Consider the following 144179-nt stretch of genomic DNA (forward strand, 5'->3'; position numbering starts at 1 on the left):
CCTTTATAGTGACGTCAAACGTGGTTTACGTGCGCGCGTTCTGGTCCGCCGGGAAATATGGTCCGCTGGTGTGTACAAGCCAGCGGGCCAAACGACAAAACAGCCTTGTACGCCGGAAACTGCCCGTCGGACACTTTCCAGCGAACATGTTTGGTCGTTAGTACCCGGCCTTAGAGATGCAATTCCTGGGAGAGCTGTCCCAGGAGCAATGGGTGACTAAGTTGGACAGGCTGGTCCAGCAAGAGAAAGAGCTGGACAATCGGTATCAAGCTCTAAAATGGCACGTGGAATAGGAATATTTAGGGTAGACAACAGAATGATCTCCGGAGGGATATGACTTTGGTGGCCCTGGATTGCTGTAGGAGAGCCTTACATAGTAAATAAATAAATAGATAGATACGTTTGTCAGTAATGGCATCTAAGTTATTCTGCCTTATGTAATACCCTTTCAAACTGGGTAAGCAAGTCAGGGCCAATTGCAAAGTGTTGAAGGGCTATAGAGGTCATACCTGTATCTATAACAGGTTCTCCATTTTGTGCTGAGGGAGTGCTGCTTCTGTGTGCCCAGCTGTGAGATGAGGTAAGGCTGTGTTGCCGCCATTTTAGATGCAGCTTTTGTCAGTGATACCTGTGGCTTTACCACTTTAAGTTTAGATTTGTATGCACTATACATGCCCTCAAAATATGTTCCTGTACTTCACACGCTGTGTGAATCATTTTTACCCGGTATGGCTTGTTATCAGGCTGTCATGTCCCGGTCGGTGTGGAGCTCTAGGTAAACAGGTCTTACCTAGACTGCTTCACGCATGCACCTGCCACTCTTTCTTCAAACCAAACCCAACCCGAATTGTAACAGACCTGAGACACCTTTGGGCACTCCAAAGAGATTAATAATGTGCCCTGTCAAGCCTAGTTCCAAGCCACATTCCTGTCTAAATAATGTGTCCGGGTTTCAGGTGGACTGAAACCCGGACACATGATTCAAAACATCCCTGACAGGTGGTAACCCTATACTATCTGTGTGTTGGTAATGCATTTATATTTGTATTATTAAACTTTATATGTGATATAGGTAAAATGGGCAATACAATTTGAAGTGCCTGGGAAAAAAATGTGGGTACAACATTTTTTTTTTGCCTCTTTCTCTAAAAAATGTATAATGAAGTTTACAGTCATGCAAAGTATTAGGAGCACACAGATGAATAAGTTTGAGTTCTTCCTTCTTGTAAGCATGTTCACAGTTGTAGACTTAAAGGAACACTAAAGGCAAACATTTTTTTTTTTTTTAAATAACAAACATGTTATACTTACCTCCACTGCGCAACTAGTTTTGCACAGATTGTCTCCTAACCCTGTCTTCTGGGGTCCCTCGGCGGCTGTCTCGGCTCCTCCTCGCAAAAGCTTTCCACCTTTATGCGAGCGAGCGACCATGGTGGAAAGCTTTTGCGAGCGCGCTCCCGTGACACAGCGGCGGACATAGCCGCCGACTGTATCACTCGGCCCCACCCCCCGGCGCGCTGCGTCATCCGCTGTGATTGACAGCAGCGCCAGCCAATGGCTGCGCTGCCATCAATCCGTCCAGCCTAGTCAATCAATGGCCAGGCTGGGAACCGACGCGCATGGGACTTTCGAGGGGTCAGGTAAGTAAAACGGGGGCTCGGGGGGGGGGGGGGGGCGGTACCGTCGGATGTTTTTTCACCTTGATGCATTAAGGTGAAAAAACATTTACGTTTACAACCCCTTTAACAAAAATGTGCATGGTGGCAGGGCCTGATTGAATTTTAGGAGTGGATTATAGGGCAAATAGATCGTACACCTTGCAAGTACAGCTGCACTCATTTTTCCCACATAGGGGCAGATCCACAAAGCGAGTACGCCGGCGTATCTACTGATACGCTGGTGTACTTTCAAATTTCCCGCGTCATATCTTTGTTTTGAATCCTCAAAACAAGATACAATGGCATCTGGGTTAGATCCGACAGGCGTACATCTTCGTACGCCTTCGGATCTAAGATGCAATTCTTCGGCGTCCGCTGGGTGGCGTTCCCGTCGTAATCCACGTTGAGTATGCAAATTAGCTATTTCCGACGATCCACAAACGTACGAGCGGCCATCGCATTCTTTTACGTCGTTTCTAGTCGGCTTTTTCCGACGTATAGTTAAAGCTGCTGTTTCGTGGCGTATAGTTAAACCTGCTATGTTAAGTATGGCAGTCGTTCCCGCGTTTAATTAGAATTTTTTTTTTTCGTTTGTGTAAGTCGTCCGTTAATTTCGGGATGGACGTAATTTACGTCCACGTCAAAACAATGACGTCCTTGCGATGTCATTTAGCGCAATGCACGGCGGGAAATTTAGGGACGGCGCATGCGCAGTTCGTTTGGCGCGGGGACGCGCTTCATTTAAATGAAACACGCCCCCCTACTCGCCGATTTGAATTAGGCGCCGTTACGCCGCGAGAGATACACTACGCCGCCGTAACTTACGGCGCAAATTCTTTGTGGATTCAAAGCTAAAAAAAGTAAGTTACAGCGGCGTAGCGTATCTCACAAAGTTGCGCCCGCTCGTGAAATGGTGACAAACTTTTACCCTTAAAAATCGCCATAGGTGACATTTAAAAAATTCTAGAGGTTGCATGTTTTGAGTTACAGAGAAGGTCTAGGGCTAGAATTATTGCTCTCGCTCTAACGATTACAGGAATACCTCACATGTGTGGTTTGAAAACTGTTTTCATATGCTTCTGCACCCAAGCTCGTCGGGACTGGGCGCTTTAAAAAATAATATATTTTTTTTATTATTTATTGAACTTTTTTATTTTTACACGGTTTTAAAAAAAATAAAAATAAATTGGGTCACTTTTATTCCTATTAAAAGGAATGTAAACAGCCCTTGTAATAGAAAAAGGTCTCATATGTTCCTTTAAGAGAAATGGGCGGCGTATCCACTGCAGAGACCACTTTTATCTGAAAGAGGACTGCCCGCTGAAGAAGGGGATACTGGGTTAGGATAGCTAGCTGCTACCATAACAATGATATTCCTCTTTAAAATACCAATGTATTCCTGCGGCGGGCGCTTCGTAAGTGGTTAAACACCACTAACACCAATGATGGGGCACAACTCCTCCACTAACACAAAAGGGGAATTGATTTTTCCCCACACACGCCAGGACCAGTGGCGGTGCGTCAATAGTGGGCGCAGAAGCGCCGCCCCCCTCTCTCCTGCACCGCCACTGAAGCAATACATAGATTCATGCATTGCATGAATCTATGTATTGTCGCCGCTGCCCACTATTCAGATGGCTGACCCCTTGGTGAGCGCCGGCCATCTGAATAACAGCAGTTGGTTTGTTTTTGGAAGTGTCTATCAGAGCCAGCCTGTGGGCTGTAATCGGCTTATAAATGGTTAACCAGGAGACGCAGGGGGTGTGCGTTCCCTGGTTCACACTGACACGCGTCTCAGCCAATCAGGTTCACCGGGTCTGGTTACCGGTAACATGATTGGCTGAAGCGTCATCGAGGGCGGGAGAAAACATCGAGGGACAGTGGAAGGAGGGTGGCTGACCCCAGAAAGGTGCCGGTAGGGGGGGAGGGGGCAATCTGGCAGCATTTTACAGGGCACAGTGGCGACAATTGATGGGCGCAGTGGCAACAATTGATGGCATGGCACAGTGGCATCAATTGATGGGCACAGTGGTGACAATAGATGGGCACAGTGGCTGCGTTTGGCATGGCACAGTGGTGACAATTGATGGGCACAGTGGTGACAATTGATGGGCACAGTGGCGACAATTGATGGCACAGTGGTGACAATTGATGGGCACAGTGGCGACAATTGATGGCATGGCACAGTGGTGACAATTGATGGGCACAGTGGCTGCGTTTGATGTCATGACACAGTGGTGACAATTGATGGGCACAGTGGCGATATTTGAAAGCACAGTGGCTGCGTTTGATGTCATGGCACAGTGGCGATAATTAAAGGCATGGCACAGTGGCGACAATTGATGGGCACAGTGGCTGCATTTGATGGCACAGTGGTGACAATTGATGGGCACATTGGCTGCGTTTGATGGGCACAGTGGCGGCAATTGATGGGCACAGTGGGGCTGCAATTGTTTTTTTGTTTTCGTTTGTTTGCGCCCCCTCAAAAAAATTTGAGCACCAGCCGCCACTGGCCAGGATCTTTTCTACTTCCAATGGACACAGTCCAGCCCTCCTAAAGTCTGAAGAACAGCAAACTGGCCCTTTGTTTAGAAAGTTTGAAGACCCCTGTTCTAGAACTTAGCCACACAATGGACTCTTTACTTTACATCATATTCTAAAAATTCTGGGTACAAATAACACAACTACACACAATTTGATAATTTCAAGGAAGTATAAAGGACAATAAAGCTATACCGTAGTTAAAGGGGAATTCCACTTTTCTTAAAAACATATTATAAGATGTAAAGTAGACCACACTTGTTTTTGTAATTTAATTTTATTAAAATTGACTTGACCATTTGAGTATGAAGCAGCTGTAATTTTCTAAAACTGTCAAAGAAATTTAATGCAAGAGAGCAACCTGGAGGGGTTCTGTAGAGTTTTGATTTACAGAATACCCACAGAAAGGTTATTTTCTGTTTTCAGCGGGGCTTCTGCACACAGAAGGTTTTTTATCTTAGGCCCCTTTCACACTGAGGTGTTTTTCAGGGGGTTTAGCGAAAATAATAGCGCCTAAATACCACCTGAAAAACTCCTGCCCCAGCATTCTCAATGTGAAAGCCCGAGGGCTTTCACACTGAGGCGATGCGCTGGCGGGAGAGAAAAAAATCTCCTGCAAGCAGCATCTTTGGAGCGGTGAGAGGAGCGGCGTGTATACCGCTCCTTCACCACTCCTTCCCTCTGAAAACAATGGGACACCGCAGTAATACCACCCGCAATGCGCCTCTGCAGGCTTTTCCCGGCGTATAGTTGCCCCTGCTATATGAGGCGCAGCCAATGTTAAGTATGGCCATCGTTCCCACATCGAAATTTAAAAAAGTTACGTTGTTTGCGTAACTAGTCCGTGAATGGGGCTGGACGTAATTTACGTCCACGTCAAAACCAATACGTCCTTGCGGCGTATTAGGAGCAATGCACACTGGGAGATTTCCACCCATTTTTTGGTAGTTAGCGGGGGTTAATAGCGCACTGTAATTCCGACAGTATAGCGCCTCTATTTTAAGCGGCGTTATACCGCCACTGCACGTCCTGCCCCAGTGTGTAAGGGGCCTAAATGTATATAATGCATTAGGATAAGAAAAAACCTTCTGCCTTTACAACCACTTTAAGATACAAGTAACATTTCAGGCAAGCTCTGCAATAGGATTTTAAGTTTGGGTGAGATTCTCCATGGCACTTTCCTCATTATAAATACTGAAAGTGCACCAGGTGGTTATAATGAACACACTTCCATTCAGGAATCAGCATTGAAAGACAATAGTGGAACAGTTTCTTATTTCAGAACAGAAAAGTAAGGAATTTGCTGCAAAGCTTATTAAAATTCATGCAATGTACATTTATCAAACAAGCAGAAATTGCTAATCAATCAGTTCAATCCGATTTGCTTTTAATTTTGTTTGTAATTTTTCATGCATGTTGTCCTATTTTCTTTATTTGAAGTCCAAAATGCACCTAGAAAAAATTATAATAGATATATTAATACACATTTAAACATAATACATTCTTTACTGCAGAATAAAAAATATGTTATGTGCACCTCTTGTCTGCACACAGAAACATGACAAAAATACCTTTAACCACTTCAAAATGTACCCCCCCCCCCCTTCATGACCAGGTCATGTGATGCTGTACCCAAACAAAATGTATGTATTTTTTTTTTTTTTACAGTTCAAGCTTTTTTTGGTGGTATTTGATCACCACTGCAGGTTTTCTTTTATTTTTTTATTTTTTTTTTGTGTGTTTTGAACATATAAAGACTGGTAATTTAGAAAAAAAAATATATATATTTTTACTTTCTGCTATACAAAACATATACAAAACAAAAAAAAAAAAAATCAGATTTATTCATCAGTTTAGGCCAAAATGTATTCTGCTATATATTTTTGGTAAATAAATCCCAATAAGCGTATATTGATTTGTTTGTGCATACATTATAGTATCTACAAACGTTGTGATATTTTTTTTAGGACTGCGATAGTGAATATTCGGGACACTAACTGAGACTTTTGACACTTTTTGGGGACCAGTGACACTATAACAATATGCACTGTCACTGTACTACTGACACTGGCTGGGAAGGGGTTTAAAATCAGGGGCAATCAAAAGGTTTAACTATGTGCCTAGCTAGTGTTTGTGCACTGTGTGGGAGGTGCTTTAACTAGGGGAAGGCATTGATCCATGTTCCTGCTTTGCAGCAACACAGGAACAATGCCTTCCCTACTGACAGAATGGCAAGCTGCCATGTTTACAGGCCTAATGTCCCAGGTCCCAGGAGGCTTCGGGACCATTCAGGTTTGCACATGCACAGTGTAAAGCCGCAAGGAGCCAGTGCTGGGGACCCAAGGAATCGACAAAGAACTGCCCTTGGTGAGGACAGTACTGGATCCTTGGACAGGTAAGTGTATTTTTTCTAAAAGTCAGCAGCTACAGTTTTTAAAGCCACTGACTTTTATTTTTTTAACACTGAAGATCCTCTATAACTGCTTCCTGTCTGGACTATTGTAAAATGAAAGCCGAGTGGGAGCACTGTTATCACCCCATGCTTCAGCATGATCTGTCACCCGCTGTGTCCACCTAAAACAGCCCATGAAAGATCACTGCACCATAAATCGCAATAAGCGTTTATCGATTGGTTTGCGCAAAGTTTAGAGCGTTTACAAAATAGGGGATAGTTTTATTATTATTTTTTTACTACTAATGGCGGCGATCAGAGATTTTTTTTCGTGACTGCGACATTATGGCGGACACTTCAGACAATTTTGACACATTTTTGGGACCATTGTCATTTTCACAGCAAAAAATGCATTTAAATTGCATTGTTTATTGTGAAAATGACAGTTGCAGTTTGGGAGTTAACCACAGGGGGCCCTGTATGAGTTAGGGTTCACCTGGTGTGTGTTTACAACTGTAGGGGGGTGTGGCTGTAGGTCTGACGTCATTGATCGAGTCTCCCTATAAAAGGGATCACTCGATCGATGCAGCCGCCACAGTGAAGCACGGGGAAGCCGTGTTTACATACGGCTCTCCCCGTTCTTCAGCTCCGGGGAGCGATCGCGACGGAGCGGCTATAAACGAATAGCCACGCCGTCGTCCCAGATCGCTCCCCGCGGGTATCCGACCGCCGCATGTAGCCGGGGGGGTCCTGATCGGAGCCCGACCCACGTCTAGGCAGGGATGTACAGGTACGCCAATGTGCCTGTACGTGCCATTCTGCCGACATATATCTACATGTGGCGGTCGGGAAGTGGTTAAAGGGGTTGTAAAGGTACAATTTTTACCTCATTTCTTCTGAGAAATCCTCACTTCCTGTTCTTCTGTCTGTAACTCCACACAGTAATGTGAGGCTTTCTCCCTGGTGTGGAGTGTCATGCTTGCCCCCTCCCTTGGACTACAGGAGAGTTAGGACGCCCACTAACACACAGCTCCTTTCTCTATCTGCAATGTAGAGAGCGTCCTGACTCTCCAGTAGTCCAAGGGAGGGGGCAAGCACAACACTCCACACAAGAGAGAAAGCCTTGCATTACTGTGTGGAGTTAAAGACAGAAGAACAGGAAGTGAGGATTTCTCAGAAGAAATAAGGACATTTAAAAGCAAAATGGAAGGATGAGGTAAGTGAAGGAGGACTGCACTAAGGTAAAGGAAGCTATTTAGGGAAAAAAATAATTGTACTGTTACAACCCCTTTAAGCAGTAGTAAAGATACATGCCGTGGAGCCTGCACCTTAAATACCAAGACAGCAGTGGTAGCCCCCAGATTTCTGACATCCTGGTCTTTTAAGATGTGATATTGTTATAATCTCCTTTTTTAATTTTTAAAGTAAAATTCTGTTAGCTGTATAAAGTGTAAATATATAGAATTGAGTATATATAAAAGTAGAAAATATAAAGTAAACTTACTATATGGATGTTATAGTCATAAATGGTTTCCAGCCTAACCAATGTGGACCACTAGTAAGCTATTTATTATGTTGCAATCTTCATCTCTGACCTATGAATAAATAAATATATGTACTGTATATAAGGAAAAAAACAATAACAACTTGTGCTATAAAATGAATGAATAATCAAAAACCATAGTGCTCAGCGCGTTACACCTTCAGTTAACTACACCTTCCACTTAAAGTGGAGGTTCACCCAAAAACTAAATTTTTAACATTAGATTGAGGCTCGTTTTGTGAAGGGGAATCGGGTGTTTTTTTTTAAATCGAAGCAGTACTTAGCGTTTTAGAGATAGATCTCAGCCGCTTCCGGGTATGGGCTGCGGGACTGGGCGTTCCTGTTTGATTGACAGGCTTCCGACGGTCGCATACAGCGCGTCACGATTTTCCGAAAGTAGCCGACGTTCGGCTTCTTTCGGCTACTCGTGACGCGATGTATGCGACCATCGGAAGCCTGTCAATCAAATAGGAACGCCCAGTCCCGAAGACCATACTCGGAAGCGGCGGAGAAGATCTATCTCTAAAACGGTAAGTACTGCTTCGATTTAAAAAAAAAACACCCGATTCCCCTTCACAAAACGAGCCTCAATCTAATGTTAAAAATTTAGTTTTTCGGGTGAACTCCCGCTATAAGGCAGGCTAATAGTGTTAGATAATACTTTTCTTTGGCTGAGTTGATAATTGTAAGCTTAGAGAAAGCTTGATTCTCTGCTTCTCACTCAATGAAAGCCTGAGCTGTCTCACAAGCTTGCAGTCTACTCAGTTAGTAAAATATATGATTCAATTTTACATGTTTACTGTTTGGCTATTGCCTACAGTACAAACTTGCATTTCTTTTTAGGTTCAGCCTAAGAGGGTACATAATTGGTTTCCTGATGCAGAGCAGCACAAGGAAGCTGCTGTGGAAGATCTACCCATTCTGGTGTGCTGATTCCCGACAACCCCCCTCTCTCATCTCATTATATTATCCGCAAGCATCTTTAATGAACTGTAGAGGAGAGCCGACAGAAATAAGTGTACTGCACTCAGCGGGGCAAAACCACAAACTTGCCTGAGCTCTGTCAAAGCCAACAGCAAATCATAAGCAGCAGGGGCATTTCCCACCCCACAGCTGTACATGCAAGAGGTGCACTGCGAGGCAGGAAATGCCTCCGCTGACTAGGATTGGCTTTGACTGCTTCTCCTCTACAGCATTTCCGGCAGTTCACCAGTTATCAGATATGGATATGTACTTTGTGCCAAGCTGGTCCAATGTAAGTATGCAAAAAAAATTGCATGTGCAGATATGCCACAGGGCTCTCTCGGTATCCCTGTGGCACATCTGTGTACACACAGGAGATGGGGAGACATTCTCTCCTAGGTGAGGATTCTTTATAGATTATATATAATTGTGAGAGAGGACAGGGGAGGAGGCATGACAGCCCAACATGCCTAAAGGGTGAAAATCCCCTTTATTTGGATACATTTAGAAATATTTCTTAAAATATTCATATTGTTACTTTTTCAACTGTATAGAGGTTAATCACTTAAACCCGGACCATATTGCTGGTCAAAGACCAGAGCACTTTTTGCGATTCGGCACTGCGTCGCTTTAACTGACAATTGCGCGGTCATGCGACATGGCTCCCAAACAAAATTTGCATCCTTTTTTTTCCCACAAATAGAGCTTTCTTTTGGTGGTATTTGATCACCTCTAAAAACAAAAATAGAGCGACAATTTTGAAAGAAATTAATATTTTTTACTTTACCATAATAAATATCCCCCAAAAATATATAAAACACTATTTTTTCCTCAGTTTAGGCCGATACGTATTCTTCTACATATTTTTCATTAAAAAAAAATCGCAATAAGCGTTTATTGATTGGTTTGCGCAAAAGTTATAGCATTTAAAAAATAGGGGGTAGTTTTATGGCATTTTTATAAAAATTTTTTTTACTAGTAATGGCGGCGATTAGCGTTTTTTTTTTTGGTACTGCGACATTATGGTGGACACTTTGGACACTTTTGACACATTTTTGGGACCATTGGCATTTTTATAGCGATCAGTGCTATAAAAATGCATTGATTACTATAAAAATGCCACTGGCAGGGAAGGGGTTAACACTAGGGGGCGGGGAAGGGGTTAAGTATGTTCCCTGGGTGTGTTCTAACTGTAGGGGCGTGGACTCACTAGGGGAAATGACTGATTGCTGTTCATACATTGTATGAACAGACCGTCAGGCATTTCTCCCCTGACAGGACCGGGAGCTGTGTCAGGAGTCAGGAGCGAGCGGGGGCACGCGCGTGCCTCCGGCGGCGCGCACGCGGCCCTAGTGGGTGCTTCGAGAGCCGACGTAGAGCTACGGGCTCTCACGCAGGAGTGCCAACCTGCCGCCGTAGAACTGCGGCGGCTGGTCGGCGTCTAGATAAACACGCTTTTATTTGTGTTGCAATGTAAAGCTTTTAGATGACATTTATAATTTTAACAATTTGATGAAAAAATGTTCTCTAATTCCCAGCTACCATTCTCAATTCCACTAACTGCAGTATGTACTTCGCCTAATGTACTATTAGCTGGAAACACAAAATGTGGAATGCATACAATAATCATAAACCAAAGAACATTTTACCTTAACAATGTTAACAACTTCTTCTACAAAAGGACTAATTACGTTACCAAGTGATCCCAGTACATTTGTCTAAAAAAAATCAAAAATAATAATAGTTAGTAAATTACTAAATTGGATACAGTCAGGGAGAGTGAGCAAACTCAGGGGGGCTGGAGAATCCTGTTAAGGCCAGGAGTAGGTATGTGTATAAAGAAACTGCAAGTTGAAGCTGAGTGAGCTTAAGAGCCTTGGTATTTATCTTTCCATTTTTGTTTATTTATTGGAGAAGAACCCCTGTGTGGCCAATCCATGTGTGTATGGACTATTAATTATGTTCATTTTAGTTTCAAAAGATTTTTATAGAGTTTTCAAGACAAGGTACAAACATGAACTATACACCCAAAAGGCAAATAAACAATCAAGTAATTTATGGTACAATGTAAGATTGTATAGCATTTCACTGAAGAAAAGTTCTAAATAAAATAGAATGATAAAATAATAAAGGAACATAAATAAATAAAGCATAAGACAAAGCATAAAGTAAATCAAGGGAAAAAGGTGTCACAGTCAATGTTGATGATAATATTTGTTGAATGACAAAATTTATCTCATAAATACAAAATCAAATAGGATTATCTGTAGAAATACTCATCTGTTTATATACATTTATTGTGGCAGATCTTTAATTTTTCCCATTAGACATGTGCGGAACAGAAAAATGAGTTTAGTTTTGTTTTAGATAGAATCGTTATTAAATTCATTTTGTTTTTTTTTAATTTGTTTTCATTAAAATTTGTTACACTTATTAATTTTCTAATGAAATACAACTTTTCAAAATGATTAGAATTAGAATTGGTTTAAAAAACGATCGATCGACTTGAATTCTGTTTAAAGAATAGCTGGTAGACTTGGGCCTTGTACACACGATAGGTTAACCAGAGGACAACGGTCTGATGGACCGTTTTCATCGGTCCAAACCGATCATGTGTTATTTAACCATAGGTTAAAAAAAAGCCAACTTGTTTTAAATTTAACCTATAGATTCCTAACCGATGAGAAAAAAACGATCGCAGCCAGCTCAGCCGCAAATTGAGGCCCCAGTCTCGGCTTTGCCGGATCTTGCGGCTCCCAGGACATGGAGGTAAGTGGCTGCAATGCCCCTCCCCACACCTAGCCTCTCCAACCTTGCATCATGCCTTCCCCCTTAACATCATGCTTCTCCCTCCCCATACCAGGAAGATGGCAACACAGAGTGCATAGCTCAGGCAGTAGCCCAGGCCCAGGACAAAACCAACCAATACATACACCAAAAACTGGACGATTTGGAAAATAGATCTAGAAGGAGCAATCTGCAGTTCGTAGGTGTCGCAGAATCCCATGCGTCAGACGCATACCAGAAGCCTTATGTCTTCTTGGCCCTTACATGGTTGAACAAGCCCACCTCATAGGAGCATGCTCCTCTGACCGCAAGACTCCCTGACCGATCATCGCAAAATACCTAAATTACTCGGACAAGGCCATCATCCTGCAAAAATTCAGACAGTCCAGATTCCTCCAATTAGACGGAACCAAGATACTGATCTTTGAAAACTACTCTGTTGAAGTCTCCAAGAAAAGAAAAGCCTTTCAACAAATATGTACGGAACTCCATCAGCGACAAGTGAAATTCACTCTAGCGTTTCCCTGCAATTCTGCAACTCAAAACCCCTAACGTTGACCAGCTCTTCTTCAAAGAACCTTCTGAAGCAGAAGACTTTCTGTGCACACTTAAAGCTAATTCACACTCCAACTCTCCCTCCAGAGTCGCCCCAAACAATTGCCCTCTGGACCAAAGAAGCCTGAGGAAGGACACTATACTTCAGGCATTCTAGATCTGACCACCGCTACACCCCTCGCTGATTAAGTAGAATCTACACCCACTCTGATCTAAAACGGGCACATATGTTTCCTTAAACTGGCTTGTAAAGGAATTTTTTTTTTTTTTCCCTAAATAGCTTCCTTTAACCTTAGTGCAGTCCTCCTTCCTTCACTTACCTCATCCTTCCATTTTGCTTTTAAATGTCCTTATTTCTTCTGAGAAATGCTCACTTCCTGTTCTTCTGTCTGAAACTCACCACCGTAATGCAAGGCTTTCTTCCTCGGGTGGAGAAATCCTCTTGAGGGGAGAAAGGGGGCGAGCAGGAGTATCAGGATGCCCACTAACACACAGCTTCTTTTTCTATCTGCAAAGTAGAGAGTGTTTTGGTCTCATCTGACCAGAGCACCTTCTTTCCACATGTTTGCTGTGTCCCCCACATGGCTTCTTGCAAACTGCAAATAGGACTCGTTATGGCTTTCTTCTTGCCACTCTTCCATAAAGGACAGATTTGTGTAAGTGCACAACTAATAGTTGTCCTGTGGATGGATTATCCCACCTAAATCTGTGGATCTCTGCAGCTTCTCCAGAGTTACCATGGGCCTCTTGTTCTGCTTCTCTGATTAATGCTCTCCTTGCCCGGCCTGTCAGTTTAGGTGGGCGCCCATGTATTGGTAGGTTGATAGATTGAACAGTGCACCGTGAGATGTTTAAAGCTTGGAATATTTTTTTTATAACCTAACCCTGATTTGTCACTTTTACCTACAGGTGAGCCTATAATACGGCTCACCTGTAGGTATCAAGAATATCTCCTAAACCTGTATGGTTTAGGAGATATTCCCCCCGCAATGCGCCGCTGATTGCAGCGGCGCATGTGCAGGGGGGATCCTCGGCTAAAGGACCGGCATCCGCCGGACCTTGCCGAATTTAAATCTCCCGCGCGCACGCACGGGAGTGACGTCATCGCCGCTCCAGCCAATCACAGCGCTGGTGCGGCGATACCCGGAAGACACGCCGGAGCAAGATGACATCTCGCTCGGCGTGAACCAGGTAAGTGTTCCTCACCTCGTTCCGAGGTAAGTATTTCATAATCAGCCAGTATGCGGTGCATACTGGCTGATTATGCCTTTTGCCTTGCAGGTTTAAAAAAAAAAAAACGCTTTAAGCTTCTCCACATCTGTGTCCCTGATCCCTGACCTGTCTGGTGTGTTCATTGGCCTTCATGATACTGTTTGTTCACTAAGGTTCTTTAAGAAACCTCTGAGAGCTTCACGTAACAGCTGTATTTATACTGAGATTAAATTACACACCAGGTGCACTCTATTTACTAATTAGGCCCCATATACACGGGACGCTGGTGCAAACTCTGCTGAACATTTTTTTTTAAAAGCTGAAAACCAGCGTATAAAAAAACACTTTTGCCGCGATTGCAGCCACGTTTAGCAGCGTTTTACTGCGTTTGCATCTATAAGCATTTAGTTTATAGCTTAAAAACAGTATTATTTAACCATTTCAGCCATTTTGTGAGACCAGCAGCTGAGAGAGCAGCAGTGTACTTGTATTTAGCGTGTCACTTGCCACATCACCTGCCACAAGTTGTGGATTGTCCACCTGGCCATGTCACCTGCCACAAGATGTGGATTGTCCATTTGCCACATCACCTGGCCACGTCACCTGGCCACAAGTTGTGGATTGTCCACCTGGCCACGTCACCTGCCACAAGATGTGGATTGTCCACTTGCCACATCACCTGACCACGACACTTGCCACATCACCTGGCCACGTCACCTGCCAAAAGTTGTGGATTGTCCACTTGCCACATCATCTGCCATGTCACCTGGCCATGTCACCTGCTATAAGTTGTGAATTGTCCACTTGCCACCTCACCTGGCAACATCACCTGCCACAAGTTGTGGATTGTCCACTTGCTACATCCCCTGGCCACGTCAACTGCCACAAGTTGTGAATTGCCCACTTGCCACAAGTTGTGGATTGTCCACTTGCCATGTCACCTGGCCATGTCACCTGGCACAAGTTGTGGATTGTCCACTTGTCATGTCAACTGACCACGTTACCTGGCTATGTCACCTGCCACAAGTTGTGGATTGTCCACTTGCCACGTCATCTGCCACAAGTTGTGGATTGTCCACTGGCTACGTCACCTGGCCACGTCACCTGCCACAAGTTGTGGATTGCCCACTTGCCACATCACCTGGCCACATCACCTGCCACAAGTTGTGAATTGTCCATTCGTCACGTCACCTGGCCACGTCACCTGCCACAAGGTGTGGATTGTCCATTTGCCACATCACCTGTCACAAGTTGTGGATTGTCCACTTGCCACAAGTTGTGGATTGTCCACAATGCAATGATTTTCATCATTTGCCATCATTTTTGAGATTTATAATGTTAAAAAAATAGGTCAACTTTAAAAACGCCTATAAACTAAATTGCGGCAAAAACCCTGGTACCGCATTTAGCCACGTTTTGCGTCTGAAACGTGGAAATCTTTGGCGTCTGAACCAATTTTTTAGCTTTCCTTCCCTAGACTGAGCTTGACTTGTCGGTGTATGTGGGACTGAGATTGTTTGACTGGCAGCCTCCATAGTGGGAGATCTGGGAACATTGTCAGCGGCCCCTCCGGGGGTAATGCTACATATTAATAATTTAATTCAACAAAATCTGAGAATTTTTAAGAACTAACCATAAAAATGTGTATTTATTTAAATGCATTTTGATGAAAGTTCTTACCAGTATTTTTATAATGTCCAGGTCAACAGTATCAGTACATTTAATTTTTCTCTAGTTAAAAAAGAAAAGGTAATAGGTTTTGTACATAATTGCATGTGAACATTGATTTATATTAAACTTATTACAATAATTCTTAAGCATATATATATATATATATATATATATATATATATATATATATATATATATACATATATATATACATATATATACATACACACACACACACACACACACACACATATACACACACACACACACACACACAGTGCTCAGCATAAATGAGTACACACCTTTTGAAAAGTGAGATTTTAATCAATATCTCAATGAACACCAGAACAATTTCCAACATTTTACAAAACCGAGTTGTATAGAACATCTGCATAGAAAATGTGTCCAATGTGTGTAATGTAAAATAATGGAAAGAGTTTCATCAATATTTTATACACATTTAGCTGAATTTCAAAATAATACCATCATTTGAATGGTATAAGCCTTCCTTCTTCTCCATGCTACCCAATAAAAAAAAATACCCATTCCCTGTCTATAGTGTTCATCTCCCTGCTACCTGTTGGGCTTAATAAGTCACAAAAAAATAATAATAACAAATACTTACTGTAATTTTTCTTTCCTGAATACACATGGGTACAGGCCCCACCCACCGCCGGGCCCACCACCACAATGATAGGACATTTAACTCATACACTTTAGCACTTGAGCCAGCACCACATTCTATAACTAGAACTCTGAACAGGCAGGCAAGTGTGCTAACATGAAGCCAGTCAGGAAAGGAAAATTGTGGTATTTGATATAACATTTTCAGTTTTTCTGACACCTCCATGTCAGCACACACATGGGAAATAACTAGAAAAGATAAAGGGTAGGTATACTTGCAGAACAATTTTAATCAACATGCCACAAAGCCCATGACGGAGTCTACCGTAGTTAAGGCAGCTGGCTCAATACAATAGTGAGTAAGGAAGGTATGTCTTGATGACCAAGTGGCCGCCTTGCTGGTAGTTTCCATGGACACACCCTTTTCATGCTTCCCAATGTCATCAGGCAATTACAACTCCTTCTGCTTATAGGCCAAGGTTATAGCTTAACTATCCAGGAAGTAGTTAGCCTGCTGAATTCCTTGAGGCCTTACTTGATCCTGTAGGAAACGGAAATAGATGAACTGAAGACCTTAGGGAGGATATGACCTCTATAGGAGTTTCAGGTTCTCTGATGTCAAGAGGACCGTGTCGGCTATCTCGGACCGAGGAGAATGTCGGCAGAACAATTTCCTGGTTATTAGATGGAATAAAGTAGGCACCTTCGGCATGAATCCTAGTAGTGCAACTAGGACCACCCAAGCCAGAAAGCCCAGGACCATGGGTGGGTCCTACTTAGGAAAGTGACATTTTCTTGGAGGCTTTAACCTCAGGACGGCATGGAAAAATTTAACTACAAGGCTATTGGCGACCAACTGAATCCCTGTGAAGGCAGAAGCATGACCCTTAAGAGTACTAAGACTTAGGTTTATATCTAGGTCTTTTTGAAGAAAGACCAAAATATTACTTATTTGGGAAGAGGAAGAAGCCTTGGGTGGAAGCAAAGTTCTGGAACTTGATCCGCACTTTGTTATAAGTTGCATTAGTGCTTGGTTTCATAGACTATAGCAGGGTACCAAATATAATATTTGAACAGCCTGCCTCGAACAGTGTCTGCCCTTCAAAATCCAAGCCTGCAACCTCAGCCTCTGAGGACATGGATGAAGCAGTGGACTCTGAGACAGTAGACCTGGGGTGACTGGAATTGACTTTGGTGGCCTCAAACTCAGTAGACACAGGAGAGGAAACCACGGACGTTTGGGACAGTTGGATATTACTGACAGAACTGTGGCTTTCCCCTTTACCAGTCTTCTGAGAAAGTTGAAGATTAGCGTGTGGGTGGAAAGGCATATGCAGTCTGACAGGACTATACTGCTGTCAGAGCATCTGTTCCTGTGGACAAGATAGTGTAAAACATTGGCAGTTTGGCATTTGCTGGGGATGCAAATAGGTCCACCCCAGCTGAAAATCCCAACATAGCAATATTTGACAGGTTTGTGGGTTCAGGAACCACTTCTTCATTGAATAACTGGTGTCTTGACAAATAGTCTGCCTCGAGATCCGAGCGACCAGGAACATAGGCTGCCTGCAGATGGAGAAGAATTGACTAAACATCCCTGAATTGTAACTTGAAAGGTGAAAAAGGGCTTGAAAGGCAGCTCCCATCTCCAGGATGGTGGACGCTATATTGCTCACTTGGCAGGGCCACTTGGACAGGTAGGAAGTGTTCCTGATGAGGCACTTGGATGAATGCTTCCTGGAACAGGAATGTGTTTATATAGCAGGGAAACATCTCCCTCTTCACGGCCCAAAATTGTCATCTTCGTTGGAATGCACTGGGAGTCCTTGGATATGGTGCGCAAGACCCACTTCTCCCTTACGTTGGTCCATACTCTTTAAAACCAGAGCAGACTGGCCCCTACTGGAAGGGACCAGGTGAGAAAACCGTCAACCGACTTAGAAGCTTCCCGCAGTTGGGCCCAAGCTATTCATCCACACTTCCATGGCTTACCACTGGCACCAAATGCCATTGCAGGCCCGCATGCCTCACTGGCTAATACTTAAATCTTTTGGGGTCAAGGTCAGCTCCTTGTCTATGGTATCCCTAAATGATACCCCATCTTCTAGAGGCAGGGTCACATGCTTTGCCAACCTCAACAATTGGCTGCTTGTCCCCGTACTTGAGGTATTTTTTCCTGAAAGAATAACATTTGGACAAACAGTTGGTAAAACCAAATTTGTTATTTATCTGGGGTCCATTTTCCCCTTGATGTATCTCTGAGGTCTACCATGAAATTACAAAGGCAACTGTTTTCCTGATATGGTTGAAATATTTCTTCTATTTGGGGTGAGCCTCCAGCTCGTCCTTCCATACTAAGGCACGTCTGACCACCCTCATAAAATCATTCACCTCGGTGAAGTCAAACCTGCACCCTGATCTACATATTGATCTGAAGTTTCTCCCGGATCAAAGCCAGGGGCGTAAGCTTCTGGAGGTGTTGGTGCCTTCAACACGGGTTGCATTCTAGGAAGCGGAGGCCATCCTTTGCACTGCAGGGTGTCTTTGATTAGCATATGCCTCCAAGGTGTCCTGAAACATTTGTTTTATTAATGACAATATTTTTGATTTGTCTGCCTCCCTCTCCCAAGTGGCCTCCAATAAGCAAGTTTTACAAGCAATTGGCCAGGAAGGACCACATTTGCATCCCCTTGGTTGTGGCTGTGAGTAATGATCACACTTATCATGCTCCTGAGGTGGCTGAAGCTTAACGAAGGAGAATCGGAGAGATGGGATACATTGTGACTGGAAGGATGCCTTTCCTTGATCTATATTAAATATATATATTGAGCAATCACCATACCTTCTATGTATATGCTGATCTTTTGGAGGGGGTTGACTCTTAATTTGGCATTCTGTAGTAAAAGTCAGGTTAACGTCATGCAGGGAAGGGCTGGGCCAGGGGGCAGGGTGGCAATTGCCTCCTAGGCCGCCCTAACTTATGTTCAAAATGCCCGCTACCATTTTATTTTTTATTCTGGTCTTGGAAATCAGGCCGACCACTAGCTGTTGCATTCCAGGAGTTGTAGTACACGCTCAAGCTCTGGGTGGGTGGAAAACAGAGCAGCGCAGACGAAACTACAACTCCCTGGGACTGGATTATTGGAAGCAGGCAGAGGCAGGGCATGCCAGGGAGTCGGGACACAGGGCTGCAGGGCTGGGCGCTGGCTGCAACTTGACCCCAGGACCAGAAGCATTACCCCCCCCCCCAGGAGGCCATGGCGTGCAAGGACCTGCTGAGCTAAGATCACTGAGATGAGAGACCCTGACACCCCTAGCTAACCCCCATCTCCCCCCATACACCCCATGTAACCTGTCCCAGTGATCAGTCTGCATTGATGGGCACTGGAGATGGCTGCACTGATGGGCACTGGTGAGGCTGCATTGAAAAACCAGATGGGCCATGGATGGTGAGCTGATTCGGCGGTTCAATGGGCCACTTGACTCGACTTGTCTCCCAGGCCTAAGGCTGCCTGCCCTCCCCTGATGTCATGCTAAGTGCTAAGGCAAAACTCCTTCCAGGCATTCATAAGCAATTACGTGCATGGAAAATACCTTCCAGCCACAGTAGTAGGCTTGGGCAGCAGGTGGCAGTGCAGAACACCACAACGTCCATAGAGCTTGAGAGAGAGCAAACAGCTGACCTGACATCTCAACAGCATCTGTTTTTGGTGGACTTGTAGTCACATGATTCAGACTAGTCCAATGGCAATCTACACAGAGTAGGAAGCCAGGATCCTTGTTCCTTCTGCAATGGAAAAGTCATGCCAACCCTCCGCACAGTCAGGATTTACCCAGCCACACAACAAAGACCCTGGAAGCGGGGGTCCTGCACCCAGCTCCATTTTAGAAACACTCAGTGGGGACTGCATCCAGGCAAACATGGATGGACAGCCAGGGATTTAACTCAGCAGGGTAGGCACTGATTGCTCCTGCTATCACTGTAAAGAGGAAAAAAGAAGAATGTGGTGCTGGCTCAGCTGACTCAAATTTATGAGTTAAACGTTCTATAATTGGGCAGGTGGGCTGGGCCCGTACCCATGTGTGTGCTGACATGGAGCTGCCAGAAAATAACATTTTAGCAATGTGAAGAAACATATAGTAGCCAATAAGACATGTTTTTACTGATGTCAGAAATGCCTGGATACATTCTACTGGATTGCTATTTTATATCAAAACTTAAAACTTTTTTAGAATACTTTATAACAAATATTCAGATTTTATAGGGGCTGTGGAGCCTTGTACAAAATGCAATAAACCCTAGTAACCAATCAGATTTCAGGCTATTCCTGTCAAATAAGAGTTGATTGATGATTGGTTGCCATACATGACAATACTGCATGACACTGTGCACATGCTTACTTCTTTATGACTAGGGATGAGCCGAACACCCCCCATTTTGGTTTGCAGCAGAACATGCGAACAGGCAAAATATTTTAACAAACATCATTAAAGTCTATGGGACACGAACATGAAAAATCAAAAGTGATCATTTTAAAGGCTTTTATGCAAGTTATTGACATAAAAAGTGCTTGGGGACCCAGGAGACATGTATCAATGCAAAAAAAGTTTTAAAAACTGACATTTTTCAGGAGCAGTGATTTTAATAAAGCTTAAAGTGAAACAAAAAATGTAATATTCCTTTAAATATTATACCTGGGGGTCTCCTTAGTCTGCCTGTAAAGTAGCGCATTTTTCCCATGTTCATAACAGTACCAAATCAAAATTACATTTCTAAAGGAAAAAATTTCAAAAACTGCTTGCGGCTGTAATGTATTGCCAGATCCCAGCAATATAGATAGAAATTGTTCAAAAAATGTGCGTGGGTTCCCCCCAGTCCATTACTAGGCCCTTCAGGCCTGGTATGGATATTAAGGGGAACCCTGCACCAAATAAAAAAAAAATGGCATGGGGGTTCCTCCCAAAATCCACAACAGGCCCTTCAGGTCTGGTATGGATTTTAAGGGGAACCCTACGCAAAAAAATATGACGTAGGGGTCCCCCCAAAATTCATGCCAGACCCTTATCCAAGCATGCAACCTGGCAGCCCACATGAAAAGGGGGGCAGGAGATTGCCTCCCCTGAACTGTACCAGGCAACATGCCCTCAACATGGGGAGGGTGCTTTGGGGTCCCCCCCAAAACACATTGACCCCATGTTGATGGGGACAAGGGCCTCTTCCCCACAACCCTTGCCCAGTGGTTGTGGAGGTCTGCGGGTGAGGGGCTTACCGGAATCTGGAAGCCCCCTTGATCCCACCATCCCCCATGTAAATGGGTATCGGGTACATTGTACCCCTATTCATTCACCAAAAAAAAAGTGTAAAATTAGAAATGACAGGAGACATTTATTGAAAAGTCCTTAAGAAAAAAAAAAGTGTCCAGCGATGTAAATCCATCTTTAATCACAATGCGGACGGTCCAAGAAAAAAAACAAATAACAACTCTGCCTCCATGGGAGGCGTCCCACCGACTGCAGGTTTTTCACAATGACAGCTGTTATATAGCTGAGGGTCCATCCAGTGTTGTAAATGGGTGAACCCTACCCCCTCTGACATCATGTGGTTATTTAGAGGGGGCGGGGTCACCCATTTACGTCACTGGGTGGCCCCGCCCTCAGCTATAGAACAGCTGTTATCACGAGAAGTCTGCAGTCGGCAGGATGCCTCCCATGGTGGCAGAGTGTTTGAAGATGGAAGAACATTGCGGGATCTTTTTTTATTTTTAATAAAGAAATAGTCCAAAACTATCTCCTGACATTTTTACTTTTTTGACACTTTTTTTGGTGAATGAGTAGGGCGACTTCCAGTTTCCGATAAGCCCCTCGCCCGCAGACCCCCACAACCACCAGGCAAGGGTTGTGGGGAAGAGGCACTTGTCCACATGGGGACAAGGTATTTTGGGGGGAACCCCCAAAGCATGCTGCCCATGTTGAGGGCATGTGGCCTATTATGGTTCAGGAGGGGGGCGCTCTCTCATTCCCATCCTTTTCCTGGAGGCTGCCAGGTTGCGTGCTTGGCTAAGGGTCTGGCATGGATATTGCGGGGGGACCCCATGGCATTTTTTTTTTATTTTGGTGTGGAGTTCCCCTTAAAATCCATACCAGACCTGAAGGGCTTTTTTTTCACATTTTGACAATATATTACAGCCGCAGGCAGTTTTAAATAAAAAAAATTTCCTTTAGAAATTTCATTTTGCTGCTCTCATTCATTACGCTATGTACGGCCTCTATGTAAGCAGCCTTACATAGTGTGGGGCGTGGACTTAGCACCCTGCCTTTGGCCAATTATGGCTCTCACAGCAGAGAACGGTGTGATTGGCCAAAGCATGCAGGTCAGGTGCATGCTTTGGCCAATCGGCAGCCGTCAATGCACTGCGATCCCGCAGTGCATTATGGGGCATTTCGCGGGTGCTTGAATTTCCCGCAAATGCCCCATAGTGTTCTAAATTTGGCAAACGGGCAAACACACATAGCTAGATTCAGGTAGATGGGCGCATCTTTGAGGCGGCGTAGCGTATCGTATTTAAGCTACGCCGTCGTAAGTCAGAGAGGCAAGTGCTGTATTCACAAAGCACTTGCCTCCTAAGTTACGGCGGCGTATCGTAAATGGGCCGGCCTAAGCGCGCCTAATTCAAATGAGGATGAGGGGGGTGTGTTTTATGTAATTTACTCGTAACCCAACGTGATTGACTTTTTTTACGAACGGCGCATGCGCCGTCTGTGGACATATCCCAGTGTGCATTGCTCCAAAGTACGCCGCAAGGACGTATTGGTTTCGACGTGAACGTAAATTACGTCCAGCCCCATTCACGGACGACTTACGCAAACAACGTAAATTTTTCAAATTTCGAAGTGGGAACGACGGCCATACTTTACATTGACTAGGCCACCTAGGGGGCAGCTTTATCTTTACGCTGGCGTACCTCTTACGGAAACGGCGTATATTTACTGCGACGGGCAAGCGTACGTTTGTGAATCGGCGTATCTAGTCATTTGCATATTCTACGCCAAACTCAACGGAAGCGCCACCTAGCAGCCCGCGGAAATATTGCACCCTAAGATACGACGGCGCAGGCCATCGTATCTTAGCTAGGTTTAAGTGTATCTCAGTTTGAGCATACACTTAAACATACGACGGCTTAGGTTCCGAGTTACGTCGGCGTATCTACTGATACGCCGGCGTAACTCTTTGTGAATCTAGCCCCTAATGTTTAAGTCAAACTTACGGTCTACTCGAACATCGGGCTCATCGCTATTTATGACATTATAAAAGGTTCTTACCAGGACATGTGTGACTTTAGAAGCCGCCTCAGTTTTCTTTGTGTTGTTTAACTATAAAATAGAAAATAAAATGAATAGGTTATCCAGCACAGTGCTCATTGGGTTCGTAAAACTAATAATATGATACTAATAATACTTTTGAAACAGAATTTAAAACATGCTTTTTATCACTAGTGTTAAACACCCCCCCGGTTCAGTTCGCAGCAAAAAAATGCAGACAGGAACTAAGCAAAGGAACACTGTTGAACAGCACTGCAGACCTGTAGAGCAACGGTTAATATAGACTTCCTGGAATTGGCCTGGGTGGGGCCATACAGGAAGTGATAAAAAGGGAAACCAGAACAGGGTCAGGCCTTTAATGAACACATGGAGATCAGGTAAGCAGACAGACTTTGTTGCATATCCATGATGACATAGCACATGTTTCCTGTGCTTAGAAAAGTCCCTGCACAAAATAACATTTCTAAAAGGAACAAATTCATTCAAAACTACTCGCGGCTATAAAGAATTGTCGGGTTCCTGGCAATACAGATAAAAGTAATTGAAAAAAAAAACAGCATGGGAACCCTGCACCAAAATATAAAAAAATGGCGTGGGGTGGTATCGTTCTTTTTCTTCCGTATCGCTCGAGAGTGGATTAAATCATTGGAACCTTTTTTTCTTTTTAATAAAAGACTTGTCCCAAACGGCAATTCATTATAGCCGTGAGTAGTTTTAAAGACTTTTTCCCCCCTTTAGAAATTTTGTTTTGTACAGGAACTTTTCTAGGCACGGGAAAAATGAGATACTTTACAGGCATACTATAGACATCCCCAAGGTACGTATTAAAATCACTGCTACCGAAAAAACTGCCATTTTAAAACTTTTTTTGCATTGATACACTTTATGACAATAACTTGCATATTAACCTTTTAAATGAGCACCCCAAATTGTTCACTGTTCGACTCGAAGATTAAGCTCATCCCTACTTATCACTAGGTGAAGACTACCTCTATGATTATCACTAGATAAATATTATCACTAGGATATTCAAATGGTACCAGCTCTCCAGCACTGATGTTACCCTAGATAGGAAAAATGTGTGTTTCTTATGTGGACCTTCTAAGTCCAATTTAATTAACACACACACACACACACACACACTATTGAAACAGTCTTGTAAGTCTGAACACAAATGCTTACTAACACAATTTACAATTGGATTTTTCTGGCTTTAAATGGAGAATCTGGTGGATCATTCCTGTTGTATTTTGTGTAGCAACATCATTACTCTGTAAGTAATGCAGGGCTATAGTCTCTATTTTTGTTTTCCATTTTATGTGGATGCTAGAAAGTTATTAGATAATTGACTCACCTAATATATCCCTATATTCTGTAAAGGATGTGGTTGGAAAGCTTTACGTGATTGTGTTGCTGGGAACTGCTTCTAATGTGTCCTTTGTGATTCTTGGTGTTGTTTTGTATATGGGTTGACCCCCCTCCTCCATTGAGTTTAGATTTTTTTTTTTTTGCTTTACAAAATGCAATAGGGGTGGCAGGAACACACATAGATATTGTAACCACCCTAATCTGCAAGATTAGGGCAGAAACATAATCTACCGAAACAAAATCAATCCACAGGTTATGTTGAAAGGCTTAGGTCAGGGGTGGCCAACCAGTGGCCACATGTGGCCCACGGAGACCTCTGATGTGGCCCGCGACCTCTTGCTCTGGAATAGTGGGTTGGCAAGCCCAGATCACAGGTTGCCGATCTGCCTTACCACAGCATCAGTGTTGTGAATAAAGCTAGTGGTAGAGGAAGAAAGTAGCTGCGGACCAGAGCCCATAAGCTGATGTTTCCTCTACAGCGGCGGCTTTGCCACAGAAGGAGTCTATGGCAAAGTTCAGCTAACCCACAGAATAGACACAGGTGCACTACGCTGCACCCGTGGTGTGGGTAAACTGCAGCACATCAGTTGAAAGTCTTAGGCCCTTTTCACATGATCAGCCCGACCAAATGGGACCCTCAATTCACCTCTATAGAGCAACAGATGGCCATTTACGCTCACCTACCTCCAATCCAAAAAACAGAAGGGAATTCGTCCCCTTCCATCTGGGCAGATCAGAGGGCCCATAGAGTAGCCATGACCTGTCATTCTCACGCTCCGCTCATTATGGCCCACGACTGGTTAGCAAGTTGCTTAAGTGGCCATCGCTATTCAAAAGGTTGGGCACCCCTGGCTTAGGTTATCACAGAGCTTGCATAATAAAAAAATATATAAAGAGTGTTACATTACAAATAATCTCAGATAGTACTTATTACCATAGTGTGAAGGTCCCCCAAATCAGTTACTACATCTTGAGGAAGTTTCTGAAACGAAGCACAACAGTTTACAAATTAATTTACATCCATTTACATTTGATAAGCACAAATAATAGCAGATGTAGCAGACTCATTATGCCTGGGAAATTTTTGTTTACACTGGTAACACAGTAAGGGAATCACCTATGTTGTATACTGTATATATGAATATATACACTAAATATACATATATTCACTATATTACCAAAAGTATTGGGACGCCTGCCTTTACACACAATTTTTAATGGCATCCCAGTCTTGTTCCGTAGGGTTCAATATTAAGTTGGCCCACCCTTTTCAGCTATTTCAACTTCAACTCTTTTGGGAAGGCTGTCCAAATGGATGATGCCATCCCATGTGAGTCTGGTAGCCATCTTGGGTCAGACAGAGCCTATTTAAGGCCCTAGCTCCCAGTTTTGGTACACATTTGAGAGTTGAGTAGGGACAGGTACCCTGCCAATTAGGGACAGTACTAGCATTAAGGAAAGGTTCCTGACGAGGAGGGAAAGCATAGGGTCGCATCTTTTCTGGACACTTTCCCAATCGGGCACATGATGGCCAGGCCACATTCTGCCCCTGTAAACAGACCCTGTCAGTCCGGCTCATATGTGCTCCTTTCACATTGCTGGAAACCGTGAGTGCACCCAACTGGGTAGCCTTCCCACCAGGTCTGTTGTGAACTGTTGCTACATTACTTCAATACTACACTGCACCTATCTGTGTGAATTATTGCAAGCTCAGCAAGGTAAATAGACAATGCTGGCTAGCTTTCCGGTTTGGAGTGCACCCCTGCTGACCTGTGCTATGATTCACTACAATACAAGTCTGCCAGCAGGTTCTGGCCAATGATTATGAATGAATGAACATGCTGATCAGTTGTAGCCACTCAGTTGTAAACACAAACACAGGTTCTGGTCGGTTATTTTTTAACCTGAGGCCTTTCAGTTCAGAGAGAGAAAAAAGCCAGGACCTGTGTGAAAAGAAGCAGCACATTTACACTTGCAAACATCTAGTTAGGCACATGTAACCCTTTGATCGCCCTATCACCAGTTTCATTACTACAGTGTATAGTATTTACTCATTGATCACTGCATTTGTGTCACTTGCGATTTCAGATAGTGTCAGAGTCAATTAATCAGTTAGTGCTCCTCTCAGCTAGGATCAGCTAGTGGCAGATTGCCTGCCACACTATCACAGTCACACTAAGTCTAAGTCACTGATCACCAAAAATACTAGTATTGTGTCTGAATAGATCACTATCTTGGTCACAGTCATTGACCCCAATAGTATGGTGTCGACATAAATGCAGTGTTAGCAGGATTAGCACTGATCACTGCCAGCACTTACTTGCATTTAGCCCCCCCCCCCCCCCCAAGTGCAGTGTCAGTATCATTTTTCTGATGCATTGCACAAAACCACAGTGTTAGGAAGATAAGGCCTGATTGCTAGCCAGGAGCTCTGTTTCCCATAGTTGCCACTAGGTACCTGTAAATAGTTTAGTGCTCAAAATGTCTCTAAAAAGTTTCACTAGTGAGGAAGGGTTTAGGAATCTGAGCATGACAGATCAAAGGGGATGCCTCACTGTCATAATCAGGCTCAAAATATGAACCTGTAGAAAGCTGTAGAAACCAGTAAGGGTGTAGAAAGCACACTGACAGCTGGCTTGGGCGATGGTGAAGTGGTCTCTAATAAGATCAGGAGCACTCTACCCCAAGTTGCTGAAGTGCTAGAAACACATAATTAGCAGTGTACAAGTACTAGTGCTGCACTACTTTTTAATGATCTGGCAAGCACAATGGTTCAGGCCGAGCAAAAGTTCATCCAGAACATTGCATGTTTGCAGAATCAGTGCAGAGACAAATTTTCAGGGTGCTCAGTGGGATGTTTGGTCTACACAGTACATTCTAAAATGAATAGTTTTTTGTTAAGGAGCAGATCAGGAAGCCAGTCCTTAACAAGTGAGTCAGATGTCAACAGGCTTCCTCTCTAATAGCTGAATGAAAAAAAAAAACTGCCAGCAATAGAAAAATGTGGGAAAAAACAGCGTGGGGGTCCCTCCCCAATCCATACCAGGCCCTTTGGGTCTGGTATGGATTTTAAGGGGAACCTTATTGCATCAAAAATTGTAATTACACGCCCCTGTTAAACAGGGGCAGAAAAATTGGGCCTTATGCCGCGTACACACCATCACTTTATGTGATGAAAAAAAATGACGTTTTTAAAAACGTCACTTTAATTGACCGTGTGTGGGGGAAAACGTCGTTTTATGTCTTCTAAAAAACGACCAAAAAAAATTGAAGCATGCTTCAATTTTATGTGTCGTTTTTCAAAAGTGCACTTTTTACTTCACAGAAATTGACCGTGTGTAGCAAAAAACGTCGTTTTCTAAGACGTTTTTTCATCCACGCATGCCCAGAAGCAAGCTTCAATGGTAAAACGTGGTGGAACGTAACCTCACTTTGCAAGATCATTGTGAGAAAACGATGGTGTGTAGGCAACTTCGTCTTTGAAAATTGAAGTTTCAAAAACGTCATTTTTTACTTCACAGAAAGTGTCGTTTTTTTTCATCACATAAAGTGATGGTGTGTACGGGGCATTAGGCACTGGTGCTGGTGCCACAACACTGCAACCTCTCACAGATACTCTAGTTGGAGAGCAGGAATGAGCCTGCTGCAAAGTATTGCATCAAAAATTGTAATTACACGCCCCTGTTAAACAGGGGCAGAACAATTAGGCCTTTGCCACTGGTGGCGGTGCCCAGAACTAAAAATGTTCTTACAAGCTATCAGCATGATCATTGAGGAGGAAAAGGATAGTCACTCAGCATAACAGGATAGTCACTCAGAATCAGCATAGGCAGTCTTGAAGGGATCTGACATTTAAAAAAAAATTACTCAATTACATCAGCATCAGGTGCTTGGTAGCTGGTGGTGATCCAAGCCTGATTCATTTTTATGAAGGTCAGTCGAGCGACCGAGTCGGTGGAGAGGCGCACCCTGTGATCGGTTACAAAGCCTCCAGCAGCACTGAATGTGCTTTCTGAAAGAACGCTGGATGCAGGACAAGCCAGTAGCTCAATTGCGTACTGTGCAAGCTCTGGCCAGTGATCCATCCTCAAGACCCAGTAAGCCAGAGGATTTTCGGTGGGAAAGGTGTCCAAGTCTGATCTTGCCCCTAGGTTTTCCCGCACCATGTAAAACAGACGCTGGCGATGGTTACTGGAACCGGTCATACCTTGGGGCTGCGGACTAAAAAATTGTCTGAACGCATCGGTCAGATGCCCACCTTCCCCACCGCTCCTTCTGTGACTGACCGAAGCCTCAGCAACACGTTGTCCAGGACCAGGATTTTGTAACCCCCCAGTCTCTGGGAACGCGTTGCACAGACCCTTCTGCAAGGCCTCCCGAAAATGTTTCATCTTCTGGTCCCTCTGCGCCGGCAAGATAAGGTCCGCAACCTTATTCTTGTAACGTGGATCAAGGAGAGTTGCCAGCCAGTAATGATCCCTCTCCTTGATAGCACGAATACAAGGATCCTTCCACAGGCTTTGCAGGATCAGGGTGCGGAGTCCTCTGGGTCACTGAGGACGACAGGATCCGCAGCCACCTCATCCCAGCCACGTACAAGTCCATGGGTTCCTTGGACTGTAATTGATCCCTTGAAGACTGCTGCTGATGCTGAGTGCTAGGCTCCACCTCCATGCTGACACAATCCTCCTCGTCCTCTTCCTGTGTGATAGGCGGGCAAGCAGGAACACTGTCTGGATAAAGGGGGCCTTGAGAGGTAAGTAAGTCCTCCTCTTCCTCCCTCTGTTCTTCTTGGGCACCCCCTCTCTCTGGGCTCACGTTACTGCCTTCCTCTATCTGTGTACCATCATCGGAGCCTTCAAAACGCTGCGCATCCTCATGCAGCATGTACCCAACACTGTGGTCAAACAGTTCGGGGGACTCCTCAGGAGGACATGGTGGGGCTAGGGAAGGAGTGACTGATGCCATTGAGCAGAGGGAAGAGGATGCCTTGGCAGCTGCTTTTCCAGACAAAGTACCCTGAGCCTGGGTGAGAGAGGATGAGGAGGATGAGGACGGCTTGGTCATCCACTCTACCAAGTCTTCGGCATGTTGCGGCTCAACACGGCCAGCTGCCGAAAACAAGGACGAGCGTGTCCAGCGGCCACGTGCTGATGAGGATGCACGACCAGCACTGTTGCCTCTAGACGCAGAGCCTGCTTGCCCTTGTGACTTTCTGCCTCTCTTGTTGTCCTTCCAGACATACTAATGACCTGCAGAGGACAAAGGCAGTACACACACCTCGTAGCTTTAGGTGCAAACTGCAGAGGACACAGGCAGTACACACCAAGTAGCTTTAGGTGCAAACTGCAGAGGACACGTGCAGTACACACCAAGTAGCTTTAGGTACAAACTACAGAGGACACGTGCAGTACACACACTACACACTCTGGGTCACTGAGGACGACAGGATCCACAGCCACCTCATCCCAGCCACGTACAAGTCCATGGGTTCCTTGGGACTGTAATTGATCCCTTGAAGACTGCTGCTGATGCTGAGTGCTAGGCTCCACATCCATGCTGACACAATCCTCCTCCTCTTCGTCCTCTTAATGTGTGATAGGCGGGCAAGCAGGAACACTGTCTGGATAAAGGGGGCCTTGAGAGGTAAGTAAGTCCTCTTCCTCCCTCTGTTCTGCCTCAAGGGCCCTGTCCATTATTCCATGCAGCGTGTGCTCCAACATGTGAATAAGTGGGACAGTCTCACTGCTCACTATCCTCGTGGCCTATTCAAATGGTGACAGGACAGTGCATGCATCCCTGATCATGGCCCACTGGCGTGGGGAAAAAAACCAAGCTCCCCTGACCCAGTTCTGCTGCCATATTGGCACAGATACTCATTGATGGCCCTCTGCTGCATGTGCAGCTGCTGCAGCATGGCCAACGTAGAGTTCCACCTGGTGGGCATGTCACATATTAGGCGGTTCTTGGGCCGGTTGTATTCCCTTTGGAGGTCTGCCAGCCGAGCACTGGCATTATATGTTGAAAATGCGCACAGACGTTCCTGGCCTGCTTCAGGAAATCCTGTAAGCCCGGGTACCTGACCAAGAACCGCTGCACCACCAAATTAAAGACATGAGCAAAACAGGGCACATGGGTCAATTGTCCCTGTCGCAAACCACCATTCCTGGACTAAGCTGGCGTGGCGTCAACCACCTCTGAGCCTGCCCCTGTAGAGCTGACAGAACCTCTGGCCCAGCGTGGCTCCTGTCCCCCAAACACACCAGCACACATACACTACCTAGCTTTGGGTGCAAACTGCAGAGGACACGGGCAGTACACACCAAGTAGCTTTAGGTGCAAACTACAGAGGACACGTGCAGTACACACCAAGTAGCTTTAGGTGCAAACTACAGAGGACACGTGCAGTACACACCAAGTAGCTTTAGGTGCAAACTGCAGAGGACAAAGGCAGTACACACACTACGTAGCTTTGGGTGCAAACTGCAGAAGACACGGTCAGTACACACCAAGTAGCTTTAGGTGCAAACTACAGAGGACACGGGCAGTACACACCAAGTAGCTTTAGGTGCAAACTGCAGAGGACAAAGGCAGCACACACACTCTACGTAGCTTTAGGTGCAAACTGCAGACGACAAAGGCAGTACACACACTACATAGCTTCAGGTGCAAACTGCAGAGGACACGGGCAGTACACACCAAGTAGCTTTAGGTGCAAACTGCAGAGGACACGTGCAGTACACACCAAGTAGCTTTAGGTGCAAACTTCAGAGGACACTAGCAGTACACACCAAGTAGCTTTAGGTGCAAACTGCAGAGAACACGGGCAGTACACACCAAGTAGCTTTAGGTGCAAACTGCAGAGGACACGGGCAGTACACACCAAGTAGCTTTAGGTGCAAACTACAGAAGACACGTGCAGTACACACCAAGTAGCTTTGATTGCAAACTACAGAGGACACGTGCAGTACACACCAAGTAGCTTCAGGTGCAAACTACAGAGGACACAGGCAATACGCCACGTGAGAATACTGCAGCTAGCACAATCACCTGCCTGCCAGTAAATTAGGAATAGCTGATCTAGCTAAACTATACAGTGTATAAATATATGTACAACACCTGGGATGCATATATATCCTCTACACACTGTAACTTTAACTGACTATCCTACTAGCTCTATCTACCTAGAAAAAATGACACTGTCTCTCTCTCTCTGTCTGTCTTTAACCACCGCCACAACACACTACACAAGACTGACCTGCAGGCAGCCTTTTATAGTGTGGGGCGTGTACTAAACTCCCATAGCCATAATTGGCCAAAGCCATCCTGGCTTTGGCCAATTATGGCTCTCCGTTTTTTGCGCGCTGTGATTGGCCAAGCATGCGGGTTATAGTGCATGCTTGGCCCATCATCAGCCAGCAATGCACTGCGATGCCGCAGTGAATTATGGGCCGTGACACACCATTCGAATTTGGCGCGAACGGCCCGTAACGTTCGTATTTTGACGAATGGTCGAACATACGATGTTCGACTTGAACACAAAGCTCATCCCTAGACCTGGGTTACAGAATTTAAGTATCTTGGAGTTAGGGTGGCTAGGGATACTGCCCAGTACTATATTCTCAACATATTTCCCCTACTCCGTCTCCTCAAGGAGAGATGCCAGTCCTGGTCTCGACTCCTTTTGAACCTCCTGGGCCGTGTCAACAACTTAAAGATGGCGATTCTACCCAAATTCAACTATCTCTTCCGGAACAGCCCAGTTTAGATTTCGGCATCTTTCTTTCAGGATGTGGACAGATGTATCCTCTCCTTCATATGGAATGGGTCTATTCCTCGTTTGACTAAATCTACGCTTTATTTACCAACACACCTGGGGGTCTGGCCCTTCCAAACTTCTATTCTATTCTATTGCTGGGTGGCGATGCTGGTTACGGCCTATTGGTGGTTTGAAGGAAAACTATCTCACGCTGAGGTGTGTGGAGGCAGCTCAGCTGGGCTCCTTGCAGGCACTGCAAAATTTAGCGTACAGGGGGGTGAGGACCTATGAGGACCTACCCACCCTAAAAAGGGCAACAATACGTGTATGGGTTGTGACTCGTTGTCGGTTTTTCCGGGCGAATCGCTGGTCCCGGTCCAGCTTTTCTGGGGGAACCCTATTCTCCCCCACTTTAGGTCGATCCCGGACCCTCAGGTGTGGGCGAGATTCGGTGTCAAGATTATGAGAGATATTATGCCAGCTGGTACACTATTGACATTTTCACAACTTTCTAGGCAATATAACCTCCCTGGCTGGATGTACTTTAGGTATGCCCAACTTCGTCATGCGGCCAGGGCGCAGTTTCCTACGCCTTCACTTCTTCAACTAGACCCAGTGGTGTACCTCCTGTCCTGTAGTGATCTGGTGAGGCCTCTCTCTGCACTCTATTGTACCTTGCTTACAACTGACTCACCTAAAAAGGATAGACTCTGGGAAAATAGATATCCCTGCCCTGGATAAGGAGGATTGGGTGTACTGCCTAGACCATGGACCCAAATTGGTAATCTCTGCAGGGGATAGGTTAATACAGATTACGTTTCTTCACAGGGTCTACTTTACCCAGGTCCATATGTCCAGGATTTATCCCGATAGGGATCCACACTCTCCCCTGTGTCGAACACACTTGGGTACCTACCTCCATATGTTTTGGGATTGCCCAGCTCTGTCGACCTTCAAGTCTGGGATTTCTGATCATTTGAATGTCCGACTTGATTTGTCTGTTCCCATGAAACCTGAACTAGCCCTGTTGGGTGTTTATGAGGACGAGCACAGATCTCGGTAAACTGTTTATCTCATATCCTTGTTTTTTTGCCAAAAAATGCATTCTTTGCAAGTGGTCTTCCCCCGACTCCCCTTACCATGGAATCCTAGGAAAATAGAGTTAATGCTGCCTTGCCCCTCTACAAACTAACATACAGTAGCCATGGCTGTCCCTTGAAGTTTGACAAGGTATGGCTTCCCTGGATGGGTTTTTCAGGGCCTTTGCGGCCATTCTGCATGCATCTCTTGCTTAACAAATGTGAACTGTCTTGCTGTGTGTTGTCGGTGGTCCTCTTCCCTTCCCCCCTCTCCCTTCTTACCTAGGCCTGTCTGCCATATATACGGTATTTTTTAATGCATAATATCTGTTCTGCCTTACTGATCTTACTTCTGATTAGACAACAAATATACTACGCTTTTTTGTATTGACCTTTTTTTGTGATATACCATATCTGTATTCTTTTGATGATTGCATACTTTATACTTCAACCAAGGTATGGCTTCCCTGGATGGGTTTTTCAGGGCCTTTGCGGCCATTCTGCATGCATCTCTTGCTTAACAAATGTGAACTGTCTTGCTGTGTGTTGTCGGTGGTCCTCTTCCCTTCCCCCCTCTCCCTTCTTACCTAGGCCTGTCTGCCATATACGGTATTTTTTAATGCATAATATCTGTTCTGCCTTACTGATCTTACTTCTGATTAGACAACAAATATACTACGCTTTTTTGTATTGACCTTTTTTTGTGATATACCATATCTGTATTCTTTTGATGATTGCATACTTTATACTTCAACCCCTCCCACCAGCCAGAACTACAGAACTACAACCTTTTGCTCTGGGAAGCATAATGCCACCAGCAGGTGATCCAGGTCCTTACAGTAAACCGTATATGGAAAATGGAAAGAAACTGCGCTAAAAAATACCGAAAAGATGAGAAAAAAGGAAAAATAAACTGCAACGTAGTCACAGTCTAATCCCTCCAGGTGCTGCGATTATCATGCAAACAATAACTACAGGAGATAAACATAAGAAAAATATAAATCGCGCTACCTTGACCACCCTTCTTGGTAGACACAGGCGTATGCAAGTGAGTGATCTACAGTCATAAGTGAAAAGCCGGCTGCTATGTTAGGAGCAACCTCTAATGGCCACTAGGGTGCAGCATGCAGCCACCTCAAAATCCCACACCAGTGATGGTAATTTACAAGTGAAAACAAAAAAATAAACGAAACAAACACTTTGATCAAAAAAACATTGACTAAATGTGAACTTTGGCTATGAATGAGTTAATAGTACAAAATATTAACAGCAAAGAGTCTGTTAAACAGCAGATAGTGTGTCAAACACCCGTGCATCTGTGCCACATTACAGATTGGTTGTAAACATGTCCAAAGGAAAACGGGATATCTCCTCCACCAAACTTAAAAAATTGGCCTCTTACCGAATTCTCACGATTCCTTATTACAGGGGATCAGAAACAGCATATAATAGGTCCCAATCTCACACTTTCGGATATACGGTCCTGTTGGATCTTGTTCAAGAAATTTCAGCAGTAACATTGCCCACCATGTAAGAAACAGTGACAGCTCCACATAGTGTGTTAAATGTGTAACAAATTTATTTAAAAAGGTTAAAATTGCACTTAGTTATGCAGTTTAAGATTTGCCTTGAATCTAATGTGCCGGCCGGTACACAAAACTCTCAGGCACTCGTCGATTGGGGGAACGCAGGAGCTTCTTGGGTGACAAGAGCGCGTCACCCAATTTGTTTAAAGGAGTTGTAAAGGAAAAAAAAAAATTGCCTAAAATTAATGCCTGCAAGGTAGACAGACAGAATAGTGTAATGATTCTGCTAAAAAATGAGTAAAAACCTATTAAATTCCTTCATCTATATCACCTCCGGCGTTCTAGTTTCTGTTCTCACATTCACTTCCTGGTTTGCGGCGCTCGTTCATGTAAGAACTACATTTCCCAGTATGCATTGCGGCATGCCCAGTAATTCACACATACTTTAAGTCTCTAACATGTAGAGAACGTCCTGCCACACAGATGTAGTTCCCAGGAGGGGGTGAGCACGTTACTGACCATCGCAGTAAAGCCTCACTTCACGGTGGTGAGTAACAATCAGACAAGCAGGAAGTGAACAGAACAGAGAAGAAATAGAGCAACTTCTGAGCAAAAAACAAACAGTGAGGAAGTGAAAAGAGGAATGTCTTCAGGTAAAGGATGCTTATTATGAAAAAAAAAAAAATCCTTTACAACCCCTTTAACCACTTGCTGCCGGCCATACGACTTTGTACGGCCACAGTGTGGATCCCTATTTCCGGGAGGCCGTCTATATACGGCCTTCTGGTATCCAGCCACTGGGGGGCGCACGAGCGCTGCCGGCGCGCGAGTGCCTGCTGCATCATTGAGATGCCGATGCGCGTGCCTGGCGGCCGCGATGTCCACTAGGCACCCACGATCGGTGGTTACACAGACAAGATCCACGTCCTGTCAGGGAGAGAGGAGACCGATGCTGTGTCCCTTGTTCATAGGGACACAGATCGGTCACCTCCCCCAGTCAGTCCCCTTCCCCCACAGTTAGAAACACTATGCAGGGTACACATTTAACCCCTTCCTCGCCCCCAAGTGTTAACCCCATCCCTGCCAGTCACATTTATACAGTAATTAGTGCATATTTATAGCACTGATCGCAGTATAAATGTGAATGGTGCCAAAAATGTGTCAAAAGTGTCCGATGTGTCCACCATAATGTTGCAGTCCCAATAAAAATCGCAGATCGCCGCCATTACTAGTAAAAAAAAATAACAAATAAATAAAAATTCTGTCCCCTATTTTGTAGGCGCTATAACTTTTGCGCAAACCAGTGGCTTATTGCGATTTTTTTTTATGAAGAATACGTATCGGCCTAGACTGAAATTTTTTTTTTTTTTTTTTAATTGGGCTATTTATTATAGCAACAAGTAAAAAAAAATTTTTTTTTCAAAATTGTCACTCTTTTTTTGTTTATAGCGCAATAAATAAAAACCGCAGAGGTGATCAAATACCACCAAAAGAAGACTCTACTTGTGGGGAAAACAGGACGTCAATTTTGTTTAGGAGCCACGTCGCACGACTGCGCAATTGTCAGTTAAAGCGACGCAGTGCCGGAAGCTGAAATTTCACCTGGGCAGGAGGGGGGTATATGTGCCCAGTAAGCAAGTGGTTAATAAAAAGGCTGCTATGGCCAGTTTTACTCCAAACTCAGGTGTCATCTCTCTTATTGGGGGGTAAAAGGGTTGGGGTATGGGAAAGAGGGGAAGGAGGTAAAAATCAGTAGGGGTTTATCCAGTCTACAGGGGTGAAGCCCCTGACCCCCAGAAGTAAAAAAGGGTATTGCTTTGCTTTAACCGCTTAAGGACCGCCCCTGCACATATACGTCGGCAGAATGGCACAGCTGGGCACAAGCACGTACAGGTACGTCCTCTTTAAGTGCCCAGCCGTGGGTCGTGGGCTCGCGCCCGCGGCGCACGCCCGTGATCCGGTCCGAAGCTCCGTGACCGCGGGACCCGCGAACCCGATCGCCGCTGGAGTCCCGCGATCGGTCCCCGGAGCTGAAGAACGGGGAGAGCTGTGTGTAAACACAGCTTCCCCGTTCTTTACTGTGGCGCCGTCATCGATCGTGTGTTCCCTTTTATAGGGAAACACAATCAATGATGTCACACCTACAGCCACACCCCCCTACAGTTAGAAACACAAATTAGGTCACACCTAACCCCCTTCAGCGCCCCCTTGTGGTTAACTCCCAAACTGCAATTGTAATTTTCACAGTAAACAATGCATTTTTAATGCATTTTTTTGCTGTGAAAATGACAATGGTCCCAAAAACGTGTCAAAATTGGCCGAAGTGTCCGCCATAATGTCGCAGTCACGAAAAAATACGCTGATCGCCGCCATTAGTAGTAAAAAAAATAAATGCAATAAAACTATCCCCTATTTTGTAAACGCTATACATTTTGCGTAAACCAATCGATAAACGCTTATTGCGATATATTATTTTACCAAAAATAGGTAGAAGAATATGTATCGGCCTAAACTGAGGAAAACATTTTTTTTAGATATTTTTGGGGGATATTTATTATAGCAAAAAATATTGCTTTTTTTTTCAAAACCGCAGAGGTGATCAAATACCACCAAAAGAAAGCTCTATTTGTGGGGGAAAAGGACGCCAATTTTGTTTGGGAGCGATGTCGCACGACCGCGCAATTGTCAGTTAAAGCGACGCAGTGCCGAATCGCAAAAACTGGCCAGGTCCTTTAGCTGCCTAAAGTAAGGTGACCAGATCTTTAAAATGAAATCAGGGGACATATTTATTTTTTACTAGTAATGGCGGCAATCAGGGACTCTCTGCCCGCCACCGCCCCCCTCACAGCCTGTCAAGTCTCATTCTCCGGGCCCCAGCTACTACTGGATGGGGAGTGGAGGAAGATCACTCCGCCAGGGAAGGCAAGAAGATAAACAGGCAGGCGGCTGGCCGAGACGTGAGCCAAGGCAAAAGAAAATGCGAGCGGAGATGAATGGGCATGCATCCGAAACTGAAGAAATATTCACTCCATTCTGACCAGTACATGATCATCAGATATAAGGGAAAAAAATACACCCCCTAAGCTACTAGGCGTGGAGGAGCGGGTAGTGTAATTCCGATTCTTTTTTTTTTTTATTCCGCACTGACTGTCTTTGAAATTGCCCCAGCCCCTGTTCAAATCCAATCCGGGGACACAACTGGGGACAGACTTGGTCTGGGGACAGTGTACTCAATCCGGGGACTGTCCCCTGAAACCGGGGATGTCTGGTCACCCTAGCCTAAAGGTCCGGGTCTTAAGTGGTTAAGTACATTTTCGTTTTACATACTTTGTGTACTTAAAAGTAGGGTTTGCCTGTATGTACTTTATTTCACATGTGAGTGACAACTTTGTGAAGGTTAACCTTTATAATCAGTTTTTTGGACATACCACACTATGTTTATTTTTCTTTCGGACACTTTGTCTTACCATGTGGAATATCACAGAGAAACACAGACTTCTGTTGATGTGTAGCCTTGGGCCCCTTTCACATGGGCATCTCTGCTAAGCAGAATCTGCCTGCTCAGTGGGGGATTTCTCTGCTGATCCCCGCTGAGCCGGTGGATGACAGGCCCAGGTCTGCTCCGATATGCAGAGCGAATACAATCCCGCTCTTCTCTATGGGGCAGTCGGATGGAAACGGGCCACCTGTCCATTTCTATGCAATTCAATCCGCTGAACGAACCACCATCTGTCTGTTTTTGGTGGACATGATTGGATCGGATGTCGGCGGGTGTCAGCGGACATTACATCTGCCGCTTCATAGAGGAAACTGGGAGGGTCCAATCAGGTCTGCCTGAAAACTGACAGGCGGACTTGCTCAGGCAGCCCGTGTGAAAGTGGCCTTAACTAATGTACTTTGTTTCTGGACATTAACCACTTAACGGCCGCCGCACGACTATTTACGTCCGCAAAAAAAACAGGCAGATGGGCGTATATATACGTCCTTGCCTTTCCGCGGGTCGGGGGTCCAATCGGGACCCCCTCCGCGGCGGGCGGCTTACCTCGGGGAGCGATCCGGGAAGACGGCGCGGCTATTCGTTTATAAGCGCTCCGTCGCGATCGCTCCCCGGAGCTGAAGAACGGGGAGAGCCGTATGTAAACACAGCTTCCCCGTGCTTCACTGTGGCGGCGCATCGATCGTGTCATCCCCTTTATAGGGGAGACACAATCGATGACATCAGACCTACAGCCACACCCCCCTACTGTTGTAAACACACACTAGGTGAAGCCTAACACGTTCAGCGCCCCCTGTGGTTAACTCCCAAACTGCAACTGTCATTTTCACAATAAACAATGCAATTTAAATGCATTTTTTGCTGTAAAAATGACAATGGTCTCAAAAATTTGTCAAAATTGTCCGAAGTATCCGCCATAATGTCGCAGTCACGAAAAAAAAAATCGCTGATCGCCGCCATTAGTAGTAAAACATTTTTTTTATAAAAATGCAATAAAAATATCCCCTATTTTGTAAACGCTATAAATTTTGCGCAAACCAATCGATAAACGCTTATTGCGATTTTTTTTTACCAAAAATAGGTAGAAGAATACGTATCGGCCTAAACTGAGGAAAAAAAAATGTTATATATGTTTTTGGGGGATATTTATTACAGCAAAAAGTAAAAAATATTGCATTTTTTTCAAAATTGTCGCTCTATTTTTGTTTATAGCGCAAAAAAACGCAGAGGTGATCAAATACCACCAAAAGAAAGCTCTATTTGTGGGGAAAAAAGGATGCCAATTTTGTTTGGGAGCCACGTCGCACGACCGCGCAATTGTCTGTTAAAGCGACGCAGTGCCGAATCGCAAAACCTGGCCTGGGCATTTAGCTGCCTAAAGGTTTTTTTTTGGTCATTCATTTCTTTGTAGCATACTATAAAACTACTCACGAGTTAGCTGTGCTAAGTCCCCCGCTTTCCGATTCCGTCTCTGATAAACAGTTATATTATGATAGGAGAGCGGATTCCATTTTGCTTGTGGGCAGGAGATGCCGACAAGCAGCTACTTCCTTGTTGCTGTGAATGCGATCCCGCGCCCTCCACAGTTTGTTTATGTGATCGTGTCACTTCAGGGTTTCTGAAATACCGCGATACTTCATAGCAAGGCTCTGCAATGAATACTGGAAGCTCCCAGGGCACACTGTGGGTACGGGAAGTGACGCACGGCCCGCAAAAAAAAAACGAAGCTTGGCCAGACAGGAGGCAATGTCTAAACAAAGGTACGGTACCGATTAAAAAAAAAAAAAACTTCCATTTTAACTTGTGTGACAGGCAGCAGTGATAATGAGCTCATGTCTTAAATAGGGTGGAGCTCCTCTTTAAGTCTATTATTATTTTTTTTTACATGTTATGCTTTATTATACAGACAGTTGCTGAGAGAGCATTGAAGTCTTTGTGTGAATTGATTTGTACACCTTGCAAGCACTGTTTGACTTCTCAATAATTGAGGGTCACTTTTTATCGGGTAAGCAGTGAGACATATAAAAAAGCGATTGGCTCGCAGGTGGTCCATTATCCCCTTCTATTTTCATCACATGTAATTGGACTACATACTGTACATTACTGTGAGTTGATTCTGTTTATTGTAATTAGATTTATTGATTGCTTTTTCATACCTCCCAACTTTCTGAGATAGAAATGAGGGACACCTATCGGCAAAAGTATGCAAGCATAGGACACACCCTTTGCCATGCCCCCTTAAAGGAGAATTGTACAAAAAAATATGATTGGTTAAACCCACACATGCTTTTTTTACCACTACTATTCCTTTATATTGGCTCTTGGAATTTAAAAATGCAGCAATTTAGAAATCAGATGGAAGGTTTAGCACTGGGAAACACTTTTTGATAGATAAAAAGTGCATTTTATATACATCTATAGAGATCAGACCAAAATGAGGGACAAATGAGGAGAATGAGGGACAGAGGGACATTGCTCCAAATCAGGGACAGTCCCTCAAAATCAGGGACAGTTGGGAGGTATGCTTTTTGGATAGTTTGAGCACTGCACTTTGGGTTTTATAATTTTTTAATATTGTGCATTCATAACATTTGTTTTTCGTGCTGTCACTTTTTCTAAAATTTCTCACCTAAGTGTGTATTTTCCATAATGTATTGAACCAATAAGATTCAAGCATCTTACATTCCCTATTATAGGCAACATGATGTAGTCTATGGGCCATATTCTCAAACATTTCAGGCGGCGGAACGTATGTACTTTACGTTACGCCGCCGCAAGTTTAAGTGGCAAGTGCCGGATTCCCAAACCACTTACCTGTGAACTTGCGGCGGCATCGCGTAAAGTCCACCCTTGTAAGCCATCCTAATTCAAATGATCCAGGCAGGGGGCGTGGATCATTTAAATTAGGCGCGCTCCCGCGCCGATCGTAATGCGCATGCTCCGTCGGGTAAATTACCCGACTTGCATTGTGCTAAATGACGTCTCACGGACGTCATTTGTTTTGACTGTAACGTAAATGGCGTCCAGCGCCATTCACGGACGACTTACGTAAACGACGTTCAATTTTGAAATTTCGACGCGGGATCGACGACCATACTTAACATTGAGTACGCCACCTAGGGGGCATCTTTATCTTTACGCCGCGTATCGCTTACGGAAACGACGTTAAAACACTACGGCGGGCAAGCGTACGTTCGAGAATCGGCGTGACTAGTCATTTGCATATTCTACGCTGACCGCCACCTAGCGGTCAGCGTAAATATTGCAGCCTAAGATACAACGGCGCAGGCTGTTGTATCTTAGGCATGTTTAAGTGTATCTCAGTTTGAGAATACACTTAAACATAGGAAACGGACTTACGTAGGCGTATCTGTTGATACGCCTACGTAACTTGTTTGAGAATATGGCCCTATGTTTTTCCATGATCATATAACTTACAGATTATATTATATTTACATACCCCATGGGCACCGTTCAGGCACAATGGTGTGATTAGGTTTTCTACCTATTGAAGAATATTATTTTTAATTATTATATATGTACAGTATGGGTAATTAAAAGAATACATAAGGCAATCATGTACATTTTCATATAATACGGTAAATAGAGGCACGCATAGGTAAAATACAGTTGTTTGGTTATAGTCACACACAATTCAAAATAATGTACCAATGTGTATAAAAAAAAATAAGTTAACATTATTTACCCAATAAACAATATTTTGGAGCGCATTACATGAGAAAATGTTCTGGCATTTAATACAGCTTTAGGAGCATACTGTATGTGAGTTTACTAAAACTGAATAGTGAAAATCTGGAGCAACTCTGCATAGAAATCAATCAGCTTCCAGGTTTGATTGCCAAAGCTTAATTGAACAAGCTGAAGTTATTATTATTATTATTATTATATTATACAAGATTTATACAGCACCAACAGGTTACACAATGCTGATGGGCTGATGGGCTACCATGCCCAGCTGCACCAGATTCTGAGTGCACCAGTTTTATGTCATGGTCTTTAAGTGCTTAACAACTAAGTTCACCTTTTTGTTTCTAAAATTCAGCTCCCCTATGTACCAATATACTATTAATGTAACTTTGTTGCAGAAAAAGAGAAGCTTTCTTTGATTTTGAGAACAGGACCTTGCCCAAGCCCTTATTATATTTTTTAGAAAGCTTCAGAGACTCTCTGGTATAGATTTGAGACACACAGGAAGGAGTTTACCAGCTGACCTCATTAGCACACACCCTTCACCAATCAAATAGGTTTTCACAGCATCCCCAGCATTTCTCCACACGTGCATTTGCCTGGCTTCCCCAGTGTCCCTTCAGAAAGGCTCAGGCTGCATGCTAAACTCCCTGGGGCCACATGCAGCCCACAGGACACCCCTGATGTAGTGCAAGGGCCTGCTTGATTGGATACCGAGTGATTGGATAGATGGTGTGTCCTCCTATTATATCATTTTGGTAAATCTAAAGGAGATTGTACAATCAGATTGTATAGTGTATGGCAACATGTATACACCAAAAATTGATAAAAGAAAAAAAAGTGTGCTTATCTAATACAATAAGTGAAAGCTGCAAACTCAAAATGTTTATACAAACAATAATAATATAGGTAAAAGATGGAGTTGCGCTGAAAAATTGTGTCTTAAGCAGATCACCAGTGAAAAAATAACAATAACAAAAGAAGAAGTCCAATGAACAGTCTAAAGGATTTCTTCAGATGTGCATAAAAATGTGAAAAAGGTGATATGGTAAACAGTTCAGTGTAGAGACAACTTTTGAGAACGTGTTCCAGCAAAGAAATGTAGAAACCAAAATAGTCCAGGATGCCTGGTGTTGCAGACCCTTACCAGAGTTAATGATCCAAAGGATCAAAACAAGCAGATAGCCATAACCTGGGCTAGACAGGAAACCGGATCCAAAGCCAGAAACAGTCACCCGATGATCCAGCAATAGTGAACCAAAAAAAGAAAAAACTCCAATAGTGTGATATTGTATGGTATACAGGTAAATATCAACCCCAAGTGACTGGCAAACGGACAGTGTGACATAAACCTCCACCTCAGAACACACTGGTCCTTACCAGATTCATGTGAATAAAGAGCAAAGAAATCGTGGAAGATGACTGTGCAGCTACTGAAGGGAAACTTCACATCCAGCGATCCTCAGAGAAGCACTCAGGGCAATGATCCAACCATCAAAGAAAAGAGGGCCACAATGGTGTGATATCGTTTAAAAGATTTAATAAATAAAATATCTCACTTACAAGTTAGTAGATGAATAACAGCAAAAACAGAGTTCCGACCGGTACGGAACTGCTCCTCACAAGCGGTGACGTCAAACACGCCTCCTCCCAACGTTTCATCCAATAGGACTTGATCACGGGGTGTGAGGAGGCGTCTTGCGTCACCGCTTAAATAACACAGCAATGGACGGAGCAAGCGTGGGCCACGTCCCAGCAGCCAGCTACGTCATCCAATCAAAAAATAGCAGGCGGAGCCAAAGTGGACACGCGTCCCGGACAGACAGCCATCGGCCATTTTGATTAAGGGAAAAACTAAGGGAAAAAAAGTATGTTTAAAAAAGTGACCAGAAAAAAGTGATAATAATGGTCGCCACATAAAATGCATATAAAAATTGCAAAAGGTCCAATATAGCTCAGAGTCCCGGGGTAACTTGACTCCAAAAAGCAAAGGGTACAAGGCACGATGATGAAGTTAATAGGCGGAGCCAGCGAGGGCTCATGTCTCGGCTGTCAGCGCCTAATTGCATAGTACCAGGCAGAGCAAGCATAGGTAACTCGTCCCAGGCAGCCCCCTATCTGCCATATTGATTAAAGGCAAAACAAGGGGAAAAAAAGGAGACTAAAAAAATGTAACAAAAAAAAATGGTAAGCAATACTGATCGTGGGATGAGTGATGCATTTATATTCTAATGGGTCCGGTATACCCCGGAAAGCAGGATAAACCTCATATCTGAGCAACAGAGGACAAACCATAAAAAATATTAAAAAACGCATAACCAACTATCAAATAGATATGACTATTACTGTAGTTGAAAGAAGATATATATATATCGTGGTATAATGCAAAAAACCTTGACAGAGGGAATTCTACATGGATACCAAAATGTAAAAAATATATCTATATAAATAAAAATATAAATACAGAAAAACTAATTAATTAATTAGTTCAAATAAAATTAAAAGGATTTAAGACAACCGCCAATCATGACGTATTAATAAAGAAATGGCGACATTTTAATACGTTTATTTATTAAATCTTTTAAACGATATCACACCATTGTGGCCCTCTTTTTTTTGATGGTTGGATCATTGCCCTGAGTGCTTCTCTGAGGATCGCTGGATGTGAAGTTTCCCTTCAGTAGCTGCACAGTCATCTTCCACGATTTCTTTGCTCTTTATTCACATGAATCTGGTAAGGACCAGTGTGTTCTGAGGTGGAGGTTTATGTCACACTGTCCGTTTGCCAGTCACTTGGGGTTGATATTTACCTGTATACCATACAATATCACACTATTGGAGCTTTTTCTTTTTTTGGTTCACTATTGCTGGATCATCGGGTGACTGTTTCTGGCTTTGGATCCGGTTTCCTGTCTAGCCCAGGTTATGGCTATCTGCTCGTTTTGATCCTTTGGATCATTAACTCTGGTAAGGGTCTGCAACACCAGGCAGCCTGGACTATTTTGGTTTCTACATTTCTTTGCTGGAACACGTTCTCAAAAGTTGTCTCTACACTGAACTGTTTACCATATCACCTTTTTCACATTTTTATGCACATCTGAAGAAATCCTTTAGACTGTTCATTGGACTTCTTCTTTTGTTATTGTTATTTTTTTTACTGGTGATCTGCTTAAGACACAATTTTTCAGCGCAACTCCATCTTTTACCTATACACCAAAAATTACCTAGTTGCGCTTTCAGTGTCATTAATTGTTAGCGGCACACTAAATACAGAAGCAGACACACATTTTGCCACATGAAAAAAACTGATGAGCAATGAGGGTAAAAAACTGGCACCACGTCAAAATGTCTGGAGCATTTATCCAAGAACAATGAGGTTCCATTCACATCTATGTGTTTCCAAATCCATATCAAAGCACACAGAAAATGTGTGCTTTGCCATGTGTTTCAGAAACACTGTAAATGTGCATCATGCTTGCGTTGTCATTACATGGTAAAGGCACCCCAAGTGAGGCTAACGTACCAAAAATTATGGTAATACACCATGCTCCGCTCCAAAAAAAAGTTCTGAAGTATCTCTGGGATGATTGTTGCGTTTAGGGCAGCGCTACCCTATGCATGACGAGTGAAAACAATTCAAAACAAAGGCATGCTGGAATGTGAGTTTTTGCTACGTGGAGAGGTGAATGAAACCTGACAGCTAAGTGTCTCCATCCACTCCATAGGAATACAAGGACACATCTAAACCAATCCATTTAATTTGTATCAAATCAGGCAGGCTCTTGTACTACATTAAAACAAAATAAATCAGCGGTAACTAATGAATAAGCAGCTACAAAAAACGGTGAACACTGGAATAAAACAAATACAACATACAAATAGTAGCGCTAAAATATGATGATGAAAATCAAATAACTGATGTATAGAAAAGGGGAGGAAAAAGTCCAATTAAGAGTGAAAAAAACTGGATAAATAAGTGGATCAAACGTGTAGTTCAAATATCAGATGACTAATAGATAAAACCAAAAAGAGGACAATCCAAATATATGTGGTGAAAGAAAACTTGATTAAGTGTGCTCACAGTGAGTGATGTCAAATCAATGGTGATTGTCTCTTGAACATGAAGAACACTGGTGATGAACCCGCCACCAATAAAGCAGAGGCTTACCAGATATATAGGACCCAAATGAGCCTATGCCCAGAGGGTCCAAGGGGCTGGATATATACAAAGGCTGTATCAGGATAGGACTCGATCTTCACACGACAACACCGCCAAGATGGAGGAAGATGTTGTTCAATGTATAAAGTTGGTCACAGATATATAGGACCCAAATGAGCCTACACCCAGAGGGTCTAAAGGGCTGGATATATACAAAGGCTGTATCAGGATAGGACGGAAGATGTTCAATGTATAAAGTTGGTCACTTTCAAATGGTCAAACCATAACACCGATGTATGGAGAAAGGTAAACAGAAGAGGCACATAGCATAATACCGTAGGCACTGAATTTTAATAATGGTTATAAACACTTACATGAAAGTGGAAATAAAACAGCATATCGATCAATATGTGCGTGGCAGCAGTGGAATCACCAAACGCGCTTCACAAAAACTTGCTTCGTCTGGGGTATGCTTCCACTGATGCCGCTTTCTCACTTAAATCTGCAATCTGATCCTGGCACTGAACCACCCACCGGGGTTCGTCCAATCGGAGACAACTTCCAGGTTAGTGGATCAATTATATTAAAATTGTATTTGAATTGTATTTGGATCTCTCATGTAAGAACCAATAAAGATAAAAACAGATGAGGGATAAAAATTGAATAAATTAATATGGCTAATACACATACCAGTCAATAAGGACGAGTGTCTGAACTAGGGAGTTCAGACACTTGTCCTTATTGACTGGTATGTTTATTAGCCATATTAATTTATTCAATTTTTATTTGTAGGCGTGACTGAGTGGGGGGAATAAAAATGTGGCGTGGTGAAAAATGGGCGTAGATTAAGTGAAATATTGGGCGTGGCTTAAATGGGCGTGACTCAAATGGGGGTGTGGTTAGAGACTGAGATGAACGAGGGATGGAGGGGAGAAACAAAGGGAGAAAGCAAGCCAAAGAAAGAAAGAAAAGAAGAAAGGGATGAAGAAACAGGCCCAGATCCTGCAGCGCAATAGAAATATTTGGATTCCAGAGTTTAACAATCAGCAGATAAATATACTCCAAAAACCTGGTGTTAGCGCTTTGATCATCCCGACACCAAGGTTGTTATGGGGTCAGGATGAATGAAACACATTATTATTACATTGTAACATAAAATTAAATAGTTCAACTCACCATAATGCTGAATCAGTGGAAGCCCTGAGAGTGTCACTTGCTACGTCGCCTGCCACCAGATGCCAGCAGAGTCCCTCTTTACATCAGGCAATCCCACCAAAGTCCCTCCTTACATCAGGTGTCCCCAGAGGAGTCCCCCTTACATCAGGTGTCCCCAGTGGAGTCCCTCCTTACATCAGGTGTGCCCAGTGGAGTCCCTCCTTACATCAGGTGTCCCCAATGGAGTCCCTCCTTACACCAGGCATTTCCAGCAGAGTCTCTCCTTACATCAGGTGTCCCCCAGAGGAGTCCCCCTTACATCAGGTGTCCGCAGCGGAGTCCCTCCTTACACAAGGCATTCCCAGCAAAGTCCCTCCTTACATCAGGTGACCCCAGCGGAGCCCCTCCTTACATCAGGTGTCCCCAGAGGAGCCCCTCCTTACATCAGGTGTCCCCAGAGGAGTCCCTCCTTACACCAGGAATTCCCAGTAAAATCCCTCTTTACATCAGGCATTCCCAGCAGAGCCCCTCCTTACATCTAGCATTCCAAGTGGAGTCCCTCCCTACATCAGGCATTCCCATTAAAGTCCCTCCTTACACCAGGCATTCCCAGCGGAGTCCCTCCTTACACCAGGCATTCCCAGCGGAGTCCCTCCTTACACCAGGCATTCCCAGCGGAGTCCCTCCTTACACCAGGCATTCTCAGCGGAGCCCCTCCTTACATCAGGCATTCCCAGCGGAGTCTTTCATTACACTAGGCATTCCCAGTGGAGTCCCTCCTTACACCAGTCATTCCCAGCGGAGTCCCTCCTTACATCAGGTATTCCCAGCGGAGTCCCTCCTTACATCAGTTATCCCCCACTGGAGCCCCCCCCCTACATCAGATATGATCCCTGTAGCAGCAGAGACTCTCTCCGCTGCCATTACAGTACAGAGTGGACAGTGGAGGAGCCAGCCGGGTGGCTGCAAATAGTAATTGAGCTGCGGCACTGCCCACCCCCGGCCCCTTTTCACATAATTTCACAGACAGACGCAGCGGGGCGGGGCCACAGCTCAATTTCTATTATTAGCCACCGGGCCTCCTCTTGTTTGTTTGGTCTTCAAGAAATTGGCGGCCGGTGGACACATTGTCTCTGTCGGCCGTGGCCTCTAGCGGCGGCAACGGCACAAAATCAGGAAAAAAAGGATTTCCCGGGAATCGCAAAAAAATGGGAATAAGGTCTAAATCTCGGGAATGTCCCGGGAAATTCGGGACAGTTGGTAAGTATGCATTAGGGATCTAATAAACTCCTGATATCTTCATAATGTTGACCTGCCCTTTCCATTATGCTATAAATAACTCAGTTTCTATACATTTTCACCTTACCATTGCGCAAAGATCACGTGGACTATCTCCAGAAAGTAGGAAACTCCTCTAAAAGATAAAAAAGACAAAAAAAGATTAGCATATTTTTTTTTACAAAAGCAATTTCAAAACCTATTCCTAACTGGAGACAAAGATATTTGATTTTATACCCCAAACTCCCATTTGCCACTCCTAAGTATGTCAGCTACATGACTCTCTTAGGCCCCATACACACGATAGAATCCATCCACTGAAAAATCCCAGCGAATGGGTTTCAGCGGATAGATCCTATGGTGTGTACACTCCAGCGGATCTGTTTCCGCGGATATTTATCCCCTGGGATGGATTCCAGCAGATCGAATATTCGCTGACATGCTAAACAAATCTATCTGCTGGAATCCATCCCAACGGATGGATCCGCTGGTCTGTACAGACTCACCGGATCCATCCGTCCGAAGGGATCCCCCGCATGCGTCGTAATGATTCGACGCATGCGTGGAATTCCTTATATGACAGCGTCGCGCACGTCGCCGCGTCATAATCGCGGCGACGGCGCGACACGTCATCGCCAGAGGATTTCGGCGTGGATTTCAATGCGATGGTGAGTACACTCCATCGCAGAGAAATCCGCTGAAATGCTCGAGAGGATTTATCCGCGGAAACGGTCCGCTGGACCGTATTCGCGGATAAATCCTCTCGTGTGTATGGGGCCTTAGGGCTTGTTCACACATGCAGCCAGAGAGGCAGTAAAAATAGGCTGTCAAGCCTCATACACATGGACGGTTTTGTCGGCAAGAAAACTGCTGGCAGAGCTTTTTTGCCGAGTGAACCGGTCGTGTGTATGTTTTCTCGTTGAGAAAACTGCCGGGAATCTCGACAAGAAAAATAGAGAACCTCGTAGGCCTGTTTCCCGACGAGAAAACTGTGTGTGTGTCTACAAGCTTACCTGTCCTCCTGTAAGCCCGCGTGTGCTCGATGAGACTTCGACGCATGCACGGTAGCTTACAAGGGTATTGTAGGGTGAAGCACGATGGCGGCGACGGCATCGAATGCGACAAGTGCATGCTCGTTGTGTCGATGACATCACCGCGTTCTTGCCATTCAAAAGAATGGCGGTTCTTTTGAATGTGACGTGCGTACACTTGGATTTGCAAGAAAAACTTGCCAGGAATATTGTCGGGAAAAATTACGTTTTTTCCCCAACAAGATTCCCGGCCGTGTGTACGAGGCTTAAGACTTGGTTTTACCATCCTCAACCGCCCTCCCCCAAACTAACACAGTGGCTGTTGGGGGCTGTACACATGCTGAACCAAAATCATAAATTGGGAAAACATGGTGGAGTATCAAGTAAGATTATGTATATGCTGGGAGATATCATCCCTAATTATAGTCAGAACCTCATTAAAAAAAAAAAAAAAAACTTTCAAAATATCACCTGGGATAAATACAAAAAGATGTAATTAAAAGCAAAACATCTTTATTAAAGAGAAAGTAAACCCTTGCTCTTTTGTTCCCCTGCAAAGTAAAAGCATAACGGGCTAGTAATAAATATATGGCAAAGAATGCTGTGCAAATAAATACTGTTCCTGTGCAAAAAATCTGATAAATACAAAATATCTTAAATAAATATAACATTTTCTTGGTGCATAAAAGCAAATGCTGATGAGTGCAAAGTAATAAAAGTACTAACGTTTCTTCAGTGCAAATAAGCAAATGCTAAATAAAGTGAAAAATCAGGAACAAACAGTGCAGCAATAATGTGCAAAGTGAAAGTAAATAAAAAATGTATTATTTCTGTGCCAAAAGCATTCAGTGTCAAAACAGTCTTAAAGTGGTTGTAAACCCACATTTTTGACCTATAATAACCTATAATAAGGCTTACCTGTAGGTATAAAGAATATCTCTTAAACCTGTACGGTTTAGGAGATATTCCCCTCGCAATGCGACCGCCGCCGACCCTTGCCGGAATTAAATCTCCCGCGCGCATACGCGGGAGTGACGTCATCGCTGCTCCAGCCAATCACATCGCTGGAGCGGCGATACCCGGAAGACACGCCGAGTCAAGATGACATCTCGCTCGGCGTGGCCCAGGTAAGTTCCCTACACCTCGTTCCGAGGTAAGTATTTCATAATGAGCCAATATGCGGTGCATACTAGCTCACTATGGCTTTTGCCTTGCAGGTGTAAAAATAAAAAAAAATGTATATGCGGGTTTACAACCGCTTTAAGTGCAAACAAGCAATTTTCAATAAAAACGTGCCAAAAAAATAAAAAATCCTCCGTGCTGGAAATTTTCTGAAACAGTCCAAACGATGTGCATAAGGATTCAAGTGCAAAATTGCAACAAATCAACTCAAAGGAAGTATTCTCCAACTGCCAAGAAAAACATGCAAAGTGCTTCAATCCTGTGCAGGTGCTCTCGTTTCCCCCAGCCTCTCTCCTCATCTGGCTTAAAATTAAGCCTTTCTGCTAGTCTCCAATAGCTGAATGCTCTCTTTTCTTGTTCATTTGCCCACGATCAGGTACTCAGATAACAAAGATAGGGAAGGGGGACTTCATAGTGTAGTATTTCAGATATGACAGCTATGTACCCTGACACATTGCGTGACTGCTCAACGTCACTTTCTCAAAGGTGATCCCCTTTGAGAAAGTGACGTTGAGCAGTCACGCAACATGTCAGGGTACAGAACTGTGGTGACATCGGGACATTGTGACACTACCCCCCTTCTGTGATGCTGCCCCCCTCCTGTCCCACTGCCTCCCTCCTATAATGCTGCCCCGCTGTTGTCAAACTTCCTCCACCTGTCCTCTTGCCCCCACGTGCTCCCACTGCCCCCTACTGTCACACTGCCTAGACACCCCTTTCCTGTCACACTGCTCTCCTCCTGTCACACTGTCAGGATAAGTTTTGATCCTTTTGTATTAACAATACAGGAGTCCTTATCAGCTCTTCAGTTGATATACCTGTACTTTACATATACCACTGACAGCTGAGGTGGATGTGTAAGACTAGGATATGATCTGGGGGTGGGGGGGGGGGGACACCCATGCCGATGGTGCGGTATAACACGGTGTCACCGGTGTTTTACCGTGCCAGGTGACACCAACCCATTCTCAGCCTCTTTTGTAAATTAGTCTTATTACCTCTCAGTCATAGATGTGAGCACAGGGTGTGTCGGATGTGCCTGGGCTTACCTTATTCACCCCATGCAGTGCTGATTTCCCTTGCTTCCTGGTGCCCCTGTCTCCTCCCTGCAGTGCTGCAAGCTTCCCTCCTCACCTGTCCCACCAGCTGCTGCAGGGGATGTTTCAGGATGGAGAGTGGGGGAAGGGGCTGGTAAATATTTACAGTAATTTATCTCTTCCTTTTCTGGATGAACACAGTGAGTGATCTGTACCGATTGCTCCTGTGTTCATTCTTAACTGAAGCATAGCAAACTATGTTTGTTTACGAGACATCAGGGGTCTATTTAGACCAGGGGTCTCAAACTGCCGGCCCTCCAGCTGTTGCGAAACTACAAGTCCCATCATGCCTTTGCCTGTGGGAGACATGCTAGTAACTGTCAGCCTTGCAATGCATCGTGGGACTTGTAGTTTTGCAACACCTGGAGGGCCGCCAGTTTGAGACCCCTGATTTAGACCCTTGATATTTCACCAATGCCCCCCAATGGGACTTCTGCAAAATTGGATTTTTTTTTTTAAATAGTTATAAAAATTAAATTGTAAAAAATAATAAAATAAAAAAAACTTCTGACATTGCCCACTGCCCTATTGTCACCAATCTCAGCTCTACTTACACCTTTCACTGCTCTGCTGATATACACGCATGTGCGTTTGTGCTCTGGGGTGCACACCCTAATACAATAGTCCAGTTTAAATTAACAAACAAAACAAACTATTGAACAAGCAAACTTACCACAATGCTTTCAGCACTTTCATCAGTGCCAGTTTTACCTTTTTTATAAGCCGAAAAACTCCTTTTCTGTGAACAAAAGAGAACAGGATTGTATACATGTGCATGACAAAAATTTCACATAATACTTCTTAGGTGTAGCTTAAGACCCCTTTCACACTGGGGCGGGAGCCGGGGTGGCGGTATAGCGCTGCTAAAAATAGCGGCGCTATACCGTCAGATTTGCTGTGGGATTCGGCCGCTAGCGGTGCGGTATTAAACCCCCGCTAGCGGCCGATAAAGGGTTAATACCGCCCGCAATGCGCCTCTGCAGGCGCATTGCGGGCGGTATTGCCGCGGTTTCTCATTGTTTTAAATTGGAAGGAGCGGTATACAAAGATGCTGCTGACAGGAGATTTTTTTCTCTCCCGCCAGTGCACGCCTCAATGTGAAAGCCCTCCGGCTTTCACATTGAGTATGCAGTGCAGGAGTTTTTCAGGTGGTATAGCAGCGCTATTTTTAGCACTGTACCGCCTGCAAAACTCCTCAGTGTGAAAGGGGTCTTACAGATTACAAATCAACTCTCAAATTTTTGCTGTTGAAAATTCCAACAGAAAAAGTCTGATGGGGCCTACAAGCTGCATCGACTATGATAATTTTGTAAGCCTGGTGCAGAAGCACACTTGCTCAAATAAAACTACAAGCACAACATAAAGAAGACCCTTATTTAATGGGACATAGCAGCAGAAATGTATCCAGACTAGGAACATCAATCCAGATCCTACCAATCAGCCACCAGTAACTATTATTATTATTATTATAATACAGGATTTATATAGCACCAGCAGTTTGCGCAACACGGTAAGTAAATGTTTAATTAAAAAAAAAAACATTGTGGGGTCCAATTTTAGCCACTTGAAGGTTTTATCTCCTAATGACCAAGCCATTTTTTGCGTTACATTACTGTGTTATTTTAACTGACAATTGCGTGGTTTTGCGACGCTGTACCCATATAAAATTGATGTCCTTTTTTTCCCATAGAGGTTTCTTTTGGTGGTATTTGATCACCACTGCGGTTTTTATTTTTTGCTCTATAAACAAAAAAAGAGCGACAATGTTGAAAACGACCCAATATTTTTTACTTTCTGCTATAAAACATATCTAATACAAAAATGTAAAAATCTAATATCTTTGTCAACCTAGGCCAATATGTATTCGTCTACATATTTTTGGTAAAAAATCCCAATAAGTAAATATTCAGGAGTCAGGCAAGGGGGTGCTGGCGGAGGGTTCATGGAGAAGAGAAAAAAGAGTTAGAGGTCAGGGTGAAGGGGCCCACCCCCCTGCTCTATGCTGTCAGAGATCTTCTTCATGCCTGGGGTACAGCTACCCCTCCTGGTACCAGATACACACTGACACTATTCAGAGGAGCCTCTGTAGGAAAAATGAGATTTGGGAGGACCGGTGCCCCCCTCTTGTCCTGCGGCCCCTCTCTTGTCTCGCTTCCCCCTCCTGTGACACTGCCTCCTCCTGTCTCGCTGCCCCCTCCTGTCAGACTCCTGTCTCACTGCCCCCCTTTCTCCTGCTGCCCCCGCCTGTGACACTGCCCCCTACCTGTCATGCTACCCCCCTTCTGTGATGCTGCCCCCTACTGTTTTGCTGCTATTATCCTGTGACACTACCCCCTCTTCTTTGATGCTGACCCCCTCCTGTTTCACTGCCCCCTTCTATCATGCGGCCCCCCTCTTGTCATACTCCCCCCCACCTGTCCCATTGCCCCCCTTCTGTCACACCACCCCCACACTGCCCCCCCTCCTGTCACACTGCCCAGATACCACTTTCCTGTCACACTGCCCTCCTCCTGTCACACTCTCAGGACAATTTTTGATCTTTTTGTATTAACAATACAGGAGTCCTTATCAGGACTGTGTAAGCCTAGGATATGGACTGGTGGGGGAGATTCGTGCCGATGCGCCGGTGCAGTATAACATGATGTCACGGTGCCACCCTGGGGGGTGACACCAAGTTTTAGCATGCCAGGTGACACATAACCATTCTCAGCTTCTTTTGTAAATTAGCCTCAGTACCTCTCAGTCCAGTTTAAATTAACAAACACAACTGGAACTATTGAACAAGCAAACTTACCTCAATGCTTTCAGAACTTTCACCAGTGCCAGTTGTACCTTTTTTATACAATTGCAAACTCCTTTTCTGTGAACAAAAGAGAACAGGATTGTATACATGTGCATGACAAAAAATGTTCACATAATCCTTCTTGTAGTGTAGTTTTACAGATTACAAATGATTTAGGGATCCTTCACACCATGTCTGTTGACCTGCATTAATCTGCACTGAATAAGGATGAACTCCGGCATGTTCGCATAGTACACGTGCAGAGCCCGCCAGGAAGTGAGCATGGCGCTGTGCTAATCACAGCCAGGGAGACATTGTCCCGATGCTCGGCTGCAGGGATCGTGAAATGTCTCCCTGGCTGTTATTAGCGCAGCACTGTGCACACTTCCTGGCGAGCTCTGCACGTGTTCTATGCGAACACGCTGGAGCTCATCCTTAGCACTGAACAATGTAGGTACAACTTGGGGATCAGAGAAAACAATTGTTTTTTATGTACCCTGTTTACACCACAACTCTGCACTTAGATAAGTTGCATTGCGTACACATGCAGCATATTTGCATTTTTACATAATACATGTCAACACAGTAGAAAAGAAGGGGAAAAGTTATTAGTTTGACTCTTCCAGTCACCTGCAGGAATGTCATCTTGGAGATGAAGGTGTGTTTAAGGAGAGAAGAGTTTGTGTTTTATACAAAGTAGAGCTATTTTCAGAGGAAAATTCCCAAGCTGCATCCACTGATAATTTTGTAATCCTGGTGCAGAAGCACACTAGCTCAAATAAAACTACAAGCACAACATAAAGAAAACAGTTATTTAATGGGACATAGCAGCAGAAATGTATCCAGACTAGGAAAATCAATCCAAATACTACCAATCATCCACCACTAACTATTATTATTATTATTATACAGGATTTATACAGCGCCAACAGTTTGCACAGTACCTAAGTAATTGTTTAATTAAAAAAAAAAATGTGGGGTGCATTTTTAGCCACTTCGGCCAAGATTTTATCCCTTAATGACCAGGTCATTTTTTGCGATACAGCACTGAGTTACTTTAACCGACAATTGCATGGTCGTGCAACGCTGTACCCAAATTAAAATGATATCCTTTTTTCCCCACAAATAGAGATTTATTTTTGTGGTATTTGATCACCTCTTTGTTTGGTTTTATTTATTTTTTATTGCGCTATAAACAAAAAAAGCAACAATGTTGAAAAAAATATATATATATTTTTCACTTTCTGCTATAAAACATATCCAATAAAAAATGTAAAAATCAAATTTCCTCATCAATTTAGGCCGATATGTATTTAGCTACATATTTTTGGAAAGAAAAAATCCCAATAAGCATTGTTTTGCTTAAAAGTTATAGTTTCTACAAACTATGCTATATTTGTATGGATTTTTTTTGCTAGTAATGGCGGCGATTTGCGATTTTTAGAAGGACTGCAATATTTCGGCTGAGAAAGCGGACACCTAACTGACACTTTTGACACTATTTTGAGGAACAGTGACACTAATACAGTATACAATATCAGTGCTAAAAATATGCATTGTTACTGTACTAATGGCACTCGCAGAGAAGTGGTTAACATCAGGGGTAAGGATGAGCTCCGGGCGTGTTCGCATAGAACACGTGCAGAGCCCGCCAGGAAGTCGGCACCCGCGCTGCGCTAATCACAGCCAGACAGACATTTCCCGATCTCTGCAGCCGAGCATCGGACAATGTCTCCCTGGCTGTGAATAGCGCAGCGCGGGTGCCGACTTCCTGGCGGGCTCTGCACGTGTTCTATGCGAACACGCCGGAGCTCATCCTTAATCAGGGGCAATCAAAGGACTGCTCCTAGGGAGTGCTTACTAAGGCTGGATTCACACCTGTGCAGTTTCATTGCTTTTTGCATTTTGCAGATTTGCACTACAGTCCATATAACATGGTTTTCTATGGAACACGTTCTGTAGTGCAGATCTGCAAAATGCAAAAAGCACTAAAAATGAGTAAATAATAGTAATAAGGAAAAGAAAAAAAAATAATACATAATAAATAAATAAACACCCGGGGTGGTGGTCTGGCTCGCTACTAACAGGTATATACATTCTGAATACTATTTTATATATCTTAGTTTGAAGACAATAAAGACGGGTCAAAGTCAGTGGGAAGATAGTGTTTTACCCAAGGCTGCCAAATCCTATGATATTTATTAATTTTATTATTATCAATGGCTGACATCTTTGCATGGATAAGTGATCTATTCATTCTGTGTTTGGCTTCCGCTAAAATTAAGATTTTAGTTTTCCATGCTTTAGCAATGGTTTGTTTGGCTGCAGTGCAAAGGTGTATTAACAGTTGAAATTGAGTATGTGTGAGCGTAGCAGGTTTTAGGTTTAGAAGTGCTATATCCGGGTCTGGAGAAATATTAATATCAAGAGCTTTCGATTCCATTCGAAAAAAATTCATCCAGAATTCCTTGACAACCGGACATTGCCACCATATGTGGAAGTGAGTACCTGGTGCATCACAGCCTCAAACAGTTTGGTGAGTATGCGGGAGCAAATTTTGCTATTCTAGCTGGTACTAGGTACCATTGTGTCACAACCTTATAATTTGTTTCTACAGCAAAGCAGTTAGGAGAGGAGTTTTTAGTGGCTAACCAGATGTTCGAACAGTCTTTAGTGTCTAATATTATGTTCATGTCTTGTGTCCATTTAGTAACGTACAAAGGTAATGAATCGTTGGATTTTTCGTTTATTAGTTGGTACAGAATTGAAATTGGACCTCTGACATGTGGGTTGTTGATGCAAATCCGTTCAAATTGAGAGAGTTGAGTTAGTGATGAGCCTGTATTGAGTAGTGGTTCATAGAAATTTTTAATTTGTAAGTATCTGAAAATTTAAGACCTAGGGAGCCCAAATGATTCACATAGTACAGGAAAGGAGTGGACGTTAGAATTAGATACTAGGTTGTGTAGCCGAGTCAGGTTAGTGGAGAACCATGCCAAAAAGGATTTTGGGTATTTCCAAGCAGGATAGAAGGCAGGGTTCCTAAGAAAGGAAAGCAGGGGATTATGTGAGGATTGAAGAGGAGGAATGGGGCTGGTGAGGTGCAGCACCGCCTGGATACAGGAGGGCTCAAACAATATCTCCCTGGAATTTATGGAAAGATCCAGTCCATCTTGAAGCTTTGTATAGCACAAAAGCATTCAGCAAAGCCAATTAAAATAAATATACAGACACTTTTTTGTACCAGCGTCAGGCCTTACGGGCAACTAGATACAACACCAACAACTGGTCGTTGAGGTCCACCCCTCCCATATTTTGGTTATATTCGTGGGCACAGAGGGATTTCTCCACAACACCAGTGGACGTACGAATTTGGACTGTCGTGTCTGCATGAAGGGAGGAAAGAACGAAAACATTCTTGTTATCCCTCCACTTAACAGCAAGCAAATTATTACACCTTAAGCAGGCTCTCTCCCCCAGCCTAAAATGGGAATCTACAAGCCACTGGGGTAAGCCCCGATGATTAGGTTGCACGGTGCCACATTCGCCAATTTGATGATCAAAAAAGTGACTAAAAAGTGTCACATTCGTGTAATAATTGTCCACATACAAATGGTACCCCTTTCCGAATAAGGGTGACACCAAGTTCCACACTATCTTGCCAGCGCTCCTTATGTAATCTGGGCAGTTCTCCGGCTCTACATGACTATCTTTTCCCTCATAAGCCATAAAACTACATGTATAGCCTGTGGCCCTGTCACAGAGCTTATACATCTTGACCCCATATCTGGCACGCTTGCTGGGAGGGTACTGTTTGAAAGACAAGCAGGCAGAAAATTTAATGAGGGACTCATCAACGCAGACAACTTGATGAAGAGTATACAAGGCTGCAAAACGTTAGTTGAAGTGGTTTATGAGGGGCTGAATTTTGTAGAGCTGATCGAATTCAGGGTCTCCATTAGGACGAAAAAGTTCATTGTTGTTGAAATGCATTAACCGCAAGATCTGCTCGTATCTTGCCCTGGCCAAGGAGGCAGAGAACACGGGCACATGTTAAACTGGGTCAATGGACCAATATAACCGCAGCTCACTCAATTTAACTATGCTCATGTTGAGGGAAAGGCCCAAAAAGTTCTTAAAATCGGAAACCGTAATTGGTTTCCATTCTTTGGCAAGGGAGGTCTGGGGATTAGTGGCGATGTATTGACCAGCATACAAATTAGTTTGTTCCACAATAGATCTATAGAGATCTTCCATGAAAAACAGCGAATAAATATCAAGTGCCGTAAAATCAACTGTTTCCACCTGAATTCCGGGTTAGCCAGTGAATGGGGGAAGTACAGGTACTGCAGAAGTGGTGGGCTCTCAATTAGGATTGGCGAATTCTGCAGGATGGACACTATGGGGCTGATTTACCAAGCCTTTGCTCCATGATTCATTTATTAAAGGAATGCGCTGCCAAAGCTGCACAATTCCATATTTACTATAATGCAGAGTGCGCCCAGGAGGGGGCGCATTGTGCACCTCTATGGACCTGGCGCACAGCATTTAGAAATGTAAAATGAAGGTGTTTGTGAGAGAGTTTATTAGGGGGGATGTGGGGTGATGTGGGGAAGTGTAGTGACATGTGTTTGTTTAACATTTACGGGCCGAATTGAAAGTGAAAGTGATTTTTGTGAAAACGAGCCGCTGCGCCGGCAAGTACATTTAAACCTGCGGGAGGTTTATTTGTGTACTGCGCATGCGCGAGCGGGAAATTCAGACCGTTACGTACGCCGATTCACTACGCCGGCAAAATATTGGTAAATATCAAGCGGCGTAGCTGCCTTTGCGTAGCTTGAAGCGGCGCACGTGAATGCCCGAATCGTTTTCAGCTTATGATGACCATGAAGGGGAACTCCGTGCCAAATTAAAAAAAAAATGGCGTGGGTTCCCCTTAAGGAGCACATCAGTCCCTTAGGTTTGGTATGGATCGCAAAGGGGGAAAAGCTACGCCGAAAAAACACCGTGGGGATTCCCCCAAGATCCATACCAAACCCTTATCCGAGCACGCCGCCTGGCCGGACAGGAATGGGGGTGGGGACGAGCGAGCGCCCCCCCCTCCTGAGCCGTACCAGGCCGCATGCCCTCAACATGGGGGAGTGTGTGGAGAAGGGATCACCGCTCCAGGTGGGTCACTATGTAGAGATGGACTGACTCAGGATACCGTGGGTGCTGGCGATGCACTGACCATGCATAAGATACGAAGAAAGAGGATGGATAGCCGCACTCCAATGACCAAACGGTTGTCTTTTATTCAAAAAAACACAGCAAGTACATCACTTCACAAGGTGCAACAAAGGAACAGGTAGATAGCCGACGCGTTTTGCACTAAGCTAGTGCTTAATCATGTCGATGGGGCCTCTTCCCGACAACCCTGGCCGTTGGTTGTCGGGGTCTGCGGGCGGGGGCTTATCGGAATATGGGAGCCCCCTTTAATAAGGTGGACCCCAAATGCCGGCCCCCCACCCTATGTAAATGAGTATGGGGTACATCGTTCACCTGGGGGAAAAATGTAAAGTTAAAAAAACACACTACATAGATTTTTGAAGTAATTTATTAGTCAGCTGGGGGGGTCTTCTGCCGGGCCCCCTCCCCCTTTAAGCTCTTTAACATGGGGGGTAGGCCTGGTCTTCTCTGTCGTTTTCTTCCGGGGGAACCGAACTTCATGCTGTCTTCTGCCGGGGCCCCCTTTCTTCTTTAAGCTCTACAAAGGGTGGGTAGGGGGGTGCACCTGGTCTTCTCCGCTGTCTTCTGTGGGGGGGGCGGTCTTCTCTGTTCCCGGATGCACCCCCCAATGTAAAAGAGCTTAAAGGGGGAGGGGGCCCCGGCAGAAGACAGCGTGAAGTCAGGTTCCCCCCCCGGCAGAAGACAGCGGAGAAGACCGGGTGCACCCCCCCCCAATGTAAAAGAGCTTAAAAGGGGAGGGGGCCCCGGCAGAAGGCGGCGTTGAAGTCCGGCTCCCCCCGGCAGAAAACGGCGAAGACCGGGCCTACCCCCCCATGTAAAAGAGCTTAAAGGGGGAGGGGGCCCGGCAGAACACCCCCCCAGCTTACTAATAAATTACTTCAAAACCTGTGTAGTGTGTTTTTTTAACTTAACATTTTCCCCCCAGGTGAATGGGTAGGGGTACGATGTACCCCATACTCATTCACATAGGGTGGGGGGCCGGTATCCGGGTGCCACCTTATTAAAGCGGGCTCCCAGATTCTGATAAGCCCCCCGCCTGCAGACCCTGACAACCAACAGCCAGGGTTGTCAGGAAGAGGCCCTTGCTCCCATCGACATGGGGACAAGAGTGCTTTGGGGTGGGCGGCGCAGTGCCCCCCCTGCCCCAAAGCACACACTCCCCCATGTTGAGGGCATGCGTTTTTTTTTTTCAAATTTGGTGCGGAGTTCCCCTTCATGGTCAGCGTCCCCCGCTCGCCCCTGGTCTCGATCGCGGGTGCTCGGCGGGCGCGATCACCGCTGGGCACCTGTGATCGCTCGTTACAGAGCGAGAACCACACACACAGCTCCCGGTCCTGTCAGGGGGAGAAATGCCTGATTGTCTGTTCATACAATGGATGAACAGCGATCAGTCATTTCCCCAAGTCAGTCTCACCCCCCCTTCAGTTAGAACACACACAGGGAACATAATTAACCCCTTCCCTGCCAGTGGCATTTTTATAGTAATCAATGCATTTTTATAGCACTGATCGCTATAAAAATGCCAATGGTCCCAAAAATGTGTCAAAAGAGTCCAAAGTGTCCGCCATAAGGTCGCAGTACCGATAAAATCGCTGATCGCCGCCATTACTAGTAAAATAGAAATATTAATAAAAATGCCATAAAATTATCCCCTATTTTGTAGACGCTATAACTTTTGCGCAAACCAATCAATAAACGCTTATTGCGATATTTTTTTACCAAAAATATGTAGAAGAATACGTATCGGCCTAAACTGAGAATTTTTTTTTTTTTTTTAGATATTTTTGGGGATATTTATTATAGCAACAAGTAAAAAATATTCATTTTTTTTTCAAAATTGACGCTCTATTTTTGTTTATAGCGCAAAAACTTAAAACCGCAGAGGTGATCAAATACCACCAAAAGAAAGCTCTATTTGTGTGAAAAAAAGGACGCCAATTTTGTTCGGGAGCCACGTCGCAGGACCGCGCAATTGTCAGTTAAATTGTCAGTTAAAGTGAGGCAGTGCCGAATCGCAAATAGTGGCCCGGTCATTGACCAGCAATATGGTCCGGGGCTGAAGTGGTTAAAAAAGAACAAAACAGTAAAGTTAGCCCAATTTTTTGTGATAATGTGAAAGATGATGTTACACTGAGTAAATAGATACCTAACTTGTCACGCTTTAATATTGCACACACTCATGGAATGGCGCCAAAATTCGGGACTTAAAAAACTCCATAGGCAACGCTTGTTTTTTTTTTTACAGGTTACCAGTTTAGAGTTACTAGAGGAGGTTTAGTGCTAAAATTATTGCTCTCGCTCTAATGCACGTGTCAATACCTCACATGTGTGGTTTGAACGGCGTTTACATATGTGGGCGGGACTTACATGCGTGTTCGCTTCTGAGTGCGAGCTACTAGGGACAGGGGCGTTTTATTTATTTATTTATGCACTTTTTTTTTATCACTTTTATTCCTATTACAAGGAACCTAAACATCCCTTGTAATAGGAATAGTGTGTGACAGGTCCTCTTTATGGAGAGAGGCAGGGTCAATAAGACCCCACATCTGTCCTCCAGGCTGGAAAGCATGAGATTGGGAAAAAAAAAACACTGATCTCATGCTTTCAGCCTCGATTGCAGCTTTGTTTATGTTTATGATTTTAAATCTCTATGCTCCTCATTCGGCGGCGGACGATTTGTTTTCCGGGCCTCCGATGGCACGGGAGAGCCCGGAGAAGCACCAGATGGCGGTGGGAGGGGGGAAGGCCCCATACACACGATAGAATCCATCCGCTGAAAAATCCCAGCGAATGGGTTTCAGCGGATAGATCCTATGGTGTGTACACTCCAGCGGATCTGTTTCCGCGGATATTTATCCCCTGGGATGGATTCCAGCAGATCAAATATTTGCTGACATGCTAAACAAATCTATCCGCTGGAATCCATCCCAACGGATGGATCCGCTGGTCTGTATAGACTCACCGGATCCATCCGTCCGAAGGGATCCCCCGCATGCGTCGTAATGATTCGACGCATGCGTGGAATTCCTTATATGACAGCGTCGCGCACGTCGCCGCGTCATAATCGCGGCAACGGCGCGACACGTCATTGCCAGAGGATTTCGGCGCGGATTTCAATGCGATGGTGAGTACACTCCATCGCATGGAAATCCGCTGAAATCCTCGAGAGGATTTATCCGCGGAAACGGTCCGCTGGACCGTATTCGCGGATAAATCCTCTCGTGTGTATGGGGCCTTAGAATGATCAAGTGGCGGAACTGCCGCTATGATCATACTTATGGTGTGAACAATCGCCACGGGGTGTGCCGGGTGTGCCTGGGCATACCCTAATGCCCAGGCACACCCCAGGGTCTGAATGTGTTTGTAATAACTCACTTTCGGCACCCCTTTTAACTTGCAGTGGTGCCAATTAGTGTTGCTCACGAATATTCGTATTGCGAATATTCGGCTCGAATATGGCATATTCGAGTATTCGCGAATATCTCGAATTTCGCGGCCAATATTCACTATTCTGAATATTCGCATTTTTTCAATTTTATTTTTAAATGCGAATATTCGGCAATAGGAATATTGCGCGATTATTTTCTCCGCCCTTCTTTTGCATCAGAGCCAATCAGAGTTCTCCTACCACAGTTGTCGAAATTCCGCAATCAATTTCGCATTCGCATTTGCGAAATTTCGATAAAATATCACGAATATTCGATTTCAGAATGAGCCAATCAGAGTTCTCCTACCGCACGTCTCGAAATTTCGCAATTATTTTCGCATTCGCAATAGCGAAATTTCGCAAAAATTTCATTTGGATAAAATATCACGAATATTCGATTTTAGCGAATATTTCTCGAATATTCGGCTATATATTCGTGATATATCGCGAAATCGAATATGGCGTATTCCGCTCAACACTAGTGCCAATGGTTCTATCTTTCAGATGGATGCCAAATTCCTGGGAGAACTGCAGACACTGGCTGCGGAGTAAGCAGTCAGGAAGCCGCATTTTCCGATACTGTCTCTGTAGTTCCGGTTACAGAATCAGTGACAGCTGAATATCACTCCGCCTGCTATCAGAGATGCAGTAGCCAGGACATACAGAGGCAGCATCAGATAACTCCTGCCTGCTTACTCCACAGCTGGTGGCTGCAGTCTTCACAGGAGAGAGTGGTTACCAGAACCCACCATCCTATGCTGTGTGTACTTACTACAAAAAGCTTGAAGATTGTTTTTTTTCTGGACAAGTCAGGGCTTTTACAGCTGCAACACAGGTGGGTGGAGCAGGAAGAGATCATCACAGTTCAGCTCCGTCCACTGCTTCCTGCCCAGCACATGGCACAGCTCTCACTGGGGCAGAGCCAGAGTGAAGACCTCAGAGGAATGATGGCAGCTTGAATCTTCTCCAAATGTGAGTCCCGACCTTCTCTGCCTTCTATACAATGCTGTGCTGTACACCTGCTCTGCACCTTGCAGGGAATATTTACAGAAAGTAACTTTCTTGAATAGGATGAGAATTACCAGGACTTCTGTCACACATAGATATATTCAACATACACATTATATCTTATTAAAATATATATATATTTTTTTTTTAATAAGATATAGTGTATATATATATATATGGAATACATCTCTATGTAGCACCTCCAGAAGTCCAAGTAATTCCTAACCTATCAAAAAATGTTAGCATGAACCACAAGGAATGTGATTTTATAATACAGCCCAACAATTGCAGCTGGTGTTTTTCTTAAACGCCCTGCCCATTGAAATGAATAGGCAGCACTTCCAAAGCGCCTGAAAAATGCTGCTTGCAGGACTTTTCCTAACGTCCCACAAGACCACGGCCCCAGTGTGAAAAGTCACACTGAAATGAATGAGAGGCGGTTTTCAGGCACTTAATAGATGCTATTTCTAGTGCTAAAATGCCTCAAAACCGCCTCAGTGTGAAAGGGGCTTTGAAACATTGTTCAATCAGCAGCTTGCAACAAATTAGCTGTAACACTAATCAGTGTATACTGACGGTGGAGAGTCTCTGCTGTCAGTCTTTGCATCCACATCGCTTGTGTAGATGCAAGAACCTGTCAGCTAGCAAACTGAATAAAAAAAACTGTGCACATGTACCAACTTAAAGCGGTTGTAAACCACAGCAGTTAAAAAAAAATCCACTGGAAAACAATTGCACAATGTGCTAGTATGCATCGCATACTAGCACATTATAAAATGCTTGCCTTAGAAGGAGGCACTCTAACAGGGCTTTCCTCCCCCCCTGGCATTCCTTCCGGGTTTGCGGGCTCTGGCTGTATGAGTGGCTGGAGCAAAATGACATCACTCCCACTCATGCAGAGAGCATTTGAGAGGTGGTGAGAAGACGTATCGGCTCCACCCAACCTGCTTTAACCCCTTGAACTCCATGCTGCACGCAGTTGTGGGCTTCTTGCAGAGTGCCGCCTTTCACTGGAATGGGTCACTGTCCGTGGGTGCTACATCTGCTGAAAGCAACAGGGGGTATAATTGCAGCCGCGGCATGTGAACATGCCCAGCTGCTGCCTCTAAAGCTAAAACAATGGTAGTGGTTAAGGGGCAGTAAAAGCACAGCTCAACAGCAGGGTTTTACTGCACCTCAACCACTAGTGTGACCAATTAAATGTTTTAATACATTTAAAAAATATATATATTTTTATTTTTTTACTTTGATAAGTGTTTATTAAAGCGGAGCTCAACCCAAAAATGGCACTTTCGCTTTTCGGATTCCTCCCCCCCCCCCTCCGGTGTCACATTTGGCACCTTTCAGGGGGGAGCAGATACCTGTCTAATAGAGGTATTTTCTCCCACGTCCGGCGATAGATCGCCGCAGATTCCCCAGCGATCTACGCCATGTCTGGCCCCTCCTCTGTCCCCCCCGCTGTCCTCTGGGAGACACACAGGTCCCAGAAGACAGCAGGGACCAGTGAGGACACGCAGCGCGACTCACGCATGCGCAGTAGGGAACCCTATCGAAGATGCCGGCGCCTCCACCCAGGAGCCAACTTCAGGTGTTTTCACTTTGGGCTGCACACGCCTATGAGCTGCACCCATCATTCAGATATCCCCCACTGAAGTCCAGGACGTCATATGACATCCTACGGTACGGAAGTGGTTAAAAGTTGCCTTGGAGTCAGAGCCGGTGCTACCACTAGGAAGCACTGGAGAGAGGCGGTGGCACTACCACCCAGGGCGCCTGGCCACCGGTGATCCTACTCCCTCTCAGCAACCAACTCAACAGGCAGCCCCTCCACTCTAGAGTCCCTCCGTAAAGTGTTAGAGGCGTTGGCACAGCAGTGGTGGAGAAATGGAGGAAGGAAAGAAAACATCCCTTGCGCGTCCCTGATCATCACAGTGCCACTGGCAGTGAGTGTGACCTGTTTGTGTACCTGCGGTCACATCGTTACCATCCACCACCAGTCTGCCTCTGATGTACTGCTTCGCCCCCGCTACAGCCAGCCAGCTCTGCCTCTGAGCCTCTGCCTTTCTGCCCAGTGCTGCCTGTGCCCATACGTAGCATGTCCCCCCCCCCCTCCATCATGGAGGCCGCTCTCTCTCTCCTGTGTTTTCCTATTGCGGCAGCCAGCGCAAGATTTACAGTACCCTGTCACCGAAAACCAGAGTGATGAAAGTATAATAACGGCGGCAGGTACTGTATGTCCCTTATTCCGCATTTGACCTACTATTCACTGCTGCATTGGACTCCACTGCACCATCTCCCTTATGGTGAGAACAAGCTGTCTTTGACCACTTGTGAAAACATATGGTCCATCTCATCTGGTAAGGAGGCACTTCTTACAGTATACTGGTGGAAGATATCATCACATTTGCCGACGATTTTTGCTATTTCACTGGGTGTCATCTTAATTCTTGATTCTTCAGTCAAGGACATTATTTGCGCTGCACTTTTATTATTATTTGTCATTTATATTTTTTGAGTTTTTTTGTGATTGCCTCTGTTGGTGTTCAACTTGCAATCAATTTAGTTTTATTTGTAACATTTGTGCGCTGATTGCTGTTTTTTCTTGAATCTGACAGATGACTGACCTCCTCTTCACTATCTGTCATGCTCAGAAACGTGTAGGCCTCTTCACTAGTGTACCTTTGATTTGCCATTTTGGGCTCTAAATTTACTGGTACAACTAGTAAGATTCACAGGTAAAAAAGCACCTGACTGTCAGCGAGTCAAATGCTACCAAAAAATTGTTAGCGATCGCAGGGATCAGGCCTGACTCTGCGAACGCTGCAGTTATCTGTTTAGTGTTTTGTAAGTGACAGTGATCGATCGATACTGCACTTGGGTGGGCTGGGCGGAGGGGCAAAACGCAGGTGCTAGCAGGTATCTGTGCTGATCCTGCTAATACTGCATTTTTCGGAACCCTAAACTGCTGGGGACACTAGTATAGATCTGATCATATTAGATATTGATCTGTTCAGATACTATACCACTAAGGGAAGTGTATGCTGCGTGCATGGGTGTTAGCGCTACTGGCACTAATCTGACGCTGCCTGGGGCGACGCAGACCCTATCTGACACTAAAACTAATTGATATCACCCGCCGGGCGATCAGGGGGTTAAACCTTTATTGGGTAATAAATGGCGGGTGCCCTGACGCTATAAAAAGCAAACAAACTAACCACCATCACCCGTAACACTTATACAGTGATCACTGGTGAAAGGGTTAACTAGTGGGCAATCAGGGGGTTAAAACCTTTATTAGGTAATATATGGGGGTACCTGAAGCTATAAAAACCTGACGGTGAACCTAAATACCTAACTGGCTACCTAGCGTCACAAGTGACACTAATACGGCGATCAGAAAAAAGATTGCTTAGTGACACTGGTGACAGGGGGTGAAAGGGTTACCTGGTGGGGCGATTCAGGGGTTAACCTTTATTAGGGGGGGTTAGGGGGGTACCCTAAACCTGAATGGGCCTACCACTAACTGCCCTGACACTTTTTACAGTCACACTAAATGCAGTGATCAGTAAATAAATGACCACTGCAATTAGTGACACGGTGACTGGGGGTACAGGGGGTGATCTGGGGGGTGACTGGGTGGGTGAAAAGTGTGCCTATGTGTTCTGGTGTCAGTGTAGTGTTGGTGCACTTACTTGATGTCTTCTTTCCTCGAGCTCCAGGCGAAAAGACCGCCGCGAGGAGAGATGACATCACTTCCTCTGCTTCTGTTTACATTTGCAGAAGCAGAGGAAGCATCTCATTAGCCAGGAGCGATCGCGAGGGGTGGCCACAAATCGATGGCCGCCCCCCTCATCACCGACCGCCGCTGGGAGGCAGGTACGCCCATATGCCTGCCCGTGCCAGTCTGTCGACGTACATCATCCTGCAGCGGTTGGCAATTGGTTAAATTTGTTTAATTTATTTTCAGAATTTGTTTTGTTTATTTGAATTCAAATCAATTAAAAATTTTCAAATTGAATTCCATTCAAATTGCATTCAAATTGAACTCCATTGGAAATCAAATGTATTCTATTCGTAATTTGACTTTTGGAAGACAGTTATATTCTTTCTATTCCATTTTATGCTATTGTTTTTCTATTCTATTTTTTTATTTTCTATTCTGTTCTTTTATTTTCTATTATTTTCTACTATTTTTCATTTTATTTACATTTATTTTATTCTAATTTTGAATTTATTCTATTCAAAATTCAAATTTCGGAAAATGGTTATGTTATATTCTTTCTATTTGATTCTATTGTCTATTGTATTCTATTCTTTTCTATTCTATTCAAATGTATTCTATTTGAAATTCAGAAGATGGTTATATTCTTTCCATTTATATATATATATATATATATATATATATATATATATATATATATATATATATATATATATATATATATATATATATATATATATATATATATATATATATATATTCTATTTTAATCTATTCCTTTATTTTCTACTCTATTTTATTCTGTTCTTTTATTTATTATTCTATTTTGTTCTGTATTATTCTATTCTTTCATTTTCTATTCTGTCCCTTTTTTATTTTCTATTTTGTGCTCAGTTCTGTTACTATGTTATTCTCTTTGGAAATTCAAATTTGATTAAAAAAAAAACTATTTAAATTAGAATCTCATCCAAAATTGTGATTTGTTAGTTTGGATTTGTTTAAATTTGTTACTATTGTAAATTTCCAAATAACGAAAAATGTGTCTGAATTTTAATTCGGAATGAAACAAACGGCACATGTCTATCCCTTATCAGCATTCATGTTCATATAGCACATCTGATTGGTGCCTATTGCTTTAGCCCAGATGAGTTCTTCTGTTCTATGGATTAAAAGAGGCTTATGCCAGGACAAACTTGGGTACTTTTCCTAAATTTAAAGGGGTTGTAAAGATAAAAAATGTTCCCTAAATAGCTTTCTTTACCTTGGTGCAGTCCTCCTTCACTTACCTCATCCTTCCATTTTGCTTTTAAATGTCCTTATTTCTTCTGAGAATTCCTCACTTCCTATTCTTCTGTCTGTAACTACAGACCGTAGTGCAAGGCTTTTTCCCTGGTGTGGAGAAAGTCTCTTGAGGGGGCGAGCAGGAGTGTCAGGACGCTCTCTACTTTGCAGATAGAGAAAAGAGCTGTGTGTAAATGGGCGTCCTGACATTCCTGCTCGCCCCCTCCCCTCTCAAGCGGCTTTCCTCTTACCAGGGAGAAAGTCTCACATTACTGTGTGCAGTTACAGACAGAAGAACAGGAAGTGAGGATTTCTCAGAAGAAATAAGGACATTTAAAAGCAAAATCAAAGAATGAGGTAAGTGAAGGAGGACTGCACTAAGGAAAAGGAAGCTATTTAGGGGGGGGGGAATTACCTTTACAACCCCTTTAAAATCATTTAACATATTTATCATTCTTAATAGACTTTGGTAAATAGTTTGCTATGTTCACATTGGCCATAAAAGAGATCATTCTTGAACATATCTATAGGTAAAGTCTTAAAGGAATATGCCATACCATTCCCAAAATTAGTCCTTTTGCTGCATCTTGAAACATTTTTTGTTTCTTATCTTTCTAAAAAATAAAATAACATAGAGTCAAACTTATTAAAGGAAAGTGCACATAAATATTGTCATTATTCAGATAATAAACAGCAAATGAGATGCATACAATTTTTTAATTGTTGGATACCAAAGTAAGAATTGTAGTAATTACCATTTCTGGGGGAACACGGTATCAGAGTTAGTGGAATGACTTAGGCCTGGGATCACATGGACTATCAGGCAGTGTAGGTGCCTTAGGAGCCACTAGAGGTCCTCATAGTATGCCAGTGTAGGTATGGGGGACAGGATCAATGAAAGCACTGCCCCTGCTAACAGGGGGGCACCCTGGGTATAAAGCTAGCATATAACTGCCTAATGGCCCTGGCACCATGTTGTGGCCACATAGGGAAATTACATTGGGCACATCCAGGCCCTCACTCTACAGAATGTTTTACAGAAAATTACAGTTATTGAAACAATACATTTTTTCACACAAACTTATTAATACAAAGAGTATCTCTTAAACCCAAAAACACTTTGAGGAATGCCATTAGGTAGGTGATAGTTGCTTTCTGTGCACCTCTCCGCAAATCTCTTTTGTCACATGTAGACAAAGACCTGGAGCATAGGAATGTATACACCATCCCCTAGCTGCTCCCTTGCAGCAACATGGACTCCTGATGAAGGTGGAGCCCTGAACTGTAGTCGTCAACCACACTAAGGGCTCTTTCACACGTCAGCTCAGTTTTTTAGATCAGTTTTTTTTTCATCAGTTGATCCGTTTTTCCATCAGTTTTTCGTCCGTTTTTCGTCCGTTTTTCCATCAGTTTTTCCATCAGTTTTTCCATCAGTTTTTCCATCAGTTTTTCCATCAGTTTTTCCATCCGTTTTTCCATCCGTTTTTTCATCCGTTTTTTATTTTTTTGGGGCTTTTTACATATTTTGATGAAAAACGTATGTTAGCGGATCGGATGGTAAACGGATCATCCGCTAACGTCCGTTTTTCGTCCGTTCCGTTTTTTTGACGGAAGAAAAATAGGGTTTTCTTCCGTCCAAAAAAACGGAACTTAACGCAGACGGATGCTAACGGACGTTAGCGGATGCTCATCCGCTAACGGACGTTAACCCATAGGGAAGCATTGCGGTCCGTTAACGGACGTCCAAAAAACGGACGAACGGAACGGACGTGTGAAAGAGCCCTAAGAGGACCGTGCACACTTGGATAATCTAGATGCTGGCTAAATACGGACCCAGCATTGGAGGCTTTATCCTTCCAAAGTCTCTACAAAGCTTACAGGCATCACTATTCTTCACTACAGCAAATACTATGGCTGATTGTTGCAGATGGTGTTCCAGTATTTACTACCATTATTTGAACTGACTGGAAGACTTTCAATGTGTCTCTAAGGGGGGCTCTATTGTTGCTGCTGTCCATCCATTATTGTTGTTGAGAGGCTTTATTGATGCTGCAGGAGGATTTATTGTTGCTGATGGGGTTTTTTTTTGTTGATGCCGGGATACCAATTTATGCAGCTGGGGGGATTTATTGTTGCTGCTGTGGGGACTAGTTAATGCTGCTGGGGCCATTATTGGTGCTGCTGGGGGATTTATTGTCATTCAGGCTGTTTTTGCTGATGAGGAATCTATCGTTTTTGATGGGAGATTTATTGTTGCTACTGGGGGATTTATTCTTTAAAAAGCAGTGGTGTCGGGAGATGGGTAGGCCTTGAGACAAGGGGCGGTGCTGGGAGGTGTGTTGGGGTACAGACAAGGGGGATCATCTTGGGTGGTGGTGGGGGAATTGCAATTCCCTGAGAGAAAAAGCCCTTTCAAGGATACTACCTACTAGTTGTATGGCAAATGAATGCTTAAAGGGAAAAGCATAAAAAAAAAAAAAAATTAAATTCATTCTGACTTTTCTTTTCTCTTCTTTACCACATCAACTTTTTGAACATCATTGTTTTATTATATACTGTATATTGTAAATGGTGTCAAATGTTAAGACTTGTTTTGAATGGGTCAAATGGTTTTATCACACAATACATCATAGGATTTTTATATATATTTATTACATATTTCAGAAAGTGTATTTAGTTGTTTAGCATCATAAGCAGCTGCTTAAAAACATGTATATCCAATTATAGGATGGTAAAAAAATAAATCTATCTATCTATACACTATGGGCCAGATTCATGTACTTTTTCGGCAGCGTAACGTATCCCGTTTACGTTACACCGCCGCAAGTTTTCATCGTAAGTGCTTGATTCACAAAGCACTTGCCTGTAAACTTGCGGCGGCGTAGCGTAAAGCCGTCCGGCGCAAGCCCGCCTAATTCAAATGGGGCGTGTACCATTTAAATTAGGCGCGCCGAACGTACTGTGCATGCTCTGTTTTGAAATTTCCCGCCGCGCTTTGCGCGAAATGACGTCGCCCCGACGTATTTTTTTAAACGGCGACGTGCGTTACGTCCATTCCTATTCCCGGACGACTTATGCAAAAAAAAAAAAAAAATTTAATTCGACCCGGGAACGTTGGCCATACTTTAACATGGGCTGTCTATTTTTACACCACCTAAATAGCAGCCGTAACTTTGCAACGGGAAAAGACGACTAGCGACGACGTAAGAGAATGCGACAAACACGCGTACCTTCGTGGATCGCCGTAAACAGCTAATTAGCATACCTGACGCGGAAAACTACACAAACTCCACCCAGCGGGCGCCGAAGTATTGCATTCTAAGATCCGAAGGCGTATGAAGCCGTACGCCTGTCGAATCTTAGCCAAATGCCGTTGTATATTTGTTTGAGAATTCCAAATAAAGATACGACGCGGCAAATTTGAAAGTACGCCGGAGTATCAGCAGATACTCCGGTGTACTTCTTCTCTGAATCTGGCCCTAAATTACCAAAAATATCGGAACACCTGCCTCTACACGCAAATGAACTTTAATTATATCCCAGTCTAAGGCTCTATTCACACTAATGCATTTTTGGTGCATTTTTCAGAAATGCAGGGAATTTTTTTTAATTGGGATCCTATGGAACATGTTCACATCAATGCATTTTTGTGCCTCTGCATTTTTGGAAAGGGTCAGGGACTTTTTTCCCACAAAATGCAGCATTTTGCATGTAATAGACTTCAATGAACATGCATCCAAAACAGTTACAGTTACAGTTACCACGGTTTTGACGCAATTTTTGTTTTGCATTTTTTCTTACACTGTATATAGCTGGTTGCGAAGGAGGGGGCCAGGAAGCCGGCCACTGCATCCTTAACTACCGATGAGTCATCAGCTTTTTTTCTAATAAAAAAAATCCAAAAAAAAGCATGGGGTCCCCCCAGGTCCATATGAAGCCCTTGGGTCTAGTATGGATTCGGAGGGCACCCCCATGCCAAAATAAAAAAAATGGCATGGGGGTCCCGCCAAAATCCATACCAGACACTTACCAAGCATGCAACCAGGCAGGTCAGGAAAGCGAGGGGATGAGCGAGCGCCCCCCTCCTGAACCATACCAGGCCGCATGCCCTCAACATAGGGGGATGGGTGCTTTGGGGCAGGGGGGGCTCTGTGCCCCCACCCCAAAGCACCTTGCCCCCATGTTGATGGGGACAAGGGCCTCTTCCCAACAACCCTTCCCAACAACCCGGTGGTTGTCGGGGTCTGAGGGTGGGGAGCTTATCAGAAGCTGGAAGCCCCCTTTAACAAGGGGACACACAGATCCCGCCCCCCCCATGTGAATGAGTATGGGGTACATTTACTTAAAAAATGTAGTGTACTGTTAAAAAATACAGTAGCTCCCACCGACGACCTTCTTCCGATGCTGCATCACACTGATCTGTTGGCGCCAATGTCCTGCATGTCTTGCGCCCCCTTGTGACGTCACGGCCTGGGGCATTGTGGGTCTGTGACATCACAAGGGGCGTGGTCTCCTGATGATGTAATCCAATTGCATTTAAGAAATGCAGGACATCGGCGCCGACAGATCAGCAGGGCGTATCATCGGAGGTGTTAAACAGGGCTTTCAGATTCCAATAAGCCCCCGCCCGCAGACCCCGACAACCACTGGGCAAAAGTTGTCGGAAGAGGCCCTTGTCCCCATCAAAGCACCCATCTCCCAATGTTGAGGGCATGCAGCCTAGTATGGTTCAGGAGGGGGGGCGCTCACTCATCCCCCTCCCTTTCCTCACCTACCGGGCTGCATGCTCGGATAAGGGTCTGGTATTTATTTTAGAGCGAACCCATGCCATTTTTTTTATTTTGGCATGGGGGTGCCCTCCGAATCCATACTAGACCCAAGGGCCTGGTATGGACCTGGGGGGACCTCACGCTGTTTTTCTTTCTCAACTTTTTCTTTACATTCCGCTGACAGCTGATGATTCATTGTTTGTTAAGGACATGGCGGGCGGCTTCCCGGCCCCCTCCTTAGCAAACAGCTAGATACAGTGTAAAAAGTAAAAAATAAATAAATCACAAAATTGCGACAGAATCGCGGTCAAAATTTGTGTCCAAAAATTCGGCAAGCACCGCAAAAAGCACTGCAGAAACGCTCAAAAGTGAGGCCCCGTACACACGACAGAGTTTCTCGGCAGAATTCACAGAGAAACTCGGTCAAAACCCGGATTCTGCCGAGAAACTCTGTCGTCTGTACAGTTTTGGCTCGATGGAGCCGCCGAGGAGCTCGACGAGAAAATAGAGAACATGTTCTCTATTTTCTCGTTGTTCTATGGGAGAAGGCGGCCCGCCGAGCTCCTCGGCGGCTTCATCCCAGAACTCGACGAGGAACTCGACGTGCTTGGCACGTCGAGTTCCTCGGCCGTGTGTACGGGGCCTAACATGCATAGATGTGAATCGAGCCTTATGCCGCATACACACCATCACTTTATGTGATGAAAAAAAACGACATTTTCTGTGAAGTAAAAAACGACGTTTTTGAAACTTCAATTTTCCAAGACGAAGTTGCCTACACACCATCGTTTTTCTCACAATGTTCTAGCAAAGCGAGGTTACGTTCACCACGCATGCGCAGTAGGTCCGGCGCGGGAGCGCGCCTAATTTAAATGGCACACGCCCCTTTGAATAACGCGGGCTTAGGCCGGAGGCCGCCAGCGTAAGTTTTCATGCAAATGCTTTGAGAATCAGGCACTTGCGATGAAAACTTGCGACGGTGTAACGTATCTATAATACGTCACGCAAAAGCGATTCTACGTGAATCTGGGCCAAAGTGTTAGAACATCATGAGGACCGATACTGGCATATTCCTAAAGTATGTGCATAATCTCGAATGAACGTCATTTAAAAAAAAAGAAAATAAATAAAACACACATATATTTCCTATAGTCTATTAGCACCTACTTCTTTCCTATATCAGTCTATTAGCACCTATTTCTCTACAAATAAAATATGGTAAAGAAATAGGTGCTAATAGACTGATATAGGAGAGAAGTAGGTGCTAATAGACTATAGGAAACTAGCTAAAAAAAAAAAAATCTATTAGCACCAACTTATCTCCTATTTTCTACCATATGTGTGTGTGTACTAGCTAAGAAAGAAAGGAGAAAACACACACACACACACACACACACACACACACACACATATATATATATATATATATATATATATATATATATATATATATATATATATATATATATATATATATATATATATATATATATATATATACACATATATATATATATATATATATATATATATATACATACATACATACATACATACACACATATATATATATATATATATATATATATATATATATATATATATATATATATATATATATATATATATATATATATAATGTGTGTGTTGTTCCCTTTCTTTCTTAGCTAGTGTTCTGCAGTCTATTAGCACCTACTTCTCTCTCTTTTTTTCATTGATGTTCATTCGAGATGATGCACATACTTTGGGAATACGCCAGTATCGGTCCTCATGATGTTCTAACACTTTGTTTTTAAAAACGTTTGTTCTTAACATCATTTTCATTGTGTATATGTCAAATCGCATTCCAAATCACATCAATGTGAACCAGGCCTACAGGTCCTGTAACTGTGATTAATTACTAATAGGTATACCATGACCTGGATGAATAAGAACCTCAACAGATATTTTGTATAGTATCTCTGTATAAACTGTAAAATAGGTTTAGAGTTTAAAACATTGTTTCAGTAACAGAAAATTACCTTTAAATCATAGTTTTCATTAAGATATTTGGCAACAGTGGACATAAAAGATTCCATTACCTGAAATGTTGAGACTAATGTTAGAGATATATATATATATTTAACACTATTAAGATGTGCATGATAATAATACAGGGTAGAAAAAGAGCGGAGGGCGCACCGACCTCGTGTGATACTGATAAAATATATTTATTCAAATATTAAAATCAATGGTTATACTCACAAAATTGGAGTTAAAATCAGGCTTTAAAAAATGAGTACAGCAGATGTCCAGCATCATCAGTGGAACACGAATAATCGCTTGAACCAATCAGTCAATGTAACGTGGTCTGCAGTGCTCCCTCGCCGTGGTGATTGTGGGAATATATATACACATGCACACACACACACGCCCACACATGTGGACCAACAGACCTGTGCTGATAGGTCAGTGTCAAGGTATACACCTCCCGGATAAGGAGGGGGGGGCTCACCAAGGGCCCCTCCTCCAAACCCTCAAAGCACCTATCTCTTTCATGAGGGTGGTCTCATATCAGTTCAGCCTCAATTCTTACTTCTTTTAATTGAACTGCACCACTTCATAGTACTTCCTGAAAATATCAGAGCGCAGGAGATTTGTTTTTGTATATCTAATAATACAGGGTTACAGTCTGTTTGGGAAGAAGAAACATTTAATAGGGCTGATTTAAAATGAATGTAAAGTCTAAATTTTCCCTATAAAAATAACAAACATAATATATAAAAAAATGCATATGCAGTGTTATAAACTGAGAAATCCCCCCGAGAAAGACATGTGATCCCTGTGTCGACATGCATTGGGGAGGGGACTGGACAGTGCAGGCAGTGGTAGCTTCACTGGACGAGCCGCTACTGGCAAACAAACGGAAATATGTTTGAAAATGGATTATATATAGATCTGCTGGACATAGCGTGGTGCCCTAAAAGCACCTAGGGCCCCGTACACACGGTCGGACAAAACCGATGAGAATGGTCCAACGGACCGTTTTCATCGGTTCACCGCTGAAGCGGCCTGACGGCCTGATATGCGTACACACCATCATTCCAAAAACCGATCGTGTCAGAACGTGGTGACGTCAAACACATGACGTGCTGAAAAAAATGAAGTTCAATGCTTCCAAGCATGCGTCGACTTGATTCTGAGCATGCGCGGTGCTTTTCTGTACTAACCATCGGTTTGGACCGATCGGGCATCGGTCCATCGGTTCGGTTTTGAAGCATGTTTTAAAATTTTGGACCGAAGGAAAACAGACCGATGGGCTATACACACGGTCGGTTTGGACCAATGAAACTGAACCTCGGTCCATTCTTATCGGTTTTGTCCGACCGTGTGTACGGGGCCTTAGATGTGTGAGTACCCTGTATGAGAAGTGTTTAAATAAATGTGTTTTTAAACGTTAAAACACTATGCTGCTTGTCTTTTTATGTACCGTATGTACTGAGGATATACCATCAGAACGGTTTAGGAATCTGCAAAGTCTTTACATCACAAAACGCAGGGGGGGTTCAATGGTGTTACTGACCAAATTTATATGTGCGGTCACACACCCTGAGGTGAGTATAACCACTCTGGGGGGGGGGGGGCACAGGAGCGGTGGCACCTTTTGGATTTGAAGCACCTTTTCACAAAGATCTACTTCAATTGAATATTATAAGGACATTGTCACCTTAGTGAACTTTATGGACTGCACTTAATAAATTAAATATATAAATTGTATTTCACATTTTGGTATAAAAATATACTGTTTATAAGGTAGGGTGGTAAGTGTGGTGGATTATCTGCGCTAAACCCCTAATAAGATACCAATACATAGTAATGATATAAAAATCAACTATATAAATGTGAAATGTGTGGGTGCTGTAATTACTAAAAACCTAAATATTCAGTTCAAATTATTGTGTAACAAAAAATAATAGCGATAACCCAAAAAGTGAACTAAACTGCTTATAGGCAAAATATATGATATACGAGTTATCAATGAATAGACATGTGCATTCATTTTCGTCCGAATGCATTTTCGTCCAAATTTCAGGTATTTTCAGGTATTTTCATACACGGAAGCACAGAAAATGAAAACCGAAGGATCCGACATGAACAAATGCTTTATTTTCGTTGCGGTCAAATGTGCCTAACCTTAACTCTATTAGTCCAATATTATTCTACATAGAGAGAAGATTCGACATAGAGAGAGACATGAAGATTCGACATAGAGAGAGACATGAAGATTCGACATAGAGAGAGACATGAAGATTCGACATAGAGAGAGACATGAAGATTCGACATAGAGAGAGACATGAAGATTCGACATAGAGAGAGACATGAAGATTCGACATAGAAATGAAGATTCGACATAGAGAGAGGCATGAAGATTCGACATAGAGACATAGGGGCAAATCCACAAAAGAGATACTCCGGCGTAAGCCGTCGTATCTCTGGTTCTAACTTTGGAACTGATCCTCAGAAGCAGTTTTCCTAAGTTAGGCAGAAGATCCGACATCTGTAAGGGACTTACACTGCCGGATCTTAGGATGCAGTACCGCATCCGCCACTGGGGGCATTTCGAGTCGAAATGCCTCTGTTAGTATGCAAATTAGCACTTAGGGCGATCCTCAAAGCTTTTGTACCTAGTTTTTACGCCGTAAGTGTTAGTTTGCCTGGTGTAAAACTAGGGCTGCTTTTACAAAGTGTAAAGTTAGTCACACCTTGTAAAGGCCCATTCAAGCGACGGCATTTGGTATGCATTCCCGAGGGAGAACTCCATGCCAATTTTCAATGAAAAAAACGGCATGGGTTCCCCCTCAGGAGCATACCAGGCCCTTAGGTCTGGTATGGGTTGTAAGGAGACCCCCCTCCGCCGCAAAATTGACGTAGGGGGTCCCCCTACAATCCATACCAGACCCGTATCCAAAGCACGCTACCCGGCCGGCCAGGAATGGGAGTGGGGACGAGCGAGCGTCCCCCCCCCTCCTGAGCCGTGCCAGGCCGCATGCCCTCAACATGGGGGGGTTGGGTGCTCTGGGGCAGGGGGGCGCACTGCGGGCCCCCCCACCCCAGAGCACCCTGTCCCCATGTTGATGAGGACAGGACCTCTTCCCGACAACCCTTGCCATTGGTTGTCGGGGTCTGCGGGCGGAGGCTTATCGGAATCTGGGAGTCCCCTCAAATAAGGGGGCCCCCAGATACCGGCCCCCACCCTAAGTGAATGGATATGGGGTACATCGTACCCCTATCCATTCACCTGTAGGCAAAAAGTAAAAGTTAGTAAACACACAACACAAGGGTTTTTAAAATATTTTATTATTCTGCTCCGGATGCCCCCCCTGTCTTCGTTATTAGCTCTATTTCCAGGGGGGGCTTCTTCTTCCGCTCTCCGGGGGTCTTCTCCGCTCTCCGGGGGGGCTTCTCCGGACTCCGGGGGGCTTCTTCCATCTTCTCCCCTCTTCCGCTCTTGACTCGGCGAACCCCGGTTCTTCTGCAGCTGTCCGGTGCCTTCTTCTTCAGCGCTGGCTGCCTGCTATGTTTGTGTGTTAGCTCGATTTCAAACAGGCAGCCAGCGCGGTCTTCTGTGGCGTCAGGGTCTTCTGGTCTTCTGTTCTTCCTATGTTGCCTCGTCGCCGGTTGTCGCTGTAATGATGGAAGCGCGCCTTGCATCACATTTATATAGGCATCACCGTCCCATCATGCTCCGGTAGGTACCCACGTGGTGGGTGCACGTGGGTAGGCACCCACCACGTGGGTACCTACCGGAGCATGATGGGACGGCGATGCCTATATAAATGTGATGCAAGGCGCGCTTCCATCATTACAGCGACAAGAGGCGACGAGGCAACATAGGAAGAACAGAAGACCAGAAGACCCTGACATCACAGAAGACCGCGCCGGCTGCCTGTTTGAAATCGAGCTAACACACAAACATAGCAGGCAGCCAGCGCTGAAGAAGAAGGCACCGGAGAGCTGCAGAAGAACCGGGGTTCGCCGAGTCAAGAGCGGAAGAGGGGAGAAGATGGAAGAAGCCCCCCGGAGTCCGGAGAAGCCCCCCCCGGAGAGCGGAACACCCCCGGAGAGCGGAGAAGACCCCCGGAGAGTGGAAGAAGAAGCCCCCCCTGGTAATTGAGCTAATAACGAAGACAGGGGGGGCGTCCGGAGCAGAATAATAAAATATTTTAAAAAGCCTTGTGTTGTGTGTTTATTAACTTTTACTTTTTGCCTACAGGTGAATGGATAGGGGTACGATGTACCCCATATCCATTCACTTAGGGTGGGGGGCCGGTATCTGGGGGCCCCCTTATTAAAGGGGACTCCCAGATTCCGATAAGCCTCCGCCCGCAGACCCCGACAACCAATGGCAAGGGTTGTCGGGAAGAGGTCCTGTCCTCATCAACATGGGGACAGGGTGCTCTGGGGTGGGGGGGCCCGCAGTGCGCCCCCCTGCCCCAGAGCACCCAACCCCCCCATGTTGAGGGCATGCGGCCTGGCACGGCTCAGGAGGGGGGGGGGGGCGCTCGCTCGTCCCCACTCCCTTCCTGGCTGGCCGGGTAGCGTGCTTTGGATACGGGTCTGGTATGGATTGTAGGGGGACCCCCTACGTCAATTTTGCGGCGGAGGGGGGTCTCCTTACAACCCATACCAGACCTAAGGGCCTGGTATGCTCCTGAGGGGGAACCCATGCCGTTTTTTTCATTGAAAATTGGCATGGAGTTCTCCCTCAGGAATGCATGCCGAGCGACGCTGTCATTTTTTTTTTAAATTATTTGTTTTCCCGGCGCGTCTTTTTTTCACCCGTCGTAACTTTAGTGTCCCGTCGCAATCCACAAAGCCGCCCGGCGTCAATTACGTTCGCGCGATGCACGTCGGGAAAATGACGTCACGCGCATGCGCAGTACGGCCGGCGCGGGAGCGCGCCTCATTTAAATTGTAAACGCCCCCCGGAGAGGAGGAACGCCTTACGACGGCGGCACTTAACTTACACTGCTTGAAATTTTTACGTAAGTGCTTTGAGGATCAGGCACTTAGGTAAAAACTTTAAGTCAGTGTAACTTAACTGCTGAAAGTTAAGTTACGCCGCCTGGCTGAGGATTTGGCCCATAGAGTCAAATTATTATTTTTTTTTTTTAAAGATTCTGTCAATTCTTCTTTTTTTTTTTTTTTCTTAGAACATTCGACAGACACCATAAGCCTTCAATGACAGATTCGACCTTAATTTGGATTTTCGGACGAATGCATTTTTTTACGAAAAACAAAATAAATAAAAATAAATTAAGTACATTTATTTTTCGGACGAAAACTAAATTACGAAACGAGATATTTCAGTGTGCACATGTCTATCAATGAATAAAACAAAACAAAAATAAATAAATAAATATATTAAACATATAGTCCATAAATTGTTTTGCAGACCAGTGAAACAAATGGCTTGACAAAAGGTAAATCAAATGTTCTGTTCATCAAACAATCAATCAATCAGCGCCGCTTACCAGATGTGTTGGATCTCAGGTTATAGAGATCTTATGGGCTCATGACAAAAAGGGATCAGTTAGCCAGGGACGGTACATTAGCGGATTCCTACCGATATGGGGACCTCTCCTCTTTCTGCTGCTGTTCCCCAACTACGATATTCCTTGTGGGTTTTGGTAAGGCAAGGTTCATTCCCAAGTCCGATTTAGGAAGGATAAAGAAGAGACTTCATGGTGCAGTATTAGATTTAGATTGCTGATTATAGCCAGCTACACCCCCCCCCATACAAATCTGATGTAGTTACAGAGGGCCTATCATTTCTGGCGCAACATCCGACCATACCAGCAATTTGTATGGAGGACTTTAACAAGGTAATGTCTCCATCTCTAGATCGACCAACACAAATAGGGGACCATTCGGGTATGCCCGTGCAGACCAGACTATCTCGTACTATGACAGAGTTTGCCCTAGTGGATGTGTGGAGGCACAACAACCCCACAACCAGAGCCTACACATGCCATTCCACGAGCCATAATACCATGTCTAGAATAGACTTTGTACTGGTGTCCCAGGCTCTACTACCTAAGGTCACGGGGTCTGGGATTGCACCAAGGACATTGTCAGACCATTCCCCTTGCTGGGTGACAGTATCTCTGAGGAGTACCCCCCTGTACGCACATGGAGGTTGAACCCCCACTGGCTGTCTGCCCTTACAGATCATGATTCCATTGAAAGAGAGATTAAATACTTCCTGGACAGACCTAGAATCCCACCCTCCCTTAACACAATCTGGGATGAATTTAAAGTACAGGCCCGATGGATTCTTACCACCAGAATAAACAGACTTAAACAGTCATCTAATCAAATACTACAACTAACAACTGATAAACTGCAAGAGCTGGAAGCAACTTATAACTCCAATCCCACCCCTGAAAATCTAGACAAGATAAAACTACAGTCCCGCATGGTAACAAAGTTATGCACTGAAAAGGCCAAACAAACTATATTTTTCTGCAAGCAAAGGATTTATGAGCAGGGGGAAAGGGCAGGCAGGTTATTAGCATATTTAGCCCACATGGACCATAGGCCTCCAGTATTAGTCTCCCTAATAGACACTGGGGGAAATAACATTACGGACCCCTCTCAAGTAACATCCCAGTTTTTACAATTCTATAGAAACCTTTATAAATCCCATACTACACATACACAAGGGGAACTCCAAGTGTATTTAAATACAATCCAATTCCCTAGGTTAAAACCAGAGCAAGTGAAATTACTAGATGCACCCATAACTACACAGGATTTTGCTGATGCGATTGCCCAACTGGCCAAGTCTAAAGCCCATGGACTTGATGGACTGCCCCTGGAGTTTTATGCAACATACTCCGAAACACTCATACCTAAACTCAAGGATCTCTACCAATCCATATTTGACACGAACATGCTCCCTTTATCCATGCAGGAGGCCCAAATAATCGTACTCCCCAAGCCAGGCAAAGACCCCCATTACCCTGAGTCATACAGGCCTATCTCACTCCTACAGGTAGACAGAGCTTTTTTTCTCAGAAAATAGGTGCAGGAACCCAACCATTACCCTGGTCAGATTTCACAAACAGTAGGAGGGTCAGGGGGTTACAAACAGAGTGCAGAGCTGTCACTTGTAAACACAAAAACCAGACTTCTGTGTCTACAAGTGATTGTGGTGAACAGTCACCAAAGGGTCTGAGCCAGAGGTGGTGGAACTGAGTTCCCCTAAGTTCCCCCTGAAAAAAAGCCCTGCAGGTAGATATTAAGATACTAGCTAAAATACTGGCCAATCGCTTGAATACAGCTATACTCGCGCTAATACACTCTAATCAAACAGGCTTTATACCAGGGAAAAACACCGCCATGAACATTAGGAGACTATATATTAACATACAGGCTCAACATGACAATTCAGGAACCAGGGTGGTGGTAGCGCTAGACACTGCCAAAGCCTTTGATTCTGTAGAATGGCCGTACTTGTGGGAGTGCTTGCACAACTATGGCTTTGGTCCACAGTTTATAAAGTGAGTTAAGCTTCTTTATCAGACACCTATAGCAAAGGTATTTGTCAACGGCTGGCTTTCAGAGCAGTTCCCTCTGGAAAGGGGTACGAGACAGGGATGTCCATTGTCCCCCCTACTGTATGCCCTGGCATCGGAGCCGCTGGCAATTGCCATCAGAGCAGATACTAATATAAAGGGATTTAGAAGAGGACACACAGTAGATAAAATAGGTATGTATGCTGATGACACTATTTTGTACTTGGAAGATCAGGGACCTTCGTAAAGTCCGCACTTCATTGAAAAAATGGGTAGTTACTCTGGATTGCGTATCAACTGGGACAAGTCCCAAATCCTCCCACTGGACATCTCCCCTCCCCCTAAAACAAACCCAACTTTACCGTTATCTAGGGTATCAAAAATTAAGTACTTGGGGGTAGAGGTCACTAGGGCTTTAACAGACTACACACACATGAATGTCACACCCTTATTTGACTTAATAAAGTCCAAAACCCAGACATGGTCCAGGTTGCCACTAGGGGTGATGGGACGTATAAATATAATAACAATTATTTTGTTACCCAAAATACTATATATGGTTTGGCATGCTCCTCTCTATATCCCTTTAAAAGTCTTTAATCAAATGGAAGCCATTCTAAACTCATTTGTATGGGGAAATGGCAGACATAAGAGAAATTATAGACACAAAAAGCGTCTATACGGTAAATGCCCGGCCAAAATAATTTAAACTAAGCAGCCAACACAACAAAAAATAGATCACTTTTTGTCACAATAGAACACAAGAAAAACAAAAGTGTGGCGCTGATGAAAACATGAAAAAAAGTCCATATGATAAGACAATTTCAAATAACAGATAAGCCAAAGTCCACAGTAGAAACAAATCCCTGAAGCAGATGAAGGACAATAGAGTATAAGTTCCTTAAACCATGGAGATGGATAAAGATGTCTGCTTACCAGATGTTGAGACTCGAGTAGGTATACACCTATCAAGTCATGCAGGCTTGTGAGGTTACTGAGAACCTGATGTCATCTGCTGGGGGAAAGAAATGTATGATCCGACAGTCCTTCCTCCTGGATGTTGTTGATTAACCGATATCCATATAGATGTCTCAGATATTGGAATCGATAATTTGCCAAAGGAAAATTAAAACACACATAGCGTGATACTGCGTATGATTTGAAATTTATTTTAAAAGGAAGTAAAAATTTACACTCACGTGTGACCGGAGTAATAAAGCGCTTGTACAAAAGTGGCAGAAAAGGTCAGTGTCTTCTCCCGACGCGTTTCGTTCAATAGAACATCGTCTTGGGGCACTGACCTTCTGCCAACATAAACCAAATATATACATGTAGATGTCCCCTACCTTAATTCCGTGATCCGTATGGGGACAAGTTGCGCCGCACCTGAATGGGTCTCCACTTCCGGGTTGGAACAAGATGGAGTCACTGGCGTGCGCTCAAAGCCTCGATCTGAAAACGAGGCTTGAAAAGAATGGAACGCACGCTGTGCGGAAAAGCGCGAACAAGGACAAGGAGCGGGACGTGATTACGCTAAGCGCCAACGTAAGCAACATGACGTGACTAACGTTCGGAACTTGAAGCGCAGTGAAGGTAATATGCGTTTCACTGACAAAGGACGTCAACTCACGTGGTGTAAAGCCTCCAATAGAGGCGCACGGTGGACATGATAGAAAACCAAAACCGCAACACAAAAGGTGGGGACATCTAGCGTTTGAATAGCGAAAATGCACCAAATAACCAATTCTCAATAAGTTAAATGTAATAATGGTCACATATGCACGTGAATATTAAGATGCAGAGAGCGTTAAAAATTCATCTAATAATTCATAAGCACATAAAGATTAAAATCTATCAATGTATATGAGTAAAAGGTAAACTAAAATTAAAATAAACTAAAATAAGAATATGAAGTCTAAAAAAGGAAGAGAACTTTACATCATCATATATGACAACAATTTCATAATATAAAACGAAAAATGGGGATAATCATGATTTGTTGATAAAAGAATTAATATCCCATTCAACGTTCAATCCGTATGGTATATAAGTTTGTAATTCATATATCCAGAATGTTTTTTAGCCTCGACACACCTCTAGTCTTGGCTCCACCTCTCCAGGGGGCCACAAACTTGTCTATAATCAAAAATTGAGTACCAATAGGATCACAATTGTGATCTTGTCTGAAATGTCGCGGTACCGTATGTTTTGTATTACCCCCTAAAATCTTAGCAACATGTTCACCAACACGTACTGAGAATGCTCTAATAGTACGGCCTACATATTGCTTGCCACACGGACAAGTGATCAAATAGACAATATGTGTAGTGGCACAAGTGCAAAAAGATTTAATTGGGTAAACTTTGCCCGTAATGCGTGACTGAAATTCAAGAGATTTCGATCGCCCACAAGTGTTATGCAAACAAACGTTACACTTTTTGCACGGATAGTAACCCTTCATGTCTTGAAAGAACATTGGTTGGGTGGGTGGGTCAACAACATTAGGGGCAATTTTGTTCCTCAAAGTGGGGGCTCCTCTAAAAACCACCTTCGCCCTATCTGGTAATAACGGACCCAAGATTTTGTCCTGTTTGAGCACATCCCAATGTCTATCAAAGATTTTTTTGATGTCATTGTGTTGAGTTGAGTAGGACGTGAGCATTGAAAATCTGAATGATGTATCGGGCTCACGTGGGACTCTCTCATTCAACAAAGAGTTACGGTCAATAAGTGCAACGCGATGTAACTCTGCATCAACTAACATAGAGTCATAACCTTTATCTAAAAATCTTTCTTTGAGCATGGAAGCCTGAGCGAGATAAGTATCGCTGTCAGTACAGTTCCTCCGTAACCGGAGAAACTGGCTCTTAGGTACTGACTTAAGCCACGTTTTATGGTGGCAACTGTCAAACGGAATGAAACTGTTCCTGTCTGTGGGTTTAAAGAAAGTACGGAATTTGAACTGCCTGGACTCAATGGCTATCTCTAGATCCAAAAAATTAACCTTAGTCAGACTGGAATCAAAAGTGAACTTGATGCCACGATTATTTGAATTAAGAGAACTAAAAAATTCTCCCAAGGCTTCAGCAGTACCATCCCATAGGAGGAGGACGTCATCTATATATCTGGCCCATAACACCAAGGACGGGTGTCTGTCAGAATAGATGACGTCCTCCTCCCATTTGGCCATGAACAAATTCGCCAGACTGGGGGCAAACTTGGCCCCCATGGCGACACCACGTTTTTGAACAAAATATTTCTGGTTGAACCAGAAATAATTTCTAGTTGTGGCAAACTCCAGAAGTTCCAAAATAAAGGACTTCTGGTCACTGGTAATTGAAGGATCAAGGCCCAAAAAATGGGAGACAGCCTCCAATCCCAATTGCTGGGGGATACAGGTATAAAGGGGTTCCACATCTGCTGTGGCAAGCAGGTAATCACCCTTAAGTTCTATGTCACCAAGCATTTTGATGGTAGAGGTAGTGTCCTTCAGATAGGAAGGAGTACGCTTAACCAAGGGTTGCAAGTAACAGTCAATATAGTGGCCAATTCTAGAAGTGATAGAATCAATCCCGCTAATTATTGGTCTTCCGGGAGGCTTATAAGGGTCCTTATGGATTTTGGGCAAGTAATAGATTGTTGGAATTCTCGGGGCAACTGGTATCAAAAAAGATCTCTCTTTCTGGTTAAGAATGTGAGAATTAAAACCCTTAGTAACCAGAACTTCCAATTGTTTTTTATAAACACTAGTAGGGTTATTGGGAAGTACTTGATAGGTTGCTGCGTCTCCAAGAATACGGTCCATTTCTCCAATATAATCATCTTTGTCCAGGATGACTATCCCCCCGCCTTTATCAGCAGGGCGGACTATAATGTCCTTCTGGTCACAGAGGGAACGAAGTCCTTCCCTTGGTAGAGGATGATTATAAAAAATTTTTATTGGTAGAGACTTCAAATCTTTAAGGATTAATTCTTTGAAGATATTAACCGAAGAAGAAACAGGGACTGGGGGATTGTACAAAGAGGGGTTAGAAAGTCCTGAGTGTACAGTCCCTGATGTGGCAGCCCTCTCAATCGAGGGTGTGTTGGATAAAAAATGACGCTGGATATTAATCTTGCGTATAAATTTGTTTACATCTATGAATGTATCAAATTTATTTAATTGACATGGGGGGGCAAATTTAAGGCCGTTGTCTAATACAACAAGCTCGTCATCAGTGAGTACATGTTTGCTTAGGTTAAATAATCCTTGCCCTATCAAACTTTTCTTTTTTTCTTTCCTTTGGTGTTTCCGGCCTCCCCTGTTAGCTCTCTTACGTCTGACGGCCTTTTCAGGCCTTGGGTACCCCTGTGAAAATCCTGATTATTAGAAGATGTAGAGCCATAATGACCATAGCTCTGCTGAGGTCGTTGATAGTCTGATGGGCCATCACGGATATCACGAAGGGGTAGATACCTGTTGTCCGTAAGGGTGGGGGGATAATTATAATAATGGGGGCCTGTACCATACGGGGTCCTATAATCATTAGGTCTCCCTGGAGAGTCTTCATAATCACGATAGTCCTGTCTATGATGATGGGTCACCGTATCTCGATGGTTACTTACAGACCGACCCCTCCTACCTCCTCTACTGTGATTGCTACGACCCCTGTTAGGGGGTGTCGCAACTTCAGAACGCCTACCTTTCAGAATATGTCTGGACGCATTACGGGCAAAGTTTACCCAATTAAATCTTTTTGCACTTGTGCCACTACACATATTGTCTATTTGATCACTTGTCCATGTGGCAAGCAATATGTAGGCCGTACTATTAGAGCATTCTCAGTACATGTTGGTGAACATGTTGCTAAGATTTTAGGGGGTAATACAAAACATACGGTACCGCGACATTTCAGACAAGATCACAATTGTGATCCTACTGGTACTCAATTTTTGATTATAGACAAGTTTGTGGCCCCCTGGAGAGGTGGAGCCAAGACTAGAGGGGTGTTGAGGCTAGAACCATTCTGGATATATGAATTACAAACTTATTTACCATACGGATTGAACGTTGAATGGGATATTAATTCTTTTATCAACAAATCATGATTATCCCCATTTTTCGTTTTATATTATGAAATTGTTGTCATATATGATGATGTAAAGTTCTCTTCCTTTTTTAGACTTCATATTCTTATTTTAGTTTATTTTTATTTTAGTTTACCTTTTACTCATATACATTGATAGATTTTAATCTTTATGTGCTTATGAATTATTAGATGAATTTTTAACGCTCTCTGCATCTTAATATTCACGTGCATATGTGACCATTATTACATTTAACTTATTGAGAATTGGTTATTTGGTGCATTTTCGCTATTCAAACGCTAGATGTCCCCACCTTTTGTGTTGCGGTTTTGGTTTTCTATCATGTCCACCGTGCGCCTCTATTGGAGGCTTTACACCACGTGAGTTGACGTCCTTTGTCGGTGAAACGCATATTGCCTTCACTGCGCTTCAAGTTCCGAACGTTAGTCACGTCATGTTGCTTACGTTGGCGCTTAGCGTAATCACGTCCCGCTCCTTGTCCTTGTTCGCGCTTTTCCGCACAGCATGCGTTCCATTCTTTTCAAGCCTCGTTTTCAGATCGAGGCTTTGAGCGCACGCCAGTGACTCCATCTTGTTCCAACCCGGAAGTGGAGACCCATTCAGGTGCGGTGCAACTTGTCCCCATACGGATCACGGAATTAAGGTAGGGGACATCTACATGTATATATTTGGTTTATGTTGGCAGAAGGTCAGTGCCCCAAGACGATGTTCTATTGAACGAAACGCGTCGGGAGAAGACACTGACCTTTTCTGCCACTTTTGTACAAGCGCTTTATTACTCCGGTCACACGTGAGTGTAAATTTTTACTTCCTTTTAAAATAAATTTCAAATCATACGCAGTATCACGCTATGTGTGTTTTAATTTTCCTTTGGCAAATTATCGATTCCAATATCTGAGACATCTATATGGATATCGGTTAATCAACAACATCCAGGAGGAAGGACTGTCGGATCATACATTTCTTTCCCCCAGCAGATGACATCAGGTTCTCAGTAACCTCACAAGCCTGCATGACTTGATAGGTGTATACCTACTCGAGTCTCAACATCTGGTAAGCAGACATCTTTATCCATCTCCATGGTTTAAGGAACTTATACTCTATTGTCCTTCATCTGCTTCAGGGATTTGTTTCTACTGTGGACTTTGGCTTATCTGTTATTTGAAATTGTCTTATCATATGGACTTTTTTTCATGTTTTCATCAGCGCCACACTTTTGTTTTTCTTGTGTTCTATTGTGACAAAAAGTGATCTATTTTTTGTTGTGTTGGCTGCTTAGTTTAAATTATTTTGGCAGCGCATTTACCGTATAGACGCTTTTTGTGTCTATAATTTCTCTTGTTGCATTTATAGATCTCGGTTATTGCAGCAGCCTTTTTTTCTCACCCGTCCAGTCTCTGTTTAATTATGGACATCTTTGAATATAGAGCCCAACGTAAAGTCAATACGGAAGGGGTGTTCTCTACCATTACTAATGATACTGAAATAGGGGGTTTATTCCTCAGATTGAAAAATATCATGGTATCTGAGGTTCATCTACAATGGGATATTTTATTCTTGAAACAGTACATACTTGAGAGTATGGTGCCCAGGAGTCTACGGTGGGAAATACAACCCCAACTAGGGGATCCAGACTTAGACTCCTGGTTCCGCTATTTCAATGTAGCAGGTACTAATTTTTTGACTTTTCTAGTCTCCAGGAAGCAGGATAGGCTACTCTTACTGGATAAGGATATTAAAGAGGTTAAGGATAAACTCTTATCTCTGAAAGATTCATCAGAATAAAATTCCCTTTCTTCCAACCTTCAAGCTCACCTTGAAAAGGAGGATAGAGACCAAAGAAATAAAAAACATAAAAAATATACCAGGGATGCTGGAGACTATAAATCTGGTACTGTCTTCAAATGGCAGTCAACCTTGTCTAGTTCCACAGCTCTAGGCTCACCCATTGAAGTTGATGTAGTTGTTAATCATGCTAATGATCTACCACCCTCTACATCACATCAAGCACTTCCTAAACCTCCGCCGCCATCCAGACATATTCTGAAAGGTAGGCGTTCTGAAGTTGCGACACCCCCTAAAAGGGGTCGTAGCAATCACAGTAGAGGAGGTAGGAGGGGTCGGTCTGTAAGTAACCATCGAGATACGGTGACCCATCATCATAGACAGGACTATCGTGATTATGAAGACTCTCCAGGGAGACCTAATGATTATAGGACCCCGTATGGTACAGGCCCCCATTATTATAATTATCCCCCCACCCTTACGGACAACAGGTATCTACCCCTTCGTGATATCCGTGATGGCCCATCAGACTATCAACGACCTCAGCAGAGCTATGGTCATTATGGCTCTACATCTTCTAATAATCAGGATTTTCACAGGGGTACCCAAGGCCTGAAAAGGCCGTCAGAAGTAAGAGAGGTAACAGGGGAGGCCGGAAACACCAAAGGAAAGAAAAAAAGAAAAGTTTGATAGGGCAAGGATTATTTAACCTAAGCAAACATGTACTCACTGATGACGAGCTTGTTGTATTAGACAAAGGCCTTAAATTTGCCCCCCCATGTCAATTAAATAAATTTGATACATTCATAGATGTAAACAAATTTATACGCAAGATTAATATCCAGCGTCATTTTTTATCCAACACACCCTCGATTGAGAGGGCTGCCACATCAGGGACTGTACACTCAGGACTTTCTAACCCCTCTTTGTACAATCCCCCAGTCCCTGTTTCTTCTTCGGTTAATATCTTCAAAGAATTAATCCTTAAAGATTTGAAGTCTCTACCAATAAAAATTTTTTATAATCATCCTCTACCAAGGGAAGGACTTCGTTCCCTCTGTGACCAGAAGGACATTATAGTCCGCCCTGCTGATAAAGGCGGGGGGATAGTCATCCTGGACAAAGATGATTATATTGGAGAAATGGACCGTATTCTTGGAGACGCAGCAACCTATCAAGTACTTCCCAATAACCCTACTAGTGTTTATAAAAAACAATTGGAAGTTCTGGTTACTAAGGGTTTTAATTCTCACATTCTTAACCAGAAAGAGAGATCTTTTTTGATACCAGTTGCCCCGAGAATTCCAACAATCTATTACTTGCCCAAAATCCATAAGGACCCTTATAAGCCTCCCGGAAGACCAATAATTAGCGGGATTGATTCTATCACTTCTAGAATTGGCCGCTATATTGACTGTTACTTGCAACCCTTGGTTAAGCGTACTCCTTCCTATCTGAAGGACACTACCTCTACCATCAAAATGCTTGGTGACATAGAACTTAAGGGTGATTACCTGCTTGCCACAGCAGATGTGGAATCCCTTTATACCTGTATCCCCCAGCAATTGGGATTGGAGGCTGTCTCCCATTTTTTGGGCCTTGATCCTTCAATTACCAGTGACCAGAAGTCCTTTATTTTGGAACTTCTGGAGTTTGCCACAACTAGAAATTATATCTGGTTCAACCAGAAATATTTTGTTCAAAAACGTGGTGTCGCCATGGGGGCCAAATTTGCCCCCAGTCTGGCGAATTTGTTCATGGCCAAATGGGAGGAGGACATCATCTATTCTGACAGACACCCGTCCTTGGTGTTATGGGCCAGATATATAGATGACGTCCTCCTCCTATGGGATGGTACTGCTGAAGCCTTGGGAGAATTTTTTAGTTCTCTTAATTCAAATAATCGTGGCATCAAGTTCACTTTTGATTCCAGTCTGACTAAGGTTAATTTTTTGGATCTAGAGATAGCCATTGAGTCCATGCAGTTCAAATTCCGTACTTTCTTTAAACCCACAGACAGGAACAGTTTCATTCCGTTTGACAGTTGCCACCATAAAACGTGGCTTAAGTCAGTACCTAAGAGCCAGTTCCTCCGGTTACGGAGGAACTGTACTGACAGCGATACTTATCTCGCTCAGGCTTCCATGCTCAAAGAAAGATTTTTAGATAAAGGTTATGACTCTATGTTAGTTGATGCAGAGTTACATCGCGTTGCACTTATTGACCGTAACTCTTTGTTGAATGAGAGAGTCCCACGTGAGCCCGATACATCATTCAGATTTTCAATGCTCACGTCCTACTCAACTCAACACAATGACATCAAAAAAATCTTTGATAGACATTGGGATGTGCTCAAACAGGACAACATCTTGGGTCCGTTATTACCAGATAGGGCGAAGCTGGTTTTTAGAGGAGCCCCCACTTTGAGGAACAAAATTGCCCCTAGTGTTGTTGACCCACCCACCCAACCAATGTTCTTTCAAGACATGAAGGGTTACTATCCGTGCAAAAAGTGTAACGTTTGTTTGCATAACACTTGTGGGCGATCGAAATCTCTTGAATTTCATACACGCATTACGGGCAAAGTTTACCCAATTAAATCTTTTTGCACTTGTGCCACTACACATATTGTCTATTTGATCACTTGTCCGTGTGGCAAGCAATATGTAGGCCGTACTATTAGAGCATTCTCAGTACGTGTTGGTGAACATGTTGCTAAGATTTTAGGGGGTAATACAAAACATACGGTACCGCGACATTTCAGACAAGATCACAATTGTGATCCTACTGGTACTCAATTTTTGATTATAGACAAGTTTGTGGCCCCCTGGAGAGGTGGAGCCAAGACTAGAGGGGTGTCGAGGCTAGAAACATTCTGGATATATGAATTACAAACTTATATACCATACGGATTGAACGTTGAATGGGATATTAATTATTTTATCAACAAATCATGATTATCCCCATTTTTCGTTTTATATTATGAAATTGTTGTCATATATGATGATGTAAAGTTCTCTTCCTTTTTTAGACTTCATATTCTTATTTTAGTTTATTTTTATTTTAGTTTACCTTTTACTCATATACATTGATAGATTTTAATCTTTATGTGCTTATGAATTATTAGATGAATTTTTAACGCTCTCTGCATCTTAATATTCACGTGCATATGTGACCATTATTACATTTAACTTATTGAGAATTGGTTATTTGGTGCATTTTCGCTATTCAAACGCTAGATGTCCCCACCTTTTGTGTTGCGGTTTTGGTTTTCTATCATGTCCACCGTGCGCCTCTATTGGAGGCTTTACACCACGTGAGTTGACGTCCTTTGTCGGTGAAACGCATATTGCCTTCACTGCGCTTCAAGTTCCGAACGTTAGTCACGTCATGTTGCTTACGTTGGCGCTTAGCGTAATCACGTCCCGCTCCTTGTCCTTGTTCGCGCTTTTCCGCACAGCGTGCGTTCCATTCTTTTCAAGCCTCGTTTTCAGATCGAGGCTTTGAGCGCACGCCAGTGACTCCATCTTGTTCCAACCCGGAAGTGGAGACCCATTCAGGTGCGGCGCAACTTGTCCCCATACGGATCACGGAATTAAGGTAGGGGACATCTACATGTATATATTTGGTTTATGTTGGCAGAAGGTCAGTGCCCCAAGACGATGTTCTATTGAACGAAACGCGTCGGGAGAAGACACTGACCTTTTCTGCCACTTTTGTACAAGCGCTTTATTACTCCGGTCACACGTGAGTGTAAATTTTTACTTCCTTTTAAAATAAATTTCAAATCATACGCAGTATCACGCTATGTGTGTTTTAATTTTCCTTTGGCAAATTATCGATTCCAATATCTGAGACATCTATATGGATATCGGTTAATCAACAACATCCAGGAGGAAGGACTGTCGGATCATACATTTCTTTCCCCCAGCAGATGACATCAGGTTCTCAGTAACCTCACAAGCCTGCATGACTTGATAGGTGTATACCTACTCGAGTCTCAACATCTGGTAAGCAGACATCTTTATCCATCTCCATGGTTTAAGGAACTTATACTCTATTGTCCTTCATCTGCTTCAGGGATTTGTTTCTACTGTGGACTTTGGCTTATCTGTTATTTGAAATTGTCTTATCATATTGACTTTTTTTCAAATGGCAGACATAAACTGGCCTGGCATGTTCTGAAGAACCCTGCGGATATGGGAGGAGTGTCCCTTCCTGATTTACAGGATTATTACTTGGCAGCTCAACTCTCCCACATATACCACTTTAACAAAGTGGAAATGTAACGCTATAGTAGGGATGAACACCCCCCCATTGACGTCTATGGGACTCGAACGTTCAAATTCAAAAGTGCTCATTTTAAAGCCTAATATGCAAGTTATTGTTGTAAAACGTCTTTGAGAACCCGGATCTTGCCCCAGGAAACATGTATCAATGGAAGAAAAGTTTTAAAAACTGTAGTTTTTTCAGGAGCAGTGATTTTAATGATGCTTAAATAAAAAAAAATGAAAAATTCCTTTAAATATTGTACCTGCTGGGTGTCAATAGTATGCCTGTGAAAACGTCTTTGAGAACCCGGGTCTTGCCCCAGGAAACATGTATAAATGGAAAAAAAGTTTTAAAAACGGTCTTTTTTTCCCAGGAAAAAAGGGGGTTTGGGGGGGGGGGGGGGCGGTACTGTCGAATGTTTTTTCACCTTAATGCATAGGATACATTAAGGTGAAAAAACATTTACCTTTACAACCCCTTTAAGTATCTCCAACTGCGCCATGCATTGAAAACACAATTACCAAATATGGAAGTAGTGTCAGATTCTCCCCCAGTTCTGGATGAAATAATGGGAGAGGAACCCTCTAAACTCATATCGACCATGTATCTAAAGATCAGAAACCGTACTTCAAATGCCATTGCACAAAAGGCAAAAATGGAATGGGAAAAATACATAGGCCCTATGGAGGAGGAAGACTGGGATGAAATATTGGAAGGGACCAGACTGACGTCCCCCAAGTTATCTGACAGACTGACACAGATATACATTGTACACAAAGCCTACCTGACTCCCCTAAAAAAGGCGAAATTCCTCCATACTTATGACCTGACATGCCATTTGTGCCACGCAGCACCTGAAACGTTCTTCCATCTCATATGGAGCTGCCCAAACATTCGCACATACTGGACGCAGATTGTCCAGTTTTTACATGACAATATGGGTTCCCAAGTGGTATTAGACCCCAAGTTATGTCTTCTGGGACTTCTGCCAGACGTAGAAATTGACAAATACCATGCTACATTTCTAAATGAAACTCTGTTTATGGCCCGTAAGGGCATAGCCAAGGTATGGATGCAGGCTCAGCCTCCCTCCATACGCCAATGGAAGAAGGACATTAATGACGCACTACCATTTAAAAAATTAGTCTATGCCCATAGAATGTGTGCGCATAAGTACTCAAAGGTGTGGGATAGATGGTTAGAGGATGGAGAAACATGTGCCTAAAATAATTCAAGCCCAGCAGATAGGCATACTTAGATGAAAGTAGAAAGTGACTGTCATATGAAGGTGTTATACTGGTTGTCTATACCCTCATAAACCTGTGCCTTAACATGTATGTACAAAGAATCTCACACAAAATGACTGTTATAATGTACTGTTTTATTATTCTACATAAGTAACTACATTGTAAAATGACTTTTATCCAAATAAAGTTGTCTTTTTCCAATAAAAAAAAAAAGGGGGAGGCAATTATGTAATCTATTCGTCACTCTCTCTACCTACTATTAAATCTCCCTACATGTCCTCATGGACAGTTGACCTGCAGTTCGAGTGGGACCTGGAGACCTGGCAGTCAGCCTGCACCAAAGCTTTAAAAGGGATACATAACACCTCCCTAATAGAAGCCAGTTTAAAGGTTCTCAGAAGATGGTACCTATGCCGCACTAAACTCGCAGCCATATACCCAACAGCAAAACCAAAATGCTTTAGGGGCTGCCATCTCCAGGGAACAATGGCACATATATGGTGGTATTGCCCCAAAATTCCATCGTTCTGTAAAAAGTTTTTTAATCTAAACTTTATGGTTACCAACTGCACAATCCCTAGGTCCCCCATGGTCACCCTGCTCAACGCCCATATTCTCCAGACACCCAAATCCAAACAAAAGCTAATCCACTTTATTCTTCTCGGAGCCAAATTGACGGTAGCGAGGGATTGGAAATAGCCTGCGTCTCCCTAGCAGCTGCTAGACGCAAGATCTCCTGGATTATGTCAAGAAAAATTAGCGAGCATCCTCACAGACACAACCCAAAAATTCGAAAGTGTCTGGGAACCATGGGTTTCCTTTCTAGGTATCTCATTCATTACCGGAATTACCCAACACCAACCTTAATCCACTAACAGGGAACAGGCTCATACTCTCCCCCTTTCCTACTCTATCCTTTATTTTCCTCTCTTTTCTTTTCTATACTTATATCTTGTTAATTGTTTTAATTTAGGAGCAGCAACATCGTGCAATATGAAACCGATCCTGAACTACTCTGCTAATGTCCAAATTCATTGCCCTCTTTTCCAGGGAAACCTTAAAGGATGAGGCTCTCAGTGAAAGTTTTCTGTTGGGAAAGCTGTGGGGTGGGGCAGTGGGGAAGGGGGATCTCCCCCTGGCACAGTTTGATCCCAGATGGGATGTCGGGGCAGGGCCCCGAGACCAAATCCAATAAAACTGGAGTTTCCTACATTGCTTAGGCCATGTTTGATTGAATTCCACCACAGGGGCTTGCCCAGGTTTCTTTGTTACCAACCATCTCCCCTACATTTCCACTATTTTGTCAGTTATTGTATTGTATGCTTTTATTAAGCAAAGTGTTGCTCTTTCTTTGTTATGCAGAATAAAAACTTTTGAAAGTAAAATTAGAAGAAGAGCGAAAAAACACAGGAGAGACACTGGAAACACCGCGCCTCATGTGCAGAGGTGTCACCAGTGTAACACATACAAACAAGTGTTGGGGAGGGAACTCCTAAGAAATTTTGTAAATTAACATTTACCACTTCAGGTCATGGAATCCCCACTCAGCACTTGTAAGCGTGTCAACATAAAACGTTTATCATTTTGCTACATTCCTTATACCATTTGATTAAAAAACTGCATAGTGCATAACAAAATATAAATAAAAAAAATATATAAAACAAATTAAATATAATTAAATTAAAATTAATACATATAAATATATATATACTCATAGCAGAGTGCATATATATATATATATATATATATATATATATATATATATATATATATACACACACACACATATATTATTTATATCAAAATACACATATACTACCAAAACCATATATGTATACTAAAACTAATAGACAGCTCAAACACACCACTAATAGGGCTACCTGTAAATGATTATGTATTGTATGTTTCCCCATGTGTAAGCAGTCTCTGTGATAGTTAAAAGTGTACAGCATCATTTAGTGAATACCGCAAATAATTAGGGCTGTGGAAATTAAATATGAGACGGGAGGGCACCTTCGGTAAAAGTAGCGTTCGTAATGGAGATAGCACATTTGTCACGCTGTAACAGACTGAAAAGCACGAATCGTCTCTCACCAAACTTTTACTTAACACGCGGTAACACAAGATTAGCAAAAGCAGCCCCAAGGGTGGTGCCAGTTGAATCAAACTTCCCCTTTATAGTGCCGTCGTACGTGTTGTACGTCACCGCGTTTGAAAAGGACAAGATTTTGTCTTGACAGTTTGTACGCAAAGAAAGCTTGACAAGATTCTCGACAAGCCTGACAAGGAACTTGTCGAGGAAAACGATGTTTCTTTTACGACGAGTTCCTCGGTCGTGTGTACGAGGCCTAACATGCTTCTATACTTCTTCTCACAGTCATGTCCTCTCTTAAAAAACTCGCTGGACCCCACCATTCTTAACAACCTAAGACTCATCTCCTTACTCCCTTGTGCCTTCAAACTGCTTGAACGCCTAGTCTATAACGGTCTACCCTGCAACCTCATTGAAAAATACCTTATTAATCCCCTTTAGTCAGGATTTTGCCCACAACACTATTCACTGGTTCTCATCATACATATCTCACCACACCCTAAGTGTCACTTACAACTCTACCTCCTCCTCTCTTAATTCCTATTTCCATCAAGGTTCAGTCCCTGGACCTCTGTTAGGTCCCTTTCACAAGGCTTCCACACTGAAGCGGTGCGCTAGCAGGACCACTCCAAAAGTCCTACTAGCCGCATCTTTGGAGCAGTGAAGGAGTGGTGTGTTTACTGCTCCTTTTACCGTTGCTGCCCATTGAAATCAATGGGACAGCGCGGCTATACTATGCTGTAGCATCGGTTTTATCCATTTCTCGGCCGCTAGCGGGGGTTAAAACTGCACCGCTAGCGGCCGATTAAAAACAGCGCTGCTATACCGCCAGCGCACCTCCTGCTCCCAGTGTGAAAGGGGCCTTATTCTCAATCTACGCCTGCTCCCTGGATCAACCGATAGCTTCCCATGGCTTCCAATACCATTTATATGCTGATGACACCCAAATTTATCTTTCAACCCCTAAGCTCACCCTATCAGTTTCCTCACGTACCACTGATTTACTAACAGATATCAATATGGACGTCACACCACTTCCTCAAACTCAATATTTCCAAAACTGAGCTAATTATATTTCCTTCCCCACATGCCCCTTCCCCTGACTTCTCTGTTACAATATTGATGCCACAACTATCACTCCCCCCCCCTGCAAGTGCTAGGGTTAACCCTGCACTCTGAACTCTCCTTTAAGCCCCACATCCAATTGCTGTCCAAATCATTCAGCCTCTGCAACATCTCCAAAATATGCCCCTTTTTAACCAACTACACCACAAAGCTTCTAATTCACCTGGTTATCTCCCATCTTGACTACTGCAACCCCCTTCTTGATGGCTTACCTTTACATAGGCTATCTACCCTTCAGTCCAACATGTATGCTGCTGCCAGACTCATCCACGTTACCAATCCTGCAGTGTCTTCTAACCCTCTCTACAAGTCTCTAGACTTCCACTCACTCACCAAATACAATTCAAAATTCTAACAATAACTTACAAAGCCATCCACAAATCTGCCCCCAGCTACATCACTAACCTGGTCTCAAAATGCCAACCAAACCGCTATCTTCAGTCCTCTCAAGACCTCCTGTTTTCTAGCTTGTCACCTCCTCCATGCATTTCTCCATGACTTTTCCAAAGTCTCTCCCATCTGGAACTCTTACCCCAATCTGTCCATCTTTACAAGATCCCTGAAAACCCATCTCTTTAAAGAAGACTATCTTGATTTGCTTCTAACCTAGTACACTGTGTTTTTACTTTCTCCATCAGCTCATTCCTCATAGTTATTATCTTTTGTAGTATCACTTTGCCCCCCTCCTAGAATGTAATCTCTAACAAGCAGGGCCCTCTGATTCCTCCTGTATTGAATTGTATTGTAACTGTAATGTCTGCCATTTTCTAAAGCACTGTGCAAACTGTTGGTGCTTTATAAATCCTGTATAATAATATCTAAAGATAAGGCTTGATGATGCTCCCACTTAACTATCGACTTTATGTATCTACACATACACATTTTATATTATCATATATTGCTTTTTAGTTATCGATCGATAAGGCTGGATGTTAACAGGGTTGCAATCACTCAAGAAGCTATAGTGGGGTTTACCTCAACTACTGAGATGAGATAAAGATATGTAAACCTATACATTTAACACTATTATTATATCATCCACTTATCCAACTGTATGTTCGGGAAAAAAAATCACCAGGGTATATGCCATTTTTGTGGTAACAGGTAGCCAGTATCTACAACTACCCTGTGTCTGCCTGGGAGTGATTTTTTTAAGCAGTTTTGCTTGTGATATAAATATATACGGCACTACAAAACTGTCATGTATGTGATCTATACTGTGGATATATAATAATCTTGTAGAAATGATTCCATTAATCTCTCAAAATTTTACTAAATGGCCTTCATAGTGACTTCAGCATTCCATTTTGAGAAAGCTATAGTAAATGTGCTAAAAACATCAAAGAGGGGATGCTCATTCATAATTTCCCATGCTTATATTGTATGCAGTATGACTCTAAAAGTATAATATAAAGATAAAAGTGGGCATGTATATAGGCAATGGTGTTAGGCATACTGTATAAAATGAAATGTAAAGATGCCAATGATATATCAGCTTATAACCTTTTAGTCTTTTGTTCTGAATTTAATTGGTAATACAAAAAGTGATTTTATATGCATTTATCCCTGAGTGGTACCTGTAAAGTCCAAAAACAATGTAGGTTTAGAGTTTCATGACAAATTAAGAAATTAAGCAAATAACTAATAATATAGTTGTTTATTTTCGTGTGAAATATCACCTTACCTTCAGTGTATTTGGAAGACAACTGTCATCAGCATTGGAAACTGGAGTTGTTAAACCCTTTGGTTTGCCACTAGCTATAATGCAACAATAAAACAAACAGACAAAATGTAAAACTACCTGAAAACCCCCAAATAGTTTTATAAGTTTTTCTAGCAATATATTACAGATCTTGTTTATTAATTATTAATACTTACCCTGATAGAAGCTGAGACCTAACAGTGCAAAAAGTGGGATGACTTTCATTGTGCTGAATGTTGAGTTCCACTCAGTGGGTGATTGCCTGTATATCTCCTATCTTATAACCTTTAAAGCCAGTGACTATATTAAACTCATGACATTGTGTCATGCATATAAAAAAGATTTCATAAAGACAACACATCCAATCAGATCTGTTGGCAGCAGCTAATAAATGGGCAGTACTTGCCAAGATTAAATGCAAACATTGCACAATTCAGTTTTTTTATTCTTCTTTATAATATCTCTTCTTTCTGCACAGCATTGATTTTTTTAACTACTTCAGCCCTGGAAGATTTGGCTGCTCAATGACCAGGCCATTTTTTGTGATACAGCACTGCAGTGCTTTAACTGATAATTGCGAGGTCATGCGGCGCTGTACCCAAACAAATTGACGTCCCTTTCCCCCCACAAATAGAGTTTTATTTTGGTGGTATTTGATCACCACTGCAGTTTTTATTTTTTGCGCTATAAACAAAAGAAAAGCAACAATTTTGAAAAAAACACTATCTTTTACTTTTTGCTATAATAAATATCCCAATCTTTTTTTTTTTTTAAAACACATTTTCAGTTTAGGCTGATATGTATCCATCTACATATTTTTGGTATAAAAATAAATGCAATAAGAGTATATTGATTGGTTTGGGCAAAAGTTATAGCGTCTACAAAATAGTGGATAGATTTATGGCATTTTTATTATTATAATTTTTTTTACTAGTAATGGTGGTGATCAGTAATTTATATTGGGACTATAAAAATGCACTGATTACTGTATAAATGTCACTGGCAAGGAAGGGGTTAATGCTAGGGGGCGATCAAGGGGTTAACTTTGTTCCCTCGATGTGTTCTAACTGTGGGGGGATGGGTCTGACTAGGAGGAGAGAGAGAGAGATCGGTGTTCATACTTGATATGAACACACAATCTGTCTTCTCTTTCCTGTTTACAAACACAGATCCCGGTTCTCGCTCTGTCACAAGCAATTGTGGGTGCCCAGCGGTCATTGTTCCCCCCTGGGCACTCGCATCGACAGCTAGTGGCCAACATGTGAGCAGCGCTGTGAAGGAGCTCCGGCCGTGACAAATTCTCCTGCAGACATCCTGAGTGTCAGACACTCATCCTGTACCACACCAACACCCTAACACCTCTGGACCTGGCAGACCAGCTGGAAATGGTCAAATATGGGCCAGCACCTGTGGAATCTTCTGTAGAACGCCTGTCCCATTTTGCATGGGGACCCCAAGATGGTGATGACCACAAGGAATCAGCGCAGGGCCCCAGCAACACCCAGCCAAATGGAACTGACCACTCACTCACTGACCCCAGCAATGTAAGCTTGCTGCCCCGCATACCTAGGGGGATAAGAAGAGGCTTCTCCCTGGACAGGCTGTCCCACAAAGACATGGGAGAAATGGCGCAGGCAGAGGGGGGTGTAGATCCCTCCGTGAAAAAGGTTATGGAAGCCATATACACCTGGCAATCTACCCTGATGGAACAGATTGATGGTATGAGAACAGAAATGGCATTTCTAAACCAGGATGTACAGAATATTGGGGAACAGGCCACAGAAGCTGAGCAAAGGATCAGTGATCTGGAGGATGTAGTCTGCCCTTTAGAAGGCAATGTGCAAACGGTGCAAAGAAAGGTGAATGTCCACACTGACAAATTAGGAAATATGGAGGACCACCAAAGACGGAACAATGTTCGCTTTGTAGGTTTCCCTGAAAAAGCAGAGGGTAAACAGCCTGGAGATTTCCTGGAACTTTGGCTTAAAGATAATGTAGCGTCTGGTTACTTCAAAGTACCGGTGCTATTTAAATTTAGAGGGAGATCAGAGTGTAGTTAAACTCTGATCTGGTTAAAATGTTAAAATTGGGTCTCTGTCTCAGCTTGCCTGTGCTGTGGGCTCATTCTGTTGCACTGGGGTCAGGTGTTCTTCCCACCCCAGTGCAGTAGGTGGCAGCAGTGGAGTCAAGGTTTGGGTGCTCTTCCCCAGTAGCCAATCAGGAGGGTTGAGCCTCGCTGTGAATGCTGGGGGAGGGTATTTATGGGGCAGACGCCATTAGTTCTGGGACTTCTTCTTCAAGTGCGGCATCCACCTTAAGGGTGTCTGCACCACGGCACCCCGGCATTATGGCCTACCTGGCCGGGTCGTGCGTGCCACGCGGAGTTCTTGGTTCCGGGACCATATGGGTCAGGAGCATATGAGTCGTGGCAGGGAGCCCAGTGGTCGACTGGATTCCCGATCCTGAAGATCCCAATCGGTATAGCTGTACGGTGGGGAGTTCATCTGAGGAGAGCCAATGAGAGGCTGGCAATCCAACAGGGTCTCGACAATCCACCGGGGATCAAGGTTTTCCGGACACTGAGAGGCTGGTCACCTCCTGCAACCACTGTACATTCATACGCCAGTGCTTCCTTCCCCGTGGAGCATTTAGGTCTAATATGACCTCCATCGGGGTGTGATCTGATAGGGCGATGGGGAGATACTGGACACTGGATATGATCGGAAGACCATCTATAGAGCATAACAGAAGGTCTATCCTAGACAGTGTCCTATGAGTCTCTGAGTGACAAGAGTATTCTCTGACCCCAGGATTTTTTTGACGGCAGACATTAGTGAGAGCTCTCTAACCAGGAGGAGAGAATATGATGAGAGTCTGTCAAGAGCCGCATCTGACACTGCATTGAAGTTTTCCATCAACAACAGTGGACCCTGTGCAATCAGCACAGCTTCCCTTAAATACCCTCCAGCACCTGAAAAGAGAAGGGGCGGAATATATACAGGGAGTGCAGAATTATTAGGCAAGTTGTATTTTTGAGGATTAATTTTATTATTGAACAACAACCATGTCTCAATGAACCCAAAAAACTCATCAATATCAAAGCTGATATTTTTGGAAGTAGTTTTAGTTTGTTTTTAGTTTTAGCTATTTTAGGGGGATATCTGTGTGTGCAGGTGACTATTACTGTGCATAATTATTAGGCAACTTAACAAAAAAAAATATATATACCCATTTCAATTATTTATTTTTACCAGTGAAACCAATATAACATCTCAACATTCACAAATATACATTTCTGACATTCAAAAACAAAACAAAAACAAATCAGTGACCAATATAGCCACCTTTCTTTGCAAGGACACTCAAAAGCCTGCCATCCATGGATTCTGTCAGGTGTTTTGATCTGTTCACCATCAACATTGCGTGCAGCAGCAACCACAGCCTCCCAGACACTGTTCAGAGAGGTGTACTGTTTCCCTCCTTGTAAATCTCACATTTGATTATGGACCACAGGTTCTCAATGGGGTTCAGATCAGGTGAACAAGGAGGCCATGTCATTAGTTTTTCTTCTTTTATACCCTTTCTTGCCAGCCACGCTGTGGAGTACTTGGACGCGTGTGATGAGCATTGTCCTGCATGAAAATCATGTTTTTCTTGAAGGATGCAGACTTCTTCCTGTACCACTGCTTGAAGAAGGTGTCTTCCAGAAACTGGCAGTAGGACTGGGAGTTGAGCTTGACTCCATCCTCAACCCGAAAAGGCCCCACAAGCTCATCTTTGATGATACCAGCCCAAACCAGTACTCCACCTCCACCGTTGCTGGCGTCGTGAGTCGGACTGGAGCTCTCTGCCCTTTACCAATCCAGCCACGGGCCCATCCATCTGGCCCATCAAGACTCACTCTCATTTCATCAGTCCATAAAACCTTAGAAAAATCAGTCTTGAGATATTTCTTGGGCCCAGTCTTGACGTTTACAGGCTTGTGTGTCTTGTTCAGTGGTGGTCGCTTTCAGCCTTTCTTACCTTGGCCATGTCTCTGAGTATTACACACCTTGTGCTTTTGGGCACTCCAGTGATGTTGCAGCTCTGAAATATGGCCATAACTGGTGGCAAGTGGCATCTTGCAGCTGCAACGCTTGACTTTTCTCAGTTCATGGGCAGTTATTTGTGCCTTGGTTTTTCCACACGCTTCTTGCGACCCTGTTGACTATTTTGAATGAAACGCTTGATTGTTCGATGATCACGCTTCAGAAGCTTTGCAATTTTAAGAGTGCTGCATCCCTCTGCAAGATATCTCACTATTTTTGACTTTTCTGAGCCTGTCAAGTCCTTCTTTTGACCCATTTTGCCAAAGGAAAGGAAGTTGACTAATAATTATGCACACCTGATTATAGGTGTTGATGTCATTAGACCACACACCTTCTCATTACAGAGATGCACATCACCTAATATGCTTAATTGGTAGTAGGCTTTCGAGCCTATACAGCTTGGAGTAAGACAACATGCATAAAGAGGATGATGTGGTCAAAATACTCATTTGCCTAATAATTCTGCACTCCCTGTACACATTCCAACATTAAGCACACATTAAACATCTGAAAGACTAGTATAGCATATCTACCATTAGGGTCCAGTTTGACCTGTATAATATGTACTGCAGCTTTTTTAGTAACCAGGATGGCTATCCCTCTCGAGATTGTGGAGTATTCAGCATGGATTACCTGCATAATATAAGCTTTTTTTAAGGCCAAAACTTAGACTCCTGTGAGGCCTCGTACACACGACCGAGTTTCTCGGCAAAACCAGCAAGAAACTTGCTGGGAGATATTTTTTTGCCGAGGAAACCGGTCGTGTGTACATTTTCGTCGAGGAAACTGTCGAGAAACTCGACGAGCCAAAAAGAGAGCAAGTTCTCTATTTCCTCGATGGGAGTCTCAAATTGGCTCGTCGAGTTCCTGGTCGGGCTGGTTTCCGACGAGAAACTTGAGCGTGTGTATGCTAAGAAACCCGCGCTTGCTCAGAATAAAGTATGAGACGAGAGTAAAAGTAGCATTTGTAATGGAGATAACACATTTTTCAAGACTGTAAAGTGCAAATCACTGCCGAAAAAACTGACGTTTTAAAAAAAAATATTTTGCATTGATACATGTCCCCTGGGGAAGGACCCAGGTCCCCAAACACTCTTTATGACAATAACTTGCATATCAACCTTTAAAATTAGCACTTTTGATTGTTCATGTCCCATAGACTTTAACGGTGTTCGCGTGTTCGAACTAATTTTTTGCCTGTTTGCATGTTCTGCTGCGAACCAAACCGAAAGTAGCCGAACGTCGGTGCGCAGGCGCCGTATAGAGCCGCACCGACGTTCAGCTTCTTTCGGCTACTCGTGACGCGATGTATGCGACCGTCGGAAGCCTGTCGGAAGACTGTCAATCAAATAGGAACGCCCAGTCCCGAAGACCATACCCGGAAGCGGCGGAGAAGATCGCTCTCTAAAAACGGTAAGTACAACTTCGATTTTAAAAAAACTACCCGATTCCCCTTGACAAAATGAGCATCAATCTAAGGTTAAAACATTTTTTTCGGGTGAACCCCCGCTTTAAGCAGGATTAATAAAGTAATTTACATTTTGCAAACAGTGGGTAATGCCCGCGCCATGCAGAGCGCTGGACATATTTGTAATCCAATGAGAGCGATCGCTCGCCGTGGTTGCCATGGGTGATAGCACATGGTAACATTCACGGTTTGCAGGGCTTATCGCTGTTGTGAGTGTCCATTAGTACAACTGAGTGCAGGGAGCGTGATAGCAGTGCTGATCCTGGATGGTTGTTATGAGCAACAACAGTTGGCTGGAATTAGATTTCTATGGGCAATGGCATGTGACAAAGTCATTTTTAAAGGCAAACAAACAGGCCTGCCTAAATGTCCCTGCACTAATGGCTTAAACCCAGAAAAATCGTATTCTAGCACGTACAGTACCTAACGGTAGAGAGTGCTACATAAAGATTATATTTGTGGAGTGGCTTTTCAAAGACACCAGATGCCATGCTAATTTGGTCTGGGTGAATGGAAGACAGGATGAATACATCCCATTTGTCCCTCTCAGTGTCGGCCTAAGACATTGTGCTGCCTGGTACCAAAAATTAAATGCTGCCCCCCCCCCAAAAAAAAAAAAAAAATCACGCCCACCAAAAGGATATGATTCTAATCATGATAACTTAGGACCTGTCATGGCTCTATACATGTATGTAGGAGTATAACGAGGGACTTGTCATGGCTCTATACATGTGTATAGGAATATAAAGAGGACCTGTCATGGCTCAATAAAAAGGACCTGTTTGGCTGTATTCATGTATAGGAGTATAAAGAGGACTGGTCATGGCACTATACATGTATATATAAGTATAAAGTGGACCTGCCGTGGCTCTATACATGTGTAAAAGGACATGTCATGGCTCAATACATGTATGTAGGAATACAAAGAGGACCTGTCATGGCTCTATACATGTATGTAGGAGTATAAAAGAACACGTCGGGGCTCTATACATGTGTATATAGGAGTATAAAAGGACGTGTCATGGCTCAATACATGTATGTAGGAATATAAAAGAGGACCTGTCATGGCTCTATTCATGTATAGGAGTATAACGGTCATGGCACTATACGTGTATATATAAGTATAAAGATGACCTGTCTTGGCTCTATACATGTATGTAGGAATACAAAGAGGACTGATCATGGCTCTATACATGTATATAGGAGTAAAAAAAGGACCTTGTGTGTGGCCGCAATGTCAGCCAGCCACCCACGATCGCTCACAGAGAGCCAGAACGGGGATCTGTCAATGTAAACAGACAGATCCCATTCTGACCAGGGAGGAGAGACAGATCTTTGTTCCTAGTAATTAGGAACATAGATCTCTCTCCTCCTTCAGTCAGTCCCATCCCCCCAGTTAGAAACAACTCCCAGGGAACACATTTAACCCCTTCCCTGCCAGTGACATTTACACAGCAATAAGTGCATTTTTATAGCACAAATTGCTGTATAAAAGGCACTGGTCCCAAAATAGTGTCAAGTGTCCAATCTGTTCACCGCAATGTCGCAGTCTCACTGAAAATCGCAGATCACCGCCATTACTAGTAAAAAAAAATAATAATAATATTATTATTATTATTATTATTAATGCCATAAAGCTATCCCCTATTTTGTAGACACTATAACTTTTGCGCAAACTAATCAATATACACTTATTGCGTTTTTTTTTACCAAACATATGTAGAACACCACATATTGGCCTAAACTGATAAAGAAATACCACCAAAAGAAAGCTCTATTTGTGGGAAACAAAGGACATACATTTTGTTTGGGTACAGTATTACAGGACCCGCGCAATTGTTAGTTAAATCGACTCAGTGCTCTATCGCAAAACAAAATTAGTGAAGTGCAATCATTTTCTATTATTACTTTGTTATATAATATATAAAATAGTTCAACTCACCATAATGCAGAATCAGTGGGAGCCCCGAGCGTGTCACTTGCCACATCACCTGCATTCAGATGCGGATTGTCACTTGCCACCTGACATACATTGTGGCGGGTTGTCACTTGCCACATCACCTGCATTCAGATGCAGATTGTCCCTTGCCATGACGTCACAGATTGCGGATTGTCACTTGCCACAACGCCACCTGCCATACATTGCGGGTTGTCACTTGCCACACGTTGTGGATTGTCACTTGCCACAACGTTACACATTGCGTTTTGTTACTTGCCACAACGTCACCTGCCACACATTGTGGATTGCAGTGTTGTAACTAAGGCGTTTAAATAAACACCGTTAGGTAACGATGGGCCTCCTGAGGGTGATGAGTAATCTATCAGATTACTTTTGCCCTCTCGGCAACGCCGTTCCCATTATCCGGGCGGTCCCACTCCCATCTCACTGTCAAGTATCGCCATTCGCACGGGCAGACTCTGCCTCCTCCCGTGACGCTGCTTGTTGTGACTCACCGTCCGACCACCTGACCAGCTGACGCGGCCACGTCGAAACGTCACTCCGTACACTCCCAGCCACCCGATACAGTATTGGGTGGCTGGGAGTGTATGGAGCGACGTCTCGACGCGGCCGCATCAGCTGGTCGGGTGGTCGGACGGTGAGTCACAACAAGCAGCGTCACGGGAGGAGGCAGAGTCTGCCCGTGCGAATGGCGATACTTGACAGTGAGATGGGAGTGGGACCGCCCGGATGCCTAAAACGGATGGAACAGCGGCATTGGAGCTGTCAGGGCCCCAGCTCCGTGGACCTCCGTGCGGCGCACATGCGCAGCAGATCGGCGCCCCAGCGCTTGCCTGGGCACTTCAGGCGTGTGCGCATGCGCGTGCGTGGCGCGGCGGCCCGGCGCGTGCACGGGCGCGCACCCGCTCAGGACCAATCACAGGCATGACCGCCTTATTTAAACCAGCCCCTGTCTGAAGACAGGTTGCTGGTTTATCATCAGCTAGTGTGTTCCTGTTACCTGTTTACTTGAAACCTTATCTGGAATTCCTCCCGACTCAGCTCTCTCCCGGAACTTGACCTCGGCTTGCTCACTACTCTGTTGAACTCTCCTGACCCCGACCTTTTGGCTTGTGACCTGGACTTTGCTGCTATCTCCTGCCCCTGAACCTTCGGCTTGTGACCCGGATCCGCTGCTGTCTCCGCTCCCCGTACCCTGGCTTGAACACTGGACGTACCTTTGTCTGTTTCCTGAACCTGATCGGTACCTGCTTCTGGACCTGTCACCGCTTGTCTCCTGTTTCCCGGCTGCTGCCACGCAGAACCTACCGATATCCACTACAGCCGCCATCAAGCACCGCTTCTCTGCTGGCACCGGTACCTCCTCGTGCTTCTGCCTCCTGTCTCAACTCCAGGGGGCAGGCGCGCTGGGTCGTAAAGGTGAGCCGCCCTCTGCATTTTGGTCCTGAGTACTTTGGTTCCTGACAGGAGCCCTCCGAGGAGATCATCAACATGACAGTCGGGGATGGAGAGGTACACAGGTACGCCTGCACAGTACACGGGACGGGACACACAGACCCAGGAGGTGGGGAGTCAGAGCCAGATCATGATATCAGGCAGCTTAGCGGGCTTATCCAGGCTCTCCCCAGTCCCCACAAGGATGACATGCCTGGGCAGTGGGCAGTTGGGCACTGTGGGCAGGTGGAGTTGATAATTAATTATACACAGTATTGCATTTGCCTGGGCCTGCCAGGGCATGTTGGACGGGTCCGGTGGAGTGTCAGTGACACTCCAACGGACCGCTCCACATGCCCAGGCAGGCCCAGCAAATGCAATACTGTATACAATTAATAATATCATCATCACACTCCACCTGCCCAGGCAGCAATACTGTACAATATAGATTCAGTGTGAACTGCAGCAGTGTCACTCACACTGCACACTGAATCTATATTGTACAGTATTGCTGCCTGGGCAGGTGGAGTGTGATGATGATATTAATAACTGTACACAGTACGAAATGTTCTAAAATACTGTATATAGTGTTTTTATTCTTCAATTAGTTAATATAAACATCTTTGATATTAAAGATGTTATAGAACGTAATTGCATTGTAGAATATAAAAAAAAAAAAATCTCAGTTACTTTGCCGAGTAACTAGTTACTTTGCCAATTGAGTCACTAACTCAATTACTTTTTCGGACAAGTAACTTGTAACTGTAACTAATTACTTTTTTAATGGAAGATGAGCAACACTGGTGGATTGTCACTTGCCACAACGTCACACATTGCGTTTTGTCAGTTGCCACAACGTCACCTGCCACACATTGCGAATTGTCACGTCCCACGACGTCACACATTGCGGATTGCCACTGTCACCTGCCACACGTAGCAGATTGTCACTTGCCACTTCACCTGCCACATGTAGCGGATTGCCATTTGCTGTGTCCCAGAGTGAAGGCAGGCAGCAGAGAGATGACAGAGAAGAGGGGGAGCTGACAGAGAAGAGGGGGAGCTGACAGAGAAGAGGGGGCTGAAAGAGAAGAGGGGGGGTCTGCTGACAGAGAAAAGGGGGGGTCTGCTGACAGAGAAGAGTTTGGGTCTGCTGACAGAAGAGGGGGGGGTCTGCTGGACAGAGAAAAGGGGGGCGGCTGACATGGAGGAGGAGGGGGGGGCGGCTGACATGGAGGAGGAGGGGGGGTGGCTGACATGGAGGAGGAGGGGGGGCGGCTGACATGGAGGGGGGGGGGGGCGGCTGACATGGAGGGGGGGCGGCTGACATAGAGGTGGGGGTGGCTGACAGAGAGGATGAGAGAGATGGATCTCAGGAGATAGTGACACACAGCCAGAGTTAGGAGCATGCAGGGCAGGTGCGATTGCCCACACATACAGTTCAGCTCTCCATCCACATGCGTCACTGTCCAGCTCCTCCAGCCAGGCGAATCACAGAGCCTCATGTCCTGCATATGACCTGCTCAGCCAATCACAGGACACCCGCCGCTGCCAATTGCTGAGCTGAGCTCAGCTCAAACACAGAGTGCGCCGGTGTTCTTAGGCAGTAGTAGTGTGAACATAGCAGGCACGGGATGATCGTGCACCCCTCTAGCAGCCAGGGATTCGGCTGCCACAGAACAGGTACGTGTGCCCGGGTTTCCGGCGGGTGGAAACCCAGGCACATGTGCAGCGGAGCGGCCTGGCTGGCGGAAATTTGCCGTCCCCTGAAAGTGCCGCCTGGGACCGAGGTACCATTGGCTCCCATGGTAGGGCCGGCCTTGGTCCCTCTACTTCACTGCGGGCAATTTATCCTTCTGCCAGTAGGCTTTATCCCCCTTTCGAAGTTGGGTGTTAGGCAGCCATTGAGGGAAGCCCCTGTGATTGGGTCACATGATGCCACAGAAGGTAATCTCTTTAGCCACTTCAACACTTCAAAACCAGGCACTTTCGCCCCTTCCTGCCCAAGACAATTTTCAGCTTTCAGCGCTGTCGCACTTTGAATGACAATTGAGCGGTCATGCAACACGGTACCCAAACTAAATTTTTATAATTTTCTTCCCACAATTAGAGCTTTCTTTTAGTGGTATTTGATTACCTCTGGGGTTTTTATTTTTTGCTAAACAAACTAAAAAATTCAGAAATTTATGAAAAAATATGTTTTTCTTAGTTTCTGTCATAAAATGTTGTTTTCTCCTTTCACTGTGCAGGCAGGGAGATCAATGTGCCCAGGTCATATACTGTATATGTAGACACACATACACACATGTGTTTGAGCTTTAGGGTGCACACCCTAATGCAATAGGATGTGCAAGCGAATGCTCCTTACCATGATCGGATATGCGGCATGTCAGTCTGACTACGCCGCACTCACGATTGCCATGCTGAACACCACCACGAGCATGCACCGGCATGTTATCCTGCTGGACATCAAATGATGCCCAGTCCAGGATAACAGAACCACTTTCTGCCTGGTCATCAATCTGCTATAGGGCTGGGCGGGAAGTGGTTAATGGACAAATTTTAAAAAGTGCATGTTTGTTTCAAATTTGTCCCCATACAAATGGAACCACATTAGGAACAAGGGTGACAACCGAGTCCCATACTATCTTGCCATTGCTCCCCATGTAGTCTGGGCATCTGGGGGGGTTCCAGCTAAATGTGTTTCCCTTGTAAATTCTAAAATGTGGCCCTTTCAAAGAGCCTTATACAGATTGACCCCATAACTGACACGCTTGCTGGGAGATAATGTTTAATTGCAAGTCTGCCAGTAAAATTGACTAGATTTGAAGGTGAGCTCATGGGAGCTAATTAAAATTTTAGACTGTTGGAATAGTCCTTTGAGTTCATAATAAAACACTTGCAGGCAGCCTAGTGAAGATTGGAAGCGAATCTGAAGGCAGAAGAGGAAAACACAATGGGGCAGATCCACGTGGCGCATTAATGCGCCGGACGTAGCGTATCTAAGATACACTACGCCGCTGTAACTTACTTTTTTTTTGTTTGAATCCTCAACAAATTTGCGCCGTAAGTTACGGCAGCGTAGTGTATCTGTTGCGGCGTAAGGGCGCGGAATTCAAATGGAATTGATGGGGGCGTGTTTTATGTAAATACGTTGTGACCCGACATAAACAACGTTTTTTTTTAACTGCGCATGCGCCGTCCGTGGGGGTATCCCAGTGTGCATGCTCGAAATTAACCCAGAACAAGCCAATGCTTACGACGGTGACGTCATTCTACGCAAATCCCTATTCGCGAACGACTTTCACAAACAACATTCAAAATTCAAAATTGTACGCGGGAACGACGGCCATACTTAACATTGAGTACGCCTCAGAACAGCAGCTTTAACTATACGCCGGAAAAAGCCGAACGCAAACGACGTTAAAAAATGCCCCGGGCCGACGGAAGTTCGTGGATCGCCGGAAACAGCTAATTTGCATACTCGACGCGGATTTAGACGGGAACGCCACCTAGCGGCCGCCGAAAAATTGCAGCTTAGATCCGACGGCGTACTAAGACGTACGCCTGTCGGATCGATCCCAGATGTCGTTGTATCTTGTTTTGTGATATTAAATTAAAAATTACGCCGGCGTATCAGTAAATACGCCGGCGTAATCCTTTTGTGGATCTGCCCCAATGGCACCACTCTAATGCCGCGTACACATGCTCCTTTTTTGTGATGAAAAAAATCGACACTTTTAAAAATGTCATTTAAAATGACCGTGTGGGGAAAATGTCGAACATGCTTCAATTTTTTATGTCGTTTTTCAAAGTGTCGTTTTTTGTGTCATTTAAAATGATAGTGTGTGGGTAAAACGACGTTTAAAACAACGTTTAAAACAACGAAGCAAGTTATGATGCAAGCTTGAATGGAACAGAGTGCCGCCGTACGTGCTGAACGTAACCGCACTTTGCTAGAGCATTTTGAAAAAACGATGGTGTGTAGGCAACGTCGTTTTTTAAAATGAAGTTTGAAAAACGTTGTTTTGTTTCATGATAAAAAACTTTGTTTTATTTCATCACAAAAAAACGACCGTGTGTACGCGGCATCAGTGTAATAAGTAGTGTAACATTTATTGGATAAAAACAGCAGCAAGCTTACTCACAAGCGTTGGTGAGATTAGGCATGTACGGTATCACCAAAGAAACGTCCCAGGCTGTCACTGAGAGGCTTGAGAAAGGAGCGGATGCTCCGCAAACGCGTCACCTACTGGCTCCCCCACATCACCCGGAAGTATTGGCATCCATCTGACCTGCCTACTGGCACCCCCACATCACCCGGAAGTATTGGCATCCATCTGATACGCCTGCCCCCCCCCTCACATCACCCGGAAGTATTGCCATCCATCTGACCCGCCCTACTGGCTCCCCCACATCACCAGGAAGTATTGCCATCCATCTGACCCGCCCTACTGGCTCCCCCACATCACCCGGAAGTATTGCCATCCATCTGACCCGCCTACTGGCTCCCCCACATCGCCCGGAAGTATTGCCATCCATCTGATCCAGCGTCCATCCGGAATTGACGTCACAGCTCGGCTCCCAGTGTGTCAGAGACAGAGGAAGCGACGACATCCGCCGCTGCCAACCGCTCCACAACACAGCCGCATACAGTGACAGCCGGGGACGTTTCTTTGGTGATACATGCCTAATCTCACCAATGCTTGTGAGTAAGCTTGCTGCTGTTTTTATCCAATAAATGTTACACTACTTATTATGCCAACGTTTTATGTGATGAAAAAAAAACGACGTTTTTGAAACTTCATTTTTAAAAACGACGTAGCATACACATCATCGTTTTTTCAAAATGCTCTAGCAAAGCGCGGTTACGTTCAGCACGTACGACGGCACTCTGTTTCATTCAAGCTCGCTTCATAACTTGCTTCTGAGCATGCGCGGGTTTAAAAACGTAGTTTTAAACATTGTTTTGCCCACACACTATCATTTTAAATGACACAAAAAACAACGTTTTGAAAAACGACAAAAAATTGAAGCATGTTCGAATTTTTTTTGTTGTTTTTCAGAAGACATAAAACAACGTTTTCCCCCACACACGGTCATTTTAAATGACGTTTTTAAAAATGTCGTTTTTTTTCATCACAAAAAGTGATGGTGTGTACGCGGCATTACACATAGGCCCCATACACACCATAGAATCTATCCGCAGATAAATCCCATCGAATGGGTTTCAGCGGATAGATTCTATGGTGTGTACACTCCGGCGGATATTTATCCGCGGATAAATCTCCCCTGGGATGGATTTCCAGCAGATGAATATTTGCTGACATGCTCAACAAATCCATCTGCTGAAGTCCATCCCAACGGATGGATCCGCTCGTCTGTACAGACTCACCGGATCCATCCGTCCAAAGTGATTCCCCGCACGCGTCGTAATGATTTGACGCATGCGTGGAATTCCTTATATGACAGCGTCGCGCCCGTCGCCGCGTCATAATCGCCAGAGGATTTCGGCGCGGATTTCAATGCGATGGTGTGTACACGCCATCGCATAGAAATCTGCTGCAATCCTCGAGAGGATTTATCCGCGGATACGGTCCGCTGGACCGTATCCGCGGATAAATCCTCTCGTGTGTATGGGGCCTTAGAGTGGTGCCATTGTGTTTTCCTCTTCTGCCTTCAGATTCGCTTCCAATCTTCACTAGGCTGCCTGCAAGTATTTTATTACGAACTCAAAGGACTATATCAACAGTCTAAAGTTTTAATGAGCTCCCATGAGCTCACCTGTTTTTATTTGTTTTAGCTGCATTTCCACTGCTGCTGGTGCTAGCGCTTACTCTCTCTTATGTAAATGTACTAGATTTACTCATCTACACAGATGTTTTGTTGGGGCATTTACATATTTGCAAAAACTTGGTAAAGATAATGGCTGAATTTTGTGGAGCCGATCATAGTCAGGGTCAACAGAAAGTATTGTCATTGAAGTGCATGAAAACATTTTGTGCTCAAATCTATGCCTGACCATTACAGCCCGACGCAGTGCGCGTAAAGTCATACGTCCGGCGTAAAGTTATGCCCCATAAAGGAGGTGTAACTCAGCAGCAGACATGCAAAGGTCTGCACCAGGGAACACAGGCCGTCGTATTTTATGTAGTTTACGTTGGACGTGAATTTGACTAGGCGTAGGTAACGTTCACGCCGTAGGCAGTGATCCGGCGTATCTTAGGCAGTTGTTCCGACGTGATTGTGAGCATGCGCACTGGAAAGCGTCCACGGGACGGCGCATGCGCCGTTCGTTATACGTATCTGTCTGGCGCTCGGCCCATCATTTGCATGGGGTCACGCCTCATTTGCATGGCTCACGCCCACTTCCACTTACGCCGACTTACGCCTTGGAAACCCAGCGCAGTTTTGGGAGCATTGGCTTTGTGAATTCAATGCTTGCCTCTCTGCGCTGTGTCGACGTAGCGTAAAGGAGATACGCTACGACGGCATAAATGTGCGCCGATGTCTGTGAATCCGGGCCTATGTGTAGCGGAAAACTGACACCGCACATCACCCTGAACACACCATCCCCACAGTGAAACATGGTGGTGGCAGCTTCATGTTTTGGGGATGCTTTTCTTCAGCAGGGACAGGAAAGTTGGTCAGAGTTGATGGAAAGATGGATGGAGCCAAATAGCCAAACACAGGGCACTCTTAGAAGAAAACCTGTTAAGAGTCTGCAAAAGTCTTGAGAATAGGGCCGAGGTTCACCTTCCAGCAGGACAATGACCCTAAACATACAGCCAGAGCTACAATGGAATGGTTTTGATCAAAGCATATTCATGTGTTAGAATGGCCAAGTCAAAATCCAGATCTTAAAGGGGTTGTAAAGGATTTTTTTCCCCCTAAATAGCTTCCTTTACCTTGGTGCAGTCCTCCTTCACTTACCTCATCCTTCAATTTTGCTTTTAAATGTCCTTATTTCTTCTGAGAAATCCTCACTTCCTGTTCTTCTGTCTGTAACTCACCACCGTAATGCAAGGCTTTCTTCCTGGTGTGGAGAAAGCCTCTTGAGGGGGGAGGGGGCAAGCAGGCAAGTCAGGACACTCTACTTTGTAGATAGAGAAAGGAGCTGTGTGTTAGTGGGCGTCCTGACACTCCTGCTTGCCCCCTCAAGAGGCTTTCTCCACACCAGGAAGAAAGCCTTGCATTATGGTGGTGAGTAACAGACAGAAGAACAGGAAGTGAGCATTTCTCAGAAGAAATAAGGACATTTAAAAGCAAAATGGAAGGATGAGGTAAGTAAAGGAGGACTGCACTAAGGTAAAGAAAGCTATTTAGGGAAAAAAAGGTTTTCCTTTACAACCCCTTTAATCCAATTGTGAATTTGTGGCAAGACTAGACAATTGCTGTTCACAGACGATCTGTCCAATCTGACAGAGCTTGAGCTATTTTGCAAAGAAGAATGGGCAACTACAGTAATTCACACTCTAGTTATGCAAAGCTGGTAGAGACATACCCAAAAAAACTTGCAGCTGTAATTGTAGCAAAAGGTGGTTCTACAAAGTATTGACTCAGGGGGGCTGAATACAAATGCACGCCACACTTTTCACATTTTTATTTGTAGAAAAATGTGAAAATCATTTATCATTTTCCTTCCACTTTTGGATGTAAAATGACAAAATGTTGATAATTTCAAGGGGTATACATACTTTTTCAAGGCACTGTATCGAACAAGGGGTGCTTTAAAGGAGTTGTAAAGGGGAAAAAAAATTGCCTAAAATTTATGTCTGCAAGGTAGACAGTCAGAATAGTGTAATGATTCTGTTAAAAAACTAGTTAATACCTATTAAATTCCTTCATCTACAGTTGTGTTCAAAATTATTCAACCCCCCAATGCTGTAAAGGGTTTTAGGGAATTTAGTGTACATTTGTAATTGTATTCAGAATGAAATCCTACAAGGACTTCTTAAAGAACCATATGCAACTAGAATGACATCAATTGGTTTTGGAATACAGTAGTAAATGTTTATTTTGTGAATTCTTCATTTACACAATTACTCAACCCCTTAAAGACTACCACTCTGAAGAACAGAGGTTCATTGAAGTGTTTTCAATCAGGTATTGAAAACACCTGTGGATGTCAGGGAGCAGCAATAAAGCCTAATAAGCACCAATCAGGCAGCTTTAAAATGACTGTGATACTCAGCTCCTTCTAGACATTTACTGGTGTGGTTACAAACATGGTGAAGTCAAGAGAATGGTCGGGGAAGACAAGAGAAGAGGTGATTACTCTTCACAGGAAGGGCAATGGCTATAAGAAGATTGCAAAGATGTTAAACATACCAAGAGACACCATAGGAAGCATCATTCGCAAATTCAAGGCAATGGGCACTGTTGAAACGCTACATGGTCGTGGCAGAAAGGAGATGCTGACTTCGACTGCTGAGCGCTACCTGAAGCGTAGAGTGGAGAAAAGTCCCCTTGTGACTGCTGAGGAACCGAGAAAAGATTTTCCAGATGTGGGTACTGAAGTTTCTGCTCAGACAATACGGCGCACACTGCGTAATGAAGGCCTCCATGCCAGAACTCCCAGGCGCACCCCCTTGCCGTCTCCAAAGAATAAGAAGAGTCGACTACAGTATGCAAAAATCATGTGGACAAACCACAGAAGTTTTGGGATTGTGTTCTGTGGACTGATGAAACAAAATTAGAAGTGTTTGGGCCCATGGATCAACGCTATGTTTGGAGGAGGAAGAACAAGGCCTATGATGAAAAGAACACCTTGCCTACTGTGAAGCATGGCGGGGGGTTAATCATGCTTTGGGGCTGTTTTGCTTCTGCAGGTACAGGGAAGCTTCAGCGTGTGCAAGGTACCATGAATTCTCTTCAGTACCAGGAGATAGTGGATAACAATGTGATGCAGTCCGTCACAAACCTGAGGCTTGGGAGACGTTGGACCTTTCAACAGGACAATGATCCCAAGAATACCTCCAAGTCCACTAGAGCATGGTTGCAGATTAAAGGCTGGAACATTTTGGAGTGGCCATTGCAGTCACCAGACTTAAATCCGATTGAGAACTTCTGGTGGGACTTAAAGAAAGCAGTTGCAGTGCGCAAGCCTAAGAATGTGACTGAACTGGAGGCTTTTGCCCATGACGAATGGGCGAAGATACCCGTAGATCGCTGCAAGACACTTGTGTCAAGCTGTGCTTCAAGTTTAAAAGCTGTTCTAACTGTAAAAGGATGTTGTACTAAGTACTAAGATTGAATGTCAATTGGGGGTTGAATAAAACTGATAATGATGTGAGCACAGAAAAGACATTTGTGGTTATTTTCATTATAAATGTTATGTTATATTTGTCTGACCTACACGTGCCTCTTTGATATAATTGTAAGCAGGATGACTGAATGATCAAAATCAATGTCAAACTGGCCAAAACAATCAATTTCAGTGGGGTTGAATAATTTTGAATACAACTGTATATCACCTCCGGCGTTCTAGTTTCTGTTCTCTCATTCACTTCCTGGTTTGTGGCGCTCATTCATCTAAGAACTACATTTCCCAGTATGCATTGCGGCACGCCAGTAATTCACACCTCCTTGAAGTCTCTAATACGTAGAGAACGTCCTGCCACACAGATGTAGTTCCCAGGAGGGGGCGAGTATGTCACTGACCACCGCAGTAAAGCCTCCCTTCACGGTGGTGAGTAACAATCAGACAAGCAGGAAGTGAACAGAACAGAGAAGAAATAGAGCAACTTCTGAGCAAAAACTAACAATGAGGAAGTGAGAGGAATGTCTGCAAGTAAAGGATGCTTATTATGAAAGAAAAAAATTCCTTTACAACCCCTTAAAGGTTGACCTGCTGAGAAAAATATATAAAAATGTATTATGCACAAATAAAATGAGAAATTCCCACAGTGTTTGCTTTACTCAATGTACACAAACTGTTGAAAAAGATTACAAATGAATTCTTGGTACACAATGAAAGATGTAGATGCTACAATCAGAATTTATTTGGCAGCAATGACATGTGAGCCTCCTGGAGAGATGTTAACAGAGATAAACACCAGAGATAGAATTGTTGCATCAGACTTTGTTAACTGTACGTTTCCATCATTATAGAGATGACAAAAAAATGAACAATTCTTTAACCACTTGCCTACTGTGCACATACACCCCCTTCCTGCCCCGACAAGATTTTAGCTTCCAGCACTGCGTCGCTTTAACAGACAATTGCGCGGTCATGCGACGTGGCTCCCAAACAAAATTGACGTCCTTTTTCCCCCACAAATAGAGCTTTCTTTTGGTGGTATTTGATCGCCTGTGCGGTTTTTATTTTTTGGGCTATAAACAAAAAAATAGCGTCAATTTTGAAAAAAACACAATGGGCCAGATTCACAGAGAATTGCCCAGGCGCGTAGTGTATCTCTCGGCGCATATTTCAAATTGGGCGTGTAGGGGGCGTGATTCATTTAAATGAAGCGGTCCCCGCGCTATTGAACTGCGCATGCTTCGTTTTGAAATTTCCCGCCGTGCTTTGCGCACCGACGTAATTTTTTGAACTTAGATGTGAGTTACGTCCTTTCCTATTTACGGACGACTTACGCAAAAAAAAAAATTTGACGCCGGAACGACGGCCATACTTTAACTTGGCAAGTCTATCTATACGCCGCAAAAATAGCAGCTTTAACTACGCCGGGAAAAGCCGACTAGCGACGAGGTAAGAGAATGCGACGGCCGCACGTACCTTGTGGATCGACGGAAAAAGCGAATTAGCATACCCGACGCGGAAAACTACGCAAACTCCACCCAGCGGGCGCCGAAGTATTGCACCTACGATCCGAAGGCGTACGCCTGTCGGATCGAAGCCAGAAGCTGTCGTATCTTGGTTTGAGGATTCAAACTAAAGATACGACGCGGCAAATTTGAAAGTCGCCGGTGTATCAGTAGATACACCGGCGTACTCTCTTTCTGAATCTGGCCCAAAATTTTTTTACTTTTTGCTATAATAAATATCCCATTTTTTAAAAAAAATAGAATTTTCTTTCTCAGTTTAGGCCGATTCGTATTATTCTACATATTTTTGGTAAAAAAAAAAAAATCGCAATAACCTGGTTTGCGCCAAATTTATATTGCCTACAAAATAGGGGACATAATGATTTTTTTTTTTTTTTTACTAGGAATGGTGGCGATCTGCGTTTTTTTTTTTTCAGGACTGCGACATTATAGCGGACACATCGGACACTTTTGACACATTTTTGGGACCATTCACATTTATACAGTGAACAGTGCTATAAATATGCATTGATTACTGTATAAATGTGAATGGCAGGGAAGGGGTTAACCACTAGGGGGCGGGAAGGGGTTAAATGTGTATCCTGAGTGTGTTCTAACTGTAGGGGGAGGAGGGTGACTGGGGGAGGTGACCGATCTGTGTCCCTATGTACAAGGGACACAGATCGGTCTCCTCTCTCCCTGACAGGACGTGGAGCTCTGTGTTTACACACAGAGCTCCACGTCCCTGCTCAGTTACTGGGCAATCGCGGGTGCCCCGGCGGTCATTGCGGTCACTGTGTTCCCAGTGACGTGACAGGTGCGCGCGCCCTAGAGGCTTTAAATGACAGGACGTCATATGACGTCCAGTCAGAACAATAGAGCATTCCGCCCGCCCGTGTCAAGTGGTTAAATTAAAAATTGAGGTTTGTGAAAGAAAAGCAAAACAATTATGCAATTTTAGCCCTGTAAAAAATGATAGATTAAATTACTGTACTTTAGCCCATTTTAATAAGTAGCTTTCAATCCGAATTTAGACTGAGGGTCCAATCCTGGTTAACCCTCCAAGTGTATAGTGACACAACTAGGGACTCATCTACACAGATGTGTTATTGAGGTATATAAACATTTCCAACATTTTGGGAAAAGTAATTTACGAGGGGGTGAAATTTGTGGAGCTGGTTTATAGTCAGTGTCACCCCGAGGATGACAGAGAGTATTGAAATGCATGAAATACATTTTGTGTTCAAATCTATGCTTAGCCATTGCAGCAGAGAACACGGGCGTATGATGAATCACAATATATATAAAAATATTCTGCGCTTATCCAAATAGTGCAAGGACAAAAAAGTCATGTGAAAAATGTTAGTGAGAATGTGAAACAAAAATATAAATATTTTTAAAGGTGCTGCTACTTATGTAAGCCTGAATACACGACCAATCCAATTAGGTAAAGATGTATAAGAGTGCAACCTTATTATCACTCATTTATAGGTGACATCTATACCAAAACACATCCGTGGCAAATTTTTAAATAAATCATAAAAATATTAAAATAATGAAAAAACTGTTCAGTCTGCAGTGAAAAAGTCCAATTATCTGTACTCAATCTGTGACGGGTGACACATAATCAAAGTGCTTCAGCTAGTGCTCTCCCCAAATCATTACATGCTGTTGATGGGGACAAGGGCCTCATCCCCACAACCCTTGACTGTGGTTGTGGGGGTCTGTGGACAAATGGCTTATCAGAATCTGGAAGCGCCCTTTATGAAGGGGCCCTAGATCCCGCCCCAATGTGAATGAGTTTGCGGTGCATAGTACCCCTACTCATTCAACAAAAAGTGTCAAAGTAATAAAGCACAACGACAATTTTTGACAAATTCATTTATTTAAAAAATATAGTATCACTCAATTGTAGATCCATCATCAATCATTCAAAGGTGGCCATAGGATTTGTGCCCCAGTGCATAGCTGGGCTCCCAAAAAACTCTCACACATGTGGTATGCCCATATTTGGGAGAAGTAGCAGAATATATTTCAAGGTATAATTCCATGTGCACTGATTATGTGTGTGAAACCATTGTTTAGTTTTTTTTCAATTTTCAAAGACTTGTTGCAAAAATAAGATCTTCCAAGGATTCAACATGCCTCTCATAAAATATCTTGGGGTTGTCTGCTTTTCAAAAAGTGGTCATTTGGGGGGTGTTTGAACTGTCCTGGCTTTTTAAGGCCTCTGAAAACATTATGTGTATGGCCAGCATTAGGGTTTCTGTCACACTCCTAATGTTGGGCATGTGTGTGTAATATTCTTTTTTTGTTCAGGGCATGAATGAAAACAAGAACCTAACTGATTCCTCTATTCACATTGATTGATGTGGAGGAAGAAATCTCTGCCAGAAAAATTTAAAAAAGGATATGCCGATGCATAAGTACTGTCCACTGACCACCCGATGCTCTAAATGCTTGGACATACACATTTTTTATTTAATTATAGATGAGAAATCTCATCCTGCAGCACTGCAGGCATTGTGTATGTATTCTGATGAGCACCACCCTGCTGCTGTTATAATACACATATAAGTGCTGCAGCTGATTGGCAAAACGGTTCGGTTGGAGGAGAACCACTTGGCCTTCAGAAGAAAGATCAAAACTCATCTCTTTTGATCTCAAAGGAGAAAGGAACAACAAGCGCCCAGAGGCGCATGTGCTGCGCTATATACGTTTCTCACTCAAAACCACAGTTAACAATAAACACACAGCAACAAAACAACACTGACTCAATAAAGCAACAACTTTTTAGACCCATAACCTTTAAAGCCTTTGATTTCAGGGTCTCTGAAAATGTGATAGACAGTTTCCTGCTTATCTAACATATTTTGAGACCCTTCTTGTGGCAGTAATTTTGTGCCATGCTGGACCATAGACTAATACTTCATAGCCACCAAAGCAGTCCATGATGCAGAGGCCAGAATGGCCAGGACAGGTAGGACAAAAAATGGTTACAATAAATATAAGGAAGGTGCCAAACCCAAAAAACAAAACAAAAACAAGTGCCAAAAGTGATCAAGGCTGCTGCCCCTTTAAGTGCAGAAACAACAATGTAGAATCTGTAAATATTAAAAGTAGGTGCTAACCTTATGACCAGAAAATCTACCAATAAAACCACAATAATTCACAAGCCATATTCATATATTTAACATATATAAATATGAAAGTACAAATGTGCAGTAGTTTATTGCCAATCAAAATGTTTATGAAGTGCCAAGTACCCAAATCTTCTTTGTATTTACAGTGCCTTGAAAAAGTATTCATACCCCTGAAACTTTCCACATTTTGTCATGTTACAACTAAAAACTTAAATGTATTTTATTGGGTATTTTGTGATAAACCAACACAAAGTTGCACAGGAAAATTCTAAAAGATTTTCATTTTTTTCTTTTTACAAATAAATATGTGAAAAGTGTGCGTGCATTTGTATTCAGTCCCCTTTACTCTGATATCCCTGACTAAAATCTAGCGGAACCAATTGCCTTCAGAAGTCACCTAATTAGTAAATAGAGTCCCCCTATGTGTAATCTAATCTTAGTATACATACATCTGTTCTGTGAAGCCCTCAGAGGTTTGTTACAGAACCTTATCGAACACAAAGCATCATGAAGACCGAGAAACCCATCAGACAGGTCAGGGATAAAGTTGTGGAGAAGTTTAAAGCAAGGTTAGTTTATGAAAAAAATCCCAAGCTTTGAACATCTCATGGAGCATTGTTTAATCCATCATTCAAATATTCACACAACTGTAAACCTACCAAGACATTGCCGTCAACCAAAATTCAAAGGCCGGGCAAGAAGAGCATGGATCAGAGAAGCAGCCAAGAGGCCCATGGTAACTCTGGAGGAGCTGCAGAGATCAACAGCTTAGGTGGGAGAATCTGTACACAGGACAACTATTAGACGTGCACTCCACAAATCTGCCAAGTCATTGTTGAAAGAAAACATAAGAAGTCCAGTTTGCAGGTTGCTAGAAGCCATGTGGGTGACACAGTAAACACATAGAAGAAGGTGGTCTAGTCAAAATGTTACTTTTTTGTCTAAAAGCAAAACGCTATGTGTATCATAAAAACTAACACAGCACATCACCCAGAACACGCCATCCCCACCATGAAACATGGTGGTGGCAGCATCATGTTGTGGGGATGCTTTTCTTCAGCAGGGACAGGAAGCTGGTCAGAGTTGATGGAAGGTGGATGGAGTCAAATACAGGGCCATCTTAGAAGAAAGCTGTTATAGTCTGCAAAAGTCTTGAGACTGGGGCAGAGGTCACCTTCCAGCAGAACAATGACCCTAAACATACAGCCAGAGCTACAATGGAATGGTACTTTAGATCAAAGCATATTCATGTGTTAGAATGGGCCCAGTCAAAGTCCAGTCCTAAATCCAATTGAGAATCTGTGGCAAGACTTGAAAATTGCTGTTCACAGATGCTCTCCATCCAATCTGACAGAGAATGGGCAAAAATGTCATTCTCTAGATGTGCAAAGCTGGTATAGACGCCCCCAAAAAGACTTGCAGCTGTAATTGCAGTGAAAGGTGGTTCTACAAAGTTTTGACTCAAGGGGCTGAATGCAAATGCACACCACACTTTTCACATATTTATTTGTACAAAGTTTTGAAACCCATTAATAATTTTCTTTCCACTTCACAATTATGTGCCACTTTGTGTTGGTCTATCACAGTGATGGCAAACCTTTTTGAGCTTGAGTGCCCAAACTGCAACACAAAATCAACTTATTTATTTCAAAGTGCCAACATGGCAATTAGCGAGAGAGAGAGACAGAGAGAAAGGGCTGAGAGAAAGAGAGGGTGTGTGTGAGAGAGAGAGAGGTGGGTGTGTGTGTGTGAGAGAGGGGATTAGGAGAGAGGGGGTTGAGAAAGGGGTGAGAGGGGGTGTGTGAGGGAGAGAGAGAGGGTGTGTGTAAGAGAGAGAGAGAGAGATAGAGCGGTTGAGAGAGAAGGGGAACAGAGAGAAAAAAGTGTATGATAGAGATGCTGAGAGAGAGGGGGAACAGAGAGAGGGAGGGGGCTGAGAGAGAGAGGGGGGAGAGAGAAAGAGGGGTGTGAGAGAGATTCTGAGAGAGAGGGAGGAGACAGAGAAAAAGGGGTGTCAGAGAGATTCTGAGAGAGAAGGATGGGACATAGAGAGAGGGGTGTGAGATAGATGTTGAGAAAGACGGGGAACTGAGAGAGGGAGGGGGATTAGAGAGAGAGAGAAAGAAGGGGACTGAGAGAGAGGATTTTTTTTTTAAAACAACAAATATGTCTAAAAATATAAAAAGAATATATTGCGCTAAACAAATCTAAGTGTATATATAGTGTAAATAGGCAGCCAACATACCAGTGGATAAATGCAAACAGACAAAGAAAAAATAATGTAGCGCCCAAAAACTATAAAAAAATTGGTTGTGAGGATGTGACCTCTATAGTTAGAGTTGTGTTAAGGTGAACAAACTCCGTGAAAATATTCATACATATATGACAGAGCTATAAGTGTAGCTCTGAGTGCTAGTGATATACCTGGATGGTATTAATAGCAAACAAAAGAAAAATCTTAAGTAATATAATAATTACAAATGTGAACAAACATAAAAATAAAAGTTCTGAAAATTAGGACGGGAAACACTCCCAGAGCTTCCCAAGAGCTGACTGTTCGTCACTTCAGTTGGAAAACACCTTTTCCACATCAATGGAGAATCCTTTCCCTCAGAGATTGTACATCTTCAAAAAGGACATTCCTTGGCATATAAAAGTTAGGGTACTCTTACCAGCTTTAGTTGACCCACAGCTCACCATATGGTGGGTAGGTCCTCAGAGCTTGTATATGCTGGCCGTCCTTCAGTTGCACCAATGGTAGATGGATATCCCAATCCGATACTCCGGATGGATCCCAGAAGGAAAGTTGGTAGCACCGGCCACAGGAACGTCACATGAGATGGTAAGGAGGGGAAACTCCCAATTTCATGAGGGATATGAGGAAAAAGGGAAAAAACACCTCCTCATAGTGTAGAAATTTATTTAAAATTCTTGATGAAAAAAATATTGATACAACAAAGAGATAGTCCAAATCTCATTTAAAAAAATTGCACAGCAAGGAAAATCGTCCAAAGTATAAATGTTAGAATAAAAAACCCAAACGATAGAAATGTTAATCCCCACGGCACATCAAGGAAACCACAGCAGGCAGATGACTTAAAATTGGCACAATGTTAGTGATAAGGGTCAAAAATAACCGACCGGTTTCGTCCTCACAGACATCAACAGGGTTATAGAACAAATATGTCTATACTCACCTACTCTTTGCAATGGAATTGCACAGAGCGGCTGGGAACCACCTCTTTTTGGGTCCCCCGCTGGCGCTCCTGGCTCCTCTTCTCTGCCCAGTGCCCCCATGGGAAACTGTTTCCCATGGGCGCACGCTTGTGTGCTTGTACCCGAGTCCCTCTGCTGCGTCCATTGACACAGACAGAGGGACTCGGCCCGTCCCCCTGCTCCGTCATCTCTGGCTTTGATTGACGCCAATGGCTCCCTGTGCCCCAGCAAAGCCAGCGAGACCCAAAAGTGAGGGGGCAAACGATCTGCGGATGTGCACGACACTGGGTCAAAAGGGGTCTCAGGTAAATAAAGGGGGGCTGGGAGGGCGATGCTGACACCTAAACATATTTTTTATCTCAATGCAAGGAATGATTGCTTCATTTATTTTAATTTTTTTTTTTTTTTAATTGCTTCCATTTGAATAAATAGAACATACTACACTATAATGGATCCCCTCTCCTATATATGTTTGAGTCACAACCATATAGGAAGAACCAAATAAAGTGTCATCTCCCCACTCACCAGCCACATGCCCGACTGACATGCCATATTGCTAAGGGGTCCATATCATCTGGTGAGTTAATGCACAAAGTGGGTGTGCGAAGCATTGATCATCGTGTAATATTGGTTGGAGTACTACAGCACTTGAACATATTTTTCACAGTACTTATTTGAAGAAAACTTAACTGTGGGACTGTTTGCATATTTCAACTCAAACTTTCACTGGCCACATGCTTGTGGTACCAATAAAGCACTGCAGCACGTTTTAAATCATATTTTGCCCAAAAGCACTGTTTTGAAGCTATTTGGAGATTTTTGGGACTGTTATACATTCTCAGATTTGTTTTATTTTATGTTATTTTGATTGAAATTTGTGAAGTTTGTAGACAAAAATTGACAATAGGCAAAAGAGAAAAGGGTGAACCTCTGTGCCAGACCCAAGCGGGACATGGGTTTTTTGGATGGGACTAGGGGATAGACTTCTACCCACTGAGTATGGCCCATGGAGGAGACTGGGGATTGTGTCTGCTTCTCCTAGTTAGAACATGGAAAAGAGCTCAGTTCAGCCTCTGATCCCATGGAGAGAGCAAGTTATTATCTGTTATTATCTGTGATAAACACAGGGCTGGTGCTACCACTAGGCAAACTAGGCAAAAATAAGACAACAGTAAAGTTAGCCTAATTGTTTTTTTTTTTATATTGTGAAAGATAATGTTTCCTATAACTGATGGTCAGCAAGTTACACAGGCCCACACTTGAAGTCCCACCACTGCGCACTTGGCCTAGATGAATGATTACTAGAGCTGCCACTTTAAATGAATATGGAAATGTACAGTAAGTAGTATTTTAACCCTTTTCAAGCCTAGATAGTGAAAAAATAGTGGTGCTAAAATCACAATAATACAGTGATATATGTAAAAACAATAATTTCATATACAAAATTACATGTGCACAAATTAGTGAAACATTATCACCCTGTGATAATTTTATTTTATTTTTTTGTTTACACTTGTCAAAGGGTGATAATGTTTCACTAATTTGTGCACATGTAATTTTGTGTATGAAATTATTGTTTTTACATATATCACTGTATTATTGTGATTTTAGCACCACTATTTTTTCACTATCTAGGCTTGAAAAGGGCTAAAATACTACTTACTGTACATTTCCATATATTAAAATACTACTTACACTTCAAAGATAATGTTACGCCGAGTAAATTGATACCCAACATGTCACGCTTCAAAGTTGCGCTCGTGGAATGGCAACAAACTTTTGCCCTTAAAAATCTCCATAGCCCGAAAAAAATGAATTCCGAACATCCCTGCTAAACTGCTAAATAAGCAAAAATACTCAATTGCAGATATATACAAACCACTGAACTCCTATTTCATCTAATCATTACACCATACTTCGGTAAAATCTTGGAGCAAAGATATACCCAGAGAGGATATTATTGATAAAATCTTGGCAGACTTTAAAGGGGTTGTAAAGGAAACATTTTTTTTTCTTAATAAGCATCCTTTACCTGCAGAAATTCCTCTTTTCACTTCCTCATTGTTAGTTTTTGCTCAGAAGTATCTCTATTTCTTCTCTGTTCTGTTCACTTCCTGCTTGTCTGATTTTACTGACCACCGTGATGGGAGGCTTTACTGCGGTGGTCAGAAACGTGCTCACCCCCTCCTGGGAACTACATCTGTGTAGCAGGACGCTCTCTACGTGTTAGAGACTTCAAGGAGGTGTGAATTACTGGGCGTGCCGCAATTCATACTGGGAAATGTAGTTCTTACAGTACATGAACAAGCAATGCAAACCAGGAAGTGAATGAGAGAACAGATACTAGAATGCCGGAGGTGATATAGATAAAGGAATTTAATAGGTATTTACTGATTTTTTAACAGAATCATTACACTATTCTGTCTGTCTACCTTGCAGACATTCATTTAAGGCAACATTTTTTTTTTCTTTAGTGACCCTTTAAGATTACCCAAAAGATGGTTACGAATGAAACCTGGAGAGAATCACAGTTCTAACTAATCCACAGAGTTTATATTCCCTTCTCCACAAAGCACGATATACCAAACGGTACCTCTTGTCCAGGAAATAATGCGGGGGGGAACGGTATGGTAAAATCCCCCCCAGGTTAGGAGGACTTGACTGCTGATTACGCTGAAAAATGGACTGTAGCATTATAATAGAGGTGCAGTTTCGGACTCCGGCCGCCGGGGGTCAGTGCAGATTCGGGGCTGCGCATAGAGCTTTCCATGTTCAGCGGCGCAGATGCACTAATCAGGAATGGCTGGTGTAGTGTCACAGTCGGCAGCATTCTACGATAGGCAGGAGAATGTGACAATACACCGGCGTTCACGTGACCGCTGTGACGGGAGGAGGCGGAGCCACAGAGTGACAGCCGAAGGAGTCCCGGATCCTCCTTCTGCCAGGTGAGACCGGTGCTCTTCTCGACAGAACACCAGCTGTAGCATGAGGAGGGAGACAACCTGCTACATCCAGAGGGGCGGTCCCACAGGGATGTGACATCAGCAGTGACAGATGAGCTGTGTGTGGGTGTGCTGGGACTTGTAGTTCTCTCAGCTGTCTGCCTGACACACCACAAGGGGCGCTCCACTCACAGTGCTTGCTGGATGTCTGTCAGTGATCACCCTGAAAATGCTGAGTGCCTGGCTGCCCCCAGGGGCTGATCCCCTGTGCCTGGGAGCAGTGTGTAGCCAGTGACGGCACAGCTTCAGATGTACATGAGGGAGGGGGTGGGACCAGACTGGCATGGCAGCCAGGCACCTGGCATTTTCAGAATGAGCAATGACAGCCTCCATATCCCTCTCCATTCTACAGCCAGAACCGCTGCTGTTCTGAATGGGGCAAGGCGAAGGTTGAGCTTCCTGGAGTCATGGGGTGTCACCGGGACAGGAAGTGAGAGGAAATCCCTCCAGCGGAGTCACAAGTAAAAATGAAAATCTGACAAGGATCCTCCCACCCAAAACAGAATAGTTCCAGATTATTCTCTGGAAGGGATGGGAGCCCATCATTACACCGGAGACAGCATGATTGATTCCCCTGGTTACCATAGTGATCTGCAGAAAGCCCCACCCCCGTATCTCTACCTATAGTTCAGTGGTCTCCAAACTGTGGCCTGGGAACTATTCTTCCCACTGACACCAATGATGGGACACTATTCCCCCCACTGACACCAATGACGGGACACTATTCCTCCCACTGACACCAATGATGGGACACTATTCCTCCCACTGACACCAATGATGGACACTATTCCTCCACTGACACCAATGACGGGGCTAATTTTTACTGATGCCATGTGAGTTAATTTTTACTTATGCCATGTGGGTTAATTTTTACTTATGCCATGTGGGTTGATTTTTACTAATGCCATGTGGGTTAATTTTTGCTAATACCATGTGGGTTAATTTTTACTTATGCCACGTGGGTTAATTTTTACTTATACCATGCGGGTTGGTTTTTACTGGCAGGCATAAATTTACAGGAACAGCTAGCTTTCACCTTAACTGCTGAAGTAAGTTGCAGTGGTTGTGGTGCTTGGAGGGTCTCACTCTGTCTGCAGTTAGAAAATAGTTTCTATTTATATAGTTATAGTATTTCATTGTATTTATACAAGATCTTTTGTTAAAATCAGGCAATAGTGTATTACTTACAGCAGGGCTCAAAATTTCAAGCCCTGAGCTTCTAGCCAGGCCTCAAGTGTTACTCGCCACCAGTTGCCTCACCTAACCCATACACTGCCCCGCCCCTAAAAACGCCCTTGTAGATTATCTCTTGGAATGACAATGTTAAATGTTTTATGCTGAATCAAGTTACACAATTAAATATTACCAACAACAACTTTAACAAAATGGGACAGGGCACTGAGGCAGACCAGAGGGACAGGGCACTGGGGCAAACCAGAGGGACATGGCACTGGGGCAAAGCAGAGGGACATGGCACTGGGGCAAACCAGAGGGACATGGCACTGGGGCAAACCAGAGGGACATGGCACTGGGGCAAACCAGGGGGACATGGCTATGGGGCAAACCAGAGGGATATGGCACTGGGGCAAACCAGAGGAAATGGCACTGGGGCAAACTAGAGGGATATGGCACTTGGGCAAACCAGAGGGATATGGCACTGGGGCAAACCAGAGGGACATGGACTTTTTTACTTCTGCAAATATTGCTCTCCCTCTTCTTATGTACAAGACTCCCTCCTCCTCCTCCGCCTTCTATCTAGAACCAGGTCCTTTCCCCCATTCTCTTGCTATCTCCTCTGCAACCCCCATCCATCCTCCTCTCTCTCTCCCTCTCCTATTCTACCCACTGTCATAATCAGGAGCCCCTGTGTGCGGCTCAACACTTGCATGTCCCCACTTCTCCCTTTCATTGTCGGGCAGTGAGGAGAGGAGCTGCAGCACAGCGGGAGGGAGTACAATCCAGCACCGGGATTCACACACCTGCATAGCCATTGACACCACAACACAGCACACACTGACACCGCACAGCATACTGCCGCTCTCTTGTCAGGGCAACTCTTGGTGAGCGCTGTGCTGCACTGCCTACCTGGGACAACCCAGAGTGGTGATAATCACAGTCCTCCAGCTCACTTGTTCTTTCCTGCTCTCTGCTCTCCAGCTACATTGGTCAGGTTGGGAAGCCAGGCTCAGAGAGATCATACTATCAGGTCCCATTGCTTAACGAGAATTGTAAGGAGAGCACCTGTGTACTGCTCTGCATGTGTGCGGCTCACCCGACTACTTTTTCTGGGCACGCACCTTTCCTCTTCGGCCGCCAATCACAGCGTGGCTCTAAGTGTAGGCACAGATTGGACTGTTGGTCATGCAGAACTGTTATCACTCGCCCCCAGCTTAAATCCACTCGCCAAATGCTAGCAGGCGAGTGGAAATTTTGAGGGCTGACTTACAGTATTCTTACCACTGGCTTTAGGTGGAAGAAAAGAAATATGGGCCAGATTCACATAGGGCAGCGGCGGCGTAACGTATCGTAGATACGTTACCCCCGCCGCAATTTTTCATCGCAAGTGCCTGATTCACCAAGCACTTGCGATGAAAACTACGCCGGTGGCCTCCGGCGCAAGGCGGGCCAATTTATATGGGCGTGTGCCATTTAAATTTGGCGCCCTCCCGCGCCGGACCTACTGCGCATGCTCCGTTTCTTAACTCCCGCCGTGCTTTGCGCGCCGTGACGTCATTTTTTTGAACGGCGACGCGCGTAGCGTAGTTCCGTATTCCCGGACGGCTTACGCAAACGACGTTATTTTTTAAATTTCGACGCGGGAACGGCGGCCATACTTTACACAGCAATACGATTGCTGTGTACAGTTAAGGCACCAAAAAAAACTACTAACTTTGCGACGGGAAACTAGACTAGCGGTGACGTAGCGAACGCAAAAAAAACGTTGGGGATCGCCGTAACTCCTAATTTGCATACCTGACGCTGGTTTACGACGCAAACTCCCCCCAGCGGCGGCCGCGGTATTGCATCTTAAGATCCGACAGTGTAAAACAATTACACCTGTCGGATCTTATGGCTATCTATGCGTAACTGATTCTATGAATCAGTCGCATAGATAGAAACAGAGATACGACGGCGTATCAGGAGATACGCCGTCGTATCTCATTTGTGAATCTGGCCCTAAGATCTTATGAGTTGCAGCAGCTTTACATACAATTAATAGGTTGTTTTGTGGGTAAGCACGAGATATATACTTTATATACTCAATCATTCCCTATAATTTAAAACACAGATGCCAGGAAGATTCACCTGCAGTGAATGTGTAGTGAAGGTCACATTCATATTATAATGATGTCCATAAATCTGACTTTTTTATGCTCTGCTGATAACTTGGATAACATTCTTCTGTGCACATTACAAGCAGTAAAAAGTGAAATTAAACATATAAAATGAGAACATGGCAGAAGGAACATAGATTTGATTGGGTAGCAAGATAACAGATTTTGTGGTTGTACCATTTTTATTACCCAAATGTGGATTACTATCTCTAGTGTTTATTGTGTAGGAGGTACTTTGGATGAAGTTTATAGTCTGTCAATTCTTCACTTGGCAGAAAATTAAGTAAAATCAACATCCTGGACAAACATCGTTGCAGACTACCTTTTCTTGAGAAAGCCAAATGAATTGGAGTAATGGGAAAAGATTACATTTCATGAGCATTAAAAGCCACACAGTTCTTTCTTCATCCAAAAATATTGTAGCATCCTTCCAATGTACACACAATAGATCACCCATTGGGCTTTAGTTATTTATAATATGGGACAGGAAACCTGCAGGATAATTAGAAAACAGCAAAGTATGTCTGAAGAAGCTAAACTGACAAGTTTTAAGGGCTTCTGGGATTTTATTTTTTTACATAAAACCTTGAAGCTGATTGGTTTCTGTGCAGAAGTGAGCCTGATTTTGAATTCTCTAGCTTTAGTAAATAGTCCCCAGAGTTGAAGCTAAGGTGCTAGAATTCCAATTTAGCATACGTGAAAGTCATTATAAACCATCTAACAACCCATTTAGTTTGAAATAGGAATAAAAGTCAAAACATGTATATATATATATTTTTTCTTTTTTCCACCTCAGAGAACTCTATCAGGAGACTTAATCAATTTCTTGTTCATTCGCTGTCTCCATCCTAGTTCACATCATAGTAGGAAATTGCTTCGTAGCATTCGTTTATTACGTGCATATATATATATAGATATAAGGAGACAATTCCGGCCTCGGAATAAGAATACAAAAATAGAAAAAGTGCAAGAATTACCAGGTTATAAAGAGTCTCCCCGCCCGAACCCACCCCCCAAACCTCCCCCCGAACATCCATCTCTTGTCGTGTCTCCTTTTGCTTATTGCACTTCCTGCTCTATACCATTCTGTCTACATATCTCTGTGACAGCTTATATTTAACCCAATCCTGCCATTTCTGATTAAATCCCCCATCTCCTTCCTCCCCCATAAACCTAATCTGTTCAGTGTAATAAATATCATTTATTTTACAGAGGCAATTCCTCACCGTTGGGCTATCAGGAACCTTCCACTGTCTGGGGATCAAACACTTTGCTGCATTTAGGGTATGGGGAAGCAAGGTTCTCATATACTGTTTGATAGGCATTTTTGTCCCATGAAACAATCACACCCACGGGTCAGCTGGTATTTTAATTCCTGTGATTTCCTCGATTACTGATAAAACTTTGTGCCAGTATTTTTTGATTTTTGGACACGTCCACCAAAGGTGTGACATAGTTCCGGGTTCCACACAGCCCCTCCAACAAAATTTGGAGGTCTCCCTTTTATAGTGGTGTGCAATATCTGGGTTATGTACCAACGTGATAGACATTTGAAATTCATTTCTATCAGCCCACAATTGGTTGATGTAATATGCGTCATCTTTAATATTTTCCCAAAATCTCTCAGTATCACCTGTTGCCAACTCATCATCCCATTTTTTAATATACGGGGGTGGCCCCAGATTTTTTAGTCCCGTCAGTATTTTATAGATCAGGGAGATCCCGCCCCTTCCGTTTGGCACTGAACACAAACGCTCTAATGGGAGAAAATTTCCTTCTGGCCTAATCGGATGAGGGAGGGATTCCACTAAACGTTTCAGCTGTAAATATCGCCACCAATTCAGCTCAAACATTTCTTTATTTTTCCTAGTTCCTGATAAGTACAAATTTTACCGTCTTTTAGTATGTCCCTTCGTTTGGCGTCTGTTTTTTTTATACAACTACCGAACAAACTTACTTTCCCCGGTGCAAAATAATTTGTGTCATACAGTGGGATTATAGGGGGATTACCATTTTTCCATGGGATTACCATTTTTCCTTTTTGTGTACCCAATCCCATATTAACATTGATGTACGTGTAATCATGTGCTCTTTTGACTGTCTAAATTGTACCGGAATCCAAATCTCCTTCCCTAACCTTGACTTATTTAAGCTGCTTTCCAGTTTAACCCACGTTTTCTCTTTATTTTCTTTAACCCAATCAACCACCCGTGCCATGTGAATGGCCATATAATATGTATTGATGTCTGGTACCCCCAGGCCACCGTGTGCCTTGTCTCTAGCCACTTCCCGACTGCCGCATGTATATGTACGTCCACAGAATGGCACGTACAGGCAAATGGGCGTACATGCACGTCCTTGCCTTCTAGCGGGTGGGGGGTCCGATCGGGACCCCCCCCCTACATGCGGCGGTCGGGTTCCCTCGGGGAGCGATCCGGGACGACGGCGCGGCTATTTGTTTATAGCAGCTCCGTCGCGATCGCTTCCCGGAGCTGAAGAACGGGGAGAGCCGTGTGTAAACACGGCTTCCCCGTGCTTCACTGTGGCGGCGTATCGATCGAGTGATCCCTTATATAAGGGAGACTCGATCGATGACGTCAGTCCTACAGCCACACCCCCCTACAGTTGTAAACACACACTAGGTGTACCCTAACTCCTACAGCGCCCCCTGTGGTTAACTCCCAAACTGCAACTGTCATTTTCACAATAAAGAATGCAATTTAAATGCATTTTTTGCTGTGAAAATGACAATGGTCCCAAAAATGTGTAAAAATTGTCCGAAGTGTCCGCCATAATGTCGCAGTCACGAAAAAAATCGCTGATCGCCGCCATTAGTAGTAAAAAAATGTTTTTTTATAAAAATGCAATAAAAATATCCCCTATTTTGTAAACGCTATAAATTTTGCGCAAACCGATCGATAAACGCTTATTGCGATTTTTTTTACTAAAAATAGGTAGAAGAATACGTATCGGCCTAAACTGAGGGAAAACATGTTTTTAGATATGTTTTTGGGCGATATTTATTATAACAAAAAGTAAAAAATATTGCATTTTTTTCAAAATTGTCGCTCTATTTTTGTTTATAGCGCAAAAAATAAAAACCGCAGAGGTGATCAAATACCACCAAAAGAAAGCTCTATTTGTGGGGGAAAAAGGACGCCAATTTTGTTTGGGAGCCACGTCGCACGACCGCGCAATTGTCTGTTAAAGCGACGCAGTGCCGAATCGCAAAACCTGGCCTGGGCATTTAGCTGCCTAAAGGTCCGGGGCTTAAGTGGCTAGTTAATATTTCCATGCTTATACGCGGTTTTTTATTCCGCCATATAAACCTACTTAATAACTTTTTTAATGTTTTAAAGTAAGCTTCCGGTAGTGAAATCAGTAACATTTGTATTTTATATAGAATCTTAGGGAGGGTTAACATTTTAAAACTGTTTATTCTCCCCAACATAGAACTCTGTCTGGATGTGATTTTGTTAAGATCCGTTTTAATATCATTCAGTAATGGAATGAAATTGTGTTGGTAAATCTACTCAAGTGATGGTGTTCTATTGACTCCTAAATATTTTAACTCAGTGTCTCTCCAAATGAATGGGAAGTCTTGTCTATATCTGCATTCGTCCTGTACTTTCACACTTATATTAAGAATTTCAGATTTTAAGGGGTTCATTTTGAAATTTGATACCTCCCCATATAATTTAAGAGTTTTTAATAGGTTAGGGAGAGTTACAGTTGTGTTCATTATGTATAGCAAAATGTCATCGGCATACGCCGCAAGTTTGTGTTCACCGTCATCTGTCTGTATCCCTCTAATGTCGGGATTATTTCTAATCCCGGCCAATAAAGGTTCTAGAGACAGGATAAACAATAAGGGGGGACAAGGGGCAACCCTGTCGGGTCCCATTAAAACATCTCAAATGGCCCCGATACCATCCCATTTACCTTAATTCTAGCGGTTGGGTGATTGTTAAGACCATTTATCCACCCCAGCATTTTAGGTCCCACCCCATAAAACTCTAAAGTATTCTGAAAAAAAAAAACAAACAAACATATATGTATAGTGTAAAGTTTGGGGGGGGGGGGGGGCTTTTATTTACAGACAAATCAAAATAAGGCTTTGTTCAGCACACAGGGAAAACTATAACACAAAAGTCAGCTTCAGAATCAAATTAAAGTCTGCTTGTCTTCAGCACAAAAATAAGTCAAAGCAAAAGCACATACAGTTTGTTTGTAGATGGGTCTTCGCCCCCCGAATTTCAAAAGTCCTCACTGTATTCTTAACAGCTCCCAGCAGACTCCCAGCTCATCTTCACAGGTGCAAACCCCATACTCCTCCACACACCTCTAGCACCACTTCCTGTTTTATGAGCTGTTCTCTGGAAGTGTTAACTCCCTGTGTGCTGGCTCCCAGTGGTCAGGGGTGGAGGCTCTTTCCCACCCGAATAGCACTTTAGAGCCTCCGAAATTCCGGGTCCCAAATGACTCTATCAAGACAGAGAGGACTGCGAGCCAGTCCTCTCTGGATTAACTCTTGCGCCAGGAATCCCTCACCCATTTTGGGTGACCCCCTGAACACTCTCACAGCTCTTTAAAGGGACCATAGCCCAAATAGTGGTGCTGTATAGCACCCATCCAGGACCCAACTCTGGCATCCTGTACAAAAGATAAAAAAATATATAAATACCTTTTTTTATAAGTGATCATGCTCCCTCTTTTCTCATCTGCATACGAGCTAGATGGAGATAAAGCTGCAGCACACTGATCTTCCCAGTCAAAGGCTGTGTGGGGGCGGGGTTCAGGACAAGTCTGATCATTAGAGGAAAGCTGGGGGAGTTCCCAGCATATCTAGAGAACTGACCACAGTGTGTTCTCCTGCTTAGTGTGGTCAGTTTTTAATATGGCAGCACACTATTTGTGGTGAGTGTGCACTGCATGAGAGTGGAGAATCTTTGATCAGGAATGTATGCTGAATATCACTTTTAGCATGGGTGCTTATTTCTATTATACAATAAAAAATTCTTTATTATAAATTACTACACTATATGATTTTTCACTTTATGATAAATTATGTGATGCATCCTTGTGAAATTACAAGGAGAAGGGGATACAGCTAACCATTAAATTAAGATGACTACACCACAGATTAATCACTAAAACTTGTGTGCTTTGCTCTTGGTTGAGACACCTTTTATTTCTGGTGAGTTTCCACGTCTCCTGCATTCAGACGCAATAGATCCTATCAGATTGTTTTCTGGCCTATCTTTAGCAACATGACCTATTATAGCTTGTATTTATAATGGTTATGTCAAATGCTCTATCCTTTTTTGAATCGTGCCTGTTGCACCTTAAATTTGAACTCCCTGGACGACGTGACCTATCACATAACGCGTAGGGTGGAACGAGCGGCTTACTGATGTCACCACCTACCACTGCTCGATCTCCAGACTTGTCAAACGAAACGGACATAGAGGCGTCACCTGGTCACGTACCGAGGTCACTTCTGGTTCCCTTTGGCTTACTGCGGTGCAGGGTGGAACGCGCACTAGCGCACACGAGTTGGGACTGTAAAGGAACCCCAAATGGGACAGGGGTTAACACCGTTTACGATATTTCATTCCACCAACCCACGACAGCTTATCCGACACTCCACAATCCAACAGACACTATCCATATGGATTTTCCCAGAATAACGAGACACAAGCTCTGTTCTCTGGTTCCAAACGAATTAATACTTTAATGGTAAACTCAGCTCTTCTTATACAGTTAGCAACCAAATATGGACAATGACTCAACTCCACCCACAACATGACACAATGGACTTCAATACACATTCCTTTAGATGTAAGTCAGACTTTTTGGCACCGAATCTACATGAGTCAATTACTATAGCTGACATGGCAGACATCATGACTTTTAGAGTGTGTTAACTCACAACACATATTAGCATCAATAGAACTTTCACACAATACAGGGTTAGTTAGCATAGCACCATGAAATATCTTAGGAGCCAGGCTTAATTAACTCAATAGACAATATAATGCAATCACAGCAAGCTTTCATCATTACAGCCAGGTAGCTGGAGGCGATTAACATCAATTAACATCTCAATAGTCTATGTTCCACATTGAAGGAGACACTCTATTGACCTGTTGTGTTCAGAAGGAACAACTTGTAATATTTCAAGATATCTTGCAATACATGAATTATCATTACTGTCCCATCTCATGTAATCCATGATATCAGTTCTCAGTCATCCTATGCCCCTAGTGGACATAGGATGACCCTAGACCCAAGAGTCATTGGTGAAGCTGACACAGGAGTGCCCCACATCCTTCAAGAGCCTCTGGGTCCCATGGGCCATACCGTTACATCTCTCCCCTTTCGGTGGGAGACTTACACAGGAGGCGACCCCAGACGGGTTGACTCTGAAGTTAGTCCATAGTTCCATTCCTCCAATGCTGGTATCTCCACAGGTACCCCAAATAAATTGCTCCAAACAGAGCATTACTCACCCAGCCAACCTCTGCCTCTCTCAGAGAACATGCCTGCCGCTGGGGAGAGGCCTGGACTGGCCCTTCTCCCTGGAGTCCTTTCAGCTGCTGGAGAGAAGACAGGGTGACTGGGCTCAGTTCATCATGCTGTTGGGGATCTGGGCCAGCTGCCCCCCATCCCTGGGGTATACAAGTGGAGACTGAAGTCCCATCCACTTCCACAGGAACACCCTCCCCTGCTAGTTGAGAGCAGAGGCCCGTGGCACTCTGCTCTGTTTCCAGCTCTTCTGCTGGGTTGCTGTGAGTGGAGACCACAGTCCCATCCCCCGATATCAGCTCAAGCTGCAGTTGTGTGCAGCGGTCAGCAGCATCCTGCCCTGCTGCCAGTGATTCGGCTGGGAAAAAAATGCGCATGCTCAGAAGCAAGTTATGAGATGGGAGCGCTCGTTCTGGTAAAAACTACCGTTCGTAATGGAGTAAGCACATTCATCACACTGTAAAAGACAGAAAAGCGCGAATCGTCTTTTACTAACACAAAATCAGCTAAAGCAGCCCCAAGGGTGGCGCCATCAGAATGGAACTTCCCCTTTATAGTGCTGTCGTATGTGTTGTACGTCACCGTGCTTTGCTAGAGCATTTTTTTTTTCACGATCGTGTGTAGGCAAGGCTGTTTTAATGATCGGGTTGAAAAAACTTTGTTTTTTCTAAACCCTTAAAAACTTCATTTTTTAGAACCCGAAAAACGGTCGTGTGTATGCGGCATTAGGCCTGGACTGGCTGCGACCCGATATTTTCACAGCTCAAACTATAATTTTCTGTGTTTGAAACTATTTAAAATTCTGCCTCAGTAGAAATTAATGATTACATTTCTACAACTTTGTACAGTCGCACAAGGAAGGAGTCAAACATGTAAATGCTTCTGCAGTCAGTGGTCTTCCTACACCACCACCACCACCTCATCTTTGTCCTTAGACTCCTTACCAGCAGCACTAGAAGAAAGACAGGGTAGTTTACGGTTATGTTTTGATAAAGTTTCAAACTTGCGGTCATACATTGTGATATTAACATTTTCAATCATTAGCTGATTAATTCTTCCTGGGCCACTTGTTATTGACAGCAGGCCTTTCAACATTGGAGTTGAAAGCTAGTTTCTAAGATCCGTTTTCATTAACTTAACAGATGAGAACACACGTTCTACCTTAGTTTTCCCCTGGGGAAGGGAAAGGATAGTTTTTGTGAATTTAACCAGATGTTAGAATTCAGGTACTTTCAGATTGTTGTGATGCATAATACAGCTTTGGCCCTATGCCTTGCGCCTCATTTAAAGTCCTACCCATTTAGTTTCTTGCATGATAATACAGCTTTGTCCTACTATGTGCCAATAAGAATCATATGTGTCAGTCCCAGCAACATGCACAATGCAGCAATATACAATGTCTCGAAGCACTTTCGACTTTTCCATAACCGTAACCTCGTTGGGTTGCAGTTCTGGGGGATTGAGAAAGTGACGATCCATTGGAGAGGAGGCAATTTTATTCGGCAGATTAGCCAAAGAAAATCTTTTTAGGTTCACGAAACAAAAGTTGGGGAGCCGCTGGGGTTGAACGTTGAGTTCGACCTCAATTTTTTCATCTCAGATCAATAGGGGTCTATCTACATTTTAATTTTTTATAATTTTTTTATATATTTTGTTTATTGTTTTTTTTACCCTGATGGTTTATTAGTAGTAGTAGTAGTAGTTTTATTATAACCATTTTTAGTGTTATTCGTCATATTTTATTGTATTGACAGGAAAGGTGGTTGTGCTGATGTCTATTACTTATTATTAATTTAACATTGGGCAATTATTGCCATTTTATGATTGCACGTTCATTTTTTCTTATGTCTCTGGCCCTTTAAGGTTTTGGTTTAGGGTTCTACTGGCCCTTTGGGAGGGGATAGTTCTCATTGTTTTATACACGTCATGATTCGGCCGTTGTGCCTTTCTTATATGGCCGTATTGTTATATGTTTTTGAGTGTACCTCCCCTCTATTATATTACTTAATAATATTATGAAATGTTATGTTCCCTTCACTTATTAGTATTAGGGTACATGTATTGAGGCCAATTTAGTGATGGTGGCTGAGCGGCACTTTTGGCGTCCTCCGGGGTACTCACGCAACTAGATTATTCATGTTTCCGAGTAGCCGTTTAAGCCCCACCTACGTAAGGCTGTCCTGCTTTAAAGCCCGGATGACGCAATTGAGGTGGGCGGGTCTGACCATCCACCAGTGTCGCTGTATGTTACCGCGATAACTGGTCTTTCGGGGGAGGTCCCCACACAGTGTAAACATTGTGCGTCACGTGACCTTGACGTCTTACGGGACATACAGTGTCGCATAACACCGCCATTGGTTGTTAGCACAACATGTGGGGTATTAACCCGGAAGTGGTTAGTGAGCTGTGAATGCTGTGCTGACCCGTTTGTTACCAGCGCTTGTTACTTTTAGCAGTTTTTTAAGCTACCAATAGCGTCAGGGTTTTTTCAATTGGATTTTACACAAACCAGGATTTGAGCATACAGTATATAAAGGCACTGACACACAGACGATACACGTGCGGGGGGCTATGTGACGGCAGGACAACCATCTACCTGTTTTTTTAAGCTTACTACATGTCCTGTATCTGAGCACTGGGAATCAGTGGCCTTCTTGTGAGTAGTATTTTTACCTATTAAAATAGTGGCTTTTTTTAAACAAAGGGCACTATTTTTCTTTCATTGAATTTTACATGAACAATGCGTGTCTTATGCCACGTACACACGATCGGAATTTTCAATGAAAAAAGTCTGATGGACTTTCTTCATCGGAAATTCTGATTGTCTGTGTTCAACTCTGACAAAGAAAAAAAACACGGATGCTCAGAATCAAGTCGACGCATGCTCGGAAGCATTGAACTTAATTTTTCTCGGCTCTTCGTATTGTTTTACGTCACCGCGTTTTGGATGGTCAGAATTTGGTCTGACAGTGTGTATGCAAGACAGATTGAACAGAATTCCAACGAAAAATTCCATTGGATTTTAGGAAATTCCGATCGTGTGTACGAGGCATAAGAGTGTGATCTGGGGTTATCGAATTAATGTGGAGATCGATTGGAGGAGCATACAGGAAGTCAGTCCTCCCAACTTTATGATTAACCTTTCTAAGGGACTGCATGAGTGACCTTTCTGTTATCTCAGAGGTTCATTCAATAAGGTGAGCGGCCTGTACCTCCGGAGGTGGGAACACTGAATTGGATGCACAGTGATCATTATCATTTCTAAGCACCCTGCTCACTATCATGGAGTCTTTTTTTTCCTGCTGGTGTCTCAGCTGTTGACACATTTTTGCTTCAGAACTCCACATTCTGTTTTGTGTGTTAGTAGTTTTAGAGTGCAGCACTGCTTTTTATTTAAGTCTCAGCAACATTACTGTAATCTGTCTCTTGGTATTCAATAAATTCACTATGCAATGCATTGCATCGAAATAATGTTCCCCCATGCAGCAGTAGACCTGTTTAAAAGTTTTAGTAAAGCCAGCAGCTGAATGATTCTGTTTACAATAGGCATCCGATAATCTTAATGGCAGTTACTAATCTTGCGTAAATTGTTGTTACTTGGACCATGAACTGTTGTGTGCATACAGCTTACAAATCATCTACTGTAGACAGATGTTCCCTTGTTTGGTAGCCAATGAAAATCTGTCTGTTGATTTGAAGTTTGCACTATAGTAGCTTATAGCTAGTAATTCTGTCTTCTTCTTGTCTTCTATTTTTTCTTTAGGATCAAATATTCTTAAGGCCCCATGCACTCGCGACACTGGTAAATGCTGGTAAACGTGTGTTCAGAGGCAGTTGGACAGCTTTTTCAACTGCCCCTGAACACATTCAATGTTATCCTATGTGTCCATGCATACAGTCACGTTTTTCAGCGTTTTTCGGCAGTTGCGTTTATCCTCATTTTTTCAGAAGCAAAAAAATGGGTTCAGACGCAAAAGTTTCCAAGTTTCAGACGCAAAACCTGGCAAAATTTCGTTTATAGGCGTTTTTAAAGGTGACCTATTTTTTTA

General features: G+C 43.7%; 1 protein-coding gene across 3 annotated transcripts; it reads right to left on the bottom strand.

Annotated features, from left to right (window-relative positions):
- Positions 1 to 5595: 5595 nt before the first annotated feature.
- LOC120945788 lies at positions 5596 to 101511 on the bottom strand. Of its 3 annotated transcripts, XM_040360190.1 has the most exons (14): positions 101369 to 101511; positions 101175 to 101248; positions 76343 to 76402; positions 70110 to 70166; positions 54899 to 54964; positions 52778 to 52843; positions 48883 to 48930; positions 41955 to 41999; positions 25569 to 25616; positions 23267 to 23317; positions 15332 to 15382; positions 10747 to 10815; positions 8096 to 8186; positions 5596 to 5651 (listed from the first exon to the last, which is right to left on the bottom strand). In XM_040360190.1, the coding sequence occupies exons 1-13, from the start codon at positions 101415 to 101417 to the stop codon at positions 8130 to 8132; spliced, it is 741 nt and encodes a 246-aa protein (XP_040216124.1). In that variant the 5' UTR covers positions 101418 to 101511; the 3' UTR covers positions 5596 to 5651; positions 8096 to 8129. The 3 variants fall into 3 exon arrangements, with proteins under 3 accessions (XP_040216124.1, XP_040216125.1, XP_040216127.1); XM_040360191.1 differs by lacking the exon at positions 76343 to 76402; XM_040360193.1 differs by lacking the exons at positions 70110 to 70166; positions 76343 to 76402.
- Between the last annotated feature and the right edge of the window lie 42668 nt (positions 101512 to 144179).

This window comes from Rana temporaria, chromosome 7 (genome assembly GCF_905171775.1).
Source record: "Rana temporaria chromosome 7, aRanTem1.1, whole genome shotgun sequence".
Lineage (NCBI taxonomy): Eukaryota > Metazoa > Chordata > Amphibia > Anura > Ranidae > Rana > Rana temporaria.

Excerpts from the sequence above, each read along its gene's own strand:
- LOC120945788 (XM_040360190.1), bottom strand. The coding sequence starts at position 101,417 with ATGAAAGTCATCCCACTTTTTGCACTGTTAGGTCTCAGCTTCTATCAG. Across the intron at positions 42,000-48,882 it reads CACGTGATCTTTGCGCAATG|GTAGAAAACCTAATCACACC; the intron begins GTAAGGTGAAAA and ends ATTCTTCAATAG. Across the intron at positions 10,816-15,331 it reads TGGACATTATAAAAATACTG|ACAAATGTACTGGGATCACT; the intron begins GTAAGAACTTTC and ends GATTTTTTTTAG.